At 38.9% G+C, this 144,179-nt stretch overlaps 4 protein-coding genes across 6 annotated transcripts; 1 reads left to right on the top strand and 3 right to left on the bottom strand.

The window, feature by feature from the left end:
* Positions 1-10,600: 10,600 nt before the first annotated feature.
* Positions 10,601-11,282, bottom strand: msc (musculin (activated B-cell factor-1)). Its single transcript, XM_026292598.1, has 2 exons — positions 10,860-11,282; positions 10,601-10,681 (listed from the first exon to the last, which is right to left on the bottom strand). Exons 1-2 carry the CDS (start codon positions 11,280-11,282, stop codon positions 10,601-10,603), a joined length of 504 nt encoding a protein of 167 aa, XP_026148383.1.
* A 3,679-nt stretch (positions 11,283-14,961) lies between these two features.
* Positions 14,962-31,911, bottom strand: trpa1b (transient receptor potential cation channel, subfamily A, member 1b). Its single transcript, XM_026292328.1, has 28 exons — positions 31,859-31,911; positions 29,910-30,034; positions 29,358-29,520; positions 29,000-29,175; positions 28,197-28,304; positions 27,899-28,007; positions 27,146-27,291; positions 26,266-26,402; positions 25,888-25,936; positions 24,786-24,885; positions 24,598-24,698; positions 24,036-24,211; positions 21,301-21,465; positions 21,039-21,153; positions 20,686-20,852; positions 20,340-20,430; positions 20,125-20,184; positions 19,942-20,034; positions 18,819-18,889; positions 18,043-18,199; positions 17,790-17,879; positions 17,304-17,473; positions 17,073-17,202; positions 16,603-16,785; positions 16,303-16,371; positions 16,036-16,137; positions 15,843-15,961; positions 14,962-15,197 (listed from the first exon to the last, which is right to left on the bottom strand). The coding sequence occupies exons 2-28, from the start codon at positions 30,003-30,005 to the stop codon at positions 14,984-14,986; spliced, it is 3,357 nt and encodes a 1,118-aa protein (XP_026148113.1). The 5' UTR covers positions 30,006-30,034; positions 31,859-31,911; the 3' UTR covers positions 14,962-14,983.
* Positions 31,912-53,641: 21,730 nt separating this feature from the next.
* kcnb2b (potassium voltage-gated channel subfamily B member 2b) lies at positions 53,642-136,083 on the top strand. Of its 3 annotated transcripts, none has more exons than XM_026292679.2 (3): positions 53,642-53,979; positions 55,179-55,785; positions 130,121-136,083. In XM_026292679.2, the coding sequence occupies exons 2-3, from the start codon at positions 55,201-55,203 to the stop codon at positions 132,086-132,088; spliced, it is 2,553 nt and encodes an 850-aa protein (XP_026148464.1). In that variant the 5' UTR covers positions 53,642-53,979; positions 55,179-55,200; the 3' UTR covers positions 132,089-136,083. The 3 variants fall into 3 exon arrangements, with proteins under 3 accessions (XP_026148464.1, XP_026148461.1, XP_026148462.1); XM_026292676.2 differs by having other exon boundaries at positions 55,084-55,785; XM_026292677.2 differs by lacking the exon at positions 53,642-53,979 and adding an exon at positions 54,013-54,136.
* A 3,090-nt stretch (positions 136,084-139,173) lies between these two features.
* Positions 139,174-142,913, bottom strand: sbspon (somatomedin B and thrombospondin type 1 domain containing). Its single transcript, XM_026292400.1, has 6 exons — positions 142,852-142,913; positions 142,138-142,323; positions 141,098-141,292; positions 140,888-140,966; positions 140,157-140,330; positions 139,174-139,868 (listed from the first exon to the last, which is right to left on the bottom strand). The coding sequence occupies exons 1-6, from the start codon at positions 142,889-142,891 to the stop codon at positions 139,751-139,753; spliced, it is 792 nt and encodes a 263-aa protein (XP_026148185.1). The 5' UTR covers positions 142,892-142,913; the 3' UTR covers positions 139,174-139,750.
* Between the last annotated feature and the right edge of the window lie 1,266 nt (positions 142,914-144,179).

The raw sequence follows: 144,179 nt of genomic DNA, 5'->3' as shown, positions 1-144,179 counted from the left end.
AAGGCTCTAATGTTTTCAAATTAAACAATCTGAGTAGGTTAACAAAACACTCTTCTACTTACAGCTCACCGCTCACTGCAATACAGTATGTAAATTTGTCTCATCAACTGAAGCTGTGTCGTGTTGTGTTCCCCAAGGTTGTGTCTTGGGTCTGATTCTGTTTGCTTTGTATGTCCTCCCTCTCGGGTGGATAATAAGTCTTTTTATAGATATCTCTTACCATTTCTATGCAAATTATATTCAATTATACATCGTGTTTAAGCCCCAAAATGTTGAAAAACTGGCCGTACTACATAGTCGCCTCAAATCCATAAAAGATTGTATGGCAGATCATTTTCTGCAGTTAAATGTTAGCAAAACAGAAGTTCTTATTTCTGCCCTAACTGGCTTTGTCCCGAAGGTGAAAGAAAGTTGTGCTTCTCTTTTGTCATCTGTTAAACCTACGCTTCTGTGAGTCTGGACCAACTTTTGAGTTATTTGGTTCATTCCTGCTTCTATCACTAGGAATCTGAGGTCTGCTGTGCAAGTCTTTCTAGCTGTTCTTTGCTGCAGGCTCCAGGCAATAGAAGACTGGGATTTTGGGGCCATAGTTCCTGGACTTTGGAAATCTATCCCAATGGACTTAAGATTGGTGGACACCGTTAGAAAGCAACTCAAGACCCACTTTTTTTAAATGAGCTTTGTTTAGTTTTTAGTATCAACATCTTACTAAAATATTGCACATATTAACTTTAACATATTAGAATTATACATTTCTTTAGACCATCCATCCATTTTCCCACATACTGAATTGGAGTAGTGGGCGTTTACAGCTGAGGCAGGGCAGGGTAATTAATCTAGTCTGGGCCATGTGGAAAAGACATAGCTTTAAATGCCCTCACTGGAGATAACATGAGCACCATGCAGATAGATCACATGGGAGCCCCTCGTTTACTGTGCATGCCAGCTGCACTGAGAGACTACAGTGGGCTTTGTCACCTTGTAAACGAAAGAGGAGAGACAGAAAAGTGAGGGAAAGTCAATGAGTGGTACGACAGTGTGTCTATTTGTGTGTCTACACCCAAGACAGAGAGGAGAGAGAGAATAGGGTCTGAAATTGCACAGTGCTTAATAAAAATGCGGAGGAGGCTAGTATGAGATGCATAAAGTAGCTAGAACAAGCATCAGGTGTCTCTGGGATTTCAAAGGAAATTTCATGCTGCAAAACTGTATTTTATTGTCCTCAGCTAAGAGAAATTGTGAAATACAAGCCCATGATTATTGACATTATAAATTATTTAACTCTTTTTTTTCTTTTCGCAATATAGATACAATCAACCACAACAATTTCTACATTTCAGTGTGGAGGAAAAGGTAATTAGAAATTCACCATATATTATAAAAACAGATTTATATTACCAAGGAGTCTAATCAAGATCTAATCAAGTGGAGATAAAGTGAGTAAACATATCATTAAACATTTGCTGCTTATGAATACAACATAATTATTAAATCATTATGGTGATTACACGCCCACCAGGGTTTTGTGGTGTGTCTTCATTATCAGACAGATTAATCAATGCCACAGGCTCAGTCAGCAGACTGTTGGAATATATTCACAATGCAAGAAAGATGATCTTGGCATTTGTGTTGTATTGTATACGAAAAAGTAAAACAGCTAATTAAATATTTACTAAGCAAATACTAACTTTAAATGTTTTAATCTTATTATGTGCTATTTTTAAAGGTTTTACAAGAGTAATGGTAAACGTATTATATTCAGTTTTCATTCATATATAATTTATGTAGTTTGCTACAAAACGTCAAAATGAACTCACTGGATGCAGGTGAAGTAGTTAGTCGTGTTTCAATAATACATATATATTTGTAAAATATGAGCATTTAATCAGTGTGATAAAGAAAAAACTGCAGATTACTAAATCTGTCAATGGAGTGCACTCACACAACTTTAATGCTCCCAGGCTGCAATACGCTTGCTCGTGTGTGACTTGCTCAGCAATGCCTGATAACTTTCTGAGGAAGGATGCCGAAGGGAGAAAGGCTGCCTGTACATCTGCACAGTGATAGAGAAGAGAAAGTGAGTGTCTTATTGATGCAGATAGGAAGGAGGAGACAGTGAAAGAAACAGCGCGTGTGTCTTTTCAAGTGTGCGTGAGTATGTCTTTCTATGATGACAGAGTAAATGACCTCCCCTGTCATGCATGGCCTTGAGAAATGTCTATGGATATAGGGCTTCATCAGCCTGGGGGTGGGGGGCTCTGGGTCTATCCTTGGAGCTGCCTGTTTGTCTCTTTCCACACCACCGACTAGCCAAACAGCAGGGTACTCTGCCTCTCCCACGGGTCAGGTCCCTCTAAACCCCCAGCAAGCTTTGATCTGACGGACAGGAGAAGGGGGTCTGAGAGGGTTTTGGGAGTAACAGACAGAAAGGCAGGGGGATGGTCCAGGTCAGGTGGGATCAAAGGCCACTGTCCATCTTGACTGTCCTTGACTGTTGGCTGCAGAGGAACTGCTACCACACATGCTTACAGAAACACACACTCATAAAGACACACATAGATATATTAGGACAGTGAAAGTTTAAAGCTGCTACTATTACAGTGGGAGCCAGTCAAAGTCCAGTATTTCATACTTTTCACCATGGTGTGTTTCAAGCCCCGTCACAGAGTGGTTGCAGTAGTAATTCAATATTCTTTACCAGCCTAATCCACCGTGCTGTTCTCTTTTCTCTCACGAGGTGTCGCAAAGTTGCTCCTCAGCACCATATATGTGCAGGGAGGAGACATAAAGCAATTTATTTTAGAATGTATAATGTCTCTGTGATTTTAAAGCTGTTGTGTTATTACAATTACAAAGAGTATTTGTAAAAGCTCTCACTTCTACTGAAGAAGTCACAGGGAAGCGTCATTTAATGATGCACCTACCTGCCTGGCACCAAATGACAGAATTAGCAACTAGCTGGTGAGCACAGTGTTGCATTTAGCGGCTCAAGCATCAGATATTTCCTTGATGAGTTGGACACAAACAGAGCTAAACTGGCTGTGAATATTAAATTTATTTTAGCCCAAAATTGATCAAAAATAACTGTCACTATTGGTATACATTTGTTGGAAATAGGAGTACATTATAAGCTAAATGCTTACAAGTACAATATTTAAACGTAAATGGTGACAATATTGGGTTAAAAGCTGGTTTCGGCATAACATCTCCTGGCATTATAACACAGGATGTCACATACTTACTGTATGAGAAAATGTACTTGACAAAGCGTCACTAACCGGATTGACTATACACACTAAAACTGCTTGGTTGGGTTTGGGAAAAGCTTATGACTTAGGTTAGGTTGCATACCTCTTGCCAGTGGGAAAGTCAAATATTTATGACTCCAACCTCCTTCTAATGCTGATTTTCTGATAGTGACATAATGAATAAGATATACTATGTCACCATGGGTATGTCTACACTGACGTCAATGCAGGTACAGTTTTGCGCCTGTATGAGATGCCAAAGGTACTTGACAACACATCAGTAGTTGACGCCCTAGGAATAGGAATGGCCTGGGCATCGAGTCTTAATGTGATTGTACTGCACTTCCTTCTACCCAGAACTACATTAATACTAAAATTGTTTGTTTTGTTTTTTTTTTTTCAGAAATGAACCGGAACTGAACTGAATCTGAACTGATCATTTTTAGCCGATTGTGTCTCCAGTATTTTACGTTTCAGTAGAAATAAACAGGAAATAAACAGGAAGAGAGGAACAATTTTACATTTTTATGATAGTCTGATTGCTCACTTGTGCTAATGTCTGCATGCCTGTGTGCACACTGCGTATGCATGTAGATCCCCCCAAGTGCCCCTCATATCTACACGTTCTCCCCATGGGCAGCCCTTCTGACCACCTCACAGCCATCAGCCCTCCACTCACTTCTACCCAGGACAGCCCCTTTTTGAAGGCTGAGTAATTAACGTGCCATCTGATACACCATCCGGCCATAGAGGCTCTCCAGGGGAACACAAACGCACGCACACACACACACACACACACACACACACACATCTGCATGCACACTTGCACGCTTACACACAGGTGATCCATCAAACAGTGTTAAGTGTGTTGCTGTCAGCTGTGTCTTGGTGTATGATGGTGACCCTGAGGTTAACCCAAAGAGACCATTATATGCCCTAATGACAATCCCCACTTCAGCAATTTGGAATTGGATGCACCATAAAACTAATCCTAAAGATATGATGTCTGACTAGAGGTCCCTAACAATTACCTTAAAGGGATAGTTTGGTTTGGGGAATTGTTTTGTAATTTTCTACAGATGAGATAAATTTGTGATACTTTGAATTGTATTTTGTGTAGTTAGAAGTTAAATATGTTCAGCCTTGCCTATTAAATATGTACTGTCATGTGTGTTTAAGGCCAGTTTGAGTGTATAACAAACAGAAGAATAGATTTTATGATATAATTTAGTTTCTCTGTGAACAATTAAATTTTAGCGCTAAATAAATTAAACATTGTTGTAATTTCATTTAAACAGTTAAAAAAAAACGGAATGTTTAAGTTAAAAGTATAAATTCTCTTTTTTCAATTTAAATTCAAATGAAATAGTTAAAAATGCATTTTTCTTGCACCTGTGCAGGAGTGCTTTTCAGAGGCAATAAACAAGAAGACAGCTTAATTTATTTCTCCCTTCACTGAGATTTTTAGGACATCACGTTCTACAAGAGAACCATGAAATCACTTTGATTTCTGATGTGGTCATACAAAGTTCAAGCCTCTTAGAGAAAAGGTTGGATTTAGGATTTAGTTGCTTGGATATGGACATCAGAGACCTTTGACAGCGTAATTCCTCCACAAGGTTAAAGGTGATGCAGGAGACTTTCAAAATAAGATGAATGACTGATTGAAATAATAGATATTTTCTAAATCTGTGAATATTTAAACATATATACACACACATACTCAGCTGCCATTAGTTGTTGTCCACATTTGCTGATGATGTTGACCAGGAAGGCCTGTGTCTGAAAAACCACTTTTGATGTGACCAACTTTGCCACAGGCAATGTGTCAGAAAAGAAAGAAAAAAGAGAAGAGAAGAAAAGAGAGTAAAAAAAAAAATGTAATCCATAGTTGCAGGTGTGTTACATTTTTGTTGCCCCAGCAAGAGTTCACAACAGAGTTGATGACAAAGGGCTGGGCCCCATGCAGCCTATTGTGGCCTGGAGAACAATATGGAGGCTGTGAATGGCTAATCCCTTTGGACCGCTGACAGGTTGGGCCTTTAAGCAACCAGGGGACTCATTTCTCCACTGGGCTGGGCTGCCGCCTGACAGGGATGGGAAAACCCAGGCTACTTACAGTGCCTGAGCCTTTGCCCAGAGCAGAGACTGGGAGCCTTTGTGAAAGGAAAATATTATCTCCATTGTCAAATAGTGGCCATTTTTGTAATGTCAGAAGATGAACTCAGGAAGAATGTGCCACTGAGGGGGTATGAAACAGCTCAGCATGTGTCTATTCTATTCAGCAGATTTAAGAGGTTTTTAGAGCCTGAAACCTTGTCTCCAAACAAATTCTTCTGGCCTCATTGAGGTTTAATAACAACCAGTGTCCACATTCATCTGTTTGTGCTAATTTTATTAATATTAACTTTCAATCCACTACTCGAACCTAAAGAACTATATACATTGTTTGTCCCTACCCTTGAATACCCACCCATAGGAGTGTGTCAATGGCAGGTGCACCTACTGTACCTTTTGTGGTCATGACAACAATAATAAATTCAAGGTTAAGATCGTGAAATGGTCAGAGTTAGGTTACATCGGTTAAAGGTTAAGGAAAAGATTGTGGTTTGTATTAAGTACTTCCTTAAGGTAAAAGGACCTTTGTTGTCATGGTTTCACTAATAAACACACTATTATTTCTGGCCAGAGGTCATAAATAACATCTCAGTTTGAGATGGGAAGCAGACAGCAGTGACATGTATGAAAAACCCAGTGTTTTGTCCAGACTTTATTTCTTAATATGTCACCTCACTTCCTTCTTAATTCCCTTTGCTATTTGTCATAATAACTATGGTTGCTAGTGTTCACCTAACAATAAAGCAATTATAGCTCATAATAAGCCTTTTACACACGCATCCCATAAGCTGGAGAGGATAGTCTACAATTTAATTACAAAATGTATTAATATTTCAACCAGTAATACTGATGTACTCTATTTATCTTTTATGAGTTAATAGCTTTAAATATAGCTTACCCGGTTATTAATATTTCCTCTTTAAAATCAAGAGTTTTAGCTTTATAAGGCTTTGAACGTTTCTTAAATAATAATAATGTCATGGAATATTTGTGCTTGCATGCCTGCAAGAACACACCATGATGCAGAACAAAATGCAGTCATTGTGTACGTAAAACAAGCCCAATGAAAGAACCTGGCGGTGTAAATGTCCATGAGAGAGACAGAAAGGCGAAGACAAGATAATAGCTCGGGGGGCACCACCCAGTCCTAGTAAACATGACTGGTATGGCTCCACATGCCCCGAGAGCAAGCGCAAGTATGTGTTTCTTTTTGATTCACACTGCCAACAACACTGGAACCAGGACACCGTCAAAGCAGCTCGGTTACTGTCCCAGCAAAGAGCAGCGTAGAGTTGATATTCACCTCCTGTCACCCAGTTTGGTAGATAGTAAAGGACATAGAAAACACAAAACTGTTTGTGTGGATGTTGTTTTTATTTATGCATCTTACATTTTGCCTTCTTCTATTCACTGTCTCTGTGGCTCAACTTTCTTTTTCAGAGTTCATATCATCCTGCCACAAAGACCCTCAATTCTCTTCTGAAAGGTGAGAAAGGTCCAACTATAACCCACACTGTATCTAACAGAAAAGTGTGTCGGCTCCACAGAGTAATAGGAAGTCTCGTTCACAAAACAGATTTCTGTCACTGCCTCTGTCTCTCTCTCATTCATTCCTACTTATACATCAGAGGACATCAAATGCAAATCTTCACTATCATGAATAACATTACATAATATTTTGGTTTTGAAGTTTTGTTTTTTAAATTGCCATGATTGTGGCCTGGAAACATTCTGTATTTTACCTACATGTGTTGTAAAATTAACCAATGAAAACACCTAAAAATAATAAATTGATCCTGCTAAAAAGTACCTACAAAGGTATGTGAGTATCATTCAGTGACCTTCAGTAACATAAACATTTTCTTCTACAACTTTCTACAGTCCAAGTCCAGCTTTGGATCTACTATGAGTATCCAAAGACTAAAGTTCATGGGCACATTCCTGGAGATGTTGGAGATGTTCAGGAGAGGAAATAATCTCCCAGTGGGGACGTTTATACATTAGGAAAGTGTGATTGAAATAGTTTGGGATTCACATATCCCTTTGCTCATTAGTGGAATCAATTGACTGCATACTGAATAACAAACATGCTGAAAGTAGGTTTAGGAAGCTCAGAGTGTCCAGGCAGGATTCATGCAGCAGATTCATATAAGGCTTAAAGTCAGTGCTTTTGGGGCAGCTACAAAGGCAGCCGAACCCCAGATGTTGGTTTTGGATCTATAGTTCCTTCCTGTTCACGGAAATGTTTCTACAAATGAAAATGTTTCGGTCGTAAGGGTAAAAAGGTAGACAAAGGCTGAACTTTAATGACAGACAATGCAATTTATATCAAAACAATGTGTTTAACTGGAGTTAATTTATTATCTGAAATGGTTAAAAAAAAAGATGGAAAAAAGAATTATACTTAGAAAGTTGTTTCTGCACACAAATGTACTGTTTACTGAAATAAATATTTAGTTTATTTAAAAATATATATAGATATTTTTGAGCAAGAAAATCTTGGTGCATATAGGAAAAAATTATGGAAAATGAATTTAATCCTGAGACGACCTAATCCCAGTTTACATAAAGGTAAGAAAAGTAGTCTTTGACTTTTGTGACCATGTTGATCATTGTGAAGATATGCTGACCTCTGCTGGAAAAAAGGGTTTATGTTTTTCTAAAAATTTAAATACTGCAAAGTATATTCAGAGACCATAAATTCTTATCCTTTGTCGTTATATTTTAGTTCATATTTTAATCAAAACCATTGCATTCCTTTAAAACTGATTAAGGGAAACTGTGTTATTACAGTATTAACATAACAGCTTTTTTCTGATCAACTGCCCAACTAAGCCAGTAAAATCTAAAAAGAAACTAGAAACTAAATTCAACAATTACTCATTTTATTATTTCCCTCCTCTGACTTTTCTACTGTATCATGTCAAAATGCTTCTGAGACCTCTACCATAAATCAATTAGTCAAAACCTTATCACCTTACACACAACAGTTCAAAGTGTCTGACAGATAACTGGCAGGGTCAAGCCAGAGTGAAAATATCCCATAATGCAGTGTTATATGAAACCAGAAGAACAAATATCTATTTTCATGTTTGAGAAATTCTTTAGCATTTAGTATTACACCAATACTATCCTCTCTGATATGTCAATAACGCTGGTTTTCATAGAATAAGTACTAATTACAAGGATAGTAGGTTGTAGTGGCTGTAATTAACAGCAACAGATGAAGTATTTTTTATTTTTTTTAAGGGTCCTAATTGATTTTTGTTCTGCAAAGTGAGTTTAACATCAGGAGAAAATTTGCTAACTGCATTGAAAAGACATAAATTGTTTTATTCTGTTTTTTTCATTGGATATCACGATTTTGCTTTTCTTTATTCACATTCATCACCACTAGATGCCACTCACTACACACCACACTACAGGGCCTGAAATGAAGCTTACAGCGAAACAGCCCAAAGACGACAGTATCATCTTCCCCATAGTGTCATTGTTACAAGAGCCCACATTGCCGTAAACTGGCACAAACAACTTCATTTGTTTTATGTGTAAAATCAAACGCTTCACCGCCAGAGAACTGCTCTCAGCTCAGTGTGACTAAGCCAGTCCCAAACATCACGACGCCACGTTTTGATTAATGACATCTCATTTTCAGTGCAGTTAAGATGCTCAGTGGATATTTACAAGTTGCGTTCCCCTGGTGTCACACTTGAAGGAAATGGTGTATGCGCAGACACAGACTGTGTGTGAGAAGGCAGCTCATTAGCTGTTGAGTTCCAATGGAGTGGCTGGTTTGTCCCAGGAGAGCAGTTCAGAGTTCTGGGAAAGTCAACAATGCACCAACAGCTGCAGCCCTACATCAACCTGATGAAAACTCTTCCTCTCCTCTCTTTGTCTCTTTCTTCATCTAAAGCACTTTGTTTATCTGTACCATCAGACTTCCTGGGCCTGGATCTTCATCCATCTGTACTCACGTAATTTTGTGGTTTAAAGAAGGAATTCCTTGATCCAGAGGTCACTGCTGGTCCTTCTCTCTGTGTCACCAAATTCTTATTATGTGTTTGTGCAGATTTGTGTGTGTATATACCCGATGAGGAGAATGGGTTGTCTTTAAACGAACCTTGGATTCTCCCTGAACTTTTAACCAATTTTTATGAAGTTTTTTTTATCTGCCTTGAATAAAAATGGGGAAAGTGCTATCCAGAAGATCAAGACCTACAACTCTTGCTGGCATGTAAGAGATTCAAAGACATAGCACAAAGCACAACTCTAATCTGTGTGTCTGTCTCTCAGTATATATATGTGTGTGTATGGTTTATACTTCACATATATATATATATATATATATATATATATATATATATAGTTTATGGTTGTTTTCAAGCTTATATTGAGTACTACTTATTTGTCTATTGAAGATGTTATAGAAAAGATCCAATAGAAGAAGTCTGACAATAGGTGATGTACTGTATCAAATGATTTCAACTACTCATCTGTAAACAGCTGCCAGTCGCTTCCAAAATGGACACTTCAAGAGTGGAGCACAAATTTGATTTTATTGTCATTTCACAGCATATTGTTTGAATGCTGCAGATTTCAAAACATCATGTTTCATGGAGCTGCTTACTGCACATTTCAAATCACAGGACAAACTTGGATTTGGGACTTAGCCTGATTTGTGACTTGATGTAAATACACAATGGCATGCTGGCAAAATCAATGGAATATTAAAGTCTAACATCTGAAATGCAAGAAATTAAATGCACAAATATATCACAAAGACAATAAATAGATCTGCTATAATTCTGACACACAACATGAGCTGCATGATCCTGTGGAATAATAAAGTCGAAGAAGCTAAACAGAAAAACACTTTACTGCTCTCTAATATCTGGCATTCGTCCTTCAGTTTACCATTTGCTGCTACTGTCTACTGACCTCAAAAAACCACAAGTCAATAACATTTTGTGTTGAACTGCAACTTTTATCCAGGAATTTAAAATTATATATAAAAGAAGACAGGAAAATTACACTCAGTGTAAACATGCCATAATACTGATTTTAGAAAACATGCATAAAACACAATATTGTTTCAAGCTCAGTCACTGTTAAGGATGGCTGATGTTCCAGATGCAGACAGATGTGCACTGAAGAGGAGTCTTTCTGTGTCTAAAATGTCTTCAGCTTCTGGCAGCAGAACTAGGTCTGCTTGATGAAGAGAGCTTGGAGAGATCCTAGGCTGTAGCTCCACAAAGTCTTACAGTGGATGACATGTCTTGATCCTCAGATCGCCCTGTCAGCAAAAATGGCCAAGTCTGTTAAAGCAGAAGAGTTTTATCAGTAAAGGTACCAACATCAGCATCATCTTTACAAACAGCCTGAATCAAAATTTTGAAAAGATTACATTATGGAACATTTTATTTTGAAATCCATATGCTTGCTATGTTGAAACAACCCCAAACAATCTAACGAACCAAAGTTGACGCGTCATACCAGATTGACTGGGTGTGCAAAGCTGTTCTCAAAGCGGTCATCCTGCAGAAGCTGTCTAAGGTGAGATATGTAGCTCGATGCGAGTCGAAGCGTGTCCAGTTTTGAGAGTTTGGTGTCGGCTGGTACCCAGGGCAGGCTGGTCTTTAGTCTGGAGAAAGCTTTGCTCAGCACTCTCATCCGCGCTCTCTCCCTGGCGTTGGCCGCGTTTCTCTGCAACTGTCTCGCTTCTTTCGGGTGTACTTTGGACTGTCTGCGCTCCTGCTTAGCCCTGCTGTCCACACCTTCGTCCTCCAGCAGCTCCTCCAGATGCCGGCTGGGGTAACAGCAGCTAATCTTCCGCGCCGTCCTTTCCAAAAGCTCTGCAGTTCTTCTGTGACATGTCTCATAGTCCTCAGCATCGCTTCCTGCAGAGCCAGTGGACATGGCTGCTTCACCTGTGCCTTGCAGGCACTTGGGCACAGTAGGGACTCAAAAGCTTGATGAGAGTTACTAAACAATAAAACCCTTGGAGGTAACAGGCTATCAGACTTTTTAAACTGTCCACATCAGGTCAACATGCAGCTTATCTTAAACCCTGACAAGAAATAACTACTGTATGAGGTCAAGTCCCACAGCAGCTCCCTCTAAACATGAAACATTCTTCCAAGCTTAGCTACTCCACTAATTTAAGTCTGATAGACTTCTTTACATCTGGACAGTTTTTCTCCTCCCCTTTTTTGTCCAATCCACCATGACCTTAGTAAAACCACAACTCAATCTCCCAGTGTAAACTGTTAGAGACAGTAAGATAGCTCATCTGTGAATTGATAATGGCATTAAGCCCTGGAAATGAACAGCTTGTTGTTGGGGATCCTACAGGGAGGTGTAATCAACTTGCACAATGACTCTTGCTTATAATAAACAGGGGGTAATCCCTCCATGTGTTACAGGAGGACATAACTTTTTTTAGTTCAAGTCAATTAAGCTCAGTTCACTGTATTTTGTACAAAATCACAAAGACTCATCTCAAGGCACTACACTGTGTAGTAAGGTGAAGACCTTACAGATTCACATATATCGAACATTTCCTAGGTTTGTCAGTCTCACAGATGTGGGCATTGTAATAGAAGTGTTTTGAGGACCTTATCAAACGTGTCTAATCCTTTTCTGGTTTCACAGAGGGATTGGGTTTCTGCAGATGGAGCAGCCTTTCACACAGAGCCTGTGTGCACCAACCCCAGCTGTTATTGGTTCCCATGACATCTGGAGCGTTGGCATGACAAGGGTGTGGCAGAGGCAGGGAGGCACCATCTTCATTCCCATAGTATCACAAATGATTTTTTACTGGGCATGTTTGAATTTGTTGCTTCTTTTCTAAGACACAATTTATTCTGGGCTGAGGGAACAGAAGAGGAAACTAAGATTACACTGGGTGCTTAGAACAATCTCCAAAACTACAAACTCTGAATGTTTTCTAAGGTACCATCCTGCAGTCGTACTGAACTCTACCTCTCTGACAGAGTGTCTGCTATAGTCTGTAATATTTATAAACAGCCAAACATAGTAAGCATATTGTACACTAAAAATGCAAGTTGTGAAATCTTGATTTTATAATGACAATATAAAGACTCTGCAAAAGATTTCAGAAATGCAGCTGAGATACATGATTGATTTTAGTAGCTGGCCATGCATTACTGGGCAATGAATTACTGGGCTAAATCCTATAGCCTACTCCAACAGTTCCCAGGATGGTGTGTAATTTATACCGGCACAATGACTTCAATCTCATTTTATCAAGCTGCTAATGTGTTCAACCTTCATTCATGTTTATCACAAATTGATGATCCAATTAAAAGTTTTAGCAACAAAATGCATTTCATTAACATTTTGAACTGCTCTGCAGTTTTTTCCTCTTATACCAAGAGCACTCCTTAATCCAAGGGCACATTCCCATGCTTCCCAGAGTCCTGAACTTCCATGCAGTTTTCTCAGTACCTGACATCAGCTGGACCTTGGATAAATCTCTGCTCTCAGCTTATCCTTACAGCTTCAGGCACACTGCCATTACATCCCCTGCTTCTCCATCCATCAATGAGGTGAACGCCTGACTGACACTTTTGAAGGTGCAAGCTCAGGGACTCTGCTGTTGTATTTCTTCCTCATTTGATAAACTGTCCTCTTTTTTTTTACATAACATAAAAACATATTGGCTTTGTGACATATATTTCAACCTCCTGCTTTTATTCCCTGTCAACAGGAAACAGGCTGACATAAAACACCTTACTCATTAGTCTTTCTGAAGGTGCAACTCCTTGAGTAAAAGTGGAAAATATTGTCCAAAATATGCCTGTAATTGATAGTCGCATGGTTATTGCATTTGCCATGGGAATAATTAAATTCAGGACTACCAGTAATAAATATGATTTGAAAAGGGAGAGATAGCTTTTGTCTATCAGCAAAGACTTTCAGAGGTCGCAACCTCTATCGGGGCTGTGTGCTAGAGAAGCAAAGAGACAGGTGCAGGCACATGATGTCAGAGGCCGTTCTCTCTTTCTCTCCTAAACCCTTCTAATTTCCATGCTCGCCACTGCAGCAGGTTGCAGCACATGAATCTGGTGCGTGACACCAGCGAAGACGACAGAGCACAAATCAGTGACAATAATCTATCAGCTATTGTGAAGTTTGTTTTTTTTTTTATAACTATGTCATGTGTCGAGGCATTGCCAGTGTGCCGGGTTTATAGAACACCACACATCTGTAGTTGATTCGAATGTTATCACGCAGTTCAGTGGTTTGTTATCGTTATTGTGACCATTCCTGTGGTTCGGTAGGGCCATACTCCACCTGCTAGTAAGCTCAGTGGGTAGTTGTCGGTCAGCAGACCTTTGTTGTCAGGTTACAATGATTAATACAGAATAATAGGATATTGAATGATGATTATGCTGCTACTCAAATTAAGAATACAGACCCTAGGTGAATACTGCAATACATGAAATAAAAAAAAATAAAATGTCATCTCACATAACGGCTGAGTTTGCAGTATACATTAATTTTACAACTGCATATTCCTGAAAAGTACATATGTATGTGCAGTCTTTGTATACATTGAGGAAAATATTTCTATTACTTTTTTAAATATACTGCAAATAACACCCTACATGAAATCATCTTTTCTACATTTTCTCATCTCTTATTGCAACTATTAATTGTTTAACATAATGAAATATGCCTAAGGAATATATTGGTTTTATGTATAAAAATAGAAAATCACACATTTAGTTTTAAGACGTTTAATGATAAGATAGAAAAAAAATTATATAGTTAGTGAACTATAATATTTGAAAAATGAAAGAGGACGCACGTCACATAAAAACCCAATACAAGAGAAAAAAAAGTTTGTGTGTAGTAAAATTATGGCTACATTGCATACACATCACAAAATGACCTGGTCAACTGGTCAAAGTTACAGTACCATGCTAGACAAGCAAATATTTTGCAATAATACCACCAATACAATGGGTTTAAATTTCCTACTCTGCAGTATTCAGTATTCAAGCTTTAATTATTCACATTCTTTATAACCACATATTAGAGAAGACAAATTAATAGCATTTAATTAAATTAAGTTCTTCAATATATTGAAGCTCTGGATACACTTAAGCTTTACTGATTAGATAAACAAAGGCTATTATAATAATATGCTATTATTACATATACTTTCATATAAATGTATGTGCTGACAATGCCATCCATCCATCCATTCATTATCTACTGCTGATCTTTCACAGTCTGATGGTGGTGAGGGTTTAGAGACAATCCAAGGTGACATTGAGTGAGAGGCGGGCTACACCCAGGGCTGACACATACAGGCAGACACTCATACTCACATTCACACCTACAGGAAAGTTGGAGTCACCAGTTAACCCCAACCTGAGTGTGTTTGGACTGTGGGAGGAAGCCAGAGTAACCAGAGAAAACCCACACAGACATGGGGAGAACATGCAAACTCTACACAGAAAGGCCCCAGATTCAAATAGAATGAATCTTCTTGCTGTGAGATGATGTTAACCACCATCATGCTGGCCTTAGCTTTGTAAAATGATGTATTTCTTGCCACGTTTAGATGTTTTATTTATCCCTTCTCTTTACTTTCTTTTGGAATCAATGGCCCTTATCAGTGGAACCCACCGAGACGCACCAGGTCCTCGGGGCTTAGTCTGACTTAAGCTTGGCCACTTGGTGCTCTTGATGTCCACAGGGCCATCATACTCATCAGCCTCATAGTTGATCTCCATCTTCTGTATAATGAGCTTCAGGAGGTTGTGCTGCTTCTCCAGCGTGCTTGACATCTGTTTCATCCTGGAGAACAAGGCATTAGTTCATTTAGCTCTGTGATGTAACTTAAGCAGATTAATGACTATTAGTGGGTGATACTTCTGACTGGTTCCATGTGCTTAGTATAGAAAAGGATACTGATAGTCACAGCCTTCTTTGACATGATCACAGTCCTTCAGTCTTTCTTTCTATCCACTAGGGGCTGCTCATGCATCAGAAACATCAAATCCTTTAAAGGCCTTTCAAAGTTTTTGTTGCCACACACTAATTGGTGTGCACAAACCACTTAGGAGGTATACACCTTTTGGAAATTGATTATATTTGTTCTATGGATTGTTTATAATCTCAAAGGTAACTTTGCTTACTGTTCTGATTCCACTTATTAGAAAACAGACTCTAATATATCATCACCATGTGCAGTGCAAGTAACTACTGGTAAGTATATTTATATTGTATTACTATAATGTATTACTATATTGTACTGTATTTAAGTATAAGTTTGTGGAGGCTGCATTTTTTTTTAGTATTTCCATTTTCTTTATAATTTGACTTCACTTTTTTAAATGAAAATATTGTATTTTTATTATTACAATGTGGTGTTTATACTTTTACTTAAAGGATCCTAGTACTTCTTCCATTTCTGACCATGTGTACCTGTGTGTGCTTTACCTGCTCTTCTGCTTCATGAGCTCATTCTCTATCTTAGTGCAGCTCTGTGATTTGACCTGCAGACGACTCCAGACATCATTTGTATCCTCTTCCCCTGAGATTAATTGCTTCAGATAGTGCTGCAAGCAAAGCGGACAAGATTAATAAATATCAACGTGATTTAAGTTACGAAGTTAGCAGGCACTGAGCATACCCTGGAGCACTTGCGATTAGGGTAAATGGTGATGGAGGGTTTGTCGACTCGTTTCATAAACCAATATGGGAGCTTATCTTCCAGAGCAGTGTGAAGATCAATCTGAGGTCAGAAATTCACATTGTTAGAAGTTAGACACTGGGAAGAAGTCCTGTATTGATAAACACTGTTCATCATCACTCATATTCTTAATGTAAATATATTTGCCAAATTTCTTACAAATCAAACATATAAGAAGCTCCAGGAACAGACTATTTGTACACATACCTGCATGGCAATTCTTTTTAGTGCAGCATTTCTTTGTACTTCTGCAATATCTCCAACTGCTAAACCAATCTACATTATCACCAAAGACAAATAAAAGCAAATAACTTAACTGTGTGTCAGATGTACATCAATTTAATAACCTTTTGTGTGACAAGTGGTGCTGTCCATGACTGGATGGAAGTAGAGCAAAAGTGCTGGACTAGATTTGCCTAGTAATTTACAATGATAAATGTATACCTAAGTGGACTAAAGTGTTGCTGGAAGAACACTATTCAGTGTGGGCTGTCAGGACTTGCTCACCATAAGGTTCACCAACAGTATTGGCATGAGCAGAACAAAGTTCACAAAAATGAGGTAAGTCAGGAGGCCAAAAGGAAGCTCGTGGTTCAGATAAGCATCAAGGAAATTATTCTGGTAGTTCAGTTCCCCGACCATCATCACAAAGGTCTGCATCACTGAGAGTGGCACACTGTCAAACTCTTTCTAAGGGCAGAAAAGAAGTTCTTAGTTAGCTCTTATTACTGAATACTATTTTACTATCATCTTTGACAAGACCATTTGCTCTACACAGAAAAGCATTTGGATTGTTTTGTGTGGTTATGTGGTCTTTTTAATTCAATCTAAATATTAGACAACAGATAATATATAATAAGACTAAAATAAGACTAAAGGTAAGGCCAAAAACATACATAATTAAGAAATGAGTAATTGGTGAGCTGTAAGAAGCACTGCAGTTCCTGTCTTTACACCATTTGGGTTTTTTCTCCTACCTGGTTTAGCATCAGAGCATGAAACGCCAGTCCAAATGCCAACATAAGGTACATAAACAACAATACAATGCGGACCAGTGTTTTCATGATCTCCCCAAACATCACAACATAGATGCCGACACCTTCAAACCTGAAGAGAGAGCAGATTATACCAGTTACTGGCTTTTCCACCAAGAAAAAGACATTATGGGGTATATGGAAAATGGTGAACAAAGTCAAAGTGAACAATACCTCTGGAGATAAAGGAGAAATCCAACCCAGGAGTTAAAAACTGCCACTGCCCCAGCTTGCCAATGTAAAGAACCATCCATATTGAACATGACAGGGATGATGAACAGAAGAGAGAAGATGGCTGAGAACCAGTCACACTGGTTGGAAAAATCTTTGAAGTAATTCCAGCGCTTTCAAAAGACAAGAAAAGAAAATACAAAATGATTAGATTCATTTAGATATTTGACTAACACATGTTCCTTACTTTTTCCTTGCCACTTTAACAATCATGCATGACAACATTTTAACTGATGTGGGAGTGTTATAGTTTTAATCAAGTGGACTAACGTAAAGTGTGAAGGTGACATTCTGACGGTCGTCTTTCTGTGACCCTGAAAACATAATAAATGGGCTCATGCACATGATTGCTGGTGTGTCCACACAGGCCTGGTACTGAAGAGATTTACAGTTAGAGCCCATGCTGTATGTACAGTAAGGGCACTTTACCTGTTGTGATATCTGCACCACTTCCTTGGCTATGCAATAGACGTTCATGACCAAGACCATCACCATAGAGAAGGACAAGAACAGACTTTGCTGTGAAGTAACATAATTGGAGAATTACTTCATGTAGGGATATGTTTTACTGTGCTGAGCCCTTTATAAGAGTGCTATATCCTGACCACATTTATCTGAAACACGTATTTTACATAAGCTAACTCACAACATTTTTAAAAATAGTCACCACTGTTATTAGTACCTCTATGAAAGATATAGGCACCATGGTGATTTGGTGCTCGCCTGTGTTGGTGATGTTCATGGTGGGCCTGAGAGTCACTATAAGGTGAGTCAGTGGCAGGAGGCCTAACAGGTACAAAAACATGTTGAGCACATGAGCTGTGCTCCCATATGCAACCCTGTGGGTTAAAACAAAAAAGGAAACACAGAGTTGTTATGATGTTAGAAAACTTAGATTTAAGGTAAACATTGAAATACAGTATACAGAAAGTCTTCAAACCCCCTTCAGTTTTTTCAATTTTGTTATGTTGCAGCCTGATACTGCAATTGTTGAAAATCATGTTTTTCTCATTTATCTACACACAGAAATGTCTGTAAATGTATTAAAAAGAAAAAACTGAAGTGTCACATTTACATAAGTATTCAGACCCTTTACTCAGTACTTAGTTAAAGCACCTTTGGCAGCAATTACAGCCTTGAGTATTTTTGGGTATGACACAACAAGCTTTCCACACCTGGATTGGAGGATTTTCTGCCATTTTTCTTTGCAAATCATCTCAAGCTCAGTCAGGTTGGATGGGAACCGTCGATGGACCTGTGAGGCTTTCTATAGAGAGGTGTGTGCCTTTCCAAGTCATGTCCAATCAGTACAATCAAATTGTAGAATTATCTCAGAAAAGATTAAGATAAATGGGAAGCACCTCATCTAATTTTCATGTTGCCAAAGGTCCAAATATATATATCGGCATTTGCAATCTGACCATTAATCACAAGATTTTGGAATAAAAAATATCATACCACTTCATTGCCAGGTACTTTTTGCAGACAGGGTGGTTAAGGAGTTCAATGCGGTTGTACTGTACCATCGCCTGCAGAATAACAGGGGATAAAAATCTGTTTTTAATGGCACATTGTCTACGAAGAGTAAACAACAACATGATAGTGAAAAACTATAATATTCTAAAGTACGTGCACATTATTATTGCAGTGTTTCTTCTATCATTTGTTTGTTTTGTTTGTTAAAAAATATTACTATTGCTATTGCAAAAATAAGTGGTATATATATCTATCTGTATATAGATATAGATAGATATATATATCTATATATGACGAGGACTGACATATATATATATATATGTCACTATATGTCACAAATGACAATGGGAAATGAATAGGCATTATGAAGCTGACTACACTTCCTATGCAATTTTCCCCAGTCACATTTTCTGCAATGCATGATAAGAAATACTGACCACTAACACAGCCAAAAACAATGGGAGAAATACTGGCACTCCAAACACATTTAGCAGCTTGTCCATAAATATGTATATCCAACAGATGGTGGTGTTGACATGAGGAGAGTAGTAGCCTGATTTCACTGCTTACTCCCACCTTTTTCCACACTAAAGACTGCAAACCTGTTGCTCCTATACCTCTGCAGAGGCAAAAACAGAGGGTCATTTGTAGAACAGAGGGAATCTGTTCTTTTGTAAGTTTTCAAGAAATTAATTAGAAAATCTGAAGCAATATTTTGCTGAAGTGTGATCTTCAATTTGGTTCTCAGCTGTTAGTAGGTGTAACACTGGGACAGGGCTTGAGAAAGCCAAGCATTTGCACCTCACTAACCAGCATTGAGAAAGTAATATCTCATATGACCATGGTTCAAACCTTGATTATGTAATTGTCGCTGGCACTGCAGAAAGGTGGATGGGAAAAAGTGTCTAATGGAAAAGTACATGTAGGCTTATCCTCACTCTGATGCAAAATTTGAGCTCTTAGGTACATGAAGGTGAGTGGTTACGTCTGCAGAGCCTCAGTATGATACGTGAGCACAATAAAGCTTTCCTACTTATCAGTCATGGAGAAGTAGATTATTTGCATTCTACTGCACTGAATTTATATTCCCAAAATAGTTACTTACATTGAGGGCAGCTAGTGGCTTATACTTCAAGGTCTTGTCATTTAACTTCTTCACTGTAAGGGGAGCTTCGAGCCATTCGAAATCATATTCAATCTACATCACATAAGAATGATTGTTAATATACAATGTCAGAGATAATTTTGAGTGTTGACATTTTCAGTGTGAAAGGTGCAGCAGAATTACATGGTAGTCAGGACTATTGTGGTCATCATCAGACTCCTTCATGCAGCAGTCCAATAGGTGCTATCGAATAAAGCAGACAAACAGTACGACAGAGAAAGATACACAGTCTTGTACTGAGTGTGTACAACAGTAAACTACAGAAAGAGACAGGCTGTGATGACTAATGTGCACGCAGATGTCTGATATCAGTGTCTTTTTCTTTGCCAGTGACAAACCTTGCAGGTCTCAGGCAGAAACTCAATCATATCTAGTATGGGACATCGCTGGCTTGAGTTAGGTCTGAAGAGTCCTAAAGCTTCAGCACATCTGGTAGAAAAAATATATAAAGTAATATTAAAACTAATACAATATGTGTCGAAATGAAACATTTGTTTTTTTAATTTTACAAAGATAATTTGTGGGAGCAATCCACAGTGCTAGTTCCAGAATGGAAATAATGGCATGGTCACAAAAACCTATGTTCTGGATTCAAAATTAAAGCAAAAAACAGAAACAGATGCACCAATATAAAAATTGTTTTAGACTGAGCTGTTTATTGTGACAGAATAATTAATAACATACCTGTCACTGTCAATTACAGCATTCACCACATCTTTTTTCCCATTTTGCAAAGATTCATGAAGAAATGATGTGTCATTCTTGTTTAAAACCAGCTCTGCTCCCCGAGCCAGCATGAGCCGGACTGCAGCCACATGTCCCTCTCTTGCTGCGAAGTGCAGTGCAGTGTTCTAGTACATTAATAAGTAAATAGAGACAGTCCTCTGTGTTCATTAAAAAACAGGAATATCTGTATAATGTCACTTGTTAATAATTCCCTGGTGTTTGAAAAATACATCAAAATGTTCTAATGTAAATATTCATGAACTGATAGGTTGGGATAAAGTTGAACTTTTTCAAATAATGGAAAGTCATACCCCATCCTCATCAGTTTTATCCATTAACTTGGGATTGGCTGACAGGAGAATGTCCATAGTTTGTGTGTAACCTTCAGATGCAGCATGGTGCAGACAAGTCAAGCCCTTGTAATCACTATAAACAAGACATACCAACAAACAGGTGTTAATATACAGCAAATTGCAAGCTCTGCAGATTTACAAGTATAGTTAAACAGTTCAACATAATGTTGTTTTTCATTACGTGTCTTTAATGTAATGTAATGCACTTGTTTGGGTTGACCTGTGAAAGAGTGCTCCTTTGCGCAGCAGCAATTGCACCACCTTGGTATGCCCCCCTCTTGAAGCCAAATGAAGTGGTGTGAGGCCTCGCTCATCACCTTCATTTAGTAAACGAGAATCTTTTATGGTCTCCAGCAATCGGTGACATGTATTGATGCGGCCATACCTTAAAGGACAAAGGGATTAGGAGAAGCATTAGGTAGTGGAAGAACATATTTAGTTAATTGTCTGTTGATCCCTTCAGTAGAACTGCTTCTTGTGCAAGGCCTGAGAACAACAAAGCCAGAGGTCAGAGTTACAGCACGGCTCCTCTTGGTGAATTACTTTCTTGTGCAAAGACACCTCTAGATTGCCGTTAAAGGGTTTGAACCTCTAGTTAAAGTATACATAAAAGGGGTGGGGGACATTTAATGATGCTACAAACTGCAAGGAGATATGAGCATTAAGTGACACACTATTCTCGCTCTACTATTCCTTTATCTCTGAACCTTTTAAGAAGATCAGCAGCAGCACTTTACGTCAGTTCAGTGAGACAGGTGGGGAAAGGGAATGAGGTGTCTGCAAGAGTTTAAGTGTGATATCATAGCATAACCTTTATTAGCCCTCTAGCACTAATGAAATGGACCCACATAATAGAAAAATCAATAGCAATAATGTTGAATGTCCACTCATTTCACACTATTAATAACATTTTTTAACATGTGCCTCGTTAACTGAATTCTATTCTTGTGTCAACTCCTCTGGGCCAATATAAAACAGGTATGTCACAGCAATTTATCTTCAAAGGCTTTCTGAGTACAGGCATTACTCACATAATTAAAATAACTGAGCACTGAGTTAACTGTTCTATTACATTATTTATGGTAATCTGTTGTTGCATTATGTCAGGGTTCGGGAAACTATGGCATAAAGTTCGGACCAAGGAAGCGCCCACACTGGTACCTAATGTTCAACACAAGACTTTATTAACAGGACTAGGAAAAACAAGAACAAAACTCAAGGCAAAAGGGGATAGGTCTAGGCAGGGTAGCAAGGACAAAACATGAACATAGGACAAGGACACGAGGGAACAAGGCCAGAGGAGTCTGGGTCACACACACTTGGGAGACGCACCAGATCACACAGACACTTGAACATGAGAGACGGGGAGTCAGGGCATGAAGGTCTGGGTCACACACACACAATTAGGGAGACGCACCAGATCTCACACACAAACGCTTGAACATGAAAGACGGGGTCGGGGCATGAAGGTCTGGGTCACACACACACAATTAGGGAGACGCACCAGACCACACAGGAAACATGAACGTGGACAGGGGATCAAGCATGAAGGGATCTGGGTCACACACACACACACCTTGGGAGACGCACCAGACCACACAAGAAACATGAACACTAAGGGAATTACAACATGAGGTAGTCTGGGTCACACACACAACTGGGGAGACGCATCAGACTACACAGGGAGCAGGAACATGGACACAAGGGTAACAGGGCATGAAGGGTCTGGGTCACACACATTTAAGGAGACGCACCAGACACACGGGAAGCGAGAGCATGAATACGGGGAATCAAGGCATGGAAACAACAAGGGCATAAAACATGAAACGAGACTAAGACACATGAACAGAGGACATGGGAAAAGGACCAGAAAACTAACAAAGACCAAAAGAGACAAAATACTTAACTCTGGGAGAACAAAAGGTAGTCCGCTCAAAACACTGTCTTGGCAGCACTCAAAAGAATACATAACAGACAACCCGGCAACTAAAACAAGAAACAACCAAGGTATATAAAGACCGGGCACAAAACAAGAAACAGGTGAAAATAATCAACTAATTAGGTCAACATAAAGAAACTGAAATAATCAAAAACCAGTTCCTGTCAGGATCCTTCAAAATAAAATAACAGGAAGTCCAGAGAAATGGATCCTGACACATTACAGACATAAAAGTCTTGGTTTCAGGAAGTAAAAATCTTCTGAATAACTTTTTTTGGATTAATGATGTTTACTTATGGTATCATTGATTAATGCACATATTTATATTGTAACAGGCTGAAGAATTCTGCTATTCATTGTCTACACTGGTAATAGTGGAAGTGGAGACGTTTTGGTACATGTCACGGCACCCTCCCCCCTGTGGTGATGGTGAGACTGCTGTACTTTCCAGCCTAGACAGAGGCACCCCCATCCCTGCAACTGTAGCAACAATGCCTTGAACCCCCTCCACCAGTTCTTTCAGCTGCGCCAGTCATCTCTCACACACACAGGGCCCTCACACTGCTGGTCGAGGCACTGTATCTCCCAACATCATTTGTGTGGTCACTGACTGGCATTGTTTCCAAGTTCCCTTGAGGCTGACTTCCTGAATCCTGCTGTCTAAGTGTAGTTCTAAGTGAACTCTGAATCCTGAGATGTGTTTTGTATGATTGTTATAATGTGTTGTGTATTAATAGGGAAATGTCATATGAATTAAACTATATATCAAAACTTTTAACAGGTATATTATGGGATCCATCACAAAGTTAATTCATTTTAAAATACTATAAGAGAAAAAATAAAGAATGGAGTATATTAACTGATCCAACACTGGTTAGTGTCAACTTTGACATTGCTGGCACTTCCTTGATCAAATTTGCAAACTTTGAGTAACTTTGAGTGAAGATGAGGTAAAATCAGTGCTGTTTAGCTCAATGGTATGGAAAGTTATTCCCTCAAGGACTAATTAAACTCACTGAGCAGCAAAGTGCAGGGCAGACTTCTTGTCCCTCGACTTGCATGCGAGGCCAACCTGCCCCGAGAGGCCCAGCATGTTCTTCACTGAGTCATGGATACCCAGTCTGCAACCGTAGTGGAGTGGGGTGCACCCTTCATGGTCTTCACAGTTCAGCAGTGCTTTCACGTTGTTATGCTAAAGTTAAACACATTATAAGCACATTGTACTGATAAATTATACATTCTGCAGTAACAATGCACAAATGCAAAATACTTCAGTGTACTGCGCGAGAGAGGCACAAAATTATATAAATGATAATATAGTATGGTAACAATTGCACACCACTACAGAGACATCCTACATAACTCAGCCTTCCATTCCAAAGCACCTGGTCTGTGGTGAAAGCACATAGCTATAGGTTACAGCATTTTAGATGATCATTTAACTTAGTGAGAGTGATTTAATCAGCTTACCTTGAATGCATGTAGTATTGATCATGGACAGTTACTGTACATTATTAGATTCCAAACTATTAATGACATTTTTGTAGTGTGCAATGAGCTACGGCTGATTGAAGGTACCTGCAATACTTCTTCTGAGAGATTCTTCAGTCCCTTGGGCTGCAGAATGGCCAGGTGGAGGAAGTTACAACCACTTCTGTCCTTCACATTTACATTTGCCCCTGAAGGTTTGCAATAGATACTGTGTTATGATGTACACTTATAAATTATACACTTTGAGCATTTCTTGTGAGTTTTGAAGTGCTCACCTTTTGACAGTAGCAGAGCCACAGTTCTCCATGCTCCACAAGTCGTTGCCAGCAACAAGGGAGAGTTTCCTTTACAGTCAGTGCTGTTCAGATCTGCACCCTGAGGAGAGAATACACTAAAATCTAACGCCTTCATTTGAACACATATTGCTATAACTACTGCAAACAAATGAGACTGTATTTGTAATATTAATATTTGTAATAATCTTATTAACATAAGATTATGTTCAGTGCTTCACTGAAATTAAATGGATTTGGAAATTATTTTATGTTGGTGTTCCATATGATAGTGCCAAAACTGACCAAAAATAGCTTCTCACCAAACTAGGCATCGCAGCTCTGTCGAGCATTGGATTTTTCCATATGCAAAAGTATCGTGCATTGGTTTAGAGGATAATTTTAGCTGCCATTCAAATTAACAAGGGAAATAGGAAAGATGGCAAATATGTTGTTATCATATTACTACTCAAAATAATCCTATTTAAATAATTGATGTCATGTTTTTTTAATCTGATTCAAAGGTCTAAGGACAGATGGCGCATGCTGTACACAAAACTTTCTGCCCTTTTCTGGTCTGTGGTGAAAGGTGATGTCAGGACTGTAGACTGTAGACCATTTCATAGCTTCAAATCAAACATGCTCAGTATGTACATTTCCTGTTGCAGTCTTTGCTAACAGAATGATTGTACAAGGAATAAACACGGACACAAGCTTTTTCTTAGCAACACAGTTCTGTTTAACTGGTGTACAGTGTGCATCAGATGGTGACAGATGGTCTGCAAGGACCGGGTAACCTTCACTGAGCTAAGAGTTGTGTTTAAAACACTCATATTGTTGCATGGTGGAAATGAGAACAGCTATTATAAATTGCAAGAATGACCAAATCACTAAGGAGCAGTAAAAGAAGTCCTCATCACAAATGCAAAAGTTGCTTATTTGCCCTTTTAACAAATTTCACGCTTGTTTGGCCCTTTTTCCAAATTTGATGCAGTTTCTTGCACTTTAGGCAAGAGATTAATAACACTGTCCCTGATAGTTGATAATGTCCTGTGCATATCAGGGGTAGGTTGTGTTTATGTCGATTTGTGTGTGCTTTATTTACCAAAGAAATGAGGTACTCTGCCAGCTCTGTGTGGTCAAATATTGTAGCCCTGGAAAAGTAAACACAGTTGTTGAACGCCAGCCACACAACACTCGGTTTTACGAGTCAAGGTCTTACTAAAACTGCTAGATATCAAATAAGGGCAATTTTAAAACATCATTTATGTACATCAAATATGATGCTGCGGTTAAACACCTGCTAGAAAATAAGTGTTGAACAGTTACCCGCATGCACCTCTAAAGCTTCCAAATAACACAGTATATCTGTTCAAAAGAGGACTAAGGAGACAGTTTGTGGATCTGCAGGGACCACATTTCAGAGTTACGTGAGATGATGACTAAATTGTCAGTATTAAGATGAAGGCAATGGGAAGCCCACCTGTGTAGAGGGGTCTGATGTGCCCCATCAGTTAGGTTGATTATGTCTTCCACTTGGTCAAAGGAGGACAGCATCAATTTAACTACCTCAGTAGCACCCTGGGTGCAGGCCAAATGAAGCGGTGTGGACCTGTCATTCTGTAGAGCAACATGGGTACATTCTGAATAATAAATAATATAATATACAATCTCTTAAGCCATGACAATGACTTTTTCATACAGGCTCAACAATGAAACACTAAGTTAGACAGAGCAGAACATATCATAAACAAAAATTAACATGCACACAGGTACTCCCTTAAACATATACATATTGCTTACTTCCCCAGTGTAACATTAGGGCAGTATCTCACAGACTTGCTGGGTGAACACTAGGGGCTGTAACACAATCCTAATGAGATAACAAGGACTGGCAGAAGGAGGCCAATGATTGCTCTACTCAGCTACACGGTTTAAGTGGGAGTAATTTGTATCAATTTAGTCAACCAAAGCTATTACTGTACTCACTATTCCTGCTGTAGCTATACCCACTAGCACTGGGCTAGACATAATGATCACTCCCAAATGGGTGTGATGAGACAGACATGCTCCAACAGCACAGTGATTGAGATCTTTTGATAGAGAAGTACTTCACAGGTGTAGGCAAATAAGATTTAGATTTTAAAACTATGCAAATCTGACAAAGCATGAGCTGGACAAGACACAAGATAAAATGCAGGAATTATTATTTGTAGCGCTCCAGGTGTTAATATGTTCATGACCAAGTGAGGTAGTATGAAAAACAGCCAGCGCTTTGACAACCAAATAAATGTTTGCACTTGAAGCCACTGTGAAGTTTTGTAGAGATTTGCATGCAGTCGTTTGTTTTATGCTGTCAGTACCTGTTGCTGGTCAACTTTTGCCCCAGTAGCAATGCAAAGGCGAATGGTTTCAAAATTCCCTCCACGAACAGCCAGGTGGAGGGGACTGCACTTGGTCTTGTCTAAGAAGTTGATGTGGGAGACAACTGAATGACCAAGCTCCTCCCCTGTCAGCAGAGAGTTCAATTAATTGCGTCTTAATTGTAAATAATATACTGGATTCATGTAAGTCTTATAATACAGTTGGTTTCATTTGCTGGGCCTCCATCTCATAACTCCCTTCATTGACCTTAATATTTAAGTTCTTTGTGTGTAAATGTGTGCGTGTGTGTGTGTGTGTGTGTGTGTGTGTGTGTGTGTGTGTGTGTGTGCGTGCGCGCGCGTGTGTGTGTGTGTGTGTGTTTCTATATTGGAGTAAAATAGTCAGCAATAAGTCCATTCATGGTGGGCTGTGTGTAACAGAACAAGAATGTGAATACTCATCAGTTCCCTTTCTGAGCAATCACAGAAAGACGATAAATATTTTGTGCTCAGACTAAACTTTTCTCCAGCACCACACTAAGCAGACCTCCCACTTTGGTTAAACACACTGTCAATCTGTGGCATCTTGGTTGTGTACAAAGTAGCATGAACATTTTTCTGCAAAATGTCTCTGCAGGCTGAAGTCACGCCTGTTGTTATGTATCAGCTTTATATACCGTTTGACCTTGTAAAACATTTTTCATTATTGTCAGCATTTCAGTTTGTGATGACAAATTATTCCTTTCCACATACCGGCCTTCAGGATAACTTCCATGGCTTTCTTTGCACCTGCAAAGGCAGCTGCATGAATGGGAAAATGGCCGAGCTTGTTCTGTTGGCAGAGCCGCGCTCCATGCTTTATCTTTGACAAATAGGAGAACGAATGAAAAGAAAGACAAAGGCAGACAATAGCAATAGGTTGTAGTGGGCTGGGTCTCAGCTTAATATATAGCTACATAACCCAACCTGTATATATGAACATCTTCTACAGGCTGCTGCAGGCACACACTATGAGTTAAGGAATATGTATGTCAGAAAGCCTTGTACCTACCAATATGCTAAGTGCCTCGCAGTTATTGATGGAGCAGGCCAGTATCATCGGGTTGTTCCCAAGGTCTCCCTCCAGATTACAGTCTGTAGAACTGTAGGACAACAGGACCTGTTGGAAGCAGATGGAAAACATATAACAATGTGATCCCTCCTGTCCTTTATGCATGCATCCTGCAACAGTATCTGTTGGAGTCTCACACCCTGGAGTCTCAGATTTTGTCAGATATGTAAACAGATGTCAGTTGTGCAAAGTGACAAGTTTACTGGGCATAAACATGATAATATAAAGCTTTAATCATACAAACTCTCTTGTACATAGAAAATCAAATAGGTCTAAAACTACACAGGGTGACCCATGCTTGATTTGAAAACATAATTCAGAAGTAAAAAAGTGAAATCCAACAATATTATAATGTAAAGTTATTCTGCAAGGTACTATATGAAGATATACAATATGACGTAAACAAAAAATTGGAGAAAACACAAAATAAAAAGCTCTCTTGTGCTTTCTCCAGTCTTAAAACTACCCTTTCTTCAGAAACAATAAACATCTCCCCCCACCACCTTTTTTGACCCAACCTCTCACCAAAAAGGTTTTGCATAGTCCTTTAAAAGAAAAACATCTCAAGTCAATATTCCATTGCAGCATTGAAAAGTAATTCCATATCCTCAGAATCATAGCATTAAGCAGCATAAGTGCACTATTTGTGCATAAATAAATCTGCAATGACCTTGTTATCACCACATGATAACATATACTCCATTTAAGATATTATTTCGACTGGGCAATTTCAGCTTCCTCGCCTCAATCAGGTTGTTGTGTCCAAAGTTGACAGCCAAGTGCAGAGGGGACAAGAGGGCCATGTTCAGGATGTTGGGGTCAGCTCCCAGGTCCAAAAGAGCCCTACAGCTCTCTGCCTTGTTGCTCTCCACTGCCCAGTGTAGGGGCACGTTGCCCTGCTCATCACAGCTGTTCAGCACTGAGAGAGGATACAAAAACATACACACACACCAATGCAAACACCTTTTACATGTACTGCACCAGATACATTTAAAGAAAAGTCAGTCACACTATTCCAGTGTCGTTAAGAATTATGGTGAATCCCACATATTTTGCCTGTACTGCAATGCAGCTTATGATCGATGACAGAGACACACTTACCCTGTGAGTCTATCACAGTAGTGATAAATTGGATGAGGGTGACATGCCCCCCTGCAGCAGCATGATGAAGGGGACTGGCTCCACATTCATCTTTCTCTTTCAGGACCTCTGGGCTCTTCCTCACCAGGTTCTCCAGGAGAGCCAGGTCACCCTTCTCAGCCAACTAAATGGTGACACAGAATGCAGTGTGGAGTGAAGCAGAGATGTCTATCAATGTAGAGTTTGATTTTCACCACAGATTACATGAGGGCAGGAATAACTATTGGGGAAGCTGATAGACATTAACAATTAGCGTCATGTGGTTTTTGATGGAATGGTACATTTTCAGGCAACAGGCCACTGTAATCTAAACTGTAATATGAATTAAATACTGTAACTCACATAACATTGATATAATAATGTTGTCAGGTCTCAATCAGACTCAGATCTTCACAATAATTTTTATGATCTTTGTTTTGTTCAACTTGTCCATGCAAAATACATTTTTTATATTTGTATTTTGGATATTTGTATGAATTTGTGTATTCTTATAAGGTTTAAAGTAAGCCTTACCTCAAATACATTTATGCGTGGCACAGCTGAATCATCATCCTCTATTACATATGAATAACAGCTGCTCTGTCGGGCCGCCGCACTGCTGAAATTCATTATTTAACAGACACGGCAATGGCACGTGTCTAGACATAACCACATACACATATATATAAGCACATATCTATTTACGTCAAGAGAGAATAAGTCCACAGGTTTAATAAAGTCATAAACCATGTACATACAGTAAACCCTGTTTTACAAGCTAGAAGAACAGAAAACATCTCAGAGCCTCTTCCCATTATAAGGGGATATGACTTTACACTAAAGGGCATTCAGATTTATAAAGTTCTACAGGTTGAATCCCTTTTGTTGAGGGAAGCAATTGCTCTCTACATTTTGTGGGCAGGTTTTTTAAGTCTGCCCCATGAGTGATCATGGGTTAGCAAGATTGAGAAAGACCTTATAATTTTATGAAACCCCCACTTAGATCAAACTGTAAAATGTATTATGTAAACTCCTGAGTGGGATCCCCATGACCAGGTGTACGCTGTGAAAAGTTGTTTCTCAGGATTAAAACCAAAACAAGATGTTAGCCTGTGTGGCTCAAAGCCACTTTGAGAAAATTGTGTGTATTTTGTTCCTGTTACTCTTTCGATTTAATATATAACATAAATATGTATAATACATAATTTGAGCAAACATTAAGGCAACATTGAATGGGTCACTTCACCTGGATAGAGGTCTTATAAGCACTTGCTCCTGTACTTCTTTGTGTGAGCAAACTGATTTTCTCCAGATGAGAGATTAATAATTAACTTTAGTTATTTGAGCTGTGGTTACTATGGCTGCTCTGCAGTTTAGTCAGTCTGACCAGTAAATAAAAAATCATCTTAAAGTGAACATGTAGCTCCTAATAAAAGGGTAAGTGCTTCAGGTGACTGCATAAGGATTTACCGTGTTTACATTTGTAATATGTTAGCTACACATAATGATTATTGTTACAGGTGAAGCATTTCTGTTGAGGAGAAGCAATATCATGTAGTTGCACTATTTTTTGTAATATTACCAAACATCTCCACCTGAGAAAAGGTTTCCATTAGGATCCATCAATATTTTAGTACTTCTTATACTTGGATCATACACGCACTTAAGTCCTGACCACAGTATAAAATAATACATGATGGCTTACAATGAATGTCTCTGCTGCACTGGTCATAACTTACTTCATATCCTCTGTAGTTCACAAAGAACTTCACATTATAGTACAAATTTGACAGTGGAGCCTCTGTTTTCTAACTTGATTGTAATAATGACCCACTGTCTGTCTTTCTACAAAACATTTCCCAGCATCATTGGTGTCATTGGTTTTTGTAATTCAGCCTGCCACTCATCTGTTTGCAAAAGCCAAATGTACAGGAAGTGCACTAATGGGCAAGAGTAAACACATTTCCCAAACAACTGAAAAACAACTAGTAGATATAAATGCATTTTACAGTGACATCCTTGCATACACGGACTTTGCTTTCCCAGTTTAGCCCTACATTAAAGAATACACAGTAGGATACTTTAAAAAAATAATAAAATAATGACCAGTCAAATTTTTTTTGGCAGCAAAATAAATAAAAAACAAATTTAATGTGGTCTATTGAACTACTCAGTTATGATCATAATAAACATGGAACATAAAACCAAACTGATTGCAAGTTAAATAAATGATGACTGATTAAAGTGGAACATATTTTAATGGGTGCATTTTATGCTGTACTGTGTATATTACACTATGCACAATGAACTACATTAAATAAAATCAAAATACAGCACGTATTTTGATCAAGCAGATATTTTAAGTTAAACACCTCATAAAAACATATTTTCCAGTAAGAAACATTGTCAGCATCCTAAATATTAAAATTGTCATTTATCCTCATAGTCATCAATTAAGACAAAGTTGAAGACAGTGTACTTACTGTATATGTGTGATGCCACTGTTGAGATGAACAAGGTGGATGCTCTCTTCATCACTACAACAGGGTTTTAAATAGTGTGGGGAGTGAGCTATTTCCCAGTCTATCTCCTAATGCGGGCAAGACGCTGCCCCTTGTGACCAAATGACTCTCATGATGTTTTCACAGAGAAGACAAGCCCATGTTGTAATGTGAGAGGAAATCTGACCGGCAACAACACATTATGCAGCAAACATGATGCAACTGCCTCTCTAACAATACGTTTTAGTTAATGTGCCTGGATGTTTGATACTGTAAGGGCTTGAAGCAAGGAGATTTGCTTCTATGGGAAAGAAATGGACAAACCGTCTTACTAACAATAAACTAAACAGAAGAAGAAAAGGTGTATCAGAAACATCCTTTCATATTAGAGTGTGAGACTTGAATTCAAACTGAACATGACAGCAGTAAATACAGCACCAGACATTTCTTCTTTTCTTCCTTCATTTATAAAGACCATGAGCTCAACTCAGACTTTGGGTACTTCAATAAGTTTATTCTAATATCTACTGACAAAATACATAATTATAACATTATCCTGCTAAATAAACTCCAACTAGAAGAACAGCAAAATTATCCATAAAGTCTTGTTTAGAATTTTAGGTTGTTTTTTTAAACTTTTACACAGTAATGTGAACGTGAAGTAGATGAAGTACAAAACACAGCATTTCAGAAAACACAAAGGAGTTTCACAAAATACAAAACAGGAAGCACAACAATTTAAAAATACCTTTAACAAAGCAGTATATTTTAATTCAACTCAATACAATTAAGTTCTGTTTTATTTCTATAGCACCAAATCACAATAAAATCACCTCAAGGCACTTTACATAGAAACCCAACCCAAAACTCCCTTTAAGAGAAGAAACCTCTTCCCAGAGGACAAACTATAGGAGAGCAAAGGCACAAAGTTAGCGGCTTTTTATAAAGCATAATGAAAAAATGCTTTAAATATTCACAAAACTTGAAATTTTAGATTATGTGAAAGGTAGCAATGGCGTCATTGGGCATAATCATATTTTGAGCTTTGCCCCGAGCATATTCGGTCCTGCCAAAGGTTGGCACTAACGCTAGGTTAGCTCTATTTTGGAGCGAAGCGGAACTAATTACTGCGTCTGAAAGAGGGGCAGTACTTTAGTGGCGCACATGAAGGACGGAGCGGGAGGAAGGTGTAGACATGACAGTGACGAAGTATGAGTCATTTCAGTGGGAACGTCCAGTCTGGTCTCCTTGGATATTTCAAGAAAATGAAGGTAAATGAGAAAACTAGGACATTAAACTGTGTAGGAAACAAAGTTCATGGCCAACATTTTGTGCAAAATATACGTTGTCCCCTAAGTTACAGACTGATGTCGGTGTCACCAGTGAAAACCATTTAAGCTACCTCCCTTTGCAGATTATTGTGGCCACAGAAGGATGGACAGACAATTGTTTCTCATACAAATAAATATTAAAGCTTAAAGCACATTGGACATAGAGCAGCTGTATTTATTGACATATGTCTGTTTGACGTTTATTGCTAACTCGCACAACAAATAGCCTCTACTCCAGCTGCTGCTTAAAGTCACATTTAAAATAAATACAATGCATTTTTGACTAGTCCGAATTCACATTTCAGATATCTACAATTCAGTTGTGACTAGTAATTTCTTAGTTTTGGATATCCAAAAAGATATTTAAGATATCTCTTAAATGTGTCAAATTACAGATATCTTTAATTGTAATTATGACTAGGCAAATGTCCATTGAAGATATCTCTAGATATCAACTTTTGACTAGTCAAAATGTAATTGTGGATGGATGTTATAATCACAAATGCACCAAAAAAGCAACAGGGAGTGACATATAGAAGTTTAATAATGTGTTGAACTTGATTTGTTTCAGTAACTGTTTAGTTAATCGTCTTAAAGCAACATGAACTGACAGTCAATGCTAAGTTAAGCTAGTATCAGGTAAAGAAAAAAAATGCTTTGCAATTTTGTAAAAATAAAATTTTAATAAGATACTATAAAATATTGGAAATAACTAAAACAGTTGCTACGAAACATGCAATTGCATATTTGTTTTTTGTGATCTACATCTGTAAGTCATGGTCAAATCATTTTATATTTCCTGACCAAAGACCATTTGTATATTCTATATCCATTCTATTTTTATTCTATTAAGTGTGTTAGTTCTTTGGCCTTTTCATGTACCTTATGGAAAAATAAACAGCTGATCATAGTTTTGACTGTAGGCACACACACATTTGACAAATTAAAGGAAAACATGAATGCAGTGAGGGGATCTGGTGGCCGTTATGTGGGTCTGGGCACTTTGCTGATATGTTTTGGGTCTACTTGTTCATTTAGAGGGAAGAGTCACTGAAAATGAAAATAAGCTTGTTCTGAGTGACCACCTTTATCATATGATGAACTGTTTTTATCCTGGTGGGATCGGTCTCTTCCAGGATGACAGTTCCCCATGCAAAGGGCATGAGGGGTCATTGAATGGTTTGATGAGCATGAAAATGATGTGAATCATATGCCATGACCTTCACAGTGACCAGGCCTCAACCAAATGCACAAGGAGATTGGATTTGTATGCGACACATGAAAAATGGCTGTTGAATGGTTGTTGAAGAGTAGTCACACTTTCTAGGCAGCCCTGCTATTTTCAAGCCACTGTCATGCTGTTACATATCTTGATATGTTACCAAGAATGACATATTATTTCCTTCACGGAAATGACCCCTTTCAATTTCAATGGCGTTGTGAATCTCTTATAACCAAAATTAGCCCTGTAGCAGCATCCAAGGCCAAGCATTACTTGATTTACTTCTGTATAGTATTGCTGACCTGAATTTATTTGGGTTCTGTCCATGTTTTTCCTACATTTTCAGTAATTTTAAATATCATTGTGCTTTTTCTTTTGTCATTATATTTTGTGAAATGCTGTGTTTTTTGAAATTTTGCTGTTTTGTGAAATGGATCTTTTGCACCTCAGAAACAAAACTTGACCATCCAACATATGTATGCCATTCATCAATTACTCCATAGTAGAAAGCTATTTTCTGTTGTGTTTGGGATAAGGCCTGTTTGACAGCATTTTCTCAAGAAGCAAGTGACTTTTGACAAAGAGAATGAAAATGACCCAAGATCTCATTGTTGATGGTGAGGATTAAGGAATATTGCTCAGGGATTCTTTATCTGGCAGGATTATCAGATAAGTATATCATTAACTAAGGATTATACTAGCATTTCTACCAGCATTATCACCAAGGGAATAAGCACTGGGTTGGTATAAATGTCACTTGAGATTGTGTACAGGTTTATAACTATATAACATTAGTTTTAAATCTAATTTTTAAAAAGTAAATTTATAATACAGCAGATTTGTTTTTAGATAAATATCTTAAGTATTGATTAGGTGGATTCCCATAAAATGTAGAATAGGTATTTATGTGAACTACAATGATGAAAAAAAAGGTAAAAACTACCTGATAAATGTGAACAGCATGTTGTCACTATGAGCATGTTGGTGTAGGCAACACCTCAAATCATCGCTGTGTTTAAGTAACATAGCTTCGTATCTTCAAAGAGCTGCCAGCACAGTTACAGCAACATTATATCCTAGAAATTCCCTTTTCATCCACCTAAGCTGAAACAGCAAATATTTTTAGGCAGATGCAACTGTATGGAATTTTAGAAACAACATTTCAAAGAACACAGCAACAAAAGTAAAAGCACAACATACAAAGGATGACGACAGACTTATTCATAACTGGCCAGAACTCAAATCAAGATGAGAACTACACAAGTATTACCTAACGTGTTTGTGTTATTAATTTACATATTTGGTGAGTCATAAATAGGCTACATTCATACTTAACATATCAGTTCAGGGAAACTATTAATTTTTCCCCAGAATATCCAGTCTTGCACTATAACATCCAGTTGTAGTGACTTGAACATTTTTCTGCTTTGTTATGGATATGTTCATACACTTTCTTAATATACTTAATAAAAAAGAAGACTTTACACAATGAAGTGCCTGTTTGTTTGTTGTGTAAACCTAATTGTAAAGGTTTCAAAGTGGTACTACATTGGAGAATATTTATTGAATATATTTTCTGGCTTAAATCCGCCTTCCCCCTGGTCGGCCATACAGTGTGATACATTGTTTGAAAGGGCTTTTCATTGGCTACAATATATGTCAATCATCAATGACAAACAATGGGACTCGCTGTTTTTACTGTCATTAGAAGTTGAATGTGAAACATGACTCCCCTCCCCCTCTAGCGTCGAGCGCTGCTTGCCCAGCGTTGTCAAGGCTACATTTACAGTAAGGAGGGGCTGCGTTAAAGCCCACTGTTGCGTCATCTGGCATAACGTATCATATACTGTTGAAAAGGTCTCATCATTGGCTACAAGATGCGTCAGTCACCATTGACGAACAATGTGACTGGCTGATTCTACTGTCAATCGAAGTTAGCTTTATGCCATTTGAATAGTGAGACTTTAAGGTTTTATTAGACATAAAATTTATTACACTGTATCCAAATTTTCCAACGATCTTTGGTGACATATCTGGACATACAACTGTCGGATCGGATCCGCTACAGGGGCACCTAATGTAACAAACAAGATTGATTGACGGCTCATGTACTTCATAGAAGCTTGCTATGTCAATCTTTATCGAATAAACGACGAAATCAACCGTAAAGCGAACCAGATTAAAACTTTTCATGAAGACGACAATGGTTTTATGGATTTACTCAGGGATAATACGCCTTTTGGACTAAAAACATGGATGCACTATGTTCCCTGGATTCTAATGGAAAAAAAGGACATGCAACACTTGATGTTTCATTATATGTATGAAATAGCATGACAGGAAAGGTAAGAACTAGCGTTTTTCCAATATTTGTACTCTTGTTAAATATTAAGAAATTGTAGTCGCTGTGACAATCCTAAATTGCTTTATACTAATTGAATCATGAGACTTTCTGCTTTCATATGATATATAGTTTGTCGGACTTTATTCAAATTTGTCCAACGATCTTTGTTAATACATCTGGAAATACAATTTTCGTCCCAGGCCTGGGACTGGGGTAACTAGGTGGTAACCCAGTCAGCACTAAAAATTCATTTCATATACAGAGACAGGATTAATTTATTGTAGCTGTATTATTATAATTATTTAACCTATAAATCTGCACACAATTTTCCAATTTTGTAAAATTGTTTTTGCTGCCAAATAACAAAGTACAAAACTATCCATCACAGTAAATGTCACCAGCTATGCTTTACGCCATCCTGAATCCAGATGGACTCTGGACGTACCACATCTAATAAGTGAAAACTAATATTTGTCCGGTTATTATTCTCCCAGGTTATCTTTGAGATGTGTTGCCGTTCAAGCAATATTTGCAGAAAAGCCACACAATCAGCAGAACCAGTGTCACAACATCATTATCTCTCTGAGCTGAGCTTGATGAGTTACCTGGACCAGGTTGTAATAATAAATAAACACGAGTAATACCAGCAAAACAATATAGCTGTGTTTGTCTTGGAAATTTGCGGTGTAGGGTAATTTAAAGTACAAAGGTAGAGATACAGGAGAGGGTGACTTGGACCAAGTGATGAGCATGTGTGTGTTTTGACTAAATTTGTTTCAGGGATTGAGTTTTAGTTTTTGTGTATGTGTTGTGACTGTGCAATAACATGATTTGAATATTGTGGTGATCACAGGGAGGGGAAATGTTTATTTAGCAGTTCTGAGACACCTATGTCAAGATGGCTCCACTGCACCTGTCATGATGCAACAACTGTTGATGAATCGCTGCACTGCTGTGCTCTGGTGCTGGAAGGGCTACCGGGAACTAAATTATTATGCAGTGTGCAGAATCACCTGTGATTACATACATATTTTCCCACACACTCACTCACTGCATTTGATCCCACTGTTATTAAAACATCTAGAAACTCCATCCATCCATTATCTATACCTCCTTATTCCTATTTAGGGTCATGGGGATCTGCTGGTGACAGGTCACCAGTCCATAACAGGGCCACATAGAGACAAACAACCTCACACACTCACACCTATGGGCAATTTAGAGTCACCAATCAACCTGACATACATGTTTTTGGACTGTGGGAGGAAACCAGAGTACCTGGAGAAAACCTACACAAGCACAGGGAGAACCTGGAAATTCCACGCAGAAAAGTCCCTGCTGGGTTTCGAACCAGGAACCTTCTTGTTGTGAGGCAACAGTGCTAACCACTCACCAAACTTCCCACTTTCCTACATGTAGACATTTACTCTATTTACATATTAAGCACTTTGTTGGCAAAAGAACAACCTCATGATAGAAGGAGAAATATTTGTAAAGCATGTCACTCTTAAGAGCTATTTACAGTGCCTTACTTGTACCAGAAAAAAGTCTTAATGTTCACAATGCACTACATGATGTCAGCGCATGTGTGTGGGTGTGCAGTTGTAGTAATATGTGGCACTGCGTCAATGTTCATCACTTATAAATGAGGTACCTCTTAAGAGTGGTGGGTGTCCTTGGGGACCGTGCAGCAGGCCTGGCTACCAGACTGCTTTTTGACACTTTATTTGTCCCCTGCTGAAAAGGCACTCAGCAGTTTGACTTTTTACATGTACGATTACTATGTTACCATCAAACAAAAAATACCTTCCCCATCCATTAAACCAACAACACTTTTATAATGGTTAGGCTTATTCAGCTAAATTTCCAGCGTGACACTGACAAGTCTGTCTAACCTGTCACAAAGTACAGCATTGTACAAACCACTTTTCAAAGTACTGGGGTAGCGCTCCAGTTCACAAACCATGTGAACCTTTCAACTTCCAGTCAGAATCAGAGCTTCAAATAGTCCCTGACAAATGTTAGTTTTGTTGTTTGGTTAGCCAACCTTTTACGCAGTATTAGCCAATCTTTTCAAAGCCAGCCTTTTCCATAATAATAACTTATTATAACATATTAATTTTCCATAGATAGCCGCAGTTCCTAACAGTAATCCCTGCTACACAAATTTTATTGGCTAACAACCAGCTGATTGGTCAAACTATATACAGTTAAATGGAACTCTGTTGGTGCTTCCCTGTGGTCCATATATACACAGATGGGATATGGCTGTATGTCTGTGGGAGGAAGGAAGAACAGTATATTCTGTCCAAATGTCATACCAGCTTGTTAATGAAAATAGTAGGAAAAGCAAAACATGGTCACAATAGAAAAGGGGAAATGGAGAAGGTAAGTTAGGACAAAAATGTCTGTCACACAGGCCACTAGTGTGGAATGTTTCAATAAATGACTGATCACAGTATAAACAACATTTTAAAATAATTTCTGACTGTCAATGCTAACAGATAAATGAAGGTCCCTATCTCTAGGAAACATACAAGTGTTGTAATATGTGTTTGTACCACTATGTCTCTCTCTCTCCTCTCTTTCTGTCCCCCTCTCTGTCCTTTGTTTTCTATCCTTCTAGGCTCCAGCTGGTCTGAGCTAAGCTGAGGTGAGCTCAAATGCATTGTCTTGAGACTGCCGTGAACATTATGACTGCAGGAACCCCCGGAGGTTTTAATCCTCAACCCTGGTGCCTATGATTATCTACACAGGCTGCTACTGCTTGTCAGGTCAGAGACAGTATAATTTCTATCCCATCCCAGCTACACCATCTGCTCACTTTGTAAGGCCATGCCCTTACACACTTGTCAGCAAAGAATTTGTCACTAGTCCAAATTTTGATTAAAGGTTATTTTAAATTGTGGTAATTTATATACTTTTACTTTTTTGTAGAGATAGAAGTCAAAGTTTGAGATGCATTCATATAACATTATTTATTTTTGATCCCTGTCCTGTTTCTTTATGATTTCTCAAAGCTAATTATGTGATTTTTTTTTATTACAATAATTCTGTTACTCACCAAATAACGCCAGACTAGCAGCCTCATTTATTAAAGCATACATGCAACAAGTTCTAAATGTTTGCATAGAAACTCTTAGTACAACAGGAAAATTACGAAGTTGTGCATACACTAGTTTATGCAGTAAACAATGATAAATGTTAACTCTTCAATATCCATCTTCTTACAGTCTTATTTGAATATAGACGTGACTCCAAAATTCCCAGTATAGACAACCAAAGTCCTCTGAATGTCATATTAGGGTATAGTTAACAGTCCTAGTTAAGGATTGTTAATATTTTGATCAGCATGTACATAAATCGACATGTTGTTTCATAACGGTGACCCTCAGAATTCATGAATGCACATTTCCACAGCAGTGATTGTAGCGACTAAGGGAAAGAGCTGACACCAAAGGAGTCATATCAGAATCCAGCACATTAGCTCACTGTTGGTAAGACAGACAAAGATTAATGTCAGTATTTCACATTGCAACTCATATATCAAGGTCGTCAGCGGGGTGCCATATTTGTAAATTTTAATACTGAACTTTGTAAAATGAGTTAAAAAGTCTTCACTTTGATTCAGTGTAAAAAAAGAAAAAAATTTAACCATCTGCAGGGTTTTAGTGGACTCCATTGTTCTCTCATAGCAACCTCAGCTACGATAACTAAAGTCAGACCACATGTAGCTCGCATCTGCAAAATAGCAATTTACCTGAATGTTCATAAAAAATATGATGTCATTTGGTGAAGCCACATTAAGACAATATTATTAGATTTATTAACATATGTCTGAATTCCATTCATACTATCCATATTCATACTATATAGAATGGGTTGAGTAACAGGGTGAGAAGCCTCACGCCATTTCTCCGCACCCCCATGATAACAGGCTGAAGAGGTTATAATATTAATATTGAAACTTTGGCCTGAATTATAAATGTGTACTGGTCAGTCGCAACTGTAGTTGTTAAAACAGGTCCTCAGGTCCTCACATGTGCACTGTACCGCAAATCCTGGTAAGTTAGCACCACCATTAGCATATATTTAGCCTGGATAATGCTTTTGTTTCATGTTTGTGGAACATATGATGTACTGTGGAAGCTGATGCGTCTTAAACCGGTCAAGGTATGACACTATGCTGTGATGTTGAGTTGGAAAAAAAATATTGCAATGAGCTAATTAGAGGCAGACCTAAGCTAATTGCAGCTATTAGCTAATGCGTCACCAGGTGTATCACTGTATGAGACACGCTAAATCTGTATTTGGCCATTTTGCCATCAGTGTTTAAAGTTCAATGCTCCTCTTCTTGGAAACGACCAATGCAGGTGAAGGATCAGTAAGCCGATCATGAGTCATGGTTGCCTCGAATTAGTGGGCCCAGACAAAGCTTGTTAACCAGGAGTCACCAAGAGGTTTATGCCTTTATGACCTTAGCCACAATTATACCTGACCACTAGGGCAATGTGTCACATGGTACTAACGCGGTTCACTTATATTATATTGCATAATCAGTTATCATTTTCATAATTTGCTTTTGCACACAGCTGGGGATTACAGGTTTCTAAAATCAAGTAATTATTATTTTTAATATTAGACCAAATGAGAGTTAAATCAAGATCATGAGCTAGTATGAATGCAAGATGAAAAAAGATTTGGTTGGAAGGCTGTGCAGACAGAAAAAATTGACAGGAGCTTGAGATGAAAGGCAAGCATTCACGGCTCTTGAGCTGGTGGACTGACAGGCATTGTGGGTTCTTGAACCATCTCCTACTCCAGCCATTATTTTGAAGGTCAGTGGACAAGTCAAGACAGCCAGCTCAATGAACCTTCAGCACTGCAGTAATAAGTGGTTGGCTTCTCTGTCACACCTCACTGAGTTGCACTTGTTTTCACACTTGGCACTTTACAGTATGTCAGTGGTTCAAAGACGGTTTTAACTGAGTGCACATGGACTCAAATCTTTTATTTATTCAAATCTTTCAGGACTTTATTTATTAAATCATAGTCAATTAGAGTTCTGCTTAAAACTATTTTATTTCTTTCAGGTAGTAATATGCTGTAGGTGTGGAAAAGAGAAAGGCACAACTAAGTGTAGACCTGTATCAATTCAAGAGTCACATCAGCTGTGAAAATGAGCTGCAACATTCAGTTAATGAGCATGCCACCACCTTGTGGAGAAACCAGACATTTCTGACTGGAACACATACTTAAGGACTTAGAAACTGCTAGAACTGTCATAATTCACAAATATACTGTGCTTAAACAGGCAAGCTGTTAAGTTTTTTTTTAATTGGAGAGGAAATACTTATCTGAACAATGCACAAATATACTTGTGAAGGGCAGTATCACCCAGAAAACTGCACCACCTCTTATTATGTTTTTCTTGTGGCCCCAGTCTTTCTTGCTTAATTTTCCACAATTGCTGCATCAGACAACTTGAAATGTGGTCCAGTTTAATTGTTTAAGAGGTAGCACCCTATCAAACTGAGACACCTCCCTTTTCTCCCCCCAAAATCCAGTCAGGACTGAAGAATTTGAAAGTGAAGGCAAATCACAAGCAGATCTACAAGCACAGACATTTACTTGTGTGCTTAAGTCTACTGAAAATGAGAAATGAGAGGATGAAGAGGTGGAAGGAGAGACAGCGAGGTGATGACAGCTCAATACACTGGTAGATTTATGACTTCTTGTTTAGAGCACAGTGTTGAAAGAGACTCATAAATGTTTTTTGATGGTCTGCAAATAAATAACTTCCAGGATGTCTGCTCAGCACATAAGTAATCCTGAAAAGTTTAATGATTCACTATCCTTCCGATTTACATTGGGGATATTCATGTAAGCTCATGTGTGTATATATATATATATATATATATATATATATATATATATATATATATATATATATATATATATATATATACACAATACAATGAGCGGGGCCCAGAAAGGAACAGGTAAGGACACCAGGGGAGCAAAACACCAACTACTGGTGGATAAAGCGGTCGCTCGAGACTGTAAGACCAGGCAGACCAACCTGTGCACCGCCTGGATTGACTACAAGAAAGCCTACGACTCAATGCCTCACACATGGATCCTGGAATGCCTGGAGCTGTACAACATCAATAGGACCCTAAGAACCTTCATAAGGAACTCAATGGGACTGTGGAAAACAACCCTAGTAGCCAACCTCAAGCCAATAGCACAAGTCTCCATCAAGTGCGGCATCTACCAAGGAGATGCTCTGTCCCCGCTGCTGTTCTGCATAGGCCTGAACCCCCTCAGCCAGATCATCACTAAGACTGGCTTCGGATACCGACTGCGAAATGGGGCAACCATCAGCCACCTCCTGTACATGGATGACATCAAGCTGTATGCCAGGACTGAACGAGACATCGACTCACTGATCCATACCACCAGGATATACAGCAACGACATTGGAATGTCATTCGGACTGGACAAGTGTGGTCGAATGATAACAAAGAGAGGGAAAGTTGTCAGGACTGAAGGAGTTGAACTCCCAGAAGGCAGCATAGCGGATGTTGAGGGCAGCTACAAGTACCTTGGAATCCCACAGGCAAATGGGAACCAGGAAGAAGCCGCAAGGAAAGCAGCCACAGCCAAATACCTACAGAGGGTAAGGCAAGTCCTAAGAAGTCAGCTAAATGGGAAGAACAAGGTCCAAGCCATCAACACCTACGCCCTGCCGGTCATCAGATACCCTGCTGGCATAATAAGCTGGCCAAAAGAGGACATAGAAGCCACTGATATCAAGACAAGGAAGCTCCTCAAAATGCATGGAGGACTTCACCCCAAATCCAGCATCCTGAGACTGTACGCTAAGAGGAAGGAAGGAGGCCGGGGACTGGTGAGTGTCAGAGCCACCATCCAAGATGAAGCGGCCAAGATCCATGAGTACATCAGGAAGATGGCCCCAAGCGATGGAATACTTAGTGAATATCTCAGGCAACAGAAGCCCGATGCAGAGGACGAAGAGCAAGAACCATCATGGCAGGACAAACCCCTGCACGGCACGTACCACCGACAGATACAAGAAGTGGCTGATATCGAAAAGTCCTACCGGTGGCTGGAAAAAGCTGGACTGAAAGACAGCACAGAGGCACTGATCGTAGCGGCACAAGAACAGGCCCTGAGCACAAGATTGATAGAGGCCGGGATCTACCACACCAGGCAGGACCCCAGGTGCAGGCTGTGCAAAGATGCCCCTGAGACAATCCAGCACATAACAGCAGGTTGTAAGATGCTAGCAGGCAGAGCGTACATGGAACGCCATAACCAAGTGGCCGGCATAGTGTACAGGAACATCTGTGCCGAGTATGGGCTGGAGGTCCCAAGGTCAAAATGGGACACACCTCCAAAGGTGAGGGAGAATGACCGAGCTAAGATCCTGTGGGACTTCCAGATACAGACCGACAAACAGGTGATGGCTAACCAACCGGACATAGTAGTGGTGGACAAACAACAGAAGAAAGCCGTAGTGGTAGATGTAGCAATCCCAAGTGACAGCAACATCAGAAAGAAGGAACATGAGAAGCTGGAGAAATACCAAGGGCTTAAAGAAGAGCTAGAAAAGATGTGGAAGGTGAAGGCAACAGTGGTCCCCGTGGTAATCGGCACCCTCGGGGCTGTGACCCCCAAACTGGGAGAGTGGCTCCAACAGATCCCAGGAACAACATCAGAGATCTCAGTCCAGAAGAGCGCAGTGCTAGGAACAGCTAAGATACTGCGAAGAACCCTCAAACTCCCAGGCCTCTGGTAGAGGACCCGAGATTGAGGAAGACACACCACCCATAGGGGTGAGACGGGAATTTTTTTAATATATATATATATATATATATATATATATTATATATAATATAAAGTACATGTAGCCAAGGCTGAGGTTTAAACTATCTTTTTATCTTACCCCATGAGTCACAAACAAATCTGTGAGATTTCACTGAAGTTGTATATTAAGTAGAGTAGAAAATGTTGTGCCAGCAGGATTGTGAGAAACCAGAACTGGAAAAGCTTTTTGTTACTGCATCTAAAATTATATTGGCAGTCTCCTCTGCACAGTAATTTCAGTGTATTTGCTGAGAGCTGTGTTCACCCTTGAACCTCCTCCTCTCCCACAGCAAACAGCTTCCCACATACGTAGGTCAAGAGACTCACTGTAAAGGTGCCCTTTGTGTAACTCAGTACTCATAATGACACATTGGTCTTAGAGAAAGTAAACTATATGTTTATGCACCATTGCATCTCTTCTGTATAAGTGTGAATGGTATCTGTGTGTAAAATTGTACACTTGTGTCCTGCAAGTGCATGTGTGCATGTGATGCATTTCTGTGTAGGAAGACACACCGATGCATGTGTTGTGCCTCTAATTGAACAGTGTGTGGGTCTGCATTTGCGTGCTTATATGTGTGTTTGTGTGTGAGCTCATATGTGTTGGCGGAGGTTTCCCTGGAGAAGCCGAGCAACAGAACTGGCTTTGCAGAAAAAAATAAAGACAATAATTTATTCATTGCCATTGCACAAATTTCTCTCTATCTGCAATTCCATCTTCAGCTGTTTTAATGCATCTCTTCCTGCACTCTGTGCATTATTGATTTCTCCAGACATTCTGTCTTTAGATTAGGACATTGAGATTGATATTATAATTTATGATCTAATCAGAGTGCTTTCAGTAGCATCTCCCTCATAGTTTGGAATCAGTTTTATGCCTCTTTCAAGTCTAAAGGTCCACACTTACCAACTTCACTGCATTGTGTATTTTGAAACCCTGAAGCTTATCCTCAATGTAAAAGCGTCTCTTATCGGACAGGGTCCAGCTGGCAATGTCAAACAGATGGCTTAATACCCTCTAGGGTTTCCATTCAGAATAAATTAGTTCAATAAAATACCAAGAGGCCACTTAGAGAGCAGACAATTAAACACCTTGCATAGAATGCAGCCCAGTTGTATTTCAAATGACGGAAAGCTTATACTGACGAATGCAGTCATTAAAAAGACAGCACTCAATACCATTTCAACAATGGACAGTAAACACAGAACCAAACTTGAAGCAGAATGAACTGAAGTTGAGATTTAGAAACCATTGTTTCTAATGTATATCAGGCTGTTTTATAAAGAGTACATGGTTGACATGTGTTTGTCATGAAGGCTTTTGACAACATAGTAAGTGTGCTGTATAAACATCTTAATTCACTACAGCAATCAGACCATCTATGATGGGTTTTAAATTTCTTTGTTCAAATCAAGCAGTTTCCATTTTTAATTCAGATATTTTTGTGATCAGACATATTTATCACTAATGTTGATGACTTTTATAATTAGTGAGGAAAAAAACATTTTCTGGATAAATTTTCAAACAACATATTTGGCTAGGCACTTTAAATGGTCAAATACGGTGGCTGTGCTCATTACAGTGAGACTTGGTGGCATCGCTAGTTCTTACTACTTTGCACCACCAGTAACCAGGGATAACAATGAAACATTTTTAAATGTTTCATGTTTCATTCAACATATTTAAATTGCATTAACTTAATCACCATTGCTTCTGTCACTATAACCAAATGGATAGGGTTCAGCTGTGCACTAGCCTTTCACTCAGGTGTAAGTTACAGGGGGATAATATTACTATTGCTGCCAAGGGCCTGTCTGCTGTTTCTTTTGAGGGCTTCATTCCTTTTTTGTCTTTGTGCCAGAAGGATTTTCTGCCACAGGAAGCCAGAACTGTCACTACCCTCCAAAAACCAAAAAAGGTATTCTTGGAACGATGACCCAACTCCCTCGTGAAAATAAACTTGCCCCTGATCCCGTCACAGGAAGGCGGATGTATGCCCAATGATCTAAGGACTGCCATCTGTCCTCAGGGTTTCTCTGTCATGGTGACAGCAATAACTCATTTTGATCCTTCTCATCATGACCCCACCTTTGGACAAGGGCTTGGTCCTGTGCTGGGCAGAGGGCGTACTCAGCTGGTCGGGGTTGCCAGGCACACCACATGATGGATGAGGGCAAGAAACTCTTAGTCCTGACAGGATCCATTAACTGTGCCTTGGGGAATTGGAAGTGCAGGACTCTTGTCAGAAAATTTAAGCACAGTAAAAATCAATTGGAGTACTGACACCCAAAAAGTGTCTTAAGGCTAAGATGATATTAGCCTACACAAAAAACTGCACAGTGAGTCCTCAGTAGTTTAATCTTAATTATAAGCTGTTTTTGAGTAATGGGGCCAAGTTCTTTCTTCTTGACCAACTAATATATTTTAATTGCCATCATTTCACAGGAACAATAACTATTAACTAGCCTTTTTCACCTACTATCCTCAAAGGGCAATACAAGGTTCTGGTGATAACTAACAAATATGGGGATATAGTACAGTACAGTATTACTTTTATGATGTTAGAAGTCTATGATTCATTCCATCCAATTCCTCCAATCAGCATTTTCTCTTTCCCCCAACTAATATAGTCAAGGAAAAAAAGTAGGAAAGAAGACCCTTAAGTGGCTTGCCTCAGATTTACAGAGACAGGAAAAATCTTATTGACTTCTACTGATGGCTAAGTGTATTGAACTGAAAGGCCATAAAAAATGGAGAGCCAGAGAAACAAAAAGGGAGCAAAGAAAGGATCACAGAGTGAAAAAGGGTAACTTATCTATCTCACAAAAGAAAGCAAACAGATTCTCTAGACTGTGACATTTGAAACAAAAGGCAACTTGTACAGAGTGAACTAAATGGGTAGAACAGGATAGTGGCAACACAGTATCAGTTAGTGCATCTGGAGTAATCCATTACACAGTTTTAATTTGTTTGTCTTAAAGTGAGATTTTGATTTGGATAAGATCTTGAAAAGGCCTTAAGATTAGGTAATAAAGGCACCTTGAAGCCCTTATGACTTAATATTGTGCTTTAGTAGCATACATTCAATTAAAAATTTCTATTAAATTTGCACACTGTAGTGCAGAGCACATCTGGTGCTTAGTAATCCAGACTTGTTCCCCATTCCCATGTTTCATCATCCTATACCATGCTACCGGTCTAGGTCAATCACCATGGGACCCATTCAGCTAATCACCTGTCAAGGACAGAAATCAAGATCAGCACCAATGACCGCATTAATAGACTGGTTTAAATTGGAAGGCCCTTCCAGAGTGCATGTACCAAAGCCCATGAAGAGCCTTGACATCTGCATTTAGCATTATCTTTAAAGTCCAGTATATGTAACCTTCAAGGACACAGGCCAGATGAAATGATATCATATCACTACTCAGCTGATAGTGGTGGAATATATCAAATGTGTGCATTGGATTGCTATAACTCTAGGGACTTGATGATTAATACAAATATGGAAGACACACACACATGCATGCCAATATATACTCACAACCACACACATATATGCACAGCTGGCTGAGGTCAGGGTAGATTGGCTGTCGATACTTAAAGCTCAAAAATGACTTGCTGCTAGCCTGTCTCCCCAGACTCAACAGTGTAGACAAGGAATAAAGGTAAGGTCACTTCACATGCTTGACCTCAGTACACTGTACTGTGACACTGTTTGTCAGTGTATGTCAGCACATGCATAGAGTTAACTCTGTTTGTCAACATTTGTCACCTACTGGTCTGAAATTCTGTCTTACTTTAATCAAGTAAATTAGCCATGGAGTAAGCATGAAGAGGATACATGATAATTGTATGAACTGTATCCAGTCCCTTCAGATTTAATGTTAGTGCATTTGCTGCTTTAGTTGGTGGACAGATAATGTCTCTGGTCGTTATTATAAATCCAAAAATAGACACACAGTATATTAAATGTTGTTCTGTCAGCTAAAGCCATTTGAGACGGTGTAATCCCTCAAAAGGAGACTTAATTGGACTTGCAACACATTAGCGGTTAAGTACCGTATCAATATTTAAGAGTGATATAACATCTCAGTCCAATATTTGCCTAGCATGTTAACAAACTGTTTTCCTATTATTGTCTGCTTGTGTTTGAAAATGCCTTCTTTGGCTAACATTGTGATATGAGGCTCATCATAATGATTTTGATTTTTCTTAATTTTACATGATTCTGCTGGTTTTTAAGATGAGAATAATTTGTTTAAAAAAAAAGACTTATGAGCATATTTTACAACTTAAATAGCCCTTCATTTTCTCCCTCTTCATTATCCTGTGTCCGTTTCAGAGAGGGGAAAGAGAGAATTTCCTCAACAACATCCCTCTGAGGACTTGTGTGAGGAGTTTTGGCTTTCTTTTCTGTCCAAATGATTAATCGTTCACTTTTTTTCACAGAGGGACTCATAACAACATAACACTACCTGTGGACCCAATTACATAAGTGACAAGAGTATCCATGCATCTCTGTGACTTATAGTACAATAAACACAACAACCTTTGTGCTACAGCAGCATAAATGATGTACAAAAATGATCCGCATAGGTTAACTGGCTGGCTGGGGTGTATTTTGGTAATGTTAATGTTTCCTGTTAAGTATGCAGAACAGAGAGAAGCATATATACGCTGTGATTTCAGTCATATTGTCTTTAATACCACAGGCAGTTGCTGGGTAGTCAGTTGCAGAATAAACATATTAAACGTACCACAGACCCAGCTAATCAGCCACGAGCAACTTCATTGCCATTCATAACATGGTCTGTCTCTCCTGTCTTTCACTCCAATGTACAACACACAATGATCACTGGTAGGGGCACTGCACCTGCCCCGATTACATAACTGCTTACTATCATAGATGACTCTTGACAGTAGTAGCAGATGAAACTGCCAGCTTGGTTTTTCACAGCAATTAAACCGAATGCATTATATTATTATTGTTATAATGCAAAAAAAAAACACTTTGGGTTACAGGTACGACACAGCTTCTTGTCTACCCTGCAAGGCAGCATTATTCACACTAATGAATGCTGAAGAGTATGGTGCAAACCGAATTTTGAGGTTACATGTAAGCTGTGCTGCATGCTTCTCTATACAAAACAACATGATTGTGGAAGCAATTCGCCAGCTGTTGCAGCAAGGATCCCAGTTAAAATATAAAAACAAAGCAACACTCACTCATTCAATCCCTGGCAGTGGATGTACTGCACAAACATAACTAGCAGAAAGGAGTAGTAATCAATCAAGTTTGTTTGTCCCCTGGTAGCAGTATAATAAGACATATACTATATACCAATACTGTAGCCAGAGCATCAAGTACATACTCACACCAAAGACAGGGTATGTTTTTTTTAATTAACTTTTACTGCTGTACTTTGATTGATGGCAGTAGGGAGTGACAATGAACACAAGGGGACAGAAAGGGAGATGACATTTTTCAAAATTCCTTGGTTGGATTTGAACCAGGATTTAGTAGTAGTACAGACTTAGTACAGACTTAGACCACTAAGCCCCTGGGAGTCCCCGCATACTACAGTTGTATTTTGCAAAACAAAATACCAAAGCATGTTCATGTTCATTGTGTTGTGTGTATTTTTGACACGTTAGACATTGTTGGCAGCAGTAGGGTTGAACAGGTGTGTTTTGAGGGATGAATGAAGAGACGACATAGATTAATGACAGTGGTTTACGGGAGACTGTTATATTGAAGGCCACTGCTGCCCACTGTGGGTGGGTAGTTGTGTGGACCTTGACATGGTGAACAGCTAAAAATAGCCAAACAGAATAAACAGGCTTCTGCTATGGCGTGTTTTCTCCCCGTTATTGACAGGAACATACTGTACATACGCACACAGGCACACACACATGCATTCACACATTCATGCATATATTTCTATAGCAAACTGCACCATCATGCACTTACAAAGTCTTCAGGCTCCCAGTCGATAGTTTCACTTCAAGGCAGTAATGAACCTACATTAACTTTCATAGAATAATAAATGATACCTTTGAAATTTATGCTATATCCAAACCCTCAAAATATCATGCTGTGGGAGCAGGCAGCAGAAAAATACACTGGGTAAGAAAGCATGAATATATATTTCAAACTTGCCTACCCATGTGTTTTTTTTTCTTTACAAGTATTCAAATTTATTGCAGCTTTCTATTAATAGAAATGTGTTCCACATTGATTGAATGCTTAGTATTGTAATTTAAATAAATTGACTTTTGCTCTGTCCCTCTTAAAGACATTCAAAGTAAATTACATACTTCCACATTTCTTTTTCTCTGTGGTTCTTACGCACACACACACACACACAGTTCAGTTTTGCATGCAAAGCAACATATCTTGGTAGTTTCAAATTCTCTCACCTTTGTACTTTTATCATGTACTACAACACTTTTCAACTCAATCCAGAAGCAGAAGTGTGTTATGTAGACATTATGATGTGAAGCAGGAGCTGTGGGGTGTAAGTGTTGTTTGGATGATGAAGTGGACACATTTTATGACAAATTGGAAAGGGAAGATGCAGCAAGCAGTCATGGCACAGGGATGATGCAGCCAGTGCAGTCAGTAAAATGCAGTTTTTGTGGGAATGATGAAAATTTACTTACAAGAGAAAACCTGGATGCAGCTATTATACCTAACAGTGACAAGCACCTCACTTTTCTCCATTCTTTATAACTTACTTCCTTTTTTCATCCATAGACTATACCTTCTAAAACTTTTGCACAGCAGTCAGTGTCCATTACCACATCACATTATCACTATCAGGCTGTGTAATATATTCTGATAAATACAAATGCCAATGGTTAATTGACCAGACAGCTGATTCAATCATTGTCACAAAGAGCAGACACACCAGCTCACTAGTCTATGTGTCTCCATGGCCCAAACTGTTTCTTCTGCATGATGCTACAATTTGGGTTGCTATGGCAACAGCCCACACAAGCACACATGCCCACATAGTATACAGGAATTGTAAAAAAAACCCTGCACAAAATTATCTCTATAAACAAGTACACAACATCATTTTGTAACCTGCAGTGCATCAATATATTTCTATATGTAAAATTAATAATTACAGATATGAAGCTGGTAGAAGCAGGCCTAGAATTATTCCACCCACATAGAGGGACGCCACCTGCCTTCAATTCCCTGCAAAACACACACATGCAGATGGTGTTAGTATAGAGCTGGAAGCACAATTTTTTTAATTACTCTGCATATTTGTCTAATATACACAGACCTGATTATTTTTTCCCCACACCATTGTTAGTGTACTCTTTGAATAGTTGATTGGATCTCATTATGATAATGATTAATGAAAAGTGACATGGTCAATTGCTCTTAATAATTTCTCTGTGCGCTAAGTAATTAGCAACTGTGGCATCAGCAGTTCTGTTGTCATCAAGAGAATACATCAGTCCATTAGTGGTCAGAGAGATACTTCTGAGTACTGCCAAATTAATAACATCATGACGTCAATGATTTCAGAAAGAATCCCATATGTATACCATACCTTTAGTAAGAGTGATGTGTTATAGTGAAGATAACAGTTAATAGTTAGATAGAAGATAGAAGTTTCACAGAACTCCTACAATCTTCTTGTCATGTTAAATTCCAATATGCATTGCTGAAAAAATTGTGTCAACTATTATTTGGTTTTATTTAATTGCAACAAAGAAACTGTTCTAGTGCATATGTGAGGAAGATATACACATATCCCTAATTTTATCTGCAGAAGCACAACTGTGTTCACAGTCCATGTGTTTGTTTCAGGTCAAGTAGAAACCACAGGCCTTTGTGCTGAAGTCACATTCAAATAAAAAGTCACACCCATATGTAATTGCCATATATGTGCTCTGGGGCTATACAGAATCATTATATTTGTATAGCTGTAGATGTACATGTGACATCTGGACAGTGCCAAAGTCTTTGACCTTCAAACAACACAAAGGCTCTGTTTAGTCAATGCAGTAGTATTGATCACTTGTCACTGGAAGGAAGGAACATGGCAGGGAAATCAATTACACATATGCAGTGTATAATCAAATTCTGGAAAAGTGCTTGGCCAGAGGGAAATGTTCACCTGACACATTAGCACTGTGGGGAAATATCACAGCTGTACAGAACACTATTCATATGACGTGAGAGTGAGGGATAAAGGGATGATAATACATTGGATTGTTGTTGACTTACTGCTGACTTCTCTCTCAAGTGGCCAAGAAAAGGAGTAAGGTCATCTTCTTGTTTGTCTTCTGTGTGTGATCAAATTGAGCTCAAGATCTAAAATGGTTGGTCAGTTGTTACCTTTCTCGTTTGGGCAGTTTTAGGTGCAATGCATGGCAGCACTGCAATTGTGTGTGTGAGTGAGGTGGAATGAATGAAGCAATGTGTTGTGCTTGTGTTTTAAAAAGAGGCTCAGTGAAGTAGGCTGTTATGTTCATATTTCATTTTTAGAGGATATCTTTGCAGTAATTCATGACAAGGTCCAACACGGTCATTTCACTGAAAGTTGCCCTTGGTGAAATGTGCACCTAATATATTTTTTCAGTCACTGACAGGGAATTTCCCTTGATATGATTGTAAAATAAGAGCTGACACATTTGGCTATAGTTGTTCTTGATATATTATAAACTCAGGTAGGATATAATATAAATAGCCTAATAGCTCATATATCAAGTCTCTTTGCGTTTATTCTTCATCATGTTGTAAAACTCCAAGTCAGAGAAATCTCGATAGGCTTAATGGAGGAGCACGCTGCATTTTGTTTTGCATATAATCTATTTTCCAGTTACGTTTAGGCTTTCACCTCTAGGATGTGGTGCAGCCCGTGTGCGCCCCTCTGCTCCTCCTTATGTAGTACTATACCGGGACACTCCGCAGTTCTCTTATGCCGTTCCTTCCCGTTGCCTTTTACGCGCACGACATCTGCAGCTACAGTGATTCGGTGAGCCTGTCTTATCCGCACGCTTCAAGCTTTTGGATGAAGGCAGGAGTCTTTTCTCAATGTCCCATTAGCGAAACAACGCTGGTTCTCTTTCGATTAACATTTTAGAGGAAGGTTTTGAAGCTTTTTTTCCTTTTCTTTTCGACTCGTTTTCAACAAAATGTGGGACACGCGTTCTCTGCGCGGCGTCCGCGGAGTCTCTTCAGTTGCGGCCGCTTGACTAAAGGGAGGTCCCGGCTCGCTTTTCATCCTCTTCTCCCTTAGGAACAAGAAGAGTTTCATGCAAAAGGTGGTCTATCTTGGCAAGGTGAGACTGACTATTTTTCTTCATCTTAACATTACTTTAACAGAGTCGAGATCAGAAATTGTGTATTGCAGATTGTATAGACTGATTTACATTGGACGTGCTGGATCATGAAGGCATCAAAACATCACTGAACACAAAATACGTTGTAGCGTAACAGGTATGAGGCAGTGTGTACGTGTGTTTTTTTTTTTTTTTTAATTTAATGGACTGCGGACCGAACTGATATATAGAGTGTGAATGTGATCCCGCTTTATGCCACATCCCATACACATCTATTTAAATTAATCCATTTATATAGTAACATTGGCATATTTGTAGTCAAATGTAAATTTAACTTATATTCAGGAACAACCACTTATCTCCCTTTTACAAGAATAATGTAGAATTATTGGTAATTTAAAACCAGCTAACAAATAGTTTAAAAAAATCTGATAACTTACTATTTAATTTTTTAGCACTTGTGAACACAAATGTGAAAGTCGTTTCAGACTGCAAAATATAAATTATATACAGTGACTTTTATGTGCATGGATTGTATTGGATGAAAATATTTGTCAGAATATAAGCTATGATTATAAGGAACAACCTGAAACAGATATTTGATAATGATAAGGTAAATAAAACTCCATAAATTGCTGTTACACATGAATCCTCTACCCAAATAGCAATAGCACACGAAGATTTCTTTAATTTATTTGCTGACCTACCACCCATTTTGACTGATGAGATGCATAGAAAGTAGTGCTTCAGAAGGAGTTTATTGCCTGACAACAGCTATAACAGAGCTTGAGTGGAGTGCAAAAGAAAAGCAGCCATATTGGCTGTAAAAACAATTTCACTGAATCTGCCTAACACCTTAGAAATTAGATAAGAGATTATTAACACTGTGCAGCTAATACTAATTTTGACTGGCAATATGAAATCACAGGTGAATGCTTCCTCTTTTGAAGACCTGATTTATTTTTCATTTTTGGAAAAGTAAGATGCGTAATGATGTAATATGTCTCCATTTTGATATGGAAATTGATCTGATTGAATTCACTGATGAATAATGTATCATCAGTCATTCGGTCATTTCACAAACTGTCTCCTTTGTTTTCTCAGTCATGGAGGGACTTGCCTAAAGAGGATCCAACATAATTCAAAATTTTTTAGACTTTTTCTATTTTCCTTTTTGTGTCATCATAACATCTTCCCAGATAAGTCTACTTTTCCATCACCATGGCTGAGAAGCTTGGACCAGCAGGGCTCAAGCCCACCAACATCCGAACCACTCCCTCCCTGGCCCCAGAGCCCATCGACATCATCCGCACCAAAAGCCGTTCCCGCAGAGTTCGCCTTAATGTTGGGGGTCTGAACCATGAAGTCCTGTGGCGGACCCTGGACCGATTACCCAGAACCCGGCTTGGCAAGCTTAGAGACTGCAATACCCATGAGTCCCTAATGGAAGTCTGTGATGACTACACCCTGAATGAAAATGAATACTTCTTTGACCGGCACCCAGGGGCCTTCACTTCCATTCTGAACTTTTACCGCACAGGCAAGTTACACATGATGGAGGAGATGTGTGCTCTTTCGTTTGGCCAGGAGTTAGATTACTGGGGAATTGATGAGATTTACCTGGAGTCATGCTGCCAGGCACGTTACCACCAGAAAAAAGAGCAAATGAATGAAGAGCTGCGGAGGGAAGCAGAGACAATGAGGGAGAGGGAGGGAGAAGGAGAGTTTGATAACACCTGCTGTCCAGACAAAAGAAAGAAGCTGTGGGATCTCCTGGAGAAGCCCAGCTCCTCAGTGGCTGCCAAGGTAGGGAACTGAAACTAGAAGTGTGATTGCACCGCCCCCATTTCACATTTCTTGTTCACACTGAAAGCCGAACATTCTGTCTGGATTATAACACATTACAGGCACACTTACTCCCTCCTGTAAAACAGTAATAATGAGTTCATCAATTCAAATGTGAAACAGCTGTGTACTATACTCTTATTCCGTGTTTTCTTGTTCCCACTGTCCATTTTCCATCCTTGTAAGTAGCAGCACTTCAAAATAAAGAAAGCTGCAGTCTTTGTGTAACAATTTGCATGGATGTAATAGATGAAACAAAGCTAAATAAATAAATAAGAACGGGAAATAGATATATAATCAAATATCATAGTTGGAGTGCGCGATTTATCAGTGATAAATTTGTTGTGGAATCACTGCAGGAGTTAGATGTAGTCTCATTTTAGCTTAGACAAAGTAATTGGTAGGTGTGTTACTATGTCACTGTCACATTTCAGTATGAAACAGCAAATAAATGGATAGAACCCAAATACAGACACACAGGACGAACTGGCAGATGCAGAAAGGAGTTTTTTATAAGACAGGAAAAAGTGCAAGGCTTAAAAGGCTTCAGAGCGCAAGCATCATCGGGCAGATGCCCCGGTGGGTGGATAGCAGGGAATCCGGAGATCATGAGCAGGTCACGTGAAAGCTGAGGACATGAGAAGCAGGAGGGCTCAGCCAGGACCAAAGAGGAAGAAGAGACTGCTCATGGGGTGACCACCAGGGTGAATCCACAAACAGAAACTCCCTCATGGGCAGCAGCTGTAACTGCATGAAAGCTGCTTTGGAGGGTGGGAGTATGATCAGCCTTTCCTTTGGGATCAGGATCCCTTTTCCAGTTAACAGTGTCTTGGCTGGAAAGTGAAGTGAAGACTGACAGTTTTGTTGCAACCTAACTAAAGTGCCGGCAGACGGCCAGTGGTGAAGGTGGAATCCCTCTGGATCATGAGCCAGAAGCCCATGTGCATGGGAGCAGTGGACTGGCGGTTGACCCTGGAAGCCCTTGGAAGGGCAACAGGACACAAGGGATCAGAGCATGATGCAAGACCTCCTGTGGTCAGGGAACCAGAGTAGTGCCTGAACTCCCAGAAGCTGAAACTGGCACATGGCAACTAGGAAGCAGGACAGGCAGATGGATGCTAGGACTTGAAATCATCAATCATGGCTGATGACAGGGATAAATAGCCGGAAGACTGACTCTAAAACTAGTTGCACAATGGTGTTGGAGCCTAACTCAGAAGCAGGCATAATGTTGGCTAATAAACCCATCATGGGGTGGCCAGAGATACAGTCCCAGGAAAAGGCTCAGGGGCTGAAGGGACATTGACTGAAGTAGTCAACTAGGAACAGGCTCCAAAGCTGGGGAGACACTGGCATTGATGGCTGACCCAGGAAGAGGTTCTGGAACAGACTAAGGAGAGAGATGGTATCAGTGTCAACAGTGGACCCAAACACAGATGGAAATGTTCAAGGCACTTGGCAGATGAGGATCTGTTCTTGTTTAGGAAGTTGTGGTCATGCACTGGTTTGCCGGTAGTGATATCTGCTGGGGCAGTGCTTCTTTTTAGGGGCTCCTACCTCTAGATATTTCCTGGAAAGAGTGATGCAGGTTCCCATAACAAACAATTTAATGGAGATCATTGAAGGTAAAGTCGGAGAGGGGAAGGCTGGTTGTCATGGAGAACTGCCCAGATCTAAGAGATTTGCAGGGCAGTTGCTAGCTAGAAGTGAGGCTTGCAGGTGGCTAGCAGGTTTGATGCAGATTGAGAACTATTGCACTCTGTGACATCTGTCAAGAAAGCAAAGGCAGAGTGATGATTAGTGGGCCAGTGAATAGTCAACTGAGAAAAACATTGGAGGAAACTAGCAGGCCAGCTGCAGGAAAAACTGGATGGGAACAGCAAGGCCTGCAAGGTCATGTGGAGTATAGTAATGTTGCCTGGCTACTGAGGAACTCCTCGAAAGTCCATTAGCCATGGCTGAGGGAACAAAAGTTTTGCTATCATGGCCCATGCAGCAATTTCTTTTCTGGGTCTGTATTTGTTTTAGTGACTGCTTCTGAATGTTTCAAGGTGTGCGCTATAACTACACCATTTCGTGTCTGATCTGATGGGTCAGAATGGGCAGATTGCTCTGTCTTGTTTCATTTAAAGCAAATGAAGAAATAAGACCTAAACACAAACTCATGGAACAGACAGACTGGCAGATGCAGTAAGCAGTTTATTAGAATATGGGAGGAAGTACGAGGCTTTACTAAGAGTGTCAGACAGAAAATCCGGATATGGAGTTAGAGTCCAAATAGGGAAACGTAGATAATCCTGACTTGTAGGCAAAATCTAAGGAAAGAGATGAAATCCAGAATCCAAGACGAGCAGAGTTGAAAACAGGAAAGTGAGTCCAACCACAATAAAATTGAACATTTGGGCCACAGTGAGCACATTAGATGATCTAGTAAAGAGCTAGGAGAAAATGGCTGGTATAAATACTAAGCCAATTAAGGAAATGGAAACAGATGAGCTGGTGAGCAAAGTCAGGTGACCAAGAAGAGAAGGCAAGGAAAAACAGACAAGTGACATGTAGAGGCTGGATGAGGAAAGCAAAGTCCAGAAAATACACTTGGGACACTATCATTGGCTTGTGATGCAGCACATCTCTATGAGAAAGTATGTTTTCTTGCAGCTCTGTTATTCACCAATGGATGCACTTCTTTCTGGATCTGCCAGTCATCAAAATAACAGATCTATGAATACATTTATTTCTAGATTTGTTTGCATTATTTATTTTGAGCACAGTTATTCAATTTGATTGGAAACTGAAACTGAAATTGTCAATAGCACTTCGCCTTTAACACGTACAGTGTTAGAAAACTGCTGCATAACATTCAGTTTTCATTCGTACTGGATGAATCAGATGACTGTGTAGTAATGTTAAAGCTGTGCCTGTCTAAATGATGATCTCTTTCAACTCCTCCTCCACCACCTCCTTCCATTGCCATTCTGACTCCTCAGTTAGGTAGGTCAACCTTGATAGAATCCAATCACCGGTAATTTACGTTGGGTCTCCAGTATCCTAATCTCATCATCAGGCAGTGCACGGCAAGGCTGGTCAGGGATTATATTCCATGTCAGACAATCATACACACAGGGTCTTGTGTGTGTGTGTGTGTGTGTGTGTGTGTGTGTGTGTGTGTGTGTGCGTGTGTGAGTGTGACCAAAGTAACATCATCCCCGTTGTGTGGAAAATGCAGTTCCTGGTGCACTAGATAGGTTCAGTGGTGATGTTTCCCTTTGGCTATAACATTGTGGGGAACAGAGGTTCGTGCTAGATTCAATTTCAGACCCCTGGAGCTTTGTGCTAAAATTGTTCAGCTTCAGAAATGGCAAAAACATGGTAATGATACTGTATAAATAACACTCAGATCCTTCTATAGGGACACTATTCTCACTGCTGCTCCTTCCAATTTTATTCCTGCATGAATTGTTTTCCCTGGTGATTTGTGATTGACAAGGATTTCGCTTCATCTTAATAATTGCAGCCTCCATAGGGAAAGTGTGTATCACATGAAGTAGTTATATGGAGGCTGTCAATATCTAATCTAAGGCAAACTCAGGTGACAGCAGTGGGGGAGTTTGATACACTTTTTGATATTTAAATTGATTTACCTTCTCAACATGGTCCCTCATTTTCAAGACACTTCTCTGTATTGCTGACCTGTTCACTATTGTGTTGGGGAAGCCTCCAAAACCTTAAAGGGGAATCCCACACTATTTCAAATTGCAGAAACATTCTTTTAGCACTCTACAACGAAAACTTGGACATGACTCCAGCAGCTCAGCCTTGTTATTGCACAGGCAAAAGTACCTTTGGAAATAGATTGTCAGGACAATACTGTTAGATGGCAGCTCCCAGAGGTCAGGGAAGCCTTTTGATGGGCAATGCATTGTGCAGTGAGAACACTGAAAGCTTCTGAAAGCCCTTGACCAAGGAATTGCCATTACAAGGCTGGTAGCCATTTGCTTTTGTACAAAGTAATGTGAGACCTTTGTCAAATGCAGTCACCAAGACTTCTGGCAAACACATGTTCTTTTTTCACTTTTTTCTTTTTCTCTGACAGTATTAATCCGATATTAGAGCCAAATATGCTACTGTATTGCACCTGTGGTCTGCTCTGCACCAGCAATAACAGTGACACCTGCTTTGGGAGTATGGGCAAGCCCTTGAAATATGAAAAAGATGGAGACCAAACTACAGCTGACATTAGACCAGGACACCAGTTGTAGAAGGCAGCAGTGGGGTGTTTAGAGAGAACAACAAGTGGAGGAAGAGAGTGACGGAGGAAAGCCTGACAGAGAGTGATAGAAGAGATGCTGTCATGTAAATTATGCCACAACATGCTGAGCTGGATCTTTGGAAACCTTTCCAGTGAATAATGAATGAAATGGTCATAATAGAGATGACACTGACTAATACAGTTGCTTCTCTGTGTTACTGTGTAACCTTCTGTTAATCACAGAGTCATGTGAGGAGGAGGAGGAGGAGCAAGGAGTTATTTATGTCCAGTTAAATCTGGTGCTTGACTTGTCACAGGACCACGTGCAGAGGGAAAATTAAGATGTCACAACAAGATCTCACAAGCCCTTGTCTTGTAGACACTATGTGCAACTACAGTAGCTTGCACCTGTTTATAGCCACAGGTAAAAGAGTGTCATGTTACTCAAATATATATTACAAAATCAGCAGCAATGGTTAGAACATCTTATCCTTAATAAAGAGTCAGAGGGATTTATGCTGCCCTTATCCTATCCTTATCATTTATAATTTCACCGTTCTTTTGTTTACAGTGAGTCACTGATGTAGTTTTACAGTAAATCTACTTAACAGAAGCTCAAACAACAAAGCCATATCCAAACTGTGGGGTTGCTGGACTTTGTTAGTACAGTGACTGGCTTATATTTGATAGCATTTCCTATGATGGAAATATAGCTTGAAACTTCTATGTTCTCCCACTGTGTGTTTTATGAGTATGATGGTAAATGTGTAACTGGATGCCTCAGATGTACAGTGGGTACGGAAAGTATTCAGACCCCTTTAAATTTTTCACTCTTTGTGTCATTGCAGCCATTTGCCAAAATCAAAAAAGTTCATTTTATTTCTCATTAATGTACACTCAGCACCCCATCTTGACAGAAAAAAACAGAAATGTAGAAATGTTTGCAAATTTATTAAAAAAGAAAAACTGAAATATCACATGGTCATAAGTATTCAGACCCTGTGCTCAGTATTGAGTAGAAGCATCCTTTTGAGCTAGTACAGCCATGAAGTCTTCTTGGGAATGATGCAACAAGTTTTTCACACCTGGATTTGGGGATCCTCTGCCATTCTTCCTTGCAGATCCTCTCCAGTTCTGTCAGGTTGGATGGTGAACGTTGGTGGACAGCCATTTTCAGGTCTCTCCAGAGATGCTCAATAGGGTTTAGGTCAGGACTCTGGCTGGACCAGTCAAGAACGGTCACAGAGTTGTTCCGAAGCCACTCCTTTGTTATTTTAGCTGTGTGCTTAGGGTCATTGTCCTGTTGAAAGGTGAACCTTCGGCCCAGTCTGAGGTCCTGAGCACTCTGGAAGAGGTTTTCTTCCAGGATATCTCTGTACTTGGCCACATTCATCTTTCCTTCAATTGCAACCAGTCGTCCTGTCCCTGCAGCTGAAAAACACCCCCACAACATGATGCTCCCACCACCATGTTTCACTGTAGGGATTGTATTGGGCAGGTGATGAGCAGTGCCTGGTTTTCTCCACACATACCGCTTAGAATTAACGCCAAAAAGTTCAATCTTGGTCTCATCAGACCAGAGAATCTTATTTCTCATAGTCTGGGAGTCCTTCATGTGTTTTTTGGAAAACTCTATGCAGGCTTTCATGTGTCTTGCACTGAGGAGAGGCTTCCGTCGGGCCACTCTGCCAAAAATCCCCGACTGGTGGAGGGCTGCAGTGATAGTTGACTTTGTGGAACTTTCTCCCATCTCCCTACTGCATCTCTGGAGCTCAGCCACAGTTATCTTTGGGTTCTTCTTTACCTCTCTCACCAAGGCTCTTCTCCCACGATTGCTCAGTTTGGCTGGAAGGCCAGGTCTAGGAAGTGTTCTGGTCGTTCCAAACTTTTTCCATTTGAGGATTATGGAGGCCACTGTGCTCTTAGGAACCTTGAGTGCTGCAGAAATTCTTTTGTATCCTTGGCCAGATCTGTGCCTTGCCACAATTCTGTCTCTGAGCTCCTTGGGCAGTTCCTTCGACCTCATGATTCTCACTTGCTCTGACATGCACTGTGAGCTGTAAGGTCTTATATAGACAGGTGTGTGCCTTTCCTAATCAAGTCCAATCAGTTTAATTAAACACAGCTGGACTCCAATGAAGGAGCAGAACCATCTCAAGGAGGATCAGAAGAAATGGACAGCATGTGAGTTAAATATGAGTGTCACTGCAAAGGGTCTGAATACTTATGACCATGTGATATTTCAGTTTTTCTTTTTTAATAAATTTGCAAAAATTTCTACATTTCTGTTTTTTTCTGTCAAGATGGGGTGCTGAGTGTACATTAATGAGAAATAAAATGAACTTTTTTGATTTTCTCAAATGGCTGCAATGACACAAAGAGTGAAAAATTTAAAGGGGTCTGAATACTTTCCGTACCCACTGTACAGATGATAACCTAAAAGCATGCAATAAGTATTAGGACGTCACCGAACATTACTAAACAACAGGGATTTAGTGACATCTTCAACTTTAACACATAAATGAGGTTCTGATCCTGGTATCTTAAATTATTGCTATTAAATGTCACATTAATGCCTACAGTGCTCTGCTCTAATATCTTTTTTATATATATTTTTTATTTTATTTTTATTCATATGAAAGGGTATGAAGCTTATTTCATTTGCATTCCTAAAAATGTCTACTTTAGAAGAGTACTAAACTGAAATTTTTTTAAAAAACTGAATATTAAAAGAGAAACTAGACCACTCACTCAGACATTCACATATTTAGGTTTTCTTCAGTTTAGAGTCTATTTACTCTGGTTAGCCCTGGAAAATAATGGCCAAAGATTCACAGTATTTTTAAAAGATCAATTTTTTTTAACTTGCCAGACACTAACCTGGGTGTTCTACTCTATATCCCTGCCTCTGTACATTACTCATGTCCAACTCTGTGCTTATCATACACAATTATTCTCTCCTCAATCTAATAAACCCATCTAGCTACTGGGAATGCTAAGCTGTGGGCTTGCTTGGGCACAGACTTGTGATGTTTGGTCCTCCCACGCTTGGAAGCAGTGAAAGTCAGTCTACCACAGACACTGCCGTTGATGATGATGGCACAATATGAGGAACCTGTAGAATTATAGACTACTTAACACATACCTTAAATGTCAGCTTTTGTGAATGTCATAGTCACACACAGTTGATTTTGCATTGTTCAATTTATAGAATCGTGGATATGTGAGACAGCAAAAGTGATATAGCTTTAAGTGTGACAAGAAGAAATTCAATTAGCTCATGCACTGTAACTCTATAGCACTTGAAGCTTCCCGATGTTTTAGCTCATTGCAGACAGCCTCTTACTCTCTATCCACTCATTTCCTTCCAAGCTTTTACAGCAATGAGGAAAGTATTTGGCTTTGTGCGTATATTGATGTGGTTTCTGATAGTGTGAGAGTCAACAATGAAGGGAGGTGGGAATAAGGAAAATGAAGCAGAAGCCTTTAGTCAGCATTAATTCAAATGTTACGTACAGTATGTGCCCTGGGTCAAATTCAAGCAGACGGACCACTGTTTTGGGTTTCATTATCGTCCTTTCATCTCTGTATGATTTGTGGTCAGTCTTTGGAAGGATAAATCAATGAGCATTGGCAGTTTATGGAAGACATGTTTACAGCTTGTTGGGTAAAAGGATTTTAGTTACTTTAGGCTTATTTCATAAAAAGCCCGGTCAGTGGATGCTTGACTCCAGTGTTATGAAACCTAATTTTGTTTTGTTTTGTTTCTGTCTTCAATTATAATTTATAAGTTTATTTCATTGTTTTTCAAGTCAGATATTTCTCTCAGTCTGAAGCTTCTATGCAAGAGGCGAACTGACTCCAAACCTTGAAGGAGTCAAGGAGGAGAAGATATTATTGTACTACCTTATCTTATTTGGCCTTTAGGAAGTTGTCCTGATGTATTACAGGGATGGAGATTGTCGTTTAGGTTCAGCACACCTTCTCCACTCTTACAGTCTTCTAGTTACATAAGCCTTCCACCAGGTCTCTAATCAGCGCAGCCTAGCATTTAGGCACCAGCACCTAAATCCTCTTTACCCTGCAATCGTAATCAGATAAGAGAGAACCTCCTAGATTATAGGTGGCATGAGTTCTTGTAGTGCTTGCATGGGTAGAGGCAGCTACATTTATCACCTGGGTGTTCCAGGACATACTTTAACCCAGAGTCACTGGCCACCTCTGTCTTTCTTTCCTGTGTATAAGTCACCTAAAACATAAGGAGACACTTGGTTCGATAATATGGTTCAGATGACAAATGGTCATTATAAGATACTCATTAGTTGGTCCTTCTCCAGCTAATCATGAGTTCTCTCATATGGACAACAGCACACATGTTGAAAGGAGTGGATAGAAGATTTTTTATTCTCCACAGTTTTGTTAGTGCTGTTTGAGTTCATAGTTATGTTACTAAGCAGCAAATATCAACTTTCATAACAATCACATTGCACATTTACTAGGAAAATATTGGCAAAGGTTCATATGTTGGTATTGCATGAATGTGAAATGTTAGAATGAAATTATGCTCATAGCTTAAGGTTTAGCTTGGAATCTGTTTATATTCAATAAGTGTACACTGTCGGTGCAGTGGATTTCTGCTGACAGTATTGATCAAACACTGCATTTACAAACATAGACATGTATGTGGCAAATAATATATAATAAATCAGAAAGCTATTTTTGATTTTAAATATCAAAATGTGCTTGTATTAGATTATCTCAGACTCATAAGAGGCTGACTCGATCTCATTTAGTTTTTAGAGCAGAGGAATCCCTGGGTCATATTTAAAATGAACAGGAGGTTAGGACACTACAGTCCTGTATTGATCTAGCTAAAGTGGTCTGTCTAAGAGTTTCTCCTGCACGGATGAAAGGGAACATTTAAGGTGAGGCACGGGAAGTTGTTGCGAGACAAAGCAAGACAAAATTTCATACTGCTGACCTTTAAATTGGACAAACAGTCACATTAGATAGATAGATGGATGGATGGATAGATAGATAGATGGATAGATAGATAGATGGATAGATGGATAGATAGATAGATAGATAGATAGATAGATGGATGGATAGATAGATAGATAGATGGATGGATGGATAGATGGATAGATAGATAGATAGATAGATAGATAGATAGATAGATAGATAGATAGATAGATAGATAGATAGATAGATAGATAGAGAAAACATTGAAAATATCCCAGTAAAGTTTTTACACATTGCTTAGATGGAAAACCGTTTTATTAGTTACACCTGTCATGTCTGTTCAGCCTGCAAAAAGTCCAAACTGAAAAAAACAAACAACAAAAAAAAATATTGTTGAATGTCTTCTCAAAGTGAGACATTCTGTAAATTCTAATCAAGTTTGTGATGGACTCTGGACAAGTGGTAGCGCTGGGTGGGATTGCTTCCGTAAGTGACATTCATGGGGCTAATGGGGCCCCAAGTGAGTCATCATTCCAACAAAAGATCTCTATTATATGCTTGAGTGATCTCCCTTCACACAACACACACTATCTACTCATAACCAGTCTTCCATATCCCTGAACATACATAAAATAATATACACATTTTGCCCTTGGTAGGTACAGCAGGCGTGCCCATACACACACATATACACACATCTCTTTATTTGAAAAGAGCAGCAAATACTGCTGAGACAGCTTTCTGTGGATGCAACATTAACGTCAGTGCCATGCTGCTGTCTCCCTCATTCTCTTTTGTCACCTCTTTTTCAATATTCTTCACTTCCTGTCCTATTCCACCCCACAAATTGTTCATAGCTTCCCTTTACTTTTTGTCTCCTTTCCACCTTTCTCTCTATATTTCCTTAGGAGGTGAATTGTGATCTTGCTCACCATTCCATCTTGGAAGCAGTGACATGAGAGTGCATTGGTATTTATTGTGGTGTTTTTATATTTGGCTGTATATCAATCACATTTTTGATTTAGCACCAGTGGTTAGAGGACTAATCCCTATGGTATCTTTACTTCTAATATGCTACTGCTGCACAAAGGTGCTCTGTACATTTTCAGTCAATCTGTTCTCATACCCAGGGTGTCATATAATAACATTTTTTCAAAGCTTCTAGCCTCTCATGGGTACACAACTGGTCCACTTTTGTGTCTGCATCAGATGCACATTTAACTCTAATGTCAACTTACCCATGACAGTATTAGATGTTCAACCAGCCATGCCATCTAAAGACCCCACTGTAAATCTGTCTGTGGAAATACTGGTTGTTTTATCTCATGTTGCAGTGCCAAGAAATAATGCAAAATTTTGCCCAAGTCAGGTATTCAGTAGGATGACTCAGAAACATTTCCCACCTGGAAATCTAATATTCAAAGTTTTATTTTAAAAGTATTTCAAATTAATTAATCTTAATTAACAAACATGGGAATCTGGTAATTTAATTATACAGTGGATTTCTGTGCTTAAATTGTGTGTTTTATATTAGTTTTGGATACCAGAACAGATACAATAATACATAACATTAACAGCATTAGGTTGAGCAGTCTCCAGTCTCCACATTTTAAGTAGGATAAATTTTTACATTAATATGATGAATAGTGTTTTCCTCTCCTCATTACCTGCTTTTTAAAAAAACATAATGACGACTGAAATTAATAAAGATACTATCTGGCTGCATTCCTTATAAAGAAATATTCTCTGTGTGGTCATTTATAGCTTTTAAAAAAGGTATTATTAGTATTTTTCAAATTGTGTCAGCCAGGGGTATTTAAAATGATGAGCATAGCTGTGTAACAGCCAAACACAACTGTGGCATTATTTCCACAACAGATATTAAATATTATTCAGAAAGTTCTTCCCCAACACTGTTGCAGGAGTTTCCATAAATGTGTTGCCCTTGTACGTTGCTTTAATTTCAACCTTCAGTCCAGTTAATCCCAAACCAGATTGATGGGGCTTAAGTCTGGAAACTGCGCTGTTGTGCCAGCCCTCTTCCTGTCAGTGTCCTCCAGTTTCCAAGTGCCTTTTGATGGTGTAGAAAACTGGACTCACTGTAGGGTGCTTTACTTTCAACCTTCAGACCAGTTCATCACAAACCAGATTGATGGGGTTTAAGTCTGGAGACTGTGCTGTTGCGGCTTTGGGTCTGCCAACCCTCTTCCTGTCAATGCCCTCCTGTTTCCAAGTGCATTTTGATGGTGTAGGAAACTGGACTCACTGACATATTGGTTTTCTTTGCACTTTCTCGAAAAAAAGACCTACACTTTTAGGGGTTATGATGGTCTGTGTGCCTTCCTTTGGTAGTTGTCTTTTTCTCGCCGTTATGAGAGCAATGTACTACTTGCTGCAGAACAGTACTGTCCAAACATTGTTTAGGAGGTTGTAGTAATGCAGTCTGTTCCAACACTGTTTTTTTACAGACAGAGGGTTATCAACAACCTAACTTTAATAACCTAAACTTTTTTTTCCACCTCTGTCAATTTATTAAAATTTACCTACAATTTAAGGTTATTCACTGGAGTTAAACTGTTTAAATTTCAATGAAAAACTGGAAAATTGGGGTGGTAGTGTAAGTCAATGAACAGGCAAGAATTAACAAACACTGTTGGTACTGTATGTGATTAATGTCTATAATTACACCAGTGCACTACATGTATTTCTGCAGTGGATAAATAAATAATAAATTATCTAATTGATATAAAAAATGTGCTTTGCCTCTGTGGGTCAGCTATGAGGCCTCCCTGTTTAGAACATAAACATAAATGCGTTTTAGCTATTTTTGTTCTTTAATCTATCTACACTGGATTTGACATAAATAACTCTCGAGATTATAATAATATAGTGATAACAGGAACAGCAGCCATTTTTGAAGCAGTTGTCAAATCTCCTGATAAAATAAAAGTTACCAGTTAGAAACCTTAGCTACAGTTTAATGTTAAAGTAAAGTAAGCAAGAGTAACTGTTAAAATAATTAAGTATTTTTCTAGTGTAATTTTTTCCCCTAATTTAAAGGATATTTAAAGATTTAATTTCTCAGGTAGGAAAAGGGACATGTAACCTCTACACTAAATAAAAGGTACTTTCTGTCATATCAAATGCAGGATATTTATACAGTAATATTAGCCAGTGTTTATTAAAAATCAATAAACATAATTTAATACATTCACAGCATTTCCCAGTCCTCCTATTGAATATCTTATTTGGGCAGAAAATCTGCATCATTCCTTGGCTCCAGTTTCAATGTGTCCAGTATTGCCACAGATAGGTTTACACTGAAGTCAATAGACAGCCGGTGCCGCTGCCCAGGGCGTTTAATACTGCCACGGGTAGGGTAACATTGCAGTCAATTGATAACCCTGTGTGGCAGATGCAGACACAAAAGGGTACCATGTGCATACCAATGACATGCCAGCAGCTTAAATAAAATGTCAAAAATTTGGCATCTTCTGAATGACAGTGACTGTGTTGCTATAAAAAAAAAACCCAGTGGCTTTGCATACAGTAAACACACAAACTATATGTACAACTTAAAAAATGATTGTTGGAGAAAAAAACTAATACATATTGAGATTTCACACAAACACGATGGGATATCCTAGTTCTGGCAGTGCTCTCTAAAGAAACACCCTCTAAGAAAAGAAAAGAACATGTAATCAACTCCATTTTAGTTGTTTCCTCGGAAATGCTGTGTTTGTGTAGTTTCCATGGCGACCGTGGTGTGCCATAGTGACTTATCGACACCCTGGGAACAATGCATGTCTATACAGGCTGTTTAAGAGGCAGAGGAGCTGGTACCTCAGCCCCACGTTCAAACCCAAACACAAATGTAAGGGAAACATATGGGCTCTACGTTATCGGCACTGTCTCACTGACTCCAGCTTGTCTTCAGTGTGCACGGATTTTCTCTGGAGTGATTTTCTTTTATGCTCAGCATAATTGCAATAATCTGGCAAGTTGGGTTTGAGTTTATGTGAAAGTAAGAAGGGTGTCTCTGTCTTTCTTATTGCTCAGATCTGCAGTCCAACCAGAGGGTTTCCAGAGTATCAGGAGTATAACATGGACTTTGGTATGATAGGAGAGCTTAATTACAGACCTCTGCTCTATGGATCCTCTGAGGACATGTAAGAGAGAATAGAGCAGATCAGTAAGGGGTTGAAAATTCTTAAAGACACTTGTTAGCAACTGTCTTGTGGATGTGTGATGAAACAGCAGCCATTCTGATTGGGCAAATGCACTTCTTTACATTTCCTTCTCATCACCACCACCTCCTCCTCACTCCTCCCCCTAGTATTTAGCATTTCATGGATTTTTCTTATTTTATCTCTTCAGTTGGACCACCTTCTTTTTCATGTGCCCTCTTCATCTTCTTTCTCACTTTGGTGTTGTGTCATTATGCTGTTGGCGTCACTGTGGGTTGTGCTCCCAGCTGTTTGCTGTCACCCTACACCCGAGGAAGTGACAGAAGAAATTATTATACATTCTGCTCTTTGTTGTGTGTGTGCAGACCTCCCACATTGTCTGCTAAGCCGCACTAATTCCTCATTGCAGACCACAGAAACTTTATCTTGCCTCAAATGCTTTAATGCTCATTAAATTTTGGTTCTCTGACAGCTAAAAAAACAATCCAAAAAGTTCATCTTAAATAATTTATTATTTTTTTTAGTCCAAACATAATATTTAATCTTTTTTTCTTATTTATTCACCTATTTTTGCATGAATTCTGCCAGTGTTGTTTGCCAGTGAAATAACTTGAGGGCAAAGTCGGCCTCTTGTTTTGTCACTACTTTGTGTCAAACTGAAATGTTGGCCAGAAGATGAATTATAATAAACACAAATGTGCCCCTGATTTTTTTTAGCTAACCCTGCCAATGTGTCAAACTTAATTGATGTTAGTATTGACAAAATAAGATGGATCTCAACACAAATCTTATATTCATTAAAATAAGTGAAAATGTTGAATAATAGTATCATACTGTTTTAACAAATACTAAGAGAAGAAACCATTTTACAAAAAGATTGATTTAATCACTGATTTTAGAGCAGATTCTCAGGATAGCTGATTTGGGTGCTGTCGGGCCATTTGATAGTGTCATTATAAAGTTGGAAGAAGTATTTCCTGTACCTACCGGTATCAACAGATATAGGTATTTAGGAGACTTGTAGTGATTGTAGTAATTATTATACAAGCAAATCAGGTGATGTGGTATATAGAGTGAGGAAGTTGGGTTAGAAAACACTGCACGTTCCCACAGGACAGTGATGTTTGATTCCAGTGTGAAATGTGTTTTTATCAGTGAGCATTGTAACCCAGACAACTGCTAAACCTGACTACATAGTTTTAGTGGTTAAATCTAACCACATAGTTTTTGTGCACAAATCAGGCATGTTTAATGTTTATCAATGTAACCATGACAACAAAAGATTATGGCGTGATAATGAGCTACTGTACTATACCTCATAGTAGCTAGAATAGGGATCTCCTGAGTCATAACTATGGTTCAATGACAAGTGATAACAAGCTGCTGAATCATGTGATAACATCCAAAGTGTGTCTACCCAGCGTTTACTAAAAGCTTTCTGTAACCCACACAGCTTTAATCCCCACAACAATGACAAATCATGAACAGCTTTAGGTATTTGATTCATCACACTCTTCCTGTGTCATCAGTTTCCATCCAGTTATTCATGACATCAAGCTAAATCAGTCAAACACGTCATTAGATGCGCCCTCAACCAGAACTGTCCATCTGTGTGTGTAGTCAGGCAAACCATGCAGCTGTTTAGTTTCATGGGGTAATTGTAATCAGATTACTGCCATTTAAGCAAGGGACAGAGTGACCTAAGGGCACACAGGGACACACACTCAGACCATGTGAACCGTGTCACTGTCAGAGGGCCAAGTACTGGGCCAAAGTATAAGTGTCTGATACACCTGAATAGTCACACTGACTTATGGTGTTGTCAGATGGGATAAGATTTATTTTGATAACATTTACTTTAAGGGAAATTCAGGTAGTCTTGTAATTAAGTCAGTAGAGAGAGGAGTCAGTAGTCAAGTGTCATCTGCCATTGTCTAAGGTGTTGTAGAGCCTGATGGCAGTGGGGCTATATCATTTAGTACTGCGGTAGTGCAATGAGGTGAGTCGTCCACTGCAGCTACTTCTCTGTCCATCAGGATGTTGTGAAGGGGATGGTCAGTGTATTCCAGGATGGAATTGGTAGGATGTCTCCTTGGTGTTGGCTACAGTGTGTGGAAAGGCTCACGTATCTGATTTCACAGAATAGCACTGTGCAGTCTAATCTATGTGAGTGTAAATTCTGGCCTACACTTAGACTTACCAACAGTGGCCACTGTTTAAGGAACTAGCCCAACTAAAGATTTTAAAGTATACTTGTTCTGCAGTAAATCCCCCTTAAGTAGTGTGACAGTATCTAAATGCCACCCGAGCACTCCTAGTTTTGCCTCCTGTTCTAACACAATGAATAAGGTGCCTGAAAGCAAATAACAATACTAATGTTGATGGATGTATTGTATGGACTGTTGATACAACGTAAAGTAGCACTGGCCTTTGTCACATTTCCAGTGTTGCTAGACTTGCTTTTTTGAGTGGTTGCTTTCCTTCACAATACAGAAAATTAACAATCATGCAAATACAATTTGAAAATCTAGATTTTCTCTTTGGTTAGTTTCAGCTGGTTAGTCTCAAGGAACTATGGATGAAGATTAGAAGGTCTCATTATTTAAACATATAGCTTAATTTTGAATGAGTAAGCCTAATGTGGATTATGATGCAAAGCATTAAATCGTACAACTGATCTGCTTTTAGATACGTAGATCATATTTTCTATCATTACTTCAATATGGTTTTATTCCTTTAATTACAAAATTCACACTGTGAAAGTTTAGAAAGTGACACATCCGCAGGGTAAACTTTTGTCTCTGTGTGCTTCTGTATGTTATCTTATGAGACATTCATTTCATTTTAAGTATCCTCAAGGGTACAGACACCAATACTGAGGAATATTCAAACAAGATATGTTGGATTCATTTCCATTCTACAGGTAACAATTTCATTCAACTAAATAACCTGAAGAAGTGCACAGAAAGGTATTTATCAAAAGAATAACATCTGATATCTGTGAGTTTTCCAGATTTCCAGGTATATAGTGTGCAGCTGATGGATCTACACAGAGTTTAAGGAATGTGTCTGGAGAAACAGCACACACTTTGGCAGTGGAAAGCTGTGACAGAGGAATGCTGTTTATGTTTAATAGTTTAAAAGATTAATAAATATTAATTTAAAAATGTTTATCATTTCAGCATGTTTAAAAGGTGAGCCGATTTAATCACAGCAGTGTAATTTGTCTTACTGAACACAAAAATTCCACAAATTACTCTTTCCTAATTGAAAGCCAAAGTCTGTCCTCTTGCAGGGATTAACGCTAGTGTAGTGATGCATAAATCCAAGTCCCTGTCTGTCTGACCGACATGCATACAACCTGATGTGCTGCTACACTAATCTCCTCTGATGACACTAGGACATAAATTAACAGCTTTGTTACATAGTGTCAGCTGCAATGTCCCATCTGCCTGTCATCGCCACAATCACGTGCTCATGATTATTGTGAATCAATTAGCATTGCTGGCGTATAACAGATTAAAGATAAACAAGGCCAAAAAGCTGGTTCATTAAAATGGTTTTCTGTTTGGCTTGTCTAATAGAAGACCAAGCAGGGGCTTAATGGGGGAGGGTGGCATTACTGAGGGACACTGGATTGCCAGGGTTCACAGTCTAATCTGGAGCTTCTCTGTCTCCAAGATAAATAACAATGAGGCGAGGGGTGCAGGAACAGGTAGAAATACTAGGTATGGCGCATAAAGAAGTTGTTTAGCTTAAATTAATATAATACAATGAGCCAGATGATTATATGTAATGTGAATATTTTCACTATAATGAAAAACCAGCGTAGTGTCCTCCATCTCTTTGTAATGTCTTTCAGCTCATGCTGTGGCCTGCAGTGCTATTGTTTTGGTTCATTCCCACTGCTCTCTTTATCATTTGAGGATGTTGATACATGCATAGCCATTTATAATTGAATAGTTAAGTGTGATTATGTGCGTGTGTTTACAAGCATATGTGGCCACATATGCTTTCAGGCAGGATACCCTGCATGCCTGCACAAACACTGAATAAGAGTCTCCCTATTAGTCCTCATGGGGTCTTGTACTGACAATGCAGTATACACAGCTTGCAGACCACATTAGGATGTGCCATATGCATGTGTGCAAAGCACCTGTGTATGCATCCATTTACACACCATTATACTGAATGGACAGCACCATGCAATTCAAGTGACATGGAGGAGTCATAACATTAAATGTCAAACAAATTCCCCTTCAGGTCTTTTGTCCTTTAAATTAGACACAAGTTCCAGAGGAGCTAATGTTTTGCTGAGATTTTTTTTCAGTCAATCTGAATTTCATGATAATGACATCTTCAGTCTTATCAGCAGATATCAGCTCTGTGCTCTGACAAAGGTCTCATTCATATGCACTAGTTAACTGTCATTCTAAGGAGGCATTAGTAGGAGATGTACTTTGGTATGAAACATTGATAGTTTCCTTGAATTGTTACAAACTGCTTACAGACAGAAACAGGGAGTTTTTAGATTGACTAAAAAATGAAACAACAGAAATACCACAGAGAGAGAGAGAGAGTAGCCACAGTGTGTCAGAGTAACACACTGAATTTGAAGTGATAAAAACCTATTATGAAGAATTGCAGTAGGCAGCTTCACAGGAATGACACTTTGGTTATGGTTGTTACTCCTTGACCATAACAGGGTGGTGGCTCCTATTCACAAAATTTTATTGATAGCTTAGAAGCGCATTCCTTTCCTCCTCCTTGTAACTGCACACAGCCTCAGTGTTTGTTGCTGGGCCACATATAAGAAACTCACTACAGTGGTGGAATCAATAGCTCTTAAATAATTTCCTAATTCTTTTAATATGATGTTTCCTTCGATCCAAGACTTTCATCAATATTTCTGTCAAATTAAATAATGTTGTTTGGTGATGTTAGGTGGAGACTCCCTCTCTTTCCTTGGCCTCTGCAAATTGAGGTAAATTTTTAATGACCACATGTGTTCAGCCTGCACCTTGAAGTGTACCATTACATGAGAAGCACATGTGCTGCTCTTTAGAAGAAAACCTTCACTCTCATGGCCTTGTGGCTTCTCTTATTTTAAGCTCCATAGCTGAGGTTGTAACTCATAACTCTGTATATTTACATATGAGATATATATTTGCATTGAGCTGAGTAGGCAGGTTGTCAGACACTCAGTTTGTCTTCAGGTAGTATGTGACAGTGGCCCACCAAACAAAATTATTTTCTCTATGCAAAATGTAAAAAAAATAGCAAACTGTGAAAGTGAATTCAATTTAAAAATATTTTATTATTAATTTGTCACATCAATGTGTAATGAATATTTTGGATTTTTGAAATGAATATTTTGGACTTTTTAAATTTTCAATGGAATATTAGGTAGAAAAATAGAAAAGAACAAATTTGACAATGGAGTACTTTTTTTTTTTTGTGCTGATTATGCTGATCCATCTTCATTCCTGCTTTCAAAGATCTCATTCAGTCTCCGGACTGTCATGGCCACTCTATGATCAGGTATTTAAGAGAGACAGGTTACTGACATGAGGAGGTGCACTACAGCCAGTTGTTGAGAGGAAATCATATTCATACCCTTTCACTCACTATAGCTCTGTGTTTTTCAGGCAGCTCACTTAAATTGTACAAAGTCACTCTCTGGATTTAAATAAGTAAATACACACAGAGAAGAATATGTTTCTGCTGGCTACAGCTCTCTGGACCATAACTGATGCAGTGAGTAATTTCTCATTTTTTAAATAACAGTGTCAGAAGACATATCCCATAGGTCATGGAAAAGATGCTATTTTGTTTCAGAAAGGTCAAATTACTGCCCTGTGTCAAGACAATAAACAAAAGTCCAGTACATTATTAAAATCTGGGCGAATAGTCGTAAACCTTCAGCTTCTTGGAAGCAATGTCTTTGGATAAAATCTTGAATCTTTTCCAAGTGCACAATGTGACAAGAACTCACAGGAAACAGCTGTGGGACCTCAAAAAAAAAAAAGACATTTCTTACGCTAATCAAAAAAAGGCTTCTGTTTGCTAGAGACGATAGCGATTTTGAGCAATAGTAAAAGATCATGTGTCTGATGAGGGCAGCTTTACCCTGTTCCAGAGTGAGGGGCACTTCAGAGTAAGAGGTGAAGTGGATGAAGCAATGCATTCATAAGGTCTCGTGCTTATTGTACTAGGTGATGAACTAAATATCCTGGACAACCAGGTTGTCTCATCAGTGGATTTTTTTCTTCCCAGGTGACATGGCAGCATTGTGCATAAACACGTTTAAAAACTCATCTTTCATTGAATGCACATTTCCTTCTGAGAACAGTAAACTGAATGGATCAGTTTGCAACTAAATAGCATGGATGTGATTGGCATTAACATACAGGACAATGAACGTGAACAGCAAATGCTTTGTTCAGTATGGACAACAACTTTAACACCATTGCACTAAAACAAAGTTCCCTCTCGATGTTTAACTACTCGGCCTGTGATGGATGGATGGGAGGAGATTCTACTGACAAAATGTGTTTTAGTGCTCAGGACAGCTTGTTCAAAAATAAATTAATAAATGCTTAATTACGGGAAGACATGAATGTGAACTAGTAATTTCCTGGACCGTTCAGTTCAGTTCAGTTCAACATTCTGTATTGTGAAGTATGAATGTGAAATACTTCATTTTAATGTATGAGCTAGCTCTTATCAAGTGCGAACTTGCACAGCACTGTGGCAGAAGCATATTCCAGGACAACAATGCCAAGATTCATCGGGCTCGAATGGTGAAAGTGTGGTTCTGGGAGCACGACGAATTGTTTTCATAAATGAAATTGTCCACGACAGACTGCTGACCTTAACTGGAAGTCATTGGGATATGCTAAAGAAGACTTTATGAAGTGGTCCGGCTCACCCCATCACCAATACAAGATCTCAGCCAAAGTTTAATGCAGCTCTGGACACACATAAATCTCGTGATATTGCATAAGGTTGTCAAAATAGTGCCACGGTGGTTCAAACGGTGTGCCGTAATCAAAGCCAAAGACGATGCAGTGAAATAGTATGCAACTTTTTTTTTTGGCCAGGAAGTGTATGATCCACTTTGTGTCATCCATTTATCTATTACCCACAACACTTATCCTGTAGAGGGTCGTTGGGGGCTGGAGTCAATCCCGGCTGACAATGGGCAAGAGGCGGGGTACACCTTGGACAGATCCCCAGTCTATGAAAGAGCTGACGCACAGACAGACAAGCACATTCACACCTATGGGAATCTCAATCAGCTCAATCAGAGGGTCTGGGAGCCCTCTTTTTTTGCACACTAATCCTTTACCTCTGAGTGATCGCTGGATGACAAGACCATAGGCCCATGCAGTAAGAATGCAAGTCATTACACCACCTAATCTGACAACACTCCCTAAGACAACTTAGGGATATTAGCAAGTGAGCTAAGCGTGTGCTGGTACTAATCTGGCATAAACACAGAGTGGGCTATTTAAAGTTCAGTTTCCACCGTGACAAGTCAAATTTAGCACAGCTACAGAAGTGTATGGGTATCACTTTATCATCCTGATATGCCATGCAAGAGGCAGAGATGGAGAAGAAGGAGTCAGAGATTGGAAGACTATGTGAAACTCCGGCTATAGTACAGCACAAGGAAAATACTGCATATCTCTGGAGATACAAGAATGACTGTGAAGGACTTTCATAGTGATGGATGGGAACTGGTGTTTATGTTTCTGGGTAAAGCAGAGTTTTTCAGAAATGAGAGAATACGAAGCTTGTCTGAGGTTAAAGTCAAAGCAGCTTCAAAGGAGACAACGGGAGTGCTTGCCTCAGATAGTGGGGTGTTTAAACACAACACACTCCCACACAACTGCTTCCAAGAAACTGCACAATGCAGTTAAAGTGATGTTTACTTTATTTCAAAATACACTCACAGGCTATGGGGCGTAAGTGTGTTAGTTTGTATATGTGTGTGAATGTGTTGTAGACATTTCTCTAAGCCATTTCACTACTCACAGTGCTACTGATTACCATTTAATCAAGACTACTGCAGTTTTCATTTGACTTTAATATAACTATGTTTATATACTCATGGGGAGTAACTGAGGGAGGACCATATTAGTACATGGGATATGGGGAAAAATGATAAATCATAGGGTAGAAAACAACATGAGGCTGTAAGATATAAAGGAGGAAAGACATGGAGGGAAAAATCAGAGTTCATCAGGAAGTGAAAAAAAATGAGAGGAAGAAATGGGGGAGGGGTTGATAGAGGGCATGGGGACTAATGTGTCCTTCATGGGATGAGGATGGGACAGAAATGGCTCAGCATGGAGCTAAATTGACTCTATTACAGGAGAGTGAATAGGAAGGCTACAGTGACATCACCCACCTGTGCTAGACAGGCAGTTACAACTCTTTGAGGGAAGGAAGGGAGCTGCCTATCTGCAGATTTACTGCTGCTTTACATTTTACACACAATAGTGGAGGAAAACATGTAAGATGTGTTCCTCCATGCTTGTGAGCAGGGGTTAAATTGGACTAGAATGCACCAGAGCTGAGCTCTGTTCAGCTTACTTACTTGACATCCAAAAGGCACCCTGCTGGAGCTCAGCTCCATCTCCTTCAGCACCACAACTTATGGCAGGAAACACTAGCTTTCAGACACTGTCTCAAACAAAGCAATCAAATGTTAAATGCAGCTCATTTTCTCTGACTTGAAATCACTGTGGCTATCAAGCAGCAAAAGGACTGAACACCGTTCACAATTTAAATATGTGGTCACTGCAGCTGCATATGATCTAACTGTAGCATTATTAACCTAAATGCTTTTCTGCACAGCAAACAGGTCAGCATCACACTATCTATATTGAACTAAAGAGGCTTTGTTCAAAATGAGCATCACTATTGCTGTCATTTTTATTTTCAGCAAAAAATAGTTTCCTCTGGAGAAGCGCTTTTTTTTCTGCCTTGGTGACCAGGGAGTTTTCATTGTTGCTGCTTAAATGACATAATATCTGCGCCTTTACTGCAAACATGGAATCTAATCACAGAAGAAAATAAAAGACAATAGAATCGTAAGCCTGATAATGACAGTTTATTATACTCACCCTGTAACTTACTGTAGATACTGAGAATGCCTCAGTGCAAAAATATGTCTATTTTTTGCTTGGAGAGGAAGTACAGTTTTGTGAACCATAAATTCAAAGCAGAATTAGTAAAATTACAGAATTAGTAATGTATTTTGTATAGACCTGTGTTTCATTATGTATCTTTTGGTTTGGGGGCTTCAGAGTGTTTTGAGAAGGAGAACATTTTCCTTCAAAATTAATTTTCCATAATTCAGTTCCTTAATCCTTATCATGTTTTATGGAATGCTTGCTGGTGAAACTAGAACATATTTTAGGGTAGAGCCAAATGACATTTTGTTTAGAGAACTGCTTTATTTGCTTGCCTCTGCATAGTTGCTCAGAAAACAATCTTCAATCTTCAACTCAGCTAATTGATTTTGATCTAAATCTGGGTATTTTGTGATGTACAGTAGTGCACTAAAACAGCAGTTTGTACATCCACTGAGTCTGAATAAATGTGCCATAAAAAACTGAAAAATATCCTCTAATAGCTGTGGCTAATTTATTGAAACATATTAATAACAATATTGACATATTATTATAACATTAAAACATGCAGCATAGCAGTGTAGTTAATCATGGTTCAAAAGTAAATCCTTATGTCAGTGACTAAGTCAGCCCTGTCAAAATACAATATTCCATTAGCAATGTGTAAGAGAAGATTTGTAGAACTGTAACTGTTTTGTCAGTAGGACAATGGAGCACTTACATTTGCAGTAATTGTTGGAAACAGTTTTATTTCCTATAATACATAAATCCAAGACAGAACAATTAAGTAATGCTGTAGAAAGGAAAACAGAACATTAGCACAGCCTTGTTTGTTATTGCAGAAGTACAGTAGTGTTTCAACAAGTATATGCACTGTGGGAACAAAATATCCAACAAATATTTATGGCAGCAAAACAAAATCAGAGTACACAAAATTACAGTGCTACATCAAAGAACTGAGTCACAGACCATCATGCTGCTCCTGTCTATTTGGCCACAGATTTTCATCCATCTCATCCACCTCACACCTGATATTCTCCCTGGCAATGAAGCGTGGGAAGACTCGTCTGGTGTGCCATTTCCATTTCCTGCATGCGTCTGCTGTGATGTTGTCATATGCAGTTTTCATGGCATCGAGCAATGTCCTTTGCTTTAATGGTCTAAGATCATATGGTTTCAAACTCCATACAGGAAGAAAAGCCCCAGTTGGTGGTTGATCCCACATAAAAATCTTTGGTTAATGTCAGACATAAATTCAAGTTTCACCTGACAACCAGTTCATCAGTTTTGCAGAATTTGACTTATATAGAGCCTTTTCTGAATATACCCTTTCAACTTTTCGCATTTTATTGCATTGTGAATTTATTTAGAAGAAAATACATTTTAAAACATTAATTAACACTGCAACAAAATATAAAAGTGAATAGCTTCTGAAACAACTGCATCAATGCATGTGTAATGCATAACAATTCAGGACTTGACAACTGCATGAACATGCAATGATGTGAAGAGTGAAATAATTCTTAAATGTTTAGGATGGTAAGACTAACCTAAACTAACCTCTTTTAATTAAAAGGGCATACGCAATTGTTCACAAACTGTTTAACAACTGCAATTAATCATTCACTGAAGTCTATTAAACCATTACTATTTATAGGAAAACATTGAAAAATGCTGTTATGTTGTGCAAAAGAAATCGTAGGGAGCGTGAACATTATTTTAAAAGCTACAACTGCCATTAGAAAATTGAGCCAAAAACATGGAGAAACACTATAATATTGCAAAACTGACTTTGAATGATGTGTTCTTACAAGAAAGGTTGCTTTGTGTACGATTCTTGGGTCACACTGTTGCCTTTTCACACCTATTCTCTCTTGACCAAGCCACCATATATAATTAGTGAGTATTTCTGAATGTTGTCTGTGTCTCCAAAAAAACAAATCTGTTTCTTTAGAGTAAACTAAAAGCACTGTGGCAAAATACAAAATGCAATTAAAATTCTGAGCTAAATCCTACCTGCCAGTCTGGATCAACAGCAACACACTGGGATCCATAGCGGCTCTGCTCCAGTATCAGATTGCTCATGCACTGGCTTAAGAGAAGGTCATGCTACCACAAGAATGGGGATCACATGCCACTGTGTCATGTTGCTTTGTGTATTTGTTCTCTAATACACTATTTGTTTATGGTCATTACCTGGACCTCATTACTGATACAGTGACAGACTGTTTTGTTATAATTAATCTCTTGTGTCCTCACCTCATAACTGTATCGATATATTTTATGTGATAATGTTCACTGTACAGGGAATCAATTTTTTTTTTTTTGTTTTTAATTTTGCCATTCATTTTTGCTACTTTATGCTCCACAGAGCGTTGACTCATACCAATGGGAGCTTCCTCTGTGTCCAGAACCTTCAGCATTATTTATAGAGGCAGAAAAGACAAAAAGGAAAATGTAACCAAGACAACAGTGGACACATCCTCACTTCACACTAGAACAGGCTGAATGGAAAAGAAAGCATACAATTATGTCGCTTTGCTTACCGTGATACGGCTGCCTGAATATAGACAAAAGATGCACAGGCTGGTCAATACATCCAAACACGGGCGACTATAGAACACAGTACACAGCATCTAAACACCTTTCAGACAATAACATCTTGTTAGACAATGATACTGGCATTAGTCTTGTGTTTAAAGTTTTTGCCAAACTTAACAGTGGCAACAGTTAATGTAGTGTTGCCACTGGTTTAACCTGCAACTTCTTTTGTCCAGAAAAATGAATCCTGAATTATCTGCAGCCTTTGCATTAGAAGAAGCAACAGTCAGGTAATGAACGATGAACAAGAGCAGAAAAATATCGTGTGCACCAGTGAGAGACTGATTAGAGGAGGTTAGAGGAGTAATTATGCAGCTGCATGGTGTAGTTAATAAAATGGAGCACTTGGCAGATCAGCTGTGTTAGACACATAGAGCACAAGATGGAGGCGCCTTGCCACAGCCCTTGCCAGGACCACGGGAATTGTGCAGCTGTGTTCTTTTGGCCAATGGCCCAGGCCTTGGTTTGTGTCCACAGCCTCTCCTCTAGTTTCCCAATCAATCCCTGCCACTTGTCTTAAACCAGAGCACCAACTGTCTTTTCTTACTCGGATTGATTTTCATTTGTTTTGTTTTTTAAAGTTCCTTTGCTGCACAAAGCAAGGGGAAAACAAAAGAGGGAGACCCTGTCATGGTTAACACAGCAAAACTATGTTGTCTACTCGCCTCACCTCTCTGACCATTTGTATTATTGATTGCTTTAATTGCACAGCTACTGATTTTATTCAGCTAGTCTTGATCCACAAGTTACAGTCATAGCTCATAGGTCTCCTTTGCACAAAAGGCCTGGCCATTCTTGACAGCAGAAGGCAATCATCCTCTGTATATCATATTTCAAATTTCATCTACAGTGAAATAGTCTCTTCAATCTCTTGTTCCTGCATGACATAATACATCTAAGTAGATCCTAATTCTCATGTGTGTGTCATCTTTTGTATTAAAAAAAGCAACACCAGTGGACAATGATATGGGTTTGTGTTTGTATGGTGAATAGTAGTTATTGCATTATAACAATACAGATACATTGTGTTCTTTACAATGCACTTAACACCTGTAGTACCCCTGTACTGATTTGATCTGGTGCCCCTTTACTTTCATTAGAAGGGTAATTATCAAACAGAGCCCAAAGACACAGAACTACAGCACATTTAATAAAGTACAATAGCTGTGTTATCACACTCTATTAATTAGACACATCCTGACTCAGCACTTGTTATGGCTATGATGTTCATTAAGTCTTGTGCAAGATCATAAACTTCTCATGCCTGCATTGCTGAGCCTTCCTGTTTTCATGTGAAAAAATATCCCTGCGTCTTTTCATTTGCTAATAACAGAGTGACCCTGCTGCAAAAGTGATTCCTGTGGCCCCTATCATCACAGAGCGGCACTCCATCACCACAATTAAAACTATGTTTCAAATCGCCAGGTCTCCTGCTGCAGAGGAGGTGAAATGAAAGGCACTGAATGTTTAAAAGTGCTCTTGGGAAAGCGGACATTGGGGCAGAAATGTAGGAAGGGAGCTTGTGCAGGTATTATGTGTACTTCCATTTATGCTATTAAAGAAGTTTCCAACTTTGTAGTTTTAGACAAAGAGGGTAAAGGGTTATATTTCTTGAGTGAAAAAATGGCTAATGAAAGGATAATAGAAAAAAGAACAAAGAATAACTCTCAGACTTTAGAAAGTGAGGGAGGGAATAAAGGAGAAAGAGTGGCAGTGAAAGGCAAAGGAAAGTACAGAAGTCTTTTGATGTGGAGTTGGTTCAGCTCTGGCAAGGCCAGCTTTGTTGCTCAGGTGCACTTTGCCCAGATCCTGAATCAGGCTGACTCAGACGGCCTTTGGAGTTCTCTGAGCATTATTTCTTTATTAAAGCACTACCTCTTAGAAACCATGACTTTGAGGCTGATTTCCAGTTTGACCTGTCTCTATGTGTCAGTCCTGTGATAGAATAGTGATCTGTCCAGGGTGTACCCCACCTCTTGTCCACTGTCAACTGGGATTGGCTCTACAAACTGTGAATTGAACTGAAGGTTATAGAGAATGGATGGATAGATGGTTAATATTATTTCAGAATATTATTCCATCATTGTATTTATATTCTGCATTACTTCTCTATATAGTTCAGTGTCAGTGCCATTCTCATGCAGGATTTAAATGACCTACTGCATTAGGGACTTAGCTGAAATGATGCATTGTTGAAATTTAGTAGTGCCTTCATTTTATTGAGATCAGCCTCTTATTTACAATTCAGCCTATACACCTGTTAAGTTGCTGCTAATTAAACATTTCCTACTGCTGCCAGTTCATAAAACAGTGGAAAATGCAATGTATTTGCCAGTGTCTTATTGTCTTAAAAACAAAACGTAGCATTTTCTTAAATATACAAATTTTTTTTACACGTGGAAGTAAAAAATAAAGAATTGAAAAGAATAGAAATAATAATATCAAGAAAAGATGAAGTGATGCATGTGACAGGCTGCACACTTTCAACTTACCAGCAAGGGAATCCTTTTACTTTGTCCAGTTGCTGTGGGGTTAACCGTGGTTAGACCTTTTTGGTCTAAATTTATCCAGCTGAAGGTTAGGTGTATTCTGAGGTGGAAACAGACAAGGCTGTCCCTGGGGGCACTCTGTCCCAGGCTTTCTTTTTATGCCTCGATAGCAGGAATGACTTTTATGCGTTCTACCTGTCCTAGGAGTGTGGCAGACTCCCCCTCATCCTACTGGAATCCCGCCCACACAACAGCAAGCCGACAATGCCGTCGGCAAAGCTGCATCTATAACAGAATGTGCACGGAAAAGAGGCAGGGAGGAAGAGGGGATGATGTACAGAGAAATGAATAGCATGGACCATAACCTGCAACTCTTATAAGCAAGACAAAAGAAAGAAGGAATGAAGAGAAAACAAAAGAGCTAAGTGGTTAAAGAGATATGAGGAGAAAGAAAGAAAAGGCAGCAAGGAAGAAATGAGTTGATAGAATACAGTAGAGACAGCTGAGTCATTTGGATTCAGTCTGAATAACAAGATATTGTTATTCATGTGGAGCATGCTGCTCCAAACTGCCGCGGGCCATGTGCAAAAGCTGAATGACTGTTAAAAAAAAAAAAAGCGAATGACAAGCTAATGGACTTCTGTGGGCGTGTAAGGAAGCACTCTGAGGGAAGCTATGTGGATGTGGACACTGTTTACTTTGGTGACATTTGTCACATCATTGAAGTTGATTTTCTTGTTACAAAATTAGAGACAGAAAGAGTAAAAGGAGCTTTGTTTTCCTTCTGTAGTCTACCTAAGTATTAACCTGTTTTCACTGATGTTGGCTGTTTGAAAGGCAGCATTTTTTAGATTATTCTCTTGTGTTTACTGCACAAAGAACAATAACTCTCTATTACATCAAACGATCATAGCTGGGGAACATGCTCACACAGTAACACATACAGACTTGACACAGAAATCTGCACTGATATACCCCACACCCTCAGTATGCTCCACAGAGAATCATAGCATTTAAGCAGATCATATAAGACTCCCTGTGCACCAATACACAGGATCCCTATTGCCTTTGATCATTGTCTTGTATTTGTCTTGCATGCACACATGTGTATGCCCCGTCACCTCATCTTAAGCCATTATATCCCATTTAATCTGAAGTCCTCCAGGAACAGAAGAAGCCATGAATTATCCATGAATTAATAATATACTATAACTCCACCATATATACAGCTTCTGCTTCTCTTCATGCTATCAGCCCATGTAATATATCACTCCATACATATTGAGTGCACCATTCTCATGTTTTAACCAAATGAGATGGTATTGTATCCTCCTTTGCAAGTCCCTCAATGCTGCATGTTAAATCTCAAGTTTGTATAAGTGAATTTGTCTTTTGAACTCCGCTTACTCACTATATTAGAGTACAAAACCACACCGCTCAGGCCTGCACATCCTTGTGTTTCCCTTCAAACCATGTGTGTGTGAATGTAGAACAGAGAAGTTTAACAGAGAATCTTACCCGAATTACTGACTGCATTTGTTTGACATGTCACTAGCTAAGTGTACCAAATATAACCAGACACTGGGTTTTGATGTGAAGCCAAACAGCTGCATATAAAATGTGAGGAGGAGAGATGGAAGATTTGTTATTCTTTGTGAAGTGTGAATCATAGCTTTCCCTTTATCTCCTCTGAGTTCCTAGCTGTACCACATACAGGTAGAAGAGGGTCGTGCTAAACATCAGACTGTGAGGATACAATCATTCACATAATACACAATATTCTGTAGCCTATTGTATATTCAAAGTTAATGTGAGTAAGTTACTTGGAGATTGCTGGTCACTTATTATATAATCCTCAATGATATTGAATTACTTACATTAGTAGGCTAATTATGCAACAGCAAGAGTGTATAGCCTACTGTACTTTCCAGATTGTTAGTCATACTGGACTGTTAGATGCACATAGCCAAAAGCGGGTTGTTGAAAGGAAATAAACACATATAAGTTGCTTTGGAATATAAGACGCAGTTCCAGCAGCTCCCTGTTCAACACTTTGCAAATTTTCCTCCAGTGTAGGCCATTGAGGTTTCATACTATTTTTTCATAGGATTTAGAGAAGATTCATCTTTGTACGAGTCTGTAACAAATTTTTCCAAACTTTCTTTCTGCCACTCAGTTGCTGTTTTCATCTGCACATTTTATAATCTGCAGTAAATTAAGCAGTATAGCTCTTTCTATTTGGTGCCATTTGGTTTGTGTGCTTATTTACAATTAGAGTTTAGTTTTAGTTTTATGAAATGAAATTTTTCTGTGGTATTATTTTCAGTTGTGTCAAAACAGAAAGTACAAGCCACACCACATCATGGATGACTGGCAGAAGCACTGAGAAAAAGCAATCAGACATTGAATGTTACTTACTAATATGTTAATGACCTTTGTTGCTGATAGGCTCTGTAAATGTGTAGTCATATGGCTTTAAGTGAGATGTGGCTTGAACTGATTTGAGCATAAATCAGATATTATGGTAGATTACATTGGTTTGTTTTTTTAAGTATAAAAAAAACATTTATGTTTTGACTCTTGCCCCCAAAGGCAGAATTTCAAAGCAGTCTTTACTTTGGTGTGGATATTTTGTTTGTTTCATGCTGAAGGGCGTAACATTATTAATGCTGAGATTTTCTGTGTATCTCCTGAGACCTCTCACAACACAGAGAGTTGTAATGAAATGGAGTTGAAGCTGCCACTGAAGCTGTAATAGTTTCATGTCACAGGCCTCGCTGGAAAAGCCAGGTGCGTGTGACAAGTGATTTAATCTTTACAATTAACAATTTCCTTGTGTTTGGGGAGCAAATGCAGTCACTGGTGAAGGATGGAAATTGCAGGAAGGAATTGACAATGACTTCATAAAAATTCTGTCACATGTGATGCAGTTGTCTAATCCATTACAAGCTCATCTAGCAAAGGGTCATGCAGATTCTTAGTAGGATCCTATAGGTGATACAGAGGAAGGGTGGGGAAATCATTAGATATGAGGGATGTTCGGTCTTATATTTTGCTCCTCACAGGAACCATTATTCTGTTTCATTTGTCACATGAGGCGTGCAGGACAGCTCTGTGATTAATGGGGGCTTTATGTGGGTATGCACATCTCCTTCTTTTCTCCCTTATTTCCAAGCTGTCATTTCATCTGTCTTGTCTGCCCCATTTTCATGCCTCCTCATTTCATTTCTCTCTGCTTGTTCTGTTTGACAGAAACAGCAGATCATTTGGTGAATGATGTGTCTTTCCCAGGTTTTGGATGACATGAAATGAGCATAATGCTAAAGAAGAATTTTGATTGATAGGTATCAGTAGTGAATGTGGGCAGATGACTGTCAGTCACCTTGAAGAGGATAGATAGATAGATAGATAGATAGATAGATAGATAGATAGATAGATAGATAGATAGATAGATAGATAGATAGATAGATAGATCAAAACCCTTCAACCTTTGACTTTGCTGTTGTGTAGCAGACCCTTGTATGGAGAAATAACTTTGAATGCCTTTTATGTTTCGGAGTATGGATGACAGTAATTAGCCACCCTGTTGTGATTGGGGTGACATTAGCTTCAGTCTAATTTAATGTGAGCTGATTATATGCCACAGTGACACACCTGAAGGGTTTCATTGCCAGATAAAAGGGTGTCAGCAGAATTTGTGGGATCTGCCCATAGCATGCTTCTAATGAAAGCCTTGATGGACTTTTTATGACAGCTGCCCTTCAGCAGTTTCTAAGGTCTACCACTATTAGCAATGAATGAAAGGTGGGGGGATTTAATAAGTTTCAATGTAGAGCCTCATATAACAAACACAATTTCCCCCAAACCTTCATACCATTAAATTGCTGGCTGTTAAAGGAGGTAACATCCTCTGTGTGGTTGTTTCTAAATGCTGGCAGTTAAATATGTGTGATGTGTGTTTGGCAATCTTAGTTCCAGTCAAGAGGCCCTGCTGTGATCTCCTATTACTACTGAATCTTGTAATTTTCTGCACATGAAAACTGTCATTAACCTGAGGAGCTGAAAGGTTCTCTGTTGATGATTGCTGTGTGGTACCTGTTGTACTGCATCATAGGGTTTTACAGAATCACATGCAGAGGTAAAGAGAAAGATAGACAAAAAAAAAAGAATAAATAGAGGGTTCAGGTGTGTTTATTTAAAGTCATGAGCCAAAGCAGAAAAAGAGAATTCACATACTTAAACTGCTAACACTGAAGAAGGCATAGCTGAATCATGATGTGTGACCGTTTGATCTAAATAATAATAATAATAATAAAGAATCTTCTTCTTTATTTGGACATGTGAACTCTCTGTATCTTGTGCTCGGGTGTATAATATTTAAATAAACATGTGCCATTATACAAAATTGTTACATTATAGACAGATCTATCATACATACAAAGACACAGACTGCAAACATAATGTGCAAGTGCATAGTGAGGCTCATCCCTGTCCCAGCAGCGTGTCTCAGGAAATATTGACTTTATTACTGCACCACGGATGGCTCCACCCACTGATAACTGTCAGCTGCATCAGCCACTGGTGTCTAGCACATCTAACTTCATTATCAAGGCGATTAGCACAATAGGACGATGCTTATCAGCATGGACGGTCACTGAAAAATAATGTGCGTGTTAAGATCCACAGGAAAAATTATTTTTGCAGCTGTGAAGGACTTAATGACTCTCCTCTTTTTCAGATGCAAGGTTATTTTTATGTGTGTGTGTGGACTTGTCACAGATCTGTAGGTGTGGCATTATGTGAAAGGAGCTTCTAACTGAAGGAAGAGTTTGTCTGTGTCCTATGAGGAAATCCAATTCAGGAAGTTAGAGAAACAAGCCATCATCACAGCACTGCATCCATGTCCGCAGCAGTTTGCTGATGCAGTCTAGTAGCCAGAACCAGTGGCAGTTGTGATTTATCCACATTTTGCCATGCGAAAATGATTCATAGCTCTACTTTATCCAAACCCATGCAGCGTGCATGGAGTCTGGCACACTCCCTGTAACTGCCTGCATTCATAAATCATGTTCTGAATATGCATCGATTTACTTTTATGGTAGAAGTTCACGTTGTTTATACATCATACATTTATTGTAGCATCCTCTACTGGGAAGCTTCACCACATGTTGGCAGTGATGTTGATTTTTTTTTTTTTTTTTTCCCCCTTTTTTTTGTACCGGTATATATTTATTTTTTCTGAAACATATAAAGGCATGGCAAACAGGCAATTCAGTGAGTGGTTTACACATTCAAAAAAACATGAACAATATTCAATACAATCATGATTCAAATTAATAAATAAAGCATTGTTAAAATGCAATAAAGTGCAGTAATAATTTGTCATGAATGCATTAAAGGAAAGGAGCAGCAGAGAAACTGATTTGTCTTCTCAGAGTTTTCAGTTTTGATTTGACACTGTTTTGACCTTGGGTAAAGTTCATCATATTTGATAAAGAAGTTGGTTTCATCTGTGAGCAGCACAGTAGCTAAAAGCAGCTTCACCCTGTTGCTTCCTAAAGATCTAATCCCACCTTTTTTGCAGTCTGTCAAGATGGTCCACAGTATCAAAGGCCATGCAGAGGTTAAGTAGCAGCGAAACTAACATATTATCTGAGTTTGTATTGAAACAAAAGTCATTTAACACCTCAGTCAGTGTGGTGTCAGTGTTGTGGTATTCTATGAAGCCAGAATGAACTCAGTCCAAAATTTGTTCAGCTGAATCCAAAGAGCTGTCTGTTTTCCAATAAAAGGGAAGTTAGAGATTTGCTCTGTAATTATTTAATATTAAAGAATCCAGCCTGTATTTCTGTTGCAGTTTTCAGTGATTTCGGGAAATGCCTGACAGGAGAGAGCCATTGACAATTTTTAGCAAATCAGTTTCTAAGCAACTGAAAGCATTTTTGAAAAAGTTTGCAGGGTGTCCAGAGATCGTTACTATTCAGAGATCTTTAATTATTCCTGTTGTGGCAGCGGCAGTAGTCTGGTTGCATTGTTTGAAATAGAGAAAATTATTAAAGTTAAAATGATTTTAAATGTCAAGACAGTTGGTCTTTTGGTTTTGTATGAGAAGATAATGCCATGTTAGAATGTGCAACATATGAGAATGTGCATTAGCATCAGGTTATATGCAGTGGTTGGCCACAATGCATTTGCGGACATTAATTATACACTCTGGTATCCCCATGAGGAAGCTGCTAATTGTTAGATATTAGAGCCTCCCTAAAGTATGTTCTGGGAAATTGAACTACTAAAAAGCTCTTAGAGATCATTGCTATAGCAGAGGAAAGCTTTCTGACCACACATGCCCTCTTCTCTCACCCATATGTACTGTAGTGTGTTTGTCAGTCAAAAAGCTAATTACACTGGAAGAGCTACATTGAGATGAGGGACGTTACATTTGAAGAAATTCATTTACATTTCTGCAAATATGACGTCACAGAATAAATGTATGACTTGTTAGTTTCATTATTGAACGATCAATGAACAAATACATTAGAAAGGCAATAAACAGTAACTGCCAGAAGTTGCTATGGTACAAAGATGGTCAAAATTTCATATTCATTGTATTGCTATAGGAAAAAAAATTAAAAACTTATTTACCAATTTATTCTGTTCCATTATTAGCTGAAGATGTATTTCCCATCATTACTGTGAAAATAAATAAATAAAACCAAACAAATAGAGGTATTTTCCAGTTTTGCTAAATGCTATCCGTATTGCACCTTGTTATTTCTGTGCTGCTATTTAATGCACCGCCAAACTCTTCATCTGTGAATTAAGTGACACTTTCAGCAGCACTGTTTTAGTGATGCTTTGAAGAGTTTATAGAGAAAAAAAGTCATGATGTACTTTTTGCGCGAGCCCAAGACACAGACTCAACAGTTGAGGGTGAAGGCACTGAAGCATGCAGTCTCCAAGTTCATCATGTCATTTGTGTGTTCTGTCAAAGTGCCCTCCTGAAAAAGACTGAAAAAGATGGTGGCTTTTGGCCGCCAGCCTACCTCTCACCTTCCTCTCTCTTTACTGACAGAGTCCACATAAAGCAACACCCAACATATGCATAACACATGACAAAGTAACCTGAACACATAAAGTATTGCCACACTTGCTTTTTTTTGGGATAAAAGCATTCAAATATATACATATTACATATATAGTATAATGCACTCATGTCTATGCAGGAAAAGGAAAAACAAAATTAGTATGTAGACTCACTGAGAAACTCACCATCACCGTTTCTGAGATATGACATATCACTTGGCACTGCATTGCCTTTTCCACCTTCACTTCAGACAATGGTGCAGGATATCCATTATTTATAAGATCATTACCCATGTATAGAGAGATGCTCGCTTTGATTTCTCTCTGTACATGTGTATGTGTGAAGAGAGTTGGGTCAGTGCAATGCGACGCAGTCAGAGTTACTGTACAACCTCTATGAATTAGTGTTGCGTGTGTATTAAGCCTTTGACTAAGGTTAATTTAGTTCAATGGAACTGAGACATGTAGTGTGTACTATAAATGTGTATTCGTGGGCGGTGGCAGTGATTGTTCTTTCACTGTAAAAAAAAAAGTTCTCAAAGAAATCAGGGGCTATCGAGAAAGTGCCTGTGTCTGACAGGTGACAGGGTGCAGTATAAAAATGCAGGGCTACATTACATAAATGATAAATTTGCACAAGGAGCACAAAACACAGCGGTACTTGTGATGGAAAAATTGGCATTTCAAAAAGTAAAACTTTGCAAAGCTGAATCATTTTCATAAGGGCCACTCTGACCTAAATTGTGTTTTTGATTGTTTCTGAAGTCATTTATGATTGACAAGTAACCTTTGAAGTGTGTAATTTGGTGCTCTCACATATTTTAACACACAATAAAGGGTCCTCTGTGGTTTACCAGCAGGCATTTTGTCCATTAAAAGTTCTGTCTACTTCCTTCTGTGGCACAACATTTCAAATGAGACTGCCTCCAATTTTAGAAGCCAAACACCATCAAGGGGACTGAGTTCAGGTGTCCCTTGAACCTCACCAGAGACAGCTATGCTTTGTCAGTACATGGCAATGCGCTTCTTGGCACCAAGTTTGATATCCTACCACTTCTTCTAGATTTGCAGAATGCTTCAGCTCAGTGAGCTGGAAGTGCCGGTCCTTCAGTGACATTCTGGCACGTAATAAACCTTCTCTTATGACAAGTAAAGCATGATCTATGAACTATGAACTATAACAAGCGAAGAAGTATGACCTCTGCAATAACCTCCACTGTTTCACACTCAGCAATCCTCACTAATTGATGTTGTGTTACAAACAGCTGAATGAGAGAGTCGATATGGATAGTTTAATAAATCAAAACATAAATAGGTGTAAAAATTGAGGTTTGTTTGAGGCCGATTGTAAAAACAGATAGAAAGATAGTATATTGCTATAACAGAAGCAGAGAAACAATCTTCTTGTGTCCCAGAGGCAGATGTCATTTGTGCAATATGTGATTTATGCTGGAGCGAAAGGAGAAGGAGTGAGAGAAGAATCATAATGACCTCTTATATGTACAACAATGCTTGAGTTTCCTCTTAAACTTGGGACTTTTTCTAATTGTCATACTGACTTTTTCTTCACATGCTTTGGAGCTCAAAATTCAAACTGTTGTTAAATCCTGGCGTCACTGTCATGCCTCAGCAGGCAGCACCACACACATTATGTCTGAAGATAAAGATGTGGCCTGTATGCTTTATTCTCACAGCCCTCTAAGCCTAAAATCCAATTCAATTAAAGAACAATTGCAGCTCTAATTGCATTCTAAATGCTATTGCATCACTGGCTTGTTGGCGGAGTCACTACGACATTTTGGTGTGTTTTCCGGAAAGCTGCCCACAACAAGAAGGGATTGTACCGGACGTTTTGAGTGGATAGAGGAAGACCCACTCGGATTGAATTACTCTGCCATTACTGACCACTTAACAGTGGAGACTTTGGCTTTGCCCCCACACAGTAGCATCTAGATTATGAAAGTCTAGATGGTAGGCACTCTATTTCATCCACTTCCCGGAGACAGACGTAGACAGAAATTAAGAAATACACTTCAAGCCGCCAAAGTCTACTGTTGGGACTTGAAACTCTCTAATGCAGCATAAAAGTCAGAACTGCAGGAAACATTGCACAGGAAATTGTTGAGGTTTGATCTGTATTCAGACTTAATTGCCCTTGAAGAAGGTTTTTAGGAAGCATTACAGCTTTGGCTTGTGGTTGATTAATGGTTGCCAAATCAGTGAAGTATGTCAAGAGCCTGTGCAGAGAAATGAATAACATGGTAGTTTTGGTTTTCATGGTAACCACCCTGCCCACAACGGCAACAGACTCTTCTCTGCTCTGCAAACTTATGACTTGTGCTACTGAATGACCAAACAATCTACCCTTTCTCATCAGCAAAAATTATCTACACATTAGTGTTTTTGGTATAATTTGGCAGATTACATGTTGCGATGTCCTGCTCATTCCCCAGATTAGCGCCTTTCTGCTTACATGACATTGCAGCATAGGTCAAATCTTTGAGAAGAACTGAGGTCACCGGACAAATAACGAAGTCATTCAGGGCTGTCCACTGATAAGACTTGTTACCATGGAAACAAAATGTAATGACCCCTGAGTTGTGAAGAGCTAAATCCTAAATGTCAATGTTTAATGACTGTGATTGAGATAAGATTAAATCTTTCTGTGCTATATTGTTAAAGAGACAAGGCTCTATATTTGACACAACCCAGTAATCAATGAAATGCTATTGTGGAGGGCAGAAAGGGTTAAACTTGACAAATGGTCAATTTGGATTTGAAATGTACTTCTTTTTTAAAAAGGAAAGACTTTTAGGAGATTGTTTGAGAAATGAGCTATATTTCAACTAATGAGAACATATTTTTTAATGAAAAGTATTGGTTAAAATGCTGTTGATTATGAGGCATCTTTGTGGCTAGAAATACAAAAAATAAGAAATATGGAACATATCCAACCTGGATATCTAAAACAAACACCTTTTAAAGAAAACATGTCCACTTTTTAATATGACCTCATTTTAGAGACACACTATCCGGTTTTTGACCACAGCTAGCTTTGCAGAGCTTTTTTCATTTATGCTGCTGTCATTGTCAAAGCAAGTTTTACATAGTCATTTCTGAATTTGCTTTCAGCCTCCTCATCCCATCAGGATGTTATCATGTGGGATCAGGGACCATACCATAGGTTCAGTGAGTGGTCATGCCACAGACTTTTGTTGCACCTACTGAACCTACTAATAGTTGTAGGGCCCTACTGAGCAGTACTAATAACTCGTAATAACTAGCTGTTAAATGGCATGGCAATATCTGATCTGTCTGGCTACTTACTTGTCCTCTAAAGTGATTCATTCATTAATTAGCTGCAGCAGAGCACTCTCGAGGCAGAGCTTGTTAGTTATGCAAGACTGTATTCTGACTAGGTCAGCACTGCAGACCTTTTGGCTTGCTGCTCAGATGATTGTTTGCTCCCTGTTTGGTATAGTACAGTGTTACATTCAGGTTAGCATGGAGACACACCTGTTGTACTGGTTACATAAGTGCTAGTTTTGGAAAATGAATATTTGATTGAGGTCCTTAATGCAGAGTGCACGTTAAAATGAGGAGGCGGTCAGTAGGCGGAGAGAAGCGAGCTGCATCTCTGTCCAGGGCCCGGCAATATGCCAACATAGAGGAGAGCTTTTACTGTACCCACTCTTTTACTCTTCTCGCTATTCTGTAACGTTCTTTTCCACTTCTCGCTTCCTCTCCTCTCCTCTACTCTCCTCTCCTTCATTTCTTGGCCTCCATCTTTCCTTGCACTTTAGCTGTCAGTTGTCCTTGCCTTTAGAGATGCCTTTATTGCTGATTTGTGTCTTTGTTACCTGCTCTCAAATTCCAGTGTAGTCAACACAAGTCAGAGACAATTCCACTGTTTTCCAAAACACAGAAAAAACTAGAGTTACTTCCCTGGACAGGGTGTGAAATCTCTGTGGTGGGATGTGTGTATGGGTATGACTGTATATGGCTGCACATGTTTAACTACATGTCAATCATAGCTCAGTAAGGCAGGAGGTCTGTCACATGTGGGATTATGATTATGTATGACCTGTAGGTCATAGCCTTGCCTGGTAACAGCAAAGGGAAGTCAACGTAAAGCTTTATCCTGTAATTATCTTAAGATGTTATGCAATGGACAGTGAGGGTCAGGGCCACATTCAGCTGTAGAATAGTGTCACCTGCTCCGGACAAATTGCTATGCACTCTCAGAAACCCTACTACAGCTTCAGTGATTAAAGCTGAGCTGCATTTTCTTAGACATATTACTGGAAAAAATGATCTAATTCAAAGGCTGATTAAGAAAATCTGATTGATTTCTCCAATATTTTTGTATCATTTCAAATACAATATGTTTGAGTTTTTGACTGTTGATCACAGTGAAGGTTTCACTTTCAGACGTATGTATTTTAATATATATTTATTTCATTAAATTCCTTTTGGAGTCAATCTTAAATTACTAGTATGTATGCATTTATATTCTAATATGCATCAGTCTAATTTAAAGTGTGCCCATGCATTTGTACTTGTATTATTCTATTTTCTTTCTTCCATGATTACATGTAGTGATTGGTGTAAAATTGAATATATTAAGAGAAATGACATGTGCATGTTGACTGTAAGGTGTGCTGTAATGTGACTGCAGGTGGTGGAATGAATCAAGTTGAAGACAAAAGTCATAGTTCTTGTAGTTTTCAGAACTATAATGGCTTCCCTTAACTAAAAAAAAGGTTTTTCATTTTACATGATAATAAGGTCAGACTATTTCACCCCCATGATTTTCTTCTCACCTTACAGTGTGTCATGCATCTCTTTCACTTTTTTTTCCTAGTCAGTCTCTCCATCTGTGCATTTGGGTGTTTTTAGAGGTTACAGCCTCTGAGGAAGGGCTACATCTTTCCTCCCTCTGTTGCCTTTTCTTCCTTCCCCATCGGGGAGGTCAAGGAGAGAGGTGGTTTGGCACACCAGTCTAATGCCTTCCTAATTGTCGCTCCCAGGTGGGTGACTGGGTGAGCGAACGATAGGGAAGTAGTGAGGAGGGTGGCTGTGGGGGAATAGAGGGATTTGACGGTCAGTACTCACACAAAGGGACAAGCTAATAACCGTGGCAGACACACAAGGTTATCCAGGTAGCTTTGTACCCACCTAGTCTGCTCACCCTGGTGAATGGGGGACAAATGGGATCCAAAGGCCTTATAAATATTCACATGGACCTCCAATGATCATCCCACTGAGTATACAGCAGCAAGCCATATGGGGAGACAGCACAACAATGGATAAACATGAACGTTAAAGAAAGATGTAGGGAGAGAACGGAGGGAAGGGAACAACGCAGGGAAGAACAAATTGTAAAAGACATCAGAGCTTACATGGATTTATAGCCTCCAGAACACATTGATTCATTATATGTGTCCATTGTTTTATGTCTTGAATAATCTTAGACTATAATCTTACAGTATTTACTGCAATGGAGGTTTCTCTCACATTTTGATCATCTCTTCATTGCCATAAAGCCAGGCTCACACAGCATCTCACATAATCATAGTTTCCAAATTGATTAAAAAGTACACCGCAAATATTTCCCTGGACCTATATACTATATTTAATATTCTGTTGACACTTGTCCACTTGTGCTGTGGAATTTAGCCATTGCAATGGTCATGTACTGCATTTAACAGCTGGAGGCCACAGTCATCCCACGACAACTTTGTGCAAGTCTGGGGGTGTGCTTGTTTATGCTTAGATATCCCTTATATTCAAGATTTGAATTTAAACAGTTTAAGAAGGGCAAGAAATCAAAGTTTTGTAAGTATTCCTTTGTACTTTGTACCCTAAACTGCTCCCAATAAGACTCTCTCTTGCATAAGAATATTTACATAAAGCTAAATAGTCAAATTACTTTCTGATATTATAGTTAGGCGTGATTGGTTATCTGTATCATTATTAATTTTGTTCTGAAGGGGTCATTATGTAAATTGAAAGGACTTCATTTCATTAAAATTAACTGTCAGCATGAGCAGCAACTCATTAATTGGAAATGCAAAGGTTTCTTGTGAATTATTCCTCTGTAGCCCTTGTTCCAAAATCAAGTTATTCTTAGGTTTCGTAGCTCCAGGCAACTGTTGGCATGCATAGATATCCATAGACATGCTTGGTGCTGCAAGATTTTTTTTTTTTTCAGCAAGTAAAGAAGGCAAAAAAGACGGTGATTGGTGAAATGAACTCAGGGGACCATTGATTTTCAAAGAGTGAAAGATATAGCAGTTTGTTTTCACTGTAGGGTGTGAAACCGTGAAATGTCAACTGTTTAACTGTAGTGCCTGGATTGGTGCTGGGTCGATGGAGAGTGTCCCTGGTGGGATACAAAAGCCTGAAATAAAGTTGGAAATAAAAAAATAAGACATGGTGAAAGACTTATGGGAGGCGTTGCAAACTGCAATTGCTGTGCACCTGAGCATGTACCATCACTTGTGTTCTGTGTATGTGTGTGCGTGCACATGTGCTTATATCAAGCAGCGGCTTAGTTGCTCCTCCTGGCCTGAGGTGGGCAGATGTTTGTGAAAAGCTTCCCAGAAAAGAAAGCTTTCTTATGTAAACATTTCAACAATACCTTAAGCTTCTTATTGACTTATACCATATGTCATAGCATCTTTGACCAGCAAGGTTTTAATTTGCTTTTACTCATCACCTCAGTAACTTTCACATTGCAGTGAAAATGTCACTACAAAAACTGCACTTTGAAACTTGTAATGGGGAGGATGAAATAAGCTCCTTGATACCATAGAGGTTTGTGTCAATAACAGGTGGCGTTCAGCTTTTCTGATCCTCAACTGAGCCCTGAAAATAAATTTCACAGAGCATTTCATAACCTGGATTCCATTCCTTTTTGTCATAAATTTTGGATAAATGCTATGAGGTTATTGTTTTGTTGTGGACAGCTCAATGGACCACTAGTGCAAAACCAGTACTCTACAGTTCACTTCACTATTGTAAACCTCCTAAATTGACTGCTTGTACTCCTCCAAGTACAAATCAATGTTTGACTTCTGACAACATGACTCTTATGTAAAATCTGACTTTGCTTTAACTGCAGGCTTAAATATAAAAAAGACGTTTTTTTTTTCTTTTCTCCTCCTTCGGCTTAGTTTCAAAGACACGTCACCCACTTTAAACTACAATACTATTATTACGTTTAGAGACATCATTCAGAGAAGCGTTTCCAGTGTAAGCCTCAGTAAGCCAGCCTAAAGACTTTTGGATTAGGTTCTGGGTGTTTTTTGGTTGGTTGCTCTCCCTTATAACTAAAATGGATTTGATGGATAGGCGCTATATCAGCTAAACCCGTAAATGTTCGATGGAGAGTGATCACAAATGGAAAGGGGAGGAGAGGAAAGTTTGTGTTAGCCTTGGTGGCAAAGGTTAGGATAACAGATTGAATTTCCTCAGCTATACATGGATTTATCCCAAGCTGGCATTAAGCTGGCATTCTTACCTCATTAATGCTTTTCTCTGTGTGTGTGTTTGTGTGTGCGAGATAGTGTTTACTGACATCAATGCATAGGCACCATGCTGGGGGGACTTGTCTCTGCCAACTTTATACTCACTGATTAGCCCCTAATTAGTTTAATTGTTTATCTTTTAATTTTCTGTAGTTTGATTGTGATCTGCATTAGGAGGTTATGAGCAGGAGGAGTACACGTGATTCCTTATTTATTTTCTTTATTTGCTTTGGTGTTTATGCACAACTGAAATGTGTTGTAATCAGTGCATCAGGGAAAATTGTTTGTTTTTGCTTAGTCTCTGTATACACTGAGAGAACCTGTGTTTCTCCCTAAAGAGGGACACATAGTCATCTAATCACCCACAGGCTGTTAGATCAAAGTCTCATGTGATGGTACATGGAAGTTGAGGAAGCGCAAAGAGACAGTAGAGAGATGAATCCCTAATTTAATTACGTATGAGAGGCTGTAATATAACCACATGAAAGCTTGTCTTATGGCTGAGGAATGTCCTGGGTGTCACAGCACATTGTTTTGTTTGTGTCCGGTGCTCTCTGGTTTGAGAGTTTATGGACTTTTTAGACAGAGATTAAGAGATGATTCACTGCAACCTCAAAAAGACAGTTATTAAAGGGAGATTCAGACTTGAATGCTGCTCTAAAACTTGGTCACTTTTAAAGTGCAGTAAAATCAAACTATTACAACCTCTAATGGGTTCACTCAAAAGTTAATATGCAGTTTTATTCAGGTCAAGTTCAAGACTTGACTAAATTGATCTGTACCAACAGTTAGTCATCTCGACAGTGCTGACCTTTGAGGGGACAGAAAACTATAGAGTCCATATTAGGAAAAGCTGTTGTAGCTGATTAGCTGTGTGTCACTTTTATCTAACCATTTTTTTGATAACGTATAAACTGCTCCACAGAAGAGACATGGCTTTTAGACCCTTACAAGACAGAAGTCAATGATACACACACTTATTTTAAATAAACTGTGATAAGCTGTGTGATCTCATTGTTCCATTAAACAGAGCTAACAAGCTTGTTAACTGACAGAGAAAACTGCCCAATACAGAAGGACTAAAAAGAAGCTCACAGAGCTTTAATGACTTACTAGTGCAAGAGATAATGATGCCTTTGCTGCTTATTTCTGCCCAACTTCAATGTTGTTTCAAACTGTAATTGTGTTTTTCTCAGAATTCATTTTTGAGGGTAGCCTGCCAACTACAGACGTTTACCAAGCCTTGCATCTATGCCAGGAAGCTTCTTGAATCATATATCCCATAAAATCACAGAGATAAATTTCACTGAGATACTGTACTTTCTGCTGTGACCAGCCTTTTAATGAGAAATACTTTTAGAGCAGAAACAGACTCTATATATCTTTTATTCCATATTTGTCACTTTATTCCAATCTCTAAGTTTATTCAACCCTTCACTGGCTCCAGGTATTTCCTCTTCCCTCTTGTCAAAGATATTCATGCTCACTCTTCATCTCAACATCTCACCTAAACACACCCAACCAGCACAATCCTTCTTCCATTTACATATTATGCTGTTTCACCCTAATCACTACCCTGCAGTCCTGTTCTTGACTGTCTGACCTACAGCGACCTCCTAACATGTCATACACTCTATGGCCTGAGGGTTGATTTTACCTCAGAGTTACTCTGCTACCATCTGTCTTCCTGCAGTCTACCTAACTTTCTGTAACTGTCACTGACTGGGCTTCAACAGGCAATGACTCTTGGTGAGTCTGGTTTTCAATAAACACCGACAGACCGTGCACAATATACGCTTCTTTGCAGGATCATATCAGGGAGCTACAACCTGCAATGTGTTCCTACAAACAGACAAACCACAACAGCCTTTTTTCTTTGATTTAACACCAACAACCTGCAGAAAATGCCAGGTCTGCTTATTTTCACACAACTTCAAATTTATGTTTTGGACTGGAACTGTGTTTTTCTCAGAACTAATGTTAATCTTCTTTTCATGTTTGAAGCTGTTTTTGACAAGCTTATCATCATAAAACAAGGCAGTTTTATGCAGCATTTTATGCAAATATGCAAAGCTGGCATGAGGAACATGGCTGTGCCTTCTCATCCTATTTATATTGGTGGTTGGGTTTGTAATATTTATAACCTATCACCTTAGATTTGCAACAACCCAGTGCCAAATGGAGAGAGACAGTCTTATGTAAACTTTAGAGACCTCTCAGTTTTAAACAGTAAGATCACTTTGAACCGTGTGGTGCCTTATGAGTTAAATACTGATCAGGGTATACATAAGTAATAAACATACTATCTGGGGAGTAACTAGCAGTGTGAGTATACATCTATATTTATGACTGTTATATTTGTAGAATAATATTATGATCATCATGTGTCTGTCTGTGTATGATCATGTGCCTGTCTGTCTGAACACTTGCTCTATTGACAAAAGCCTGGAAGAATAATGTATCTAGGTAATGCTCTCTGATTTTTAAAAGCCATTAAGTTATATCTCTGAATCAACAATGAATCAAATTACTTCCTTTAAAAATCAACAAACCAAATCAACACCAGTTCCTGTAAAGCTCAGGGCAGCTACTCCCTGGCCAGAAGCTCACATAAAGTGTTAGCTAAGCTAATGGACTGTGTAAGGGTTATATCTGGGAGTTTGTGTATGCTTTATAGTTAACTAAAAGTTGCTTGGTACAGCTTTAAAAATCATAGTGAACAGACTGACACCATTAAAAAAAGTTTCATAAATTAAAATATCTCAGAAAACACCACTTTGGTTTTGATTTCATTCCCGTCCGTCTGTATTTTGAGCTGGTTTTTATTGTTATACTCCACTGAAAGACCTCAAATGAGTCAGTGTTACCAATTTCAATGGAATCATATCATGATAAGTTTGGCAAGAAATAACAAAATCAAAGTGACAAAGGCTTTTAGTGCCTACTAGGAGTTAAAACAAAAACAGTGGATCCTGAATGTCTCACAGTGCTGCCCAGTGATGTTGGTTACGTACTGTAACCCAAGATTCTATGAACTGGGTGCAGCCCTCTGGGCTATTGCTAATGGGACATATCTCTTATTTGCGCCTGCACACTGAAGAGAAATTCGTCTACACCCCATCACGACAGCCCAGGGGGTTGTGCCCCAATGACACAGAATATCTTTTGGTGGGCATTCCCTGAATGATCTTTAAAACTATACACCTGCTGTCATAAATTTTAAGTCTCAAGCCAAATTCCAGATTTGTTCAGTAACCATGGTTATTCAATAGTTATTCATTATTTTTCCAGAGTTTCTAACTGGAATTTGGAAAAACTAGTGGACTTTGAGCCCATCCTGAGCTTAATGGGCATGGGGTGCATCATATGCATTACCAGAGTGCATGTGTGATGTTGGTGGCTCATCTTCCCCATTTTCTGTCCATCTCTCCAAAACCTGCTAGAAATCAAGGCCAAAATCACTGGCACAGGTTTAATGTAAATATATTGTGATTGGTAAGGTTTGTAGTTTGCTTCATATTATATTTTAAATTTTATTTTACATATTATGGTATTTCATATCAACGTTACACTGTAAGGCAAAAGATGTGATGTGATCTTTTTGTGGAATAAAGAAAGATTTGGTATATGTGGGAGATCAAGTTCAATGGGCCAAATAAAATTGAGGACTGCTGCACCACGAACTATGAGAAAACACCCAAGGAAGCCAGCAAATAGATTTCCCCTCTTGGCCAAGAGACACTTCAAACAAGAGTTGAGATATTTTACTTTTAGTCCATTCTATTAAAAATGAAAGAGGTAAGAAGTGAGAAAGCACCCAACCTTATAGCCTAATAGTAGAGTAGATTACCTCATTGTCACAAAAAACCTTCCAGCAGGATGATATAGGAAAAGGCAATAGAAAGCTGGTCATATAAAGAAATATGACTGTCATAACCCATATTCTGGATTCTTGGTCATCCTTACAGGCAGTAATGCTCAACTATAGCCACCAGTTCATAAGGAACGACAGATTATGCCACTTTACTACAGGCACCTAATCCATCCTCTCACACTGCAGGCTGGAGGATACCGTAACTATCGTCTCATTAAGGAGTAGAAAAAAAGGAAAATCATAATATAGAAGACAGGCTTATACGTTCACAAAGTGCTACACACACTCACATACTCATGCATACACCTACACATTCATAAGCACTCTGCATAAACGACATGCCCTACTATTCGGTGTGTTATTTTAAGTTGTTATACTGTAGTTGTCAGTGTGTGTCACATTGCAAGACTTGGGGTCATGGAAATTTTGGTCTTGTAATTGAATGCCTTTGAATAAATATATTAGCTATGCATGACAGGTGCAATTTTGACGTGATTAGAAATGAGTTTGCAGAGGAACAAGTCTAACTGTAGCATTTCTCTATTTTAAAACACATCAGAAGAGAATGTATTATTGAAATGTTCCAGGGAAACACTTTGAGTTTTTCCTCCCCATCATATCATCTCTACTAGACCAAAATGTGGAAAATTCAATATGCCCACTTTGTCATTGTTCCTGGAATAGCTGTGGCAGAATCGATCATGGTGTTCTTCAGTTTTTGGCAAGGAGTTCCAGTATCTCACCCTGGAGGACAGGGCACTCAAAAAGTATTCCCCAAAAATACACCATCATTTGGCCTTTACCCTCTCAACTGTTCTGGCTAAAAGAAACCTTAACTAATTATATCAGTCCATTTGGGGATTTTGGTATAAATAATAGATGAGAGTCTTATTACCTGGATAATTTCAGCAGTATGTACAACGTAATGTAATGGGTTTATTTTTCAAGTGAGAGCTTCAGTTTTAACCAAGACCACTGTGCGTCCTATGTTTTGTAAAGGAGTGGCCCTTTTTACAAATGCATTTTATGAGCCTGCTTTACAGTTACTATACAACCATTAAATAATTTAATTTGTTTGGAAAATCAAGATAGATGAAAATTGAAAAAATGGGTATATTTCCAGCCACTTTTTTATTAGATTAAAGTTTAATTAATCAACCCCTCCAGGGAAATTTGGAGATGGAAAACTTACAGGCTTTCAGCAAAACTGAAGAAAAAAAAATCCTAACAAATAGTAAACTAAGTGTGAAAGACTTTCATATAAGGAGCTGCAATATATTTGAACCAAGTTATAAATGTAGGTCTATAGCAGCTGTACCAATTTCATTTACAACAGATTCTAAAGTCCCTAATGTACTCTAATGGCACAGTACTCTGTGCAGCTGTACTGTAATTCTTATGATACTGTCACTGCTCAGTAAAACCATATTACGTTATTAAGTTTCCTTAATAACAGTTTGTTTGTTTGTGCAGAAATTCAGCACTTATCCCATGGCTTCATAAATTCACTTCATAAACGTACAGAAACAAGAAATATCAAGAAATCAAAGGAAATAACTGAAAGTGATGACATTCTTTGTGAGCTGTGTGTTCAGTCAGACAGCGAGCTGACCAAAAACATACAGGCACATTTTCTCAGGAACAATGCAGATCTAAACCTCTGTCTGAGCATAGGTCAAGGAGCAAGCTATACTCCTCACACGTCTTTTAATCAAAATGGGCTGTCAATCACTGCAGATGCACAAAAAAAAAAAAACATATTATATATTATACATATTATATTTATTGTTTACTTCTATTTTTTTTAGATATTTATATGTATTTTTTCTAGATATTTACTGTAACACATTTAGCAAAAAATTGCATGACATTTTATAAATATATGGAAACATCTTCCACATTGACTCTGCACCTCATTACTGTGGGAGAGAAACAAGCTTAATATTCAAGAGTGATAAATTCAAAATGTATACATAATTATGCATAAGCCATATGGTCATCTGGAAGTACAAGAGAAGAGAGTGCAAAGCAAAAAAGTACAGCCATCCTGCAGAAGCAGGCCAATAAGGTTACTTTATGCTGTTTGCTGTACAAGGATGTTCTATATACAAGCTGTTCAGCCCAATCTGTGCAAGATGTCAGGGGCACAGCACTACACTGGGTTGATTGTGTGTGCGTATGTGTGTGTCATTGCTTCAAACCGATTAGTTTTTCAACATGGTTTGCATATGTTTTTGCAGTGTTTTGTATTTGTGCATATGACCTTCAAGATAATTTGTAGTTGTGTAATGTGTAAAATGTGAAAGATTTAGCTCCCTATGTAGATTTAAAAGGTTAATTTTAAGATTAAGAAAATGCAACTATTGGTATTTTCTGATGATTACACACTTCTGCTAACAGATCACTCTAAATATTACACACCGAACCTTTAAAATGTGGGGTTACAATAAGAAAATGCTATAATTTGATATTGAATATGTATTATACTGTCATAAATATGGTGTTTAGATCATTGTCGGAAAAATACAAATTTGCGCTAAAATACTACACAGTATAAAAATGCCCCAAAAATACACACATTGTTTCATAGTATTGTCTCAATAAAAGACAGTATATACAGCACACACAGAACACATACTTATCTCTCCACCCATGCGACTAATTGTAATAGACTGCACCATGAGGCAGTAAAGTGAAGGTCACCTTGTGTTTGGCCTCAGCAGATAAGCTGTGATGGTGTCTTTTATGTGATGCCATGCTCTCCAAGGACCTTCTGCAGTTTGCAACCCCAAATCAATGCACTAAATCAGACAGTCTCATTATGGTACCCATGGGCATGTGTGAGTGTGAGAATTGTGCATTATATTGCTGAGATTCGTGCATTTATGTATTTGTGCTGTATCGTATTTTGATCAGTCATGAGCTTTCACAGAACAGATATAATTAAGGATAATTTAATATTGCTGATCTAGATTGGTCTCAGTTGACATTTCAAGACATTCACTCCTATCTGTTAATGTGGTATGAAATTAGGATTTTCAGGCAAAATGTCATCTTTATAAGCCGTAACATTTGACATTATTTAAGATCATTCCTCAGTTCGTCTGCAGAGTTTAGTCTAAGGCCCATGATGTTAAGTGAATGAATGACAGTCAATTGGCTCAGAAACAGAAGCAAACAACTTGACCTTTCTGTGAAAATTGGAAAGAATGTGCACTGTTGCGATTTGGGTTTTGTGTGTATGGGTCCAAATGCGCATGCATGTGTGCTGGTCTTGTGTTTGTGTGCCTGCACATGTAAGATCACAGCTGGGAGAATACAGTAAGTGCCTAGAGCAAGTAACAGCTAAGTTGAAGGTTCACCTTCAGAGCTCCAGATTATAAGATATATCCACCTCTGCTTCTTCTATGATTTCATTAGCTCTTTTTACTTCCCTGTTCCCCAGGTGTTCCATCTACCTCTGCTGTAATTCATGCATGTCCCGGAAAGCCATCACCTTGATGTCTGGGAATATCACAGCAATGAAAGCATGAAATGGGCCTAAGAATTGCATCCTTCATTGTCAGTGGATCATTGGATGGTGTGTATGTGAACGTGTGTATATGAAAAATATCAGTTTTGAGAATTATATATATAGTCTCTAATCTCTAATCTGTAACAGAATCAGTGGTACTGTTGCATAAATCTCATTAGCACATTGGCAAAATGTAAAACTACTATTTCATTGTACTGCAGGGACATAAGGATTGATGGTAACTTCATGTCCCCGATGACTGATATTTTTTATTCAGCTAATTTTGTCCTCATCTAAAACACCTAGATTCATAGGATTCTAATTTCTCCTGCAAACTTGTTTTTCTCACGTTTATTATCAATAAACATAATTTTCCATTAAACAGATGACTTGCAAATCTGCAGTGGGATTTGTTGCTATAAATAATCGTGTGGCATTTGGGTTTCTCATCTCAGTCTGAGCAGTGATACATCTAGCGAGAGGAAGCAAAGGGGACTGTGTGAGAAAAGGTAAAGAGATTATGAACAGGAGAGAGATAGAAGGAGAAAGTCTTGGTCTCAGTCAAGCTAAATGAAAAGAAATCCAAACCTTTCAATTAATCTGCTTTAGTTCCCCTGTGGCCAGATGGAGAGACTGCAGCAGGGCACAGGTCAGAGAAATAAATAAACAAGGAAAGAAACTTCATTGCTGCCCTGGAGTTTTTACATACCACAAAGAGAACTCTACATAATCTTTTCTGCCCTTCCAGCCACCTTATCTAAATCTTTTCTTCTATTGCTTTTTTTCTATCCACATCAACCATCTGGGTTCTGTGAGCACAAATATCTCACTAGTATTGCTAGTAATTCAGTGTCTTAAGCCCTAGGAAATTACTCATCCCGCTTACAGTTTGGTAACCAAAGGAGGTATTTAATAATTGTTTAATAAAAGACTTGTGGTGGGTTGATGGTACAGTATGTGGCTTTTATTCATGACCATTTACAACCTAAATCATGTTTTTTGTAACCATGACCAAAGGTTACTGCAGGTTGCTGTTTTAACTCAAACTATGATCCTTTCCTAAACCTAACCAAGTAGTTTGTATGTATAAGCTTAATAAAACCATCATGGTTTCACAATCATAACTGTGCGTTTATGCTGGTTCCCATCATGATGAAAGTCCAGTGTGCATGCTGCTGTGTGGGTTGTGTTGTAGGGTCAAACAGTGTTTATTGTTCTTTATCTAGGAAAACCTCTTATACATTTTTAACAGAATTATGAGGAAACATTTCAGCTGCATAGTTTTAAAATTAACATCTTAACATAGTCTGGTTTGTTTTTAATGTAATAAACACTCAGTATTGCAACTAAATGATAAAATTCATGGTTTTGTTTAACTGTTCAACTCAATTGACCAGTTGACAGATTATGGTCTTGGTCAACATTGGAAAAAAGTCAATAATTTGAAATATAACAATTTTTTTAACATTTCACCAAAAATTTCCTCAATCTTAACCAAAGTGCTCTGTAATCTAAACCTAACCCAGAATGCATAACACAGATTTAATGTCCAAGTCAAAGTTGTGTGCTGAATATGCTTTTATTTATCCTAAACGTCCTTGGCTAAAAAATATGACTATAACCCATAAAGTTATTAGCTGCTAGGGATGACATTTAGCAATCGTCTTTTCACAGCATCTCTCCTCCCATGTCATGTATAATCACTGGCATCATTGTGCATTTATAGAGGAGGCATGTATATGAAAGAGGAATACTTGGTGCTTTCTTTGCATGGGATATTACCGTATCATTACAAGATAATGGTGTAGTTTGTCTTGTAAGATGTATGACAGCAGGTGAGGAAAGTCCAGCCTGAGGGATAAGTTAAACTCTTGAATTTTTACATTTCCTGGATCCAATGAAAAGCACAGAGATTTCCATTCTCTGAGGTGCTCTTCCAACGTCATCAGCAAGAGGAAACTATAATTGTTCACATAATGATGAATAATAACACGGTAATTAGCCAGGATGCCAAAATGGTAAACACTCATTCCAATTATTTTCCTATGTGCAATGTTATTTAACAGCAGTGGAGTCTTATATTTTAAGGAACCCCCTTCTTCTTTGAAGGGCTCTGGTGGGAATCTCAGTTTGTGTTTGTGAAGAACAGATTGTTTAGTGCTGACACACCCAACACTATCTGATAAACAGGCTAACTTTACCTCAGGTGGACAGTGCCAACAGGGGCATCAGATAGAGGTGGAGGGATGACAGGAGAGAGAAGTGGGTGGAATGAAGAGAATTAAAAAAGAAGAGACAAACTAATATTCAGTGGATTGCATGAATAATTATGTTTATTTTATTAGAGCTTATCAATTATTGTAATTTAGTTATTTCAAAAGATAAGATTACTTTTGTTTTAAAGAGTTGCTCCAGCCAGGTGATATTTCCATTTATGAAGTATGTTCATCTCACAAATAACAATGTAAGCTGTACACGCATTGTTGCTTTTGCTCAATCAAGCACATAGGAGCTTACCTAACGCCTCAGTCTGCAGTAAAGGATTTTAGTCCTTTTTTATAAGCAATAAAATTGTGATAGGTGTATGAAATGACTTTTCCTAAGGCATATATCTGTTGGGATCTCACTGTATATGGATTATCTCTTTCACTGAAATACACTGTAATACCCCGCTTTGATAACGTACCTCTAGGTGTGACAATGGTAATGCTTCTAGATCTATTTTCATGCCTAACAAACTATATTCAGGGTGTGAAATGAGTATCTTGAGTATAAAGAGAGATAGATTAAGCCTGCATTTTTCTCCTTATTGCAAATGGAAATGATTGATTTGGCTATTATATTATATAGGAAATACAATTATGTTTTTCTTCCCCAGACTGTGGAAAAATTCTCTTGTTAGGGTTACCATTAACAATGTCTGGTTTCACTCAGGCTGCGTGTTGATTTCTCATGAGGGAATATTGTGTCGAGAAAATCCCAATTCACATAAATCTTTTCATTAAGGCTTTCCTTTGTACATCACAGTCCAGTCTAAAATCCAAAAATTAAACCAGATACAGATTTTATCCATGTGACATTTTCTTATTATCACCTTAAAATGAGAATAGGAATCATTTATTTTTCAGCGTCACATGCTTGTTACAACGTGTTACCTGATCATGGTGAAACCAGTGTGACATGGAGACACTAAAGCTAGATGCTAATTTACTAACATGCTAACATGCCCATAATGACAATGCTAATGATGAGTCTGCAGCATGTTCACTAGCTTAGTTTATTGTCATAGTACAGTAACATTTGCTAGTTAACACTAAATGCAAGGTAATGTGGCAGGTCGAATGTATTCTTATTGTTGTCTCCTTATACGACAGTCAGAACACAAGAGAAAAAAATGGCAGTTTTTCAGTGCTACATTTTACATTTTTAAATAATTAAAATTATTATTATACATGTAATAAATGAAGAGCATGTGAAGATATGTCTCTTTAATTAAATAATTAACAAGTAATGATAAAAAATATGAATGATACCTGCTGCAATAAAAACAGAGAGGGATAAAAATGGCAACACAAATAGCATCAATAGAGGGACTGTATACTCTCAAATTAGTTGTTGAATTATGAATGTGTCTGTTAGTGTGTGAGAGGACAGCTAAGGCAGGTGGAAATGTTATTAGTTTAGCAGGTATTTTGTGCCATCAACAAACTTTAGACTGGAAAATGTTTAATTTTGACCTTTAACAAAATGACATGACATTCTATCCATTGTTGTTAAGACCCTTTAAATGCCGTACGTGGAGCCACGATTCTAGCTTGGCTAAAACCTACATTGCACCCTCTCAAATTCTAGCTTCCCAGCCCATCTATCTATCAGCCAACTGTAGCCACATCTGATCCCTCCACTCTGTGTGTAGCCATGTTGTGCTTGTTAGCACCACAGCTTGCAGTCTTATTAGCACCAACAAATTTGTTCTTGACACTAATTACAACTTCACAGTAAGCAGTGCAATGGGCTAGCCAAATGAAAGGCAGCAATCTCCCCATCACCAAGGCCTTTTTGTAAGCACGATCAGTGACAGGTGTGTGGGATGTGGCAGGAAAACAATGGATCCTCTTCTCATAGCTGGCTTAAAGGTGGCCTCTTCAAAGGAAAGATAAGGTCATCCAGAGGAGATTTTTTATTTATTTTTATTTTTTGTTTATATTGTTTAGGGAAGTATAACAAGATACTCCCTGGACCTTACAGCTCTATGCATCACTGGAGAGCCGATATGTCTCCCGCTGCAGTACTATATATTCTGCCTTTTATTTTATGTTTTTCCTCTAACAAGCTTTCATAACCCACAGCAACAGGAGCTCACAATTTCTCTATGGTTTCCAACACTTCTGTGTGACCCGATGGAATTTCCTTTTACAGGTTTCAGTTCCAGTCTGTGTAGTTACATCGCCATATGAAATAATAGTTCACTCAGTACAACCCAAGGACCGGCAGTGTGCTGTGGCTATGCAAGTGTCTAAAAATGGAACGGTTACTCTCAACCCTCCAAACATCCACACTGAAAGCTTATAGTGGCACGATGTTGGCATCAGTAATGGGCTCACAGACAGGGCTTATTACCTTAAAGGAGTCAGATGCAACTGATGATGAGGAAGGTGTGTAGGCAGTCTTGCCAACACTCCTGCATTTCAGCAGAGAGAACAGTCAAGAGGAACTGCAGCACACACACATGCACAAATACTAGTACTAACATGTACTCCTACCCCTCAACTACTGCTCTGATAGCAGAGAGAGAGACAGATGAGGGTGTGTGTGTGTGTGTGTGTGTGTGAGTATGCGTGTCTCGGGTGTGGAGATCATAAACTAGATACCAGGGATTGAGCTTGTTTTTGGTCAGGGATCATGAGCCCGGATACAGGGTGCCTGGAGCATACTTTAAGCAGCGAGGAGGGCAGTGGCTCATTCAAGACCAGCATGCTTCAGCTAGCCTTTTATTTACTGCTGAGGGTGGTTTAATATCACACATGGGTTGTTATGGTGTCTTTGAGATGACTTTGTATTTTACGTGCCAATTGAGCTGAATTTGAGTTGTAGAAATTTTAGGCATTCCTTGGAAAGTATTTCAAAATCAGTTTATAATACTTCGATCAACATCTGGTACATTAGTGTTGAGACCATAAATGCCAATGCTTGGGCAGTCCAAGCAGGATAAAATAAACACTAGAAATTATTTGGAAAAGCTTTTTATCCAAGGTCCAGTTGAATGTACACACTGTATTTTGAAACTTGGCTTGACTGACAGCGAGACTCTGAAGCACCAAATATGGTGTAGATGAGGCACAGAGTCTTGGGGAGATTCCGTGGTCCTCCCACATGTACTCCCTTCTGCAGTATTTTGTGTTATTGTGCGACTCCCATATCTTCCAAACCAGAACACACACTAGCTTGTGTATGTGAGTGTATGCACATATGCAAGCAGCACAGCACATTAAAGCATTCAGATTTTCATGCCTGTTACAGATGTTTTATATTGGTGAAGTAGGTAGATTCCCTGGGATTCACAAAGGAAATTAGTCTGAAATGAGAGACTAGAGAAACTTGTTTGAAAGGTAGTTCCTATTTTTATCTGTGTGTGTGTGTGTGTTTGCTCAGCTCATTAGTCATGAACGAAGGACTGGCAAGGGATATTTGTACTCATTTCCTTAGAAAGTCATGCATGTGACTGCAGTTTTTTTCTTTCTATCTTTTTTCTTTTCTCCCATCTTTCTCTCTAATTCACTCACTTTTTTTCCAGCTTTGTCTGTCTTCATTGCTCTTCTGTTTTTTTATGTCCACAGAAGCATTCTAATAATTTATTCTCTAAGGATTGTGTATGTTATAAATCTGTGCACTTTCAGTCCTAAATACCCACACAATTAATGAATTGAACTGAGATGAAATGCAAACTTTCACTTTGTCTTCTTAACAAACAGGCATATGGTTCTTTAACATTTTTTTCAGTAAACATAGTCCTCCACCATCCACCCTCCAACCTGCCTTTGGGACCCATGGAAAGTCTTTGAACGCTCTCTTACACTTCTGTAAATAGCCTATCTGCTCAAGTGCCAACCCAGAATGGGCAGCTCCAAATAAAGATAAAAACAGTCAAGAGTATTTCAAAGTTTTCTTTCTTAAATTCCTTACAGGGAAAGATCGGCACTATATGTCTGCCTGTCCATTAAGGCCACAGTAATGGTACATTTGGTTGCAGAAGAGCAAGGCACATTTGTTTAGTTGGAAATGAATAATGAATACAGTATATTAATAATTGAGAGATTATTTGTCACTCTGTGTCATGCATTCTATTTTAATTGGTCATTTGTCTCTCAAGGTCCTATAGGGCAAACTAAGATCATTTTGTGAAAGACAGAATGGAGTAATTTAGAAAGAAAGGAGCAGAAGAAATTCATATTTCTGGTTTTGTATTGTGTATTGTGTGTGTGTTACACGTGTGCGTGCCTGTTGGTGTGTTTTTGTATCTATATATGCGGAAAATACAGGCATTCAAGTGCCTAAAATGTTTCAACTGCCATTGCCCCAAAGACATCCACATGTTCTGTTTGCTGGACTGCCTCATTTCCCAGTGCAGCCTCACACATCATCACACAGAAATGAAAAAAAAAATACTGCTCCTTTAACCAGCAGCCCACTGTGAACCTACGTGCTCAGCACAATCCAGCATATGAGCAGTGCCACGTCCTATCATCAATATGTGCCATGTCCGCATTAACAAACTTGACTGTGCCACATAGAGTCATTAGGGGGTTTGCTTGTCAGGCAGGATTACTCTCAGTCCTCCTACAGATGGCTTCAGCAATGTGTCTCTTTTCTGGTCCTGAACAGAGACGTCAGAGAAAACAAAGAGTGTGTCACACTGTGCTGATTCTTCATCCAGTCAGTGTTTCACAAGTAATTATGTGTTAGTTGGGTGCGAGACAATACTGATAGAGTTTGGACTGAAATGAGGAGAATAACGTGGTAAAGTGAGAAAAGATCAAGGCAACCATCCATATTATGACAGAGACAAACATTGCATGACCAACACCCAAAATATTAAGGTGATTAGAGTTTTGACTCAGGCGTCACAACTGAGTTGAATTGAGTATTTTCAGGTTTGTGCTAGTTAGGTTTTGACAGTCAGGACATACAATCACAAAATGTTCTGTTGGAACACATGTATGCCAATGTCCAGTCATCTGTTGGGGATTAAGGAGCACTAAGGAAAAGCCAAGGACATATGTGCCATGAGATACTGTCTCAGCTATAACTCTTCAGTTTTATGTGTGTCCATGGCTGATCCAGCTTCCCTTTGTTCTCAGACATGACTTGTGTCTTGCATGTGATTTTGACATGCACATACTCTGTAGCCAGAATAAAGCATTTGTAAGACAGTTACATGAAGAGATTCCTTCTGCACCTGAGATTTTCTCCATCCTGTGTGATGCTTAATGATTTTAATTGCTTGTGTCTGATTCCATTACTGATTGTTGTTCCTAGTAAGGTTAAGGTTGACATGTTTTATCTTTCCAGCTGAAACAGAGTCTATATATGTTATATGTAGGAGCAGGAGAAGTAAATCCTTAAAAAACTGAAAATGTCCCTAATACAACACAAATAATCATTACATTACAATTTCTTATAGTTTATCCAAGAGCACATCACAATTTATGTTCAAGAATGAGCAAGAAACATTGGCATTGAGAGACAAATTGTTCCTGACTTCAAAACAGGATTTCGCATGGTCGTCTAGCAATGCATTTATATTTATAGTGTACGTGCTGTCCAGTGTGTTCTGCTGTATTTACTCATTTAGTGGAAACTGTAGTTTAGTATCTGTGGGTTTCAGTTTCAGTTTGTTTTAAATATATGAACTCAGGACTCTCGGTACAGCAAAATTGATGCTTAGTGGTATATTCTAGTAAAAAAAAAAAAAAAGAAACCATTCTGGTCAGTTTCCAGCTGGTGTAGACCCAGAGAGAATCTGATAGAAGACCAGCCTGAGTGTGGTTTCCCACAGAGGTTGTAGCATAAGAGTTGAATGAGTCAAAGAAAGTGAGGGCACAGTTCAACAGGAATGCAGTGATGGAATACAATGCAGTGTGGGTGCCAAGGTTAAAGCCACTGCTGTTCATGTGGCAACTGTTCTTTAGACCCCGAGTGACATCACAGTGTGATCTGCTGTCCCCAAGCCTAATTTAGCCTCAAACGCTGGCAAACACTGGGGTCCACTGTTCCTGTTTGTCAAGTAGGGACCACTGAGGCCAGCAATGACATCATGACTCAGAGGCACCGGAAAGCTTTTAAACCAAAGACATCCACACGCACCCACAAACACACACATATGTTTTCATTACTTGTTAGGACTTTCCATTGATTTACATCAATTTCCTGGAGACTAACCTGACCCTTAATCACCACCTTAAACCAAGTCATCACCCTAAATTTCTAAAGATTTCCTCTGAAGGTCAAGTCCCCTCACTGTGAGGGTGTAAACAGGATTTGGTCACCGCAGTGTGAGTAATACCAGGCGCACCAATGTACACACACACAAACACACGCATACACAAGGACTCAGGCATTCAGGATCCCTACAGGAATATCATCTTTACATGTTACAAATGAAGTTGAGTATTTGTGTTACAACAGTGTCAAGTCACAGTCCACTCAGTGTTTCTGCTTGAGTGGAGAGCAACAAAGCGGTAGTAATGAACACTGTGATTTGTGGCACGAAAAGAAATCTACCTAAAGCATATATTTTGCATATTAACTGAAACATGAAGCCACAGTGAGGGGAGGTCAACATGAGAAGCAAGAGGCTTCAGTGTGCTTCATTAGTTCTTGTTAATGGGCCAGCCCCTAAGAGCTGGGTGCAGCAGGGTTTTCACCATCATTCACATATATCAGAGATTGAGTTCTTCATGTGCTGGTGAGCACATCAGGCGACATTATTTCTTTACCAATGAGGTTTTTACTGAGACAGGCCTGCTTGCAGCGCCTGGTATTCCAAGGCAGTCTCCGACATGATAGCATCTATTGATATGTACAGTATATTCTGACCTAAACAATGATGGCACTGTTAATATTCTGAATTCAACTTTATGTGATATACTTCAGATATTGGGCAATAATGTCAGATTTAGAGTGCATCCGACCCTATAGGAAATATCCTGTAACAATATTTGTTATAGTATAATGACTGCAGTAATTGGGATTCCTTTGGCTATGCTGTTTATCATAATAAAATGTGAATGTATTCAACCATGTAAGCCAGGGGCAGATGTTTTCACTTGTATTCAGATTGTGTTTGTGTGTGTGCCTGGTATTATTCACATTATGGGAACAGAAACGTGTTTTCACTTTGTGGGGACCTGGCCTTGCGGGTCTCCACCATGTAAATCATGGAAATCATTGAAGTTTTGGGTGACAAATTGGTTTAAGGTTTTAGGATTAGTGAATTAAAATCCCCATGTGGAATAAAAACAAATGTGTGCAAGAGACTGGCGTTTCCTAAGACTTGCCCTAAGCAGATCAGTCGTGTTCAGCTAAGTGTCGTTGAGAGTGTTTGTGTTTGTTTGCTCAACAAAGAATCAATTTGTGAGGCGTAAGCTCAATGCGCATCACTAGCAGGGTGAGACAGATGGGTCTCATATTCTTGTATACTGGCTTAAATTATACGACGGAATAGCTTCCCTCCTGTTAGGGGGTAACTATAATAAATTGTTTACCTGCTGTTACATTGCTGAGGCAACGTAGTGGAAAAAAGAATAGAATCAGTGACACCAATTATTTTGACCTTGAGTTTCTACAGCTAAGGCAGCCCAAACAGCATCACAGCATGTTCAACTGTTTTCTGATTTCCAGAGCTAGGACAAGTAAGTGGAGAATAAAAGTTGAAACAACAGGCCGATTGCTGCAAGCATGAAAGTTTGAGAACTCTTACTAATAATTTTCAACTTTTTGACATGCTGAGTATGGACTGAAGCTGTAGTTCTAAATAATACATTGTTGAGTTCACTAAAGTTTTCATGAGAGCACAAATATTTCTGCCCATTAAGAATGAACTCTAGTTTCACAGCACCCTTGTTTCTCACTACGAAGTCATGTGGAAAAAAGGCTACATACTTTTTTTAATTTTAGAAAATATCTGCCAGCTTATAGTCCAACACTAATAGTTATCAGAAACAAAGCATACAGAGTGACATGAATTAGGAATCAGGAATTAATTAATTATTTTTTTAAGCTTATCTTAATTTGACTGGATTTTTTTACCCTTTGGAATAGCTTATATGGCTGTTAGAGCAAAAGCTAAACAAAGAAATGCTTTCAGCTTTTTCTTAATTAGGATTTGATTTACTCAATTCAAAATTAGCCTGTTGCAACATGTTTTCTCTCCGTTATATATATGAATTAAAAATGTAATGTAATAAATGTAATAGTTCTCTACATGGTGTTTAGATTTTATATATAATAAGATTTATTCATATACACTTTAAGTTCAGGAAGTGCATTTTACATATGTAAAATATATTATCATCTAGCAATGACAAATTTGTGCTTGCCTATCACAATCTCATGAGGCCTTTAAAAGATTAAAAAAGCATGTCAGCAGATCATTTGAAGAATGACTATTTGGTGTTTTGATCAACACAGTCATTTAATGAAATCATTAATACAGTTAGAAAGTCGGGTTTACCAAAACAGTAGTAATTCCTCAGTGCGTTAGGAAATAGCTGGGGGCGTAAGAAGAAGCTTGAGTCGAGTTGACTGTTCATATTTTCTCAGCATCAGCTACAGGCAATTGTGTCTCTTTCTGTCCTTTTTGTTCAGTGTGATCTCAAGTCACTGACAGAACTGTGCAACAAATGTTATTTCCTTAATATCATCTTTGTTTCACAGCTGTTTCACTTTGCAGAACACTAAAGTCACACTGGGGTTCTCTCAGTAACATAATTACACACACAGGAAAGTCGATGTGTAAAGGTTTAATTAGTTTTTTAGATCCTCGTTGCTTTAGGGTATGAGTCCAATTTGCCACCCATCTTCCTACTGTGTTATCTGAGCAGCATGACCACTTATCATTGTTTACTGTTCGGTATTAATTTGTGCTGCTTATTCAAATGTTCATCCTGCATTTGGCTCTCAGGTTCTCTTACAATAGTTTTGTAATAGAGTCTACTTTTAATATTTTGTGTAATTAATTGATAGGGTCTATTAAAAGTCACAGCATAATGAAGATTTTCTCATTTTTTTCCATCCAACAGTCTAAAGTCCCAACATATTCAGTTTACAATGAGGTGAAAGTGATAAAAGCAGCAGAGATAATGGTCAGACACAGAGCTGGTTTGGATTTGGTGGGTTGCACTTTCAGCAGTGCGGATGGTTGCCAATATGTGGGCTTAAAATTGGCATTCTGTTTGAAGGGCAGCTTCTTAACCCGTAACCACTTTGTGCCCCCTCAAGTAAATTGTTCATGTGTTCTTGTGTTCATATGTTCATGTGCTCATGTGCATCTGGAAGAAAATTAGCTCCAGGGCTTGATGCCTATATTATTATCTGCAAATGTTGGGTTGTAATTTTTGTCTCCATCCTGTGTCTCCTCACGCATGTTCCACACTCGATTTCTCTCATCTCCCAACATCAGCCCACACGATGGGCTGTAACAGTAGTGTACTTAACTCGTGCTGTGCGAAGGAAACATCTCAAGTTGAGAATTCACCATGTACTGGTGCATCAAAGGCTCTCCTTCCACTCCTACTCGGGCACCTGCAGGAATCTGTGCTTTGGGGTGTTGAAGTTGCATGATGTCTTTCAATCTGATGATGTTTCAGGATAATTGTAATATGTTTTGAAGTCTATCTTTAGTATAAATGTAAAGAGGGTTATAAGTAGTTACTCTTTCCCTGTAGAAAAATAATCCAATTGCACACTGTGCTTTTCATTTTCAGTTGCTTCCCACTATTCCATGGAAACACTCTAGTTCTTTGTGGAAAAGGTGCGGATCATATATTCTTATATACTGTACAGTACTGTACGCAGGTATAGGATTTGTTAATCCTATACCTGCTTTGATGCATCTGTGCTGATTATCTGAGCTGACTGTGCCATATTCTGCATGGACACACTCACTCACTGACATGTTTGCCAATACAAGTGATGGACACAGATACATAAACATCATTTTTCAATGAGAAAAACAAAACAACTCACTAAGTGTATTATGGGAAAAGTTTAAAGATATTTTTCTTCATGAGACACATGTTTTGGTGATACCTTGTTTGGCCAATCTAGCAACAGTTATTGGTTAGGTGACATTTCAGATAGACTCTAATCTCCTAGTGATTTTAGTGATCCCCTGACTTCTATTCCCAACAGGTCAAAACTATATTTGCTTCACAGCTCATATTTGGTTAATAGCCTGACTACATACCTGTGCAACTACTGGCACTCCTGTTAGCCCCAACTGTGCTTTAAGTCCAGTTAAAAAGCAAACATCAGCATGCTAAAATGGTGGAGCTGGTACAGTAAATATTACCTTCTAAAAATCAGAATACTGTAAGAATGTTAGTATGCTGAGTTTGGACTTTATCTCAAAGCACCACTGTGTTTGTGTAGGCTACAGCCTCACAGAGCTGCTCGCATGGTTGTAAAAATAAATTAAAAATATTTGCTAATTAATTTTAGCATGCAACTTTTAGATTAATCTGCTAAATTTCTTCTCACAGTTGTACACTTCTATCCTATCCCACACTACTGTGATGATAAGTGCTTGCAGTCATTTTTGTGTTTGTGTGCCTGTGTGAATTGCAAGTGTGTACTCACTTGGATTAATTAAAAGAAATCTCCCGTGAAGCGTGGGGGGGCGTACCAATCTGGCCTTCTCAAGGACAGATAATACCCAAGCCTCCACCCCAACCTTTGCATAATGCCACCACCCACTCAGATGTACACATGCATGCACACAGAGGTATACCTCATTCAAAAGCCTTGGAAACAGTCAACCAGTGCCACTCCCAGCAATTGTGGTTAGTGGTCTCTTTGCTGTTGAATAACAGCTGTGAAATCCAGCTCCCTTATCTGCACTCCCTGCTTGCCTCTGTTATGAAGCCGCACTCAGCCCAATTGGTCAGTAATTCATACCGCTTTCTTCTCTCAAACTCACATTTCTATTGTAGTCAGTAAGCTGTATTTTGCTGCTGACAACCACTGCGTATGACCAGCATGAATCATTACTAAAGTAAACATAATGGCATATTGTAAAGGAGAGAACAGCATGTCTTGCTCTGTGTAAGGGGTCACCACAGCTAAGATAATTGCTGAAATTACTCACCTGTTATGCGGCTTTATTAAAACTCCTAGGTGCAATGTGTACTTGCACATATGTGTGAATGTAAGTGTGTAATATAAACATCCAGTGGAGAGCTAAAATATCAAGAGGCAGTTTTTCCTGGGATGACAGGCTGTCTTTCAGATATGGGAATAGTACATTTCTTTCACAAGCTTCTATGGTTACAAAAGCAAGTGTCAATATATTGTTGACACTACGGTCGCTAAGCCTCTCTCCTGACACAGGAGCAGCCAGCAATGTCAAGGTTGCTTGGAAATTGAGATGAAAAGGGCCAGACTGAGGCTGGTATCACACAGAACCAAGTTTGTGTATAGAACATTAATGCAGGATTAAAAAGTTCTGCAGCCTTGTAGAGACATTGAAAAGTCACTTCACATGTAGCAGGAAGCCTCAGTTTCTTCAAAATATATGGTTGAATGTCTCTTAATTTATATTTGCTCGTTTTTGTTTGTTTTGTCTTTTGTCATTAGGAAAGGAAATCATGTTGTCACTTGAGTTAAAGCTTGTGATAAAAAGCGTTTGGTTCATGTTCTCCACAGTTTCCCAGAGGAGAGACAGAAAAAGATATAAACAAAGTAGGGAGAAAGGTGTGTGTGTGTGTGTGTGTGTGTGTGTGTGTGTGTGTGTGTTAGTTTGTGTTTTAATGGTGTATCTATAAGCGTAGCATTAAATTCAAGCAGTGATATAGGTACTGTCCTTGGTAGTGATGCTGAATAACAATATATCAGCCAAGCCCCAGTGGTGAGTTCTGCACCTCCAGCACATAACTTGAAAGAGACTTTATGAGAGAGACAATTGAGATTGATATGATGTGAACATCTGAAGCCAAAAGTTAAACAGTCCACATTTTGGAGTCATGGTGTTGGGGTGGATGCTGGGTGCTGATGTTGTGGAGAATGTAAATGAAAAGGAGTGCCACTCCGGGTTTAGCTTTGTCGTTTCTCCTTCATTCTTCATATTTGATTAGGATTATCTGCTCCTATGTGACCACTATTCTTCCTGCAGTCCCAGATGAGACACGGAGAAGGAGATAAGAGAAATAAAGTGTGTATTTTTGATTCTGTGTGAAGGATAAGCATAGTAGCCTTCTTTACACATCACGACTTCACTTGAACCCATGTTTTTTTTTTTTTCAGGCAATTTCTTTGCAAATGAGGCAAAACAAGGAAATCACAAAAACTCTGAAGAAGTCATACAGTACCTTACGTGGCCACAAGCAGTGTTGAGTTGGCTCTCACTAAACTACAGGCCTCTCTAAACTGAAGTGGGGTGATATGGCCAAGTGTTTTTTTCTTCAGATTACAACAGCCTAAACATTCATACTTGAACCAAAATTTCCCCGGAATAGCAAATATTGTTGGAACTCATAGTAGTTCATTGAGGCTCACAGACTTTGCTTTGAATTCCAGTGCGCCAAGTAACCTCTCTTTACTCTGAAATCTGTCTCCATCAGCCTGCTGTTCAAAGGCCTTTGATGAATGTCTCAGCAGAATGGTAAACAAGTCACAAAGCTGCTTTCTCCTCAACTTGTGTTAGTGTGTGGAGGCATCTGAGTGTTTACACAGACTCAGCAAGGTGACGCATAGTCATCGATGGGTCAGTGGTGGGGGTAGGGGGCTAGCGTCGCTTGGTGTGTGTGTGTGTGTGTGTGTGTGTGTGTGTGTGTGTGGGAGGTGAAGGAAAGAGTGAGAGTTTTCCTGTGAGGTTTTTTCTTCTGTTATCTATAAATGAAAGACAACCCAGAGGAGCTAAAAGAAGAGTAATTCTCATTCTGAGTAAATTTCCGCAAAGCACCATACACACGTTAGACTCTTCACAGCCACTCTGCCCCTTCCTGTCTTCCCTCAGCCTCCCTGCTCAGATGGGCGATGCTATCATAAGACTTAGGGGTAGAGGGGAGCAGGGAGCTTGTAAGAGATCCTTCCTATGTTGTTATCTCACACATACAGGTGAGCTCTGGAGCAGTCAAGCACCCTGCAAGTTATTTTCAGCACTTAGCGCTTCATGAATATTAACAGTTACACATTTCAAACCTGCGTTTATTTCTTTTTTTTTTTTTTTCTTCCTCAGCTCTGTGGCATAATTATGTCGGCTGGGGCATCTTGGCCAGGTGATTAACACAGTGATCGCTAGTCGGGAGCAGGGGCGAGCTCACTCAGCAGTAATTACACCTAGCTCTATTAACTGTTCTTTCTCTCTCACACATGGTGACACACCTGGACGAACACAGAGCTGCTCAATTACCTACTGTAATTATGTAGTTTTACTTTAGTGTTATAGCTTGTGTGTCCTTTTCAAAATACCTGCACACATGGGTATAGTATAACAAGCATGTGGCTTGATGTATAATTTCCACATATAGTGTACTGTGCATATAGTGGAAAAACCCTTCTGCACGAGGACTTGAATGCTGTTGAGGGCAGTGGCTGAATTTCAGGTTTTCCTGCTGTTTTCTTCTCTCAGGGGGGTGTCAGAGGGATGCAGGTTAATAATGTTGTTACGCCACAAAGGCTGAGGCTTCTTCTCTGTGGAAACACACACAGCATGTACTCAGAAACACATGAACAGGCACACAGACTTTTTCCATGCACACCACCATCTCTCCTGGCAGTGAAATAATATGGAGGGAAGGCATTGTTTATATTCTAATGTAGATATAAATCTCCATCATCATCAGAACGATTTACCACAGCAGTGTCACAGCAAAAAATAATGTTAACAGAAGACAAAAACACCACAACAAGCAGACCTTCTGCTCCGTCTGTGTCATGGCTTGTGGCAAGTTCTTATATATTTTACTGGTTTTATTGTTTTATTGGATTTTCATCCACTGGGAGTAGTAGCTTATGTTTATTACTGTAGGTTTTCAACATGTTATGAATGTCCTAATAATGGGTTAACAACTCACTGTACAGCTGTTCTGCAGCGAGTAGTACATTGCTCTCATAACGGCGAGAAAAAAAACAACTACCAAAGGAAGGCACACAGACCATCATAACCCCTAAAAGTGTAGGTCTTTTCTTTAGAGAAATTTCATAGAAAGTCAATATGACAGTGAGTCCAGTTTCCTAAACCATCAAAATGAAGTTGGAAACTAAAGGGTACTGACAGGAAGAGGGCTGGCAGACCCAAAGCTGCAACAGCACAGTCTCCTAATTTCAGTGTAGACTTACTTACTTACTTAGAGACATTTAAACTATATAAATTTTTTTTTAAAAAAGGAAAATGGAGGTGTTCTAAAACTTTTGACTGAGAGTGTATGTGTAATTTTGACAGTGTGCTCTGAGTCTGCCTTGCAGACTTATTGCAACTTTCAGTCCCCTGCATCACCGGCTCGGTCTGTGGTTCCCCCTCTGTCTCATTCTGTTTTTCCCTGACATTTATGTTGTGAAAGTCATGAGTCCTGATTGACTGCAAGGTGACTCAGAGAGCAATATTGATGGACAGATTACAGAGAAAGGACAAAGAGGGACAGATAAAGAGGGCAACAAAGATGCGATTAGATGTTTGAGAAAAGTGGAAAAGTACAGACATTGTCCAAAATGTTTGAATTTAAGACGTGGCATTAAATGCCTTGTGGCACAATGTTCATGACTTTCCTCAGTGTCCTTTTTAAGAGGCTTAATCTCAGCAGGAATCCACTTTTACATCCAGTAAAACTGCTGAGTCATCTATGGGAATAACAAAACATTGCTGAACTGCAATGTCACATCGTCTTAAACGGGGTTTCTGTTACAGGGTATACAGTAAGGTAGACCAACCATTAGGTATTTATTTCACTCAGCAGATTCTATCAGAGCAGTAAATAAATTCATCAATTGATTGAGAAGGAGAATTCATGAATTTGTAGAGGTTAAGTCTGAATTGGTACCATGTGGTGTGAAGTTTAGACTTTGTAGCATTGCTGTAGAAAGTTCAACTATGAATTCAATGTGTGGCAGCTTCTCATAAATGTTTAAGTTTACCTGAGTGTTGTGTGCTGTGCTACACAGTGGGTAAAAAACTATGCTGTCAACACTGATGGCACCTGTATTTGTCCTTCCTGTTCACTCATTAATATAGATGAATACAAAATTTATTACCACTCAAGAAATCACAAGCTTAATGTGGTGCAGGGACTAAGATCGAGGCACAGAGCCCTGATAAAAATGAGCTGTTGGTACTGTGTTACCTCACCTACATTACTGAAACCTGGCAGACGAGCTCGTCGACAAGTGTTTAGGTGTCACGGCTCAGAGTCAAGTGTGCGGCCACTGAGAGAATGAAGTAAAACTTTAAAGTGTTTGGACAAACAGAACAGACAAGTGCAAGTACAAGGTGGCAAAATCTGGTCACAGTGTGTAGCAATGGTCAAAACACAGACATTCAGCAGATTACAAAGACAATGGAACAGACACGGGCTAAGGTTCAAATATCGTTCCCATCAGAGCGAATAGATTCAGGCAGGGGTAAGAGTTCAAAGGGCAGAAGCACAAGTCCAAAAAACACAAGCCAGCTAATCAAGTCCAAGCAGAGGGATGAGCAAAAAGCAGTCTGGGAAAAACAGGCAAAGGTGGGATAACAGGCAGGAGACAGGTTGAGTGGAAAGGGTCTAGTTATGTAATAAGTAGCTGATAAGTGAAACAAGCAGCAAATAAGCAGGTTGACCAGTAGCACAGTTGAGCACAGTAGCTTAACTCAAGCAGTGGGCTGTAATAGAATGCCACATGCTGACACACACATGGCAGGCGTGTTTGTGTGATGACTGGCCCGACAGATGAACACGCTCTATAAATATTTCATACTAGTCCATTTTCCAACATGGCTCTGCAAAAAAGAAAGTAACACACAAACAAATATCAATCCAGAATAAATAAAGCCTGGAATAGAGTGAAAGGGCTTTGAGGGGGTGGGTGAAAATCGCATGAACAATTTGTTTACAGAGAGCACAATGAAAATTAGTGTAGAAGTCAAAGGAAACATTGTGTAGTAGCCATGCAAGAGAATCCACCCTCATGTACAGTGGATGAATATGTAGATAATGGGGGGAGGTCATTCCTCAGTAATAGAGAAGGATCATTCATTTGATCCATTAGTCATAGCTCTTATTCTATAGAGGGTCATAACAGTTAAAATCAATCCCATCAGGCGTTCAAGTCAGATTTTATTTACCTAGCATCAAGGAACCTTCCATCCATTATCTATACCCAGTGCTGTACATGAAAGAGTTTTCTGTGAACAGCAAACTGATTGGATCACTTTGCAGCTAAGGCCAAGTATAGACTGAGTTCATTCCTATGGGAGAATGTGATCACTGCAGCCAGCAAACACCTCAATCGCTTCACTATCCTGGTGGAATTCAAAAACCCAATGGCAGCTGTGTGCTTGTTGGGTTAATGTCAGGTTTGGGGATGATGTGAGTAACAAAAGCTTTACTTAATGCTGATCATGGCTGCAACACCAGTGAGTTAAAACAAAGCTCCTTCTCTAAGTTTGCTCCACAAATCTAAGCATTGCTTCCTTTATTTTCTGCAGGAGCATCACATCCCCAAATCAGTACCAGTGTATCTTGTTGGCACACTATCCACTCAGGCTAGCTAAACAATAAAGTAAAGGGAGACTGTTGGAGAGACACAGCAGTCACAATTTACTGAGATTACCTGGCAAGTATCCAGGTATAGCCAAATTGATATTTATATTTCACAAACTTCCACAGTGCACTTTACATATAATGACCTCTAGCAGAAATCACTCTCTCTCTAAATACATACATTAATTTAAATGAACCAATCTATTGGCTACTTAAAACCTAATTGAACTAAATTTTCTTCCTTCCGTTTTGGGTGTCGTTGTAAAACCAAGGTCCAATAGGGAAAAAACCCCAAGCTCTATTATTTTGTTATTTGCCAGGTGATTTCACAAGAGCTCAGGATATAACCTTAAACGTATTTCAACTTACATGTGATCAGGTGGTTAACAGAAAAGACATTAGGTGAGAGGCAAGGTGCACCCTGGACAGATCACCAGTCTGTCACAGGGCTGTCACACTTACACGCATTTTTGAGTCACCAATTAACCAAACCCCAAACTGCATGTCTTTGGACTGTGGGAGGAAGCCAGATACCCCGAGAAAACCCAAACAGACATGAGAGAATCAAAAAAAGATGCAAACTCCACAGAGAAAGGACCAAATTGACCGGAAGGTTACCACCTTCTTGTCATCATGGGAAACAGTGCTATCCACTGGCCTACAGTCACTCCGTCAAGGGTCATTTGAATTAAAACATTTTTTTTATCAATTATTTGTTCTTCAATTTTAGCTTGTGGATTATTGTGGCTGAAATAAAATCTAGCACTCAGATAGCCTGCAGGCAGATGAGAAGTGGTTATTGATTAAAATTCCTCTTATATACTGTCAGCCCGCGCAGCTAGTTTTTCTTTTTTTTCTTTTTTTAAAAAAAAAAAGAAAAAAACATTCAGAGTTTGTCTGTCACACTGAGACTGATGCTAAAGTTGTGACTTTGACTTTTTAGGGATACTGCATTATGCAAAGACAAATTGGTTATATCTGTGGCAATTAATGACTGCAACTGTAAAAGGTATATGAAGAGCACAATAGTTTTTTTTTTAATAAGAAGCCCTTGTGATTATGCACCACACACCCACTGCTGCTGCCAACATACTGGGAACTAGAATGTTTTTTATGTGATTCTGTAGAAAAGTTTTTAAAAAATCTCTGGAGTACTTTCAGTTGTTCAGATATTCATTTGAGTCAGTTTCATGTTTTTTTTTCCTCCAGTTCTTTATGGACTAAATTACCTTGTGCACAGACTAATGGCAGTAGCGCTGAGGCCTGAATTGTACTGTGGCATTCCTCCAAACCTCTCCGAGCTTCGGAGAAGCTCTGGGACAAAACAGTAGATGGCCACCAAACTACACAATCTCTCTTCTTTTATGTCACCATGAAGTCTTTGGAAACTGGCCATAGAAAATGCACTCCACCAGTAGAACCTGGACAGAATTAGTCTCTCATCCTGTGTGATTAATGTTGAGTCACTCTATGGGTGCATGTATTCAACTCATACCCTCACTATATGCATGACTTAAAAATCTCTTTTAAAGGAAGGGAGCCAGGTTCCTTAATAATGCCGTATTTGTTTGGAGCAAGTTTTAACTGTTGCTCACTAACAGTGTTTTGCACATCTGGGAGTGGAACATTGCCATTTCAGTCATTTTAACCCTCTTTCAAGCATATGAAGCCACTGGTCTGAATAATGAATTGAAATGACCCAATGACCCACATGCAAACTTAGTAATTAATTGAATTAAAACATCATACTTTGTTTATATGCATGTGCATGGACAAATATGTGAAAACCAAAACATAATTTGATGGAGTCAGCATACTAGAAGAAATACTGTTTTATAGGATGAAATACCACACGGGTCCTGGATCTATTCACATTACCATAATCATAATCACTCAGATTGATCCAAGTGGTTCAGTTTGCCCTGCACAAATCGATGACACAAGTGGGAGCGGGCAGGGGTCAGCGGGGACCTCTGAGGTGGATCATGGACCATAAGAGCTCTGAGCTGGGAGATCAATAGGGTCTAGCTGGGCCTAGCTCAGTGTCCGTAAAATGATGTGTACACAATAAACGGCTTTCCCCAGCCCGGCAGATGAGCCACTGGTGTGGAAACAGGTTATTTGTCTGCGCCACTGCATCTTTTCTCTGTCAAAGTGAAGGGGACGCGGGCAGAGGAGGTGATGCAAGGAGTGGGTTGTAACTGTGTGACAACAGGGCTGTCACTGATGACAGGACATTTAGAGAGGAGTTAGTGCCCCTATTGATTGCTTTCTGTGGGAACTAAAGAGGATGGAAAGAAGTGATTCTCACAATTCAAGAGTACTGGTTGAGATGACAGGTGGCTGAAGATGGAAATCAAGAGAGGTGCAGAAGAGAGGCTCAAGAGAACTCTTAACTCAATGGCACCTGGATGTTTTCTCCTCTGGATTAACTTCACAATTCCTGCTGGGGCCTCCCAGAGGATCTAACACTATCATAAAACAGCTGTATAATGGAGGTTGGGTGTGGGTGTTAGTGGCTAAAACACATTCATTTCTTTCACACAAATGAGATATCAGGCTAAATGCCTATCTAAAGCTTTGCTGCCTCTCTTGTTTAATTAGTCCCTTCACAAACCAGGGTTTATTTTTTTCCTGATGCATCTATAATGCACTTAGAAGTAAAGCGTGAACTATTAATAGAAATCCTCAGATTATGGATACACAAAGTCAGTAATTGTCTTTTTGTACCAGTCATTTATTTCATGGTATATCTCCTATATCTCTCTTGTTCTGTCATACTAAGCAGTTTCTGTGGTAAATTCATTGCAGGGACGGTAAAAGAAACTGAATAGACACAGACAACACATATCATATGTCACCCAATCATATGAAGATATGGCCTGACTATAACATCTTAAGGTCCCATAATTTGCAGGATCACAGTCAAGGCAAAGGAAAATCAGAAAGGTTGTACATATAGGGAATCCTGTCATCTTCATTATTTGAGGCAGTTCTTCATACATATCATGTCTGATTTTATGCAGTGCTCATTTCATTTTCAGTGTAGAATACGTTCCTTTAAAATTTCTTCCCAACTACATAACCTTTTCATATATCCTGAAAACACAGTAAAATGTAGTTCCCCATCTTAGGTACTGTATGTAAGCGTAGTAACATCATCAGGGTACCTGTAACATTTCAATCCTTGTAGTTTTACTCTGTGAACTCCTGTTTGGACTCCACAGAACATGTCCAGCTCAGAAAAATATCTTGTTTCATTACAGCCTTTGTTAGCTTTCCTCCACTGTTCCTCCACCATCCACTGGCTTGGCTGTGTTCATTTCATTTTTTTTTTTTAATCAACCAATCACAGCATTTGATACTGTACTTAATGTCACTACACATGCAATTCAGGTGCAAAGAAGACTGAGTCTATGTAATTGATATTTGTAACTACTCCCACTCAATCTCAATAGGGTCATACAAGCCAGAAGTATTTCTCTTTGTAACGCACAAAAGCTCCTGGATCAGGAGCAAATGGTGCATTGGTGCGTAGGATCGTGAGATGACATGGGTGTGGGTCTGTGAAAACGTTTATTACTCTCTCTCCCTTTGTGTGAATGAGTTTGTGTAGTTTTAAAAGGGCACCCTTGCTCCAAAGTGTGGAACAGTAGAAGGTTAACTGTCTCCTCTAAAGCACCTAAGGTTAATCTAAATAAAGAATAGTTGACACCCACAAAATGACTAACCTTTAACTTGTATTTTTATTCATCTTATTTATTCTTGTACTGTATTTGAAAAACAGTGTGGTAAGCTATGCAACCTACCACCAGTAAGATTATAAATGGACCAAAATCTTTATCTTCTGCTCTAATCTACTCTTCTACCTTTGGAGCTGACTTGGTGCCAAGGTGCAACAGAGGCACCAGCAAAGGTCCTCTGATCAAGTAACCTGGCACTAGTAAATACATTTCAAATGAGCTTGCCAAATGTTTGGAGGTATGGATGCACTCTGCATCCTTATAGTGACTCCACAGGCCTTTAGCTCACTGCCACGTCTGCACACGTTGCTTCATTTAGCTGCTAAGAGGTTTAACCTAATCAGCAACAGCATTTATTTAGTGCTAAGACTTCCTTTGCTGAGCCATGACCACCCCTTGTCTCTCTTTCTCTCTCTGTCTTTGTAGTTCTTTCCCTACGTGATAGTAACTTATATGTGATATTTTCCAAATTAATAATGTCTCAAAAGAGATAGAGTGAGTGCCTCCACACTGCACAGTGCAAAATTATGTAAAATATGTGTGTTATTCAACTTAATGTGGTTTGTGATTAGTATTCATTTCGTGTAGTTTTCCTATTGTCACTGAAACTCCTCAATCTTTGTTCATTAGACTTTAATAGGTTTTATATTGGTTAGGTCATAGAGGACTTCACACAAAAGAATGCAGATTTTTCCCTGCATTGGAACTCAGCTCATAGGTTGTGCTGCAGTACTGTGGAGTTTAGGACAGACTTTTCACTTGTGTGTGTTGAGGCACACAGGTGAGTTGGACTGTGTAAACAGATATAAACTAATCCCAGCAGCATTGTAAGGAATCTAATCTGTGGTTCTTCTGCAAGACAGATAGAGCAATAATATATAGAGAAGTGAAGAAGGGACAAATAAGGGGCCCACACTTCTCAGTCTGAACTGTTGGTGTTCATAACATAATATAATATAATATATAATATATAATATGATTGATAATATGAATTCAAATACACTTTTCCAGTCACCATACATTGCTCACACTTTCTTTAATACCAAACCTCAGTCCGAACATCGGAGACCACGTTTAATCTATTGAGGTCAATAAACCCTGGGCAAGGTAATGAGCTGCAGGTGAAATGCAGCCTCATGGTGTGCTGACCTCACAGGATTATGCAAGATGTTTTTACAAATGCCTTTAAGGAACAGTAGGCATGGACATTATGTCTCCACTGTATATTTGATTACAACAAATGTGCAGTTACTGTACTTTCCCTTGTATATTGACATCAAAAAATTGTATTTTAAGAAGAAGGAATTGTTAGATTGTTGCCAACAGATGGAGCCAAACATCTAATATTATTATAGGTGAGATCAAACACACAAACACTCTACAGTATTTCCAAAATAAATTTCTGCCCCAATTATTTTCCTTAATTAGATTTCATCCTTATTTAATAATTTCCCCAGTAATGCTGCATTAATTAAAAAATTTTGATAGCCTTTTTGTCATTTCCAATTACCATGTTATCTTCATTTGTCTTTTTAAATGATGCTGACATGCTTAAGATTCCTAATATGCATAAGCATGTTTCATTTTTCATTCAGGAAGACACCCACAGTGCTTTTTAAGCAAAGTCAGACACTCCATTGTATTCATATAATTTATATTCCTCACCTGTCAGCATTTATTTATGCATCCTCTACTATCCCTAACTCAAATCAAACACCTATGGTTATTCATAGTGCATAGCATATATGTGGTAAAACAACTGAGACAAGAGTCCACACATGATTTTAAGAGAGGCAAGTTAAAACGATATCTTAAATCAACATTTTATAGCACATTTTTGTAGCATGAATTTATGTAAGCTCTTAATATTTATCCTCTTTTTTATAACAACCATGAAAGTTACTTTTCACATATTATTTTTTGATATCCTTCTAATACTTTATTTCTTTCTGTGCTCTTTTTCCAGATTCTAGCCATCATATCGATCCTCTTTATTGTCCTCTCCACTATCGCTCTGTCTCTCAACACCTTACCAGAGCTCCAGGTACAAGATGAGTTCGGCCAGGCCAGTGACAACCCCCAGCTGGCCCATGTGGAGGCTGTGTGTATTGCCTGGTTCACCATGGAGTACCTCCTTCGTCTCCTCTCCTCTCCTAATAAGTGGAAGTTCTTTAAAGGCCCATTGAATGTGATTGACTTGCTGGCCATTCTGCCCTACTATGTCACTATCTTTCTAACAGAGTCTAACAAAAGTGTGCTACAGTTCCAAAATGTGCGTCGTGTGGTGCAGATATTCAGGATCATGAGAATACTGAGGATCCTGAAGCTAGCCAGGCACTCCACTGGGCTCCAGTCTCTAGGGTTTACCTTGAGAAGGAGCTACAATGAACTGGGGCTGCTTATTCTATTTCTTGCCATGGGCATTATGATATTTTCCAGCTTGGTCTTCTTTGCAGAGAAAGATGAAGATGCCACCAAATTCACCAGTATCCCTGCCTCATTCTGGTGGGCAACCATTACAATGACTACAGTGGGTTATGGTGACATTTATCCACACACTTTGCTCGGTAAGATTGTGGGTGGGCTCTGTTGCATTGCAGGAGTGTTGGTAATTGCCCTACCCATCCCCATTATTGTCAACAACTTCTCTGAGTTCTACAAGGAGCAGAAGAGGCAGGAGAAGGCCATCAAGAGGAGGGAGGCACTGGAGAGAGCTAAGAGAAATGGGAGTATTGTGTCAATGAACCTGAAGGATGCCTTTGCCCGCAGTATGGAACTGATGGATGTGGTGGTAGAAAAAGGAGAGGACAAAACCTCCTTTGGCAATCACCTGTCTCCTAACCGCTGGGGCAGCTCAACTAGGCATGCCTCCTCTGAAACGAACCTAAAATCCCCAGATAAAAGAAACCAAGAGTTTCTGCTGCAAAGCTCCCCTCATCGATTAACCATCAACACCACTGGAAGTCTACAGCGGACACACAGGAACCCACAGCACCTTAATGTTCAGAAACTAGAGGAAATGTACAACCAGATGACCAAGTCACAGTCTTTCACTAACCTCAACACTACAAGCTCCATGAGCACTCTGAGCACAACTATGACTGCCCCCGTCTCACCAAAGAAATTGCACAGCCCTGAATTTGCAGTAAAAAAGGAGGTGGAGCTGGAGATGAAAGAGGTTCAACCTTCCTCAGCTGATTATCTTGCCAGCTACTCTGCAGAATTTGGGAACCAGGGCTCCCACTCAACTAAGGAACATTCTAGGCCATGTCTAATCTCACACCCCAGGGCACCAAGACATCTGGATCTAAGCCAGCTGAGGGCCAGTGATGACCACAGCTGTCGTGGCATCATACTGAATGAATCTGTCAATTTAGAAGATCCATCAGACCTCCATATAGAGGAAGTGGAAAGCTTTAACAGTGCTGCAGAGAATATCCAGAGCTCTCCAAGGGGTAATAATGATTCTAAAATACAGGGTGGGAAAGTCAACTTCACCAGAACCTCTGCAGAGGGCCCACTAACACCACCCAGCACTACGTCTCCTGGAGACATCAGCTCCAGTATCCTGGAAGATGAGTCGCCAGAGGGAGAATTATCACCACTCATCCCCAGTTCAGAGGAGCTGCTTCCCATCAGAGTCGAGACCAGCCCATTGTCCCCTCAGAGGCTGGTGGTAGACACGCCACCTGGTGATGAAGATCAAACCACAGAGGACGAGAAACATCTAGTGGAGGTAGCTGGCGCTGCAGTTGCCCCTTTGTCCCCTAAGACAGCACAAAATTGCACCCAGAGTGTGGCTGGGGCAGGCGAAGAAGTCAAGGCTGACAGCAGCCAAAGTGGACACAAAGTAGAGAACCACATGTTTACATCCGATATCCACCTGATACCTGGGGATGGCAGCCTCTCTCCAACCTGTGAAACCAGCATGTGACTGTAGGGGAAGCTCTAGAGACAATAGACCCACTGCAACCTCAGCATATGGGAGAGCAAGAGGAAAAGACAAAGGGTGCAATATGTTTGCATGGCATGACAAGTCCCTTTTACTTGTATTGTGTATTGCTGAAAAAGAAACTAAAGTGCTTAGTGCAGACTTGAGAATGACTTCAGGACTAACAGCAGACTCAGAGAGGAGCCTCTTGGAAAACAAAGGGAATTCGTCAACTACTGTAGATATTTTGGTCCTCTCAAGGTACAAAATGACAGTTACCTTTTTCTAGCAAAAGAAGGAAATGCAGAGGGACTTATCTGTAAAAAGCATGCATTTAAAAAAGACAGATCTTTTACGGTGCTTAGTTTGCTGAAAGTGCTCCACTGTAAATACTACAACATCTAAGACAATGACAATGCACAAGATGGCAAAAGAAAATTGTCACTGAAGGTATAAATATTTGTAATGTGAAAAGCAAAGGGTCGGGTGGTTAAAATTAAGAGCCCTCAGACCGAATGTTGCATCGTAGCGACCTATAAAAAAAAACATATCATTACCTTTTGTGGAAATGCAAAGTGTTCCCATGATAACCTTGTAATGTTATTTCATGTGAAAATGGTGTATGAAACTGTAACATTGACATTATTGCTTTTGGTTTTTGCGACGACTGTTGAACTTTTAGTTTGGGCATCTGATATTCAGTGTTTGAGTTAATGAATGTGGGCAAAGATGAAAACACCTTGATTCCTCAAGAGCACGTACACATGTAGCTGCCAAATAACTTACATATGTAACTATAAGTCAGAACAGGAACAATCGCAATTGAAAATATTTTTTAATGTGGTATCAGATATTAGGACACAATTTAAGAGGTTTTTCTCCTTAGTCAGCCTTTTGATTCAGTCCAAATGAAAAAATTATATTTATTTAGTCTCTGACATCAGATATATACAGCTAAAAGTAGTTTTAACAATAAGAAATGAAAAATCTAGTTGTAGAGTGGTTGCAGAAAAATTCTACAGTAGGTAAGTGAGATTCCACACATACTGTTAGGACTATTATTAATTCAGCACAGTAGATCTCGTCATCAGTATACATTTATGCTTTAGACTGTAATTATCTATTTTGGCAATTAAAAAGGAATAGACTACCACAAAAAGACAATATTCCTAGTGATAACAATGGACCAAAATCAAGCACATTGACAAGCTTTCATCTATCTCAGTTGCATAACAACATATATTGTAATAACATGTAGTTAGTTTTTTTTTTTTTCTTTATGATGTGTTTACCTGCATTGTGTTCATTATCGTATCCTCAGTGCCCTGATGTCATTGTTGACATTTGTTCCATACTACTGCTAGGTTTTTTTGTTCCTGCTGACAAGTTTAAGACTTTTTTTTTGTATGTCCCTAGTGTCTTGGAATATATTTTATTGTGTTTCGTTGTGAACAAAACTATTTTCAGTCAAGCTTAAACCCAAAGGAGTTTCTTTCTCATCTTCTTTCTTGCTTTTGTTTTACACTGACTGAAAATATCTGTTGTATGTTGCCTTTTATTCCAATTTTATTGCTGGAAAAATTTTGTTTGAGCATGGCACTTGGCTGAGTGTACTTGAAGTGTGTTTGTAAAGCCACACAAACCAGAATGATACTGATAGGAAGTATTTGGGTGAATTTTTTGTCTTCTTCTCATTATTATCATGATTTTTTTTTTTTTTCTCACAGAGAGGTGTGGAATGTGCAATACCGCATACTGCAATCTATGCAGGCCAAGAATTGTGGCACTTTATTTTCTGTCTATGGAAATTTGTACAGGCAGAAAAGACTTGTATTTTTCAAATGTTATATCTTTAATATGAGCCAAAACAGTATTACAACTACCAGAGTCTCACAAACACTGCAAATGAGAATTTGACTTCTACTTTTTCATATTATATGGCTGGCATAATGCACCTTAATGCCAGATGTTAATGGACCTCAAATTTCATTATCTGTGAGAATATTATCCAAATTGTCCACTTGGGCCTTTTATACTGTTGTTAGATTTGCATAAAAATCTAACATATGTCTGTGGAAGATATTAAGAATAATCTAATTTAATTTGCCACATACAAGGAATTTTATGTTTTTTGTGAATTAACATTGAGAATGATTCTATTTTTTCTAAACCAAAATGGAGCACGACCACATTTTCCTGCCATATGGTGGTTGAAACGATGCATGCCTTTTCGTAACACTGCTGTTTATGAGAAGGTAGCAAGCCATTTTTCTTTGTTCATATAGCACTGTACAGAAAATTCTAATTTTATAGGAGAAATCAGGTCTTTATGTAATAGATACAAGTAATGTTATTGAGTTCTCAGGTTTTCTATAACTCTCTGATGTTCTGATTGGATAGATTCTGTTTTTCCTTAACAGCTAATGTCAACTAGCTAATTCTATACTTTTTCAAAGGTGATGTTGTCAAATCCACATTAATGTCTTGGTTCCCAGAGTAAGGAGTGGCAATACTTCTCCCTCCTCCTGGGTACTTCATTCAGTATCCACCCCCATCAGTCTTCAGTGAGGCAGGAAGGAGCACAAACTAAGGGACAGAAGTTGAAGCTGAGAAATAGACAGTGATCGGTCCAGCTGACCACAGACAGGTAGGAAAAGGTCCCTACTGCCACTGAACTAATCCATCAAATTAATTTCCATGTTCCATGACACCACTGAGTGCTCCTGTCCCTACAGCTTCAGAAGCTCTAATCCCATGGCATGGCCTCAGGTACAGTCACCAGAAAGGCTCAACAAAAAAGGCTGTGACTAAGAGGAGGAAACATCCCCTTAAAGGGTTTTATCACTCTTTTGTGGTTTATTTTGTCAGTGTACACACATACTGCCAAGATCAACACATTGCCTGGAGTAATAAGAGATTGTTAGAGAGCTCATGGAGTTATCTTTGTGAAATGATCAATCTCTCATCAGAATCTCAGATGTTTTGGTACACTCGGAAGTTAAATGTGAAGCCAGAGGTTGTTGCTTGGGGTTTTCATTAGTCATTTTTCTGTAATTATGGAAGGTTAGATCCATAATTCATTCTGTGTGGAGTTTCCATGTTCATCCTGTGTCTGCATGGGTTTTCTTCAGCTACTCTGGTTTCTTCCACCAGGAAAGTTAATTGGTGACTTTAAATTGTTGTTAGGTGTGAATGTGAGTGTGAATGTTTGTCTGTCTCTATGTGTCAGCTCTGTGATGGACTGGTGATCTGTTCAGGATGTACACCACCTCTCGCTAAATGTCCGTTGGGATTGGCTCCAACGCCCCCACAACCCTGAAAGGATTAACGGCAGATAATGGATGGAACTTTAGATGGTAATGTTCTTGTTTAAGATCTTTTTTCTGTCCCTTTACATTCAAATTTTCCTTCATCCCTCGTTTGAAGTAATAATGTCTCCACATTAACCTTGAGTAATCCCTCATTTTGACAGGTAGGTAGAGAAACAAGGGATTTGGATTGATCAGCTCTATCCCCTTGGGATGTTTGTGTGGATACTGAAATTAATTCTGTAAACTGACAGGAAAAGGTCCGTGCTCTGTCTTACTTTATCACAATGGCATTATCACCTGTGATACTGTACAGAGTGAAAAGACTGTGTCTTTATTTTCTCTGAGAGAATGGGTGTTGTTCATGTCACTCATGCGTGCTTACAAACCTTGCTCCCTAAGAAGCATAAAGCTGCATTGTTTCTTATGAATCTGTGTATTCTGCCTCTTACACTTTTTGTTTTTGACCTTTTTTTTCTTTGTCCAGCTTTGGAAAACATTATCATTCTGAGCTTCAGACTGTTTCTGTACAAAGCACCATCTTTGTATGCATGTAGTAGTCAAAACAACTATGTGACCACAGAATACTTTGTTATGGTACATGTATGTCAACATTTCTGTAGAGCATTGTTCCCCATTATGTCTATTAGCATAATAACAGAATAACAAATAAATGTGTACATAACTCGAGTTTGTATTTCTGCTGTTCTCTATGCTGGAAATGAGCTAATGATGATTGTTGGCCAGACTGAATTTTCTGGGTGCAATTTTTGCATTAAAAATCATAGCACTAATTAAAACTCATATTGCAGTTGGTGCAAAATGATATGCAAAGTGGTCTTTCAGAAAAGCAGTATTACTGGTTGATAAATGATTTATCACAGGGAAATATATTCTATCCATTAGGTGCAATTAATGGAGCCACACATTTCTGTTGTGTACTGCTGCCAAACAGTGATGCTGAACATAAACAGCACTTCAAAACCTCAGATGTAGCGGCTCTGGCAAGTAATGTATTCATTTTGAAAAACTGAAGTAACAGGCTCTTCTATGAGCAGGAAATACAACTGAACATTTTTCATGCATTTGAAATTAGAAGGCAAGCTATTAATACATTTCTGCAAATTAGGCAGAAAGCTCTGCCTAGTATTAACATTATGACAGAAGTTTGCAGCCATGTCCATGTTCCTCTGGCTTTGTAAAATAAGTCAGCCCCACTGAGCAGAAAACTGAGTGGACTTCCATTGATGAACATCCAGCATGATGTTGGTATTGACGTAGAGGCCATTCTGCAAGAGTAAGGTGCAATGAGAAGATGCAGAATGAACTTCAAAAAGGTAGGAATACTAATTCATTTTATTGTCACATGCTTTTTGATATTTTTGATGCAGCAGCTTATTTTTGTCATGGTTGAATACTGTCATTACTGTCTTTGTGTCTAACTGTTGTCTGGTTTGCTTTGCTGACTCTTACTGCATGTTACTCTCAATATATAATAATACAGGCCTGTTTGGGGTATAGTGTAACCAGTGTTTTATGGTATGTCTACTTTTATTTGAGTAAAGGATCTGAGTACTTCTTTCAGGCAGTGCACTGTGGGTCTTTGTCATTTTTGTGTCAGAGTTATACTGTGCAGGATCTGACTGTAAAAATATGCCAGGCATAGATAACAGGCCGTGCTTTTATGGACATCCATTGGCCAATACAGGCAACATAGGGCCACAATAGGGCAAGAGGGCCCCCTTGTGGTGCCTTTTAGTATCTTTATTATCTTATTAGTAGTAGTAGTAGTAGTAGCTGTAGTAATAGTATTATACAAAAGGATTGTGATTTTTGGCTGCAGAAATTAATAATGAAAAAAATGCAGTTTTCCAATTCGTCTGCATTAAATTCAAACTAGATCATGTATTCAGTCAAATATTGATCATCCACATAGAAAACTTTTATGAGCCACTTATGGTTAGTTATTCTCCTGAACGTAAAGATCTTGGGTACAAAATATGAATATGGGACTAAAATCAGGTGTGTTGAGTCAATCAGGGGCTGGAAGATACCAGTTCACTTTGTCTTCCCCCCAGTCCACCCCCATCTATAACGACTGGATCAAACTAAATAGATTTCAAGTTTAACAGTAAATATATCTGCAACGATAATAATAGGAAAAATAATAAAATAAAAGCAAAGCTCTTTGATGAAGCAGAAACTGCTATATATGTGCAGAACATTCACCATTTGATTGTGAAGGGTTATGTAGAAATACCCAAATATGCCAAAAACTGAGGAGCCCAATCTGGAGGTGTTCTTTGCAGCTCTTTGCAGTAAGCAACATGATTTGGCTTTATCCAGACCACTGATAAGATTGTCAGACAGCAATTTTACTGCTGTAATAGTCCTGCAATTGTTTCTTGCATGTGTATTATTGTGTTCACAGCCTATGGCAAAAAGGTTATTTATTTATGTTACTGTCCTCTCAGTTCCAGTGCAACAGTGATGCTCTTGACATCACTGGAAAGGAACTTTTCTTTGAATTGAAAAAATTCCTCATCTTCCTGCATCCACTATGAGCTTGACGCCCTCTTCTTCATTCACAACTGCCATTTGAAAGAGGTCAGCCTAATGTTAGAACAGCCCTTTGTATTGCACCGGTCAGACAGTCTGTGCAGAATGAACCTTTTCAAAACTTTAATTAATCAAAACGTATATGTGTGTGTGCGTGTGTGTGTGTGTGTGTGTGTGTGTGTGTGTGTGTGTGTGTGTGTGTGTGTGTGTGTGTGTGTGTGTGTGTGCGCGCGCGCGCGTGCGTGTGTGTGTGTGTGTGTGTACATGCATGTGTGGGACAGTATCATACAATCACTGAGATCACTGAAGATTTTGCCATGGTGAGGTCTCATAAGATTAAGCTGTAATTAACTAAACTGTCAAAAGGGACTGCCTATAGGGTGATGCAGTGCATTTTCCCACTATTTGTGAGGAGATTGCACAAGGGTGTGAACTGAGATTGTAATCTAAACCAGTGTTTTTTAAACTTTGTGTGGCTAAGGCACACCAAAGGGCAACTGCTGATCTAAACTATCACCATGCAGCCTTAGATGTGTGGTTACTGTGTCATATTTTCAATATTGATTTGTAATATATATAAATTATATATATATATATATATATATATGCAGTTCTATAACTGGATTGAGGCACAAAACCACAGTTGACCATAGTAAAAAATGGTCAAATCTGAGAAAAATAGCAATATTGATAAACTTTCCTCTGGATTTCTGTCCATGTGTTGAAACATAAGAATAAACATATTTACTTTTCATTTGATAATTTCCAAGCACCCATTTTATATAAAAAAATGATTTACCTGTAAATTGCACTTTAAAACTTTGCGTACCTCCCGCTCCACAGATTAGTAATAGTTTTGTGTCAGACCTCTTCAATACTCCATGGCCCCCAAGGAGCAGGCTTGAGGTCCTGCTGATAGGACAGAGGATTCTGGGCCCCTGCAGCATCAGTGTGGCCGCTTTTAAATGCTAGTTGATTAGGTGGACCCATTCCTGTTTTTTTATTCAGATTGCCTTGTTCATGGACCCTTGGCTATGTCTTGCCAGCATCATTGCTTTTTGTGGTTTGAGTTTACTTTGAAGTTCTTACCACTTACCACCAGAGGGCGCTCAACACAGACTAATGAATAATGATAGTGGGAGTTTTTTGTGGTTTTTGTTGGTTTTATTATTATTAATATTATTATTATTGCATAATAAAGTAACAAGTGTAAAGTAATTCAGTTTAAAGATTTTCAGATAAATATTTTGATACAAAGTTACAAATGAATACAACAGTAATTTGTTAAGATAAAAATACACAAAATCAGCAGGTGAACAAGGTGTACCAGAAAAAGATGAATGCCATGTAAAGCCAGCCTTTGGTTCTCACCTTTCTCCTTTCTCTCTGAAGATGCTATGGTATATTAAAAATCCAAAACACTACAGGCATCATTTTCCCAGTTTTGCTCTGGAATTTGACTGTATTACAATATATCTGATTTCATTAGTTTTAGGCAGTTTTGGGGAAATACTCAATTTCTTGCAGAACATTTTCTGAGAATATCAGTAGCACTGACTTGGCACAGAAGTTATATAGAACAATGGAAACGTGTGATTGCACATGCTTTAACATTAGTGTCCACACAATTGTATTGCACCACTGTAAAATTTCAAGTCACTTAGAACTGACAGCGTGCACATACAAGGCATCTGAACTGAACCCTCATCATTTCCCTTCCACTCACAATAGGAGTTTGGCTGTGAAATGTTATTGCAGACAACAGATCAGAGCATTGTTTAGTGGTGCTTGGTTTGGCTCAGATGAAGACAAAACTGTGCTGTGGTGGACAGTTGCACTGCTGGGTTTTCTGGACCTTCTTCCATGTGCCACTGCACTGAGGGTTTCCCACTGCCTGCCAGTGGAGTGGAGCATCTCTGCAACACAACCCCAGATGTTTGTTTTCTCAACGACATATGCATAGTTTCAGAATTTAACATCTGTGCAGTACAAGATGTCAACATTATTTTTGTCAATTACTGCAGTTGCTCAAGGGCACATTAACTGTAATTATAGAAGGAGTTGACAACATTCTGCTGAGATTTGCCCCAGTTAAGAACATGCATTAGCTAAGGTTTATATATATGTGTATGTTCTTTTTCTACATGTATTTAACTATAAGCAACATTGCTGAAGATCACACATGGAAGTAAATTGTTCCATACTTGTTTGCTTCCTGACCGTCTCCTTGGCAGCTGCTATTGTTTCGCATGGCAGGAGGTTGACATGCCACACACACTGTAAAGCCTTCTGTTATGTAGCGCATCCAGTGTGTGTGTGGCCGGTTCTCCATTGTACAGTGGGGTGTCCGGGACTCCAGTGTGAATTCCACACAGAACCTGAGGGGACGTACAGGCGGGGTCATGAGGGTTGCACAGTTGTTCCTGGGATATTACAACCAATAAATCAAGATAAAAGACTAAAGCAAACATGTGATGTACATACTCGTTTCTGATATTGTTTACCTTTTTGGTGCCCTTCATGAAAGAAGGTTTATTGAGTCATTGTAGCATGGACAAATGAATGTGAAATGAAAATGACAGTAATTCAAACTACATAATTTGACATCCACAACTATTGTGTCTGTGTTTTTCATGTGACAGTCCTTATCTGGGTATTTCATTTCAAATGGCTGTGGGCAGTCTGTCAGTATTATTATATTTAATAGACTGCAGACAGACATCCAGGTGAGCAAACACTTATTGGTAGCTGCTCTATGTGTAGGAAAATTGAGCTGTTATCTTTCTTGAAAATAGACTTGGTTATACAGCATAAATAAGGTTAGCTCCTGGAACTACGGTTGAACTTTTCAACTCTTGAATTTAAAACATACCTGAGTCAAGTGCAGTTTCAGAGCTCCTGGAGAGGCATTAAAGGGGTGTGATATGAAACCTACCCAGGGTGCAGGGGGTTTCCATAACTGTCATGCTTGGGCCTTCCCTTGCCAAACTCCATGCTGGTGATGAATGCAGGGCCTGATGAGCAACACCATTTCAGGATTTCTACTAGTTCCACTTTAGCTTTGTTAAAGTGACAAAACTGTCTTAAGAGCAAGCAAACACTTGGAAAAAAATCATAAAAACCATAGAATGTGTGTTTTGTATACCTGAGTTTAGTCCACAGTGGTTGGCTTGATGGTCTTTGTATTCCTGGCAGCCAGCATGTTCCGTCAGTCTGGGACACGGCTCTCCACTGTTGCTCGGCTCCCGCTTTATTTGACGGATTCTCACTCGTACTGAAGGCTGGCAGGGCTTGGCACAGCCGCTCCAAACGCTCCAGTCACTCGTGGCACAGTCATTAGCTGGATTTTGGTGAAGAATCGTTATTACAGTATTTCCAGTATTGTTGTAGTAATCCATCAAACTTCCATGAAATTCAGAGACAAAAGATTACAATCTACACAGACCTGACATTTTCTAACCGGCAGTAAACGCTTGCAGTGATATTATTCTCTGCTCTGCTGCAACTGGTTTCAGAGCGTGCAAAGTGAGCAACCCATTCAATCAACAAGTCCTGTGACTTTTCTTTTCAGGTAGAGTGTGTGTTTGATGACCAAGCTTTCATGTAGATTTAGTGACTAGCAGCTTATAACACATATTAGGTACACTCAGCTTGTTTGACTGGGACTGTAATTGCTACGACTGATTGACAGAATCACATTCCTCAAATATTTGTACTAATTCCATTATGTGGGCCTGTCCACTGAAACTAGGTTAGTCATAGAGGTGCCTGTTTTTTGGTGTACTGCTCACTGATTTGTGTGATGTAACAGTCATATCAAGTTACAGAAGAAAAGTAAATACTAAATGTATTTAGTGAACTACTCAGGTTAGATGGTAAAGAATACAGAACAAACCAAAAGTGAGACTTTGGCAAGACTTTACAACTGTGAAGATAAATGTGCATTTTTACATGTATGGGAAACTTTGGAACATATAAATCCTGTCAGCTCTTTGTCATCAGACATACAGTGATAAGTATAAGTCATCTCCTATCTGATCATCAGATTAAGACAATCTATAGTTAAGAGTTTAAGCTTGATGACAGATTATCTCACACTGGTATTATAGGATTAGCAAAACAACAAACTGTACCTCGAATTGTAATTCATCCACAGTAAGAGTCAGCCCCCCATTTATCCCTCACCTGGGCAAACTGTGAAGTAGTCAAAGCAACAGTCCTTGGTCCTGACGCAGCCCTCATCGCAGTAACATGTCCCGTACACACGGTCCATCCTCCAGTCAGTGGTCAAACAGCTCAAATCTCTGGCCTTGCAGCATTTGCCCAAACAACCACCAGACACTGAATGGTTATTTCCCAGAGCAGAAGCCACTAGCACCAAACAGACAAAGTCAGCAAAAGATGCCATCATGACTGGGTCCAGCCAAAAATCAACTTCTTGAGTAAAATATAACCCTCTCTGTTGCCCCAGTATGTGATTAAACACGCTATTCTTCTCTTCGAAATGTTTAATTCTGACTGTGATCCTGCTCAACCTCTGTCATCCTTAAGATCATGAGAGGTTGGAATAACAAACCAGCCCAACCCAGCCAAAACTGCTGTGCCACAGGAGCCCTTGTGACCTGGAATTCCTGTGTCCAGCCTCTCGGTTTCCCTCCACAAACAGGTCTACAAAGTAACCTGCAGTACAAAACGCCCCATTCCAGCTCTGATCAGACTCCCATGTCTCTCGTGTTGTGTATGTCCTCAGAGCTCTCTCTTTCTGTTTCCATCTGAGCACCTCCCTCCACTCAATCATACACACGGGAGGAGACAATGAGGACAAGGGAGGGGTGAGATGGTGAGTTTGATGTGTGTTTTCTCTCCTGCTTCGGTCTCTTTTGCTAATGTATTTCTCACCTGTCCTACTCTTTTTCTGTTCACGTATGTGCAGAATCATTGTGCCAGTCTTGCCCAGCTGCTCTCTGCCACCCTGGGCTTCTCAGTCCCAAAAGAAAGGGAGGAATGTGAGCCGCTGGCAGGTCTCCAGTCAACTGTGCCAGGGGGGCCCACTGAGCGTTGTAAAGCCACCCTTTGGTTCTCACCCTGTAGTGTCTCACTTCCAGACACTACAGGGTTAATATTCTCTATTTAACTCTGGACATTTACTGCATTTGATTTGTTTACATTTATTGCATATTTATTTAGTTCAACATTTCCAATGATACACTTACTTGCTTTCTTGCAAAATATCTGTAATCTGTGTGTTATGTTACCACACAAATTATCAGCCGCTCTGTTTGTCATTTTCCATACTGGTTGTAATTTTCCACAGTATCTGCTGGTTGTCCACTCATTACTCTGGTTACTTTGTTTAATGTTGTTCTGTTACTGACCTTTAGTGTGTTTAGTGCATGTTTTGTGTTATTGTTTTCTTATTGTATGTAGTTTATTATAGTCATAGAACATAAATATACACTTACGGTTGGGATTACTTTTATTTTCTTTTTCTCACAGGTGTAGTCACTTAATGTGTCTGAATGTGTCTTCAGAAGAGACTAATGTTAAAGAAATGCTGCTTTTTAGTGTTATTGCATCTGATACCAGAGGACAAGTGTTTAAATTAGTCGTGTGTAATAATTCAGAATAATATTACACCAATTTATCATTGACCTAAGCTACATTTTCCTTCTTTTCCACTTTAATTTATGTGGTGAAAATAGAAATGCTGCAGATCACTGCAAAACCTCATGTTCAAAGAGTTTCCAGTAACTGATGGATAGTGCAAAACTAGACATATCAATTCACTGTTATGTTCCCTGAAGGAGCCTGACTGCTTGAGGATGGTGTAAACTCCAAAAAGGGTTCACTTTTATTTGCACAGTTCATCTTCCATCTCATGGGAAACTAATGAGGCCTCTTCAAAGAGCATTAGTGGGGAGTGAGGCCTACTGCTGTAGAAAAGAGCAGACATATAAACTATATACCTCGCCTGAGCTATTTTGAAAAACAAGCTTGTAGAGAGGGATTCTTCTTCTGGCTTTGGAGGTAGGTCAAGCATCAGTAATACCCTTCATCTTCACCATAACCATCAGCATCACTTAGGAGCATGTGTCTGAATCAGTATATTAAGTTTAAGGGCATTGAACCCAGACTGCCCTCAAAAGTAATGCTTATTTTAGTCATGTTAACGTATAAATATGAATATTAATATCCTGAGAGTCCTTATTTTATTTTAGTGTGTTTTT

The sequence above is a fragment of the Mastacembelus armatus genome, chromosome 20, assembly GCF_900324485.2.
Source record: "Mastacembelus armatus chromosome 20, fMasArm1.2, whole genome shotgun sequence".
Taxonomy (NCBI): Eukaryota; Metazoa; Chordata; class Actinopteri; order Synbranchiformes; family Mastacembelidae; genus Mastacembelus; species Mastacembelus armatus.
Note: the sequence above shows the minus strand (reverse complement) of the source record. Positions and strands in the feature narration are given on the sequence as shown.

Coding starts and splice junctions, on each gene's coding strand:
- msc (XM_026292598.1), bottom strand. CDS start 11,282: ATGTCCACTGGCTCTGCAGGAAGCGATGCTGAGGACTATGAGACATGT. Junction 10,682..10,859: donor TTGCACACCCAGTCAATCTG/GTATGACGCGTC, acceptor CTGCTTTAACAG/ACTTGGCCATTTTTGCTGAC.
- trpa1b (XM_026292328.1), bottom strand. CDS start 30,005: ATGAATTTCAGCAGTGCGGCGGCCCGACAGAGCAGCTGTTATTCATAT. Junction 24,699..24,785: donor GGCTCTGCTACTGTCAAAAG/GTGAGCACTTCA, acceptor GCAAACCTTCAG/GGGCAAATGTAAATGTGAAG. Junction 20,035..20,124: donor ACAATAGTCCTGACTACCAT/GTAATTCTGCTG, acceptor TATGTGATGTAG/ATTGAATATGATTTCGAATG.
- kcnb2b (XM_026292679.2), top strand. CDS start 55,201: ATGGCTGAGAAGCTTGGACCAGCAGGGCTCAAGCCCACCAACATCCGA. Junction 55,786..130,120: donor GCTCCTCAGTGGCTGCCAAG/GTAGGGAACTGA, acceptor CTCTTTTTCCAG/ATTCTAGCCATCATATCGAT.
- sbspon (XM_026292400.1), bottom strand. CDS start 142,891: ATGATTCTGCACATACGTGAACAGAAAAAGAGTAGGACAG. Junction 141,293..142,137: donor CTACTTCACAGTTTGCCCAG/GTGAGGGATAAA, acceptor ACCAAAATCCAG/CTAATGACTGTGCCACGAGT. Junction 140,967..141,097: donor CCACTGTGGACTAAACTCAG/GTATACAAAACA, acceptor GTTGCTCATCAG/GCCCTGCATTCATCACCAGC.